Source organism: Lissotriton helveticus, chromosome 3_2, assembly GCF_964261635.1.
Source record: "Lissotriton helveticus chromosome 3_2, aLisHel1.1, whole genome shotgun sequence".
NCBI lineage: Eukaryota > Metazoa > Chordata > Amphibia > Caudata > Salamandridae > Lissotriton > Lissotriton helveticus.
The window spans coordinates 223,782,888-223,927,066 of record NC_136062.1 but is presented as its reverse complement, the minus strand read 5'-3'; positions in this window follow the sequence as shown (position 1 = coordinate 223,927,066).

Below are 144,179 nucleotides of genomic sequence, written 5' to 3'. Positions count from 1 at the left end.
TCTTTCCTTTCTGAGTGACGTTTCAGACTCTTTCTGCAGCTGTTTATTACTCACATTGTTCTGGTAATTAACATGCCTGTTTGTTTTTCCTAATAGTGCCATTAGCAACCAGAGGCTTGCGTTTGAAAAGATATCTCTGCCCTCCCACTGAATGAGCTGTTAAAGCCTTGGCTGTCTACTGAGAAATTCAGAGAGACAGGAAGTGCTTTAAATGGGAAAAATAACGGCAGGTACTCATTAAAATGAGCTAGAGGTGTAGTGAGGAGGCGGGGCTAAAGGCAACACATGATGATACTTAACGACTTCTATATTAGTTGCAGCCCATACCAAAACAAATGAGAAATATGTTTATATAAACAAAGCAAGTTAACTCATTACACAAAATGAAAGAGAAATGCTATAATATGTTAACATTTACTTTTTTTTTGCAATAGTTGCACCTTCTTAATGCCATACGTTGTTTGGCACAATACTACATATTTTTTAGCATGTGAGTAGGAAGAAACGACATAATACCCTCACTTCGAACCAAAGCTCTTATGGCACAAAGCAAATAAAGCAAATCATCATGACTCTCCCCAGAAGAAATCTCTTGTCTCTTCCGTAGATCTATCCATTCATCCATTCAACCTACCATTTCTGCTGATTTCCACCATTTAGGCTTTACATTCTGTCGTTTCTTCAGTCTTTCATTAATCATTCAGTTTTTCACCATTCTGTCTGTCCAAACCTATCCATCCATCTCCAAACCTATCCATTCATCCGTTCACTCATCCATGTCTTTACCAACCCTTTCGCTCATTCATCAATCCTTTTGCTTATCTATCCATCAACCTTTTCACTCCTTTATTCCATCCACCCTTTTATTCCATCCACCCTTTCACTCCATCCACCCTTTTTACTCAATCCCTCCTTTCACTCATCTATCATCCACCCTTTTACCCATCCTCCCTCCCTTCCATTCATCCATCCAATCTTTAACTTATCCACCCATCAACAGCCCTTTTATCTAATCACCCACCCTTTTTCACCCATTCATCCATGCTTTCACTCATCCACCCTTGCTCACTCATCCATCTACTCACTCACCTACCCACCAACCCTCCTGTTAGAAATGGGATTTCTGGTTGGCTAGGGCAAGGGCCTCAGCCGGGCAGAAACAACCACTCTAGTCAGGATAAGGGAGTTACACACCAAAGATAACCCCTGCTCACCCCCTTGGTAGCTTGGCACGAGCAGTCAGGCTTATCCCAGAGGCAATGTGTAAAGCGTTTGCGCAACACACACACACACAGCAGCGACACACTAGGCACACCACAAAAGAAACTCCACTCAAGGTTATATAAGCAAATAGCCTTTGTATTATCATAAACACATTAGATCATAACCACACATATTCACTTTGCCAACTGGCACCAGGTAATAATTTACAGGGGATTATATACATGGCCAGGCCAATCGGGCCAAGGTCAGAACCATGTGAAAGCACAAGTAATAATACAACCAGTAACTACTGGTAAAATAATGAACTCAGCATTATAATATTAGGCATAAACACATTATGGAATCTCATTAGACATAAACATCATAGCATGACATTTGCATTAGGCATCACATCAGGAATACATCCCAATAACCAGTAGTGCACCCCAGTAACACTAGGGAGGTGCACACATCTCCTGGGGGCCTTTCGCCACACCAAAGGACCCCAGGCCAACTGGCCTCCTCTGGGGCCCAAATTCTCCCTATCCCACAAGTCAGGGCTCTCAATTATAGGGCCTCCTATAAGTAGCCATTTGGAAGCTAAAGCAGCAGAAAAGACGTGCATCATGCACTGGGGGCTAGGAGGGGTTCATCTCATCCTCCCTTATCGTAAAAAGAACCGGCCCCCACGTTGTAGCTGCCCGCGCTCTCGCGGTGCAGTTGGGAAGACCGGCACCAAAAGTGCCTTGGGTGCCCCTCCTTCCCGGGGCTCCTTTCTTAGAAGGCTCCCTTAGCAAATGAGGCCTCCCAACTGGCCCAAAAAGGAACCACCCAGCCGTTCTTGCAGTGCAGCTGTGAAGCACAAAGAAGCCCTGGCACTAACAGTGCCTTAGGGAGCCCCGTTCACAGGGCTCTTCCCGATACCAGTCACTTGGCACCAACTGTGCTTTGTGCACATCAACACTTCTCCACACTCAGCTCCCACTCACCGGGGCTGGTCGGGGACTCCTCCGGTCTCCTTGCACTAGGCCGCTTCACAGCACAGTTTTTTCTCGACCTGCCGAAAGGGGAGGTTCTGGTCGAGCCACTCATATCACCACCACTCTTCCTGGATCCTCCGGACTCCGGCCGGGAGCCCGTGAGGCTCCTGTTCTTCAGATACCGGCCTCTCGCTCCCTGGGCAGCACACAGGGCTTCTCCGGGCCCTGCCTACAACCAGGCAACTTGCCTGCCTTCCAGGTCGCCGCTCGTGGTGCGGTGGCCTCCCAGCTCCTTAATGCGGGGTGGGCTCCCGTCCAAAGGAGCACAGAATGCAGGGTAGGCTCGCACTCAGAAGTGGCAAAACGTGGGGCTCTCTCTGGCATACGGGGGGCCCGCTCGAAATATCACTCACCGCAAAGCGATGACTCCACTTGAAGATGCCCAAAAATGCGGGGTAGGCTCCCGCCTTACTCTTATGCCATGCAGGGGAATCCCCATGCCAGAATTCCATCAGGACACTCTGGCAGCCCAGCGCTGCAGAGCACACATGCTCCTCTCATCCTGGAGCAGCAGGGACATGGCAGTCCAGCGCTGTGAGGCACCAATGCTCCTCTCGTCCTGGACTCTCTAGATGGGCAAAGCTGGGCAAAGAAAACAGCAGGCAGGCCAGCATGCTGGGGCTCCAAGGCCATCAGACCCTTCAGCTGCCTAGCAGAGCAGCAAGTCCATCCCCAGCTGCGGTTCCTCCTGGCAGGCTGGCAGCCTGCCGGCCACAAGTAAGCACCAGAGAAGCACATCTTAAATGGGGTTACAGCCCCACTATTTGTATTGCATTTCTCTTTGTTCTTCTCTGGCACAGGGCTTGGGGAAATAACCTCAACTAGTTCGGGGGGCTGTTGAAGCACTCTGTTTACCAGGCTTCCACCTTTCGTTGTCAGATGGGGTGCGGTCCTCAGACACACCGCAGGGGGGCGGAGCCAGTATTCACCTAGGCAGGCACAGACCTATTCAGGGTCAGAGGTCTACTCTTCCCGCTACTCCAAATGCAGACCTCCTATTAAGCTGACTCGCCGTGCCCACCCTGGAGCCACGCACCTCACCAGCCCCTGTCACTCCAGAGCCAGACATGCAATACACATCAGGCAGGCAGACACATAGCAGACAGAAATGCCCACTTCTAATAGTGGCATTTCAAAAATAGTGATAATAAATATGCACACACCATTGCGCAGCATTTTTTATTACTATTCCAGACATACCAAACTTGACCACGCTGGTCCTCTCATATCAGGAATTACCACTGAAACACTTATCAGGGAATCCTATGGGAGGCCCGCCTCACAGCAGTGAGAAACCAAAATGACTGTTTGTCTCTACCAGGACATGTCACACAATTAAGGTACATGTCCTACCTTTCACCTACAATGCACCCTGCCCATAGGGCTAGCTAGGGCCTACTTTAGGGGTGACCAACATGCAGTAAAAGGGGGGTCACAGACGTGGCACACACTTTAAGTGCCACGTCACTGCAGCAGTACCACTGCGCGTACATGCCCTGCAATGGCAGAGGCCTGAGACGGTTTGAAAGGCTACTTTGGTGGGTGGCGCAATCAGCGCTGCAAGTCCACCTGTAGCATTTAATTTACTGGCCCTGGGTATCTGAGATACCACTTTACAAGGGACTGACAGGTAAATTAAATTAGCCAAACAGGTGTTAACCAATCTTACCACGTTTTACCATAGAGAGCACATGCACTTTACACTGGACAGCAGTGATAAAGTGCCCAGAAAAAATACTAGGAGGGAGGCAAAAAGTTCAGGGATGACCCTGCAAAAAGGGCCAATTCCAACACCTCCCTACTACATTATTTATGAATCTTTGTCGCCGAGCAGACATGTACACACAAGTGCGACCCATTTTTTTTTAAATACCTCCTGAAATTGTTTTGATTCTCTATCTCTTTCTCTCTCTTTTTTCTTACCAAAAACAGGCATACGAATGCAGGCAAACGTACAAGCAAGACTCGGGTATGATAAAAGCCATGTTATACTCTTCACCTAACATGGCTTTTTTAATTGCCACCAGGGCCGGACTGGTCGAAGCCTGATTGCCACTGCCAGCGCACTGCCATGATTCCTGTGTTTGCACAAATGCACCGGATAGTGTGACTATGATTGACAGCACAGGGCCTGAATTGACCCTGCTCTGTCAAACACAGCGTGATGGTGAGCACCCCGACATTTGAGCCCTGCTGAATAGTTCAGCTGGTGCTCAGAGCGGAGCTACAGAAGCGGCACCTTGGCTGCTAGAGACACGTTACACTCCTGCTCACCAGCACTCCCAGCCAATAAGCCTAGCGTTTCATGAGTACCGGTACTCTCCTCGGCAGAAGAGAAGTGCTGGTAATCAGAGTGATAAATCTAAGAAGTACAGGTACTCAGTACCGGTGAGTGCCGGCCCATTTAAAGCACTGGAGATAGGGACTACATTTAATTTTGCATTTTACGAGTCTGCTAACTGGCACTGTGATTTTCATCCAACACCATGTTGGATTGTGGGGCTTGTAGTTTTGCTTTTATCACCGCCGTGAATGATTGAAAACCTCAGCATACAAAGTGCTGTTTGCCAAAATGCCAGAATTGGCCAAATGTGTAAGACGTGGCATGAAGTCATGTCAGCTATATTTTAAAATTTGATAGTGCTCTAGTCCTTTTTTTAAAGTTTCTTGTTTCGCATGGGAAACCAAAAGTTAACCTCTGAGAGTTCACTGTTTCAATTAGAGCTCCTACCATGAAGAACAAGTAAACAGCTGATAGCAGCAGCAGAAGGAACAGCACACAAAAGTTCATTTCTGTAGGGGCCGCAATGCCACATGTTCAACCATGACTCCTTTCGGAAATAGAAGATCTCAAGTTTAGTTATGACCTTATGTTGTTTCATGATAATGTACATAATACCTTTGCAGCCCCAGACCTCCACTCCTTACTGCAATGACTTCCCTAATACACTAGTCCACTTTGCCCGACTGATTTTTCCAGATAAGTCCTCGCAGGCACAGAGAGATACACGGATTTTACCCAGATCACAATTTTTGGTCTGGGGAAAGCAGGGGTCACTATTCATGTCTGTTCCACAGCCTCGAATTTTGCCTTTAGACCGCACATACCCACTAATTCTGAAAAAAGCTTCAGGTGGGTCATGACAGTGATATAATAGTAGTAAACTTCTGAAGAAAAAGAGAGTGTCAGATAGGGAGAGTGGAGCTGAAGGCAGACCCATGGTGACCATTGGCCACTGATAGAGAAAGGAGGTGAGGCACAGTGGCGGATCCTCCATGGGGGCGTTTGGGCACCGCCCCACTGCTTTCTCGCCGTGCGAGAAGGCAGAAACAAATAGTAGAGAACTACCATTTGTTTCTGCCTTCTCACACGGCGAGAAAGCAGAAGTTCCTGCTTGAGAGAGTGGGAGGGGTTACTCGAGGGCAGGGGGGAGTGGCTTTCCCCACTGTTGTTAATACTGTCTGTTTGGGCAGCCTGAGAGGCTGTCCAAACAGACAGTATTAACTGTATTAATAACAGCGGGCAAGCCGCTCCCCCCTGCCCTCGAGTAACCCCTCCCACTCTCCCTGTTCTCTGTATGCTGCAGCATACAGAGAAATGACGTGGTGTTTGGGCAGCCGGCCGAACCAATCACAGCGCTGTGCTGTGGTGGAGGGGAGGGAGGCTGCCTGGCTTCCTGCGTGACGACGATTTCAAGAACAGGACGGCGGGATTCGGAACAGACTTGAAGGTATCAGCGGGAAGGTAAGGTAAGTTACGTTTATTGACTTAAAGGATTGCTCGCAGGTGCGTATCTTAAAAAAGAAAAGGTCACCGTGTGTCTGTTAGCCAGAGATTACTGTTCGTGGGTTGCTGATAGCTGAAAATGTGCAACATGCTCGCCCCAAAAAACACAATCCATGTATTCCTTTAGCGTAAAAACATAAACGTTTCCCCAAAAGTAACTTTTGTGTCCAGAAGAGGTCACTCAGTCACTTTCCACTCTCGCCTAGAAAGTACCAGCCGAGGACGTTTCCGGTTCATCGGGTCAAATCACTCATTCTGTCAAGCATACATTAAAATGCCCAAGACTTATTTTCCACAATAATAACGCATAGGTATCTCCTGTACCTTAAAAAAAACAACCTACATGCTTGCACTTCGCTTCCCTGCAGGAAAAAAACCATGCCTCGTGTGAGACGTTTGTCATCCGAGTTTACTGCTCACAATAATGGAGTGATCACAATCACTGAAAAGTTTCCTCCAAAAGCTTTTGCACTGTCCCGCTCCAGCCTACCAAGTGACTGCGGTACCGTTTCAGGCTTTTAAACCATGATTGTTAGCTCAAAAACTGTCTCTAGAGTGCCGGACAGTCTGGACCCAGTCCAGCTACCCCGAGGTGGAGTAGAGGAGGAGGTGAGCACTCCGGCAAAGCACTAGGAAGAACTTTCACTGGGCTCAGTGAAACCGGTATAGGAATGGCCGGCGCTTTGATTGTGCACTTTAGAGAGCGCCGAGCAACGTTAACAAAATGCTCATGTTAACGTTGCTCGGCGCCCTCTAAAGTGCACAATCACAGCGCCGGCCACTCTTTTCAACGAGCCTTGTTGTTGGCATAACGTTGCTCGGCTCTCTAATGTGCATAAACATAGATACATCTAAAGTCATGATAATGAGAAGAATGCTTTTTTTTAAAAACAGGAGCTTGGAGTATAAATTGCAGAGTACTTTAAAGAGTAACTCAAAAAACAAGTATCTGGGCGTTGTCATTGAAAGTCGTGAAACATTTTTCCCACACAAACTGCTGATAAAAGCATTTCACACTAAAATCGGGAATACAACATTAGACTCAATGATATAAGTTATATGTGCCAAATTATTGCCAACCATTACATAAGGGTCTGAAGCAATGCTCGCTCTATGAAATTCATTTTCCGCCTCACCACTTACAAATGTCACCAGCCGCCACTGGTCAGAGGGAGAAAGGGGGCAGAGCAGACACAAATGCAAAGAGAGGATACATAGAAAGACTGCTAGGCAGATGGAGTGAGCTAGTGCGAGCAAGTGCTAGATGAGGAACAAAAGGAGAGACAACAATGATTGTACATGGAGATGAAGGACCTGCTGACCTTGTGGCTCACATCTATAGCACCTAGGATCGCAGAAAAGGTCTTCAACACGCCGCATAGCAGGCATCGGGTGCCACATCAGTGCTTTCAATGTGGTACACAGCGTAGAATGCTGGAGTTATTTTGGGTCAGCTGAGCGCTTCTGAATAATTTCTTATGTGGATTTCACCAAATCTGCAAATGAAGTAAGAACATTGCAGACAATACTACACCATGGTTTTACTTCCATTGTATCATTATACAGAGAGTGGTGTGCGGTAAAGCAAGAATCACTTGTTAGCATTTTTCTCTCTGAAATGGGCTAGAGTAAATGGGAAAATAGGGGAATATTGGCATTGCACTATTGGCACAAATAAAGAGCAAGCATTGGCAAAGCAAATACTTCTGCTCAGTATTGAGATTTACAAGCAGTAACAATTGGTTCTGCAAATGTTTGTTTGCAGCGCGAGGGAGTCACAAGCATGCTGAATAGCAGAAGTGGCCCAACAACAGGACTAGAGCAGAGGCACTGAGGGTGCTGAAAGGATGTAGCGTTCCAATGGCAGAGGAGAGAACAAGACACAGGGCAGGCTCGTTGGGTAAGCAGCCTCCCAGCGTCAGGGCCGAGGAGCCGCCAGCGCCATCTTAGTCCCAGGCTCACATGCCAGGGCTAACAGGACAAAAACTCTGAAGCAGTTCCCGGGAAAAAATCAATACTTAGTTTTGCTTTAACGATGTACACAAAACAATCATTGCATTTTGCTTCAGGATCAGGGTTATTGTTTAATCTTTTTGTCAACACTTATGTACTCACCAGGCACTTAGATGAGCACCAAAGATCAGAGTAGTGTCTGGATCAATCTACAAATTCTGACAAGATGAAATAAAAAAAAAAACCAATGCATAAGAAAAAATAATTATTTGTATCATGAAAGTTATGTTATGTTATCAAACTTATACCGCGCTCAGCTGCCCCAGCAAAGGGGCGTCCAGGCGCTTTGCAAGGCACCCGAAACACAACACTGTTAAAAGGCCAGAGAAATGGAGCAACAAAGAACAGATTAAAATAAACTACACAAATAAAATAGTCTTGATAGCCCGTCTAAACAGCAAGAGATCTTCAAGGGCCCAGATGTGAGGGGGGAGAGAGTTCCAGAACTTTGCCGCTAACACCCGAAAAGAGCGACCGCCGACTCTGCTCAGCCTGAAGCGCGGAACCGCTGCCAGGTTTTGGCCCAGGGATCTAAGGGTTCGTGAGGGTACATATGGCTTCAACAAAGTAAGACATAAATCACTGATTGTGTTTTTCAGGCATAAAGTAACCCCTCTTGCATTCGAATTGAGGCAATAGAATACATCCAAACAACCTATAGGAAAATACTGAGACTAAAATTCTGCAGTGGGCTGATCCAAAATGAGATTGACCATGTTTCAAGACAATGGGTGGAGGGGAGCTGAACCAAGCAAGCCAATGGCTTGAATGGAGGCTTACCCAATGCCCAGCTGTAGTCACTGAAAACAAGCGAACAGGTGATGGTTTTGTCGAACCTAAACATGACATGACAATAATGGGAAATGGAACATGAACGGTGATTCACCAAATTGCCAGGGTAGTGGTCGTGACTTCACATACCCTTTGACCTTAGGAAGTAACATCCTATCACCCTTAATACAGATTTTTTTCTCCAGTAAATCATGTCACATGACTGTAACCTTGACATCAGAAAAATGGATACTGCTGAATTTTTATAATAATTTTATTATTAATGTAACAGCACAGACAAATGTCTATTTAAGATAACCGCTATATTATGGTGCAGGTTTGATGTGTAACTGATAACTTCTAGTTCTGGGTTATCACTACAGGAATGTCTATGGTGGGTAACATGAGAATAGAGTCAGCGCCGTCCATTCTAGAGTTTCGCGAGAAGCTGAAGATGAAGATTAAGCTTTTGCCTTTTGAATGGGCTTCCACTAGCCTAGCGGTAGGGCAGGTCAGGCTGTGGCGGCTCCTCCGCTAATGCGGAGGATCTTCGCCCCACTGCTCATAACGAAAAATAAAATGATAACCTATCATTATTATTTTATTTTTCCTATTGCAGTCAGTGGTGGGCGGGCTGGCCAGAGCAGAGGACCTGAGCATGGCCAGAGCACTCCCTAAGTTTGCATGAACAGTTTAGCCGGCCCCGTTGTCACGGCCAAACAGTTCATGCACACATTGCATTTTCCTCACCAGGCTTCACTACACAGCCTGGTGAGGAACATGCACAGGCTCCTTGTCCCTGTCTGAGTGCCCAACTACTGCTAGAGCAAAAGGAGTTAGGTCCTGGGTCGTGTAGGGGGCTGGACCATCTATTACAATATAAACATACAATTTGACCCCCACACCTGTAATTTATGCTTTTTATTTAGAAAAACAATAATCAGGACTATTTCTGATTACGTAGGCTTATTTATTTTGGCCCTTGCTTTTTTATTTTTGTTTTTTCAAATCGAGAAATTAGATATGTACGAGAAAGACACTAAACAGATGATCATTAATCAAAGTATAACAATTCATGAATGACAATACATTATTTACAAATACGTTAAGTCATACAGTACAAAAAGAACATTCAGATGAAAAAAATATTTTGCACATTATTTACAGTGATGATATATATCGAAATAGTGAAAAACAGAAGGAATTATTTATAGTGATAATACGTATCGAATAGTGAAACAAGATGATGATTCTTTTGAAAGAATCTACATGAAGGCTGGTCAATATAAGTAAATTAATATTATATCACAATCATTGCTTTGTGTTTTTTTGGGGGGCCTTCTTACTGCCGACGCGTTTCGACCCGTTAAATAAATCAGCGTGGTCTCATCAGGGCATTTTCACTTTGTTCCTTTCCCTAAAAGAATTTTTGTGCAAAAAAAGGAAAGAGAAAAAACGTCTTATTTCTGTTCCATTCTTTCAAACCCATTTGCCCATCACTAACGGGTGTCTAAGACACTGATATACCTTAAGCACGAGTGTAGCTGGATCCAGGAGGTTCAACAGCTCCCTTTTCTTAATTTATGTTGATGAGAACTCTGTGAAAAGAGTAATATTCTAATCAAGAGGCTGGCTTAGAGAAGGTGCCTGCACTGGTTTTTAGTGCATATCTTTCCTACCTGTGGGCAGCGCCTTGTGTCTTGGCGTCAATTTCTTATTGCTCTTTTTTGTCTTTGGGTCTGTGGCTTGCGTGATTGGCAATTTGCGTGCCTGGGCGCCCCTGCATAGAAGGAGAACGTTGTTTGTACTTCTGATCGGATTACTGTAATGTCATGCTTTTTCAATGATTGCAATCAGAATACCTTGTGGGGGGAGCGGCCCTCGCTCAGCGGATGTTTCTATTTCTTCAGGCACCCGCACCGTTCAGCTTCAATCTGCTGTGTGACAACGGTGTGCGTTACTGAATGTTTTACACTCGCATTGCTTTTTTTGATAAATAGACGGTTTGCAGCAACTAATTCTTACCTTTGGGAAAAGCGGGGAGTGAATCAAATTCAGGAGTTCTCACTGCGCTGTATCCTGCTCAGTGCATCTGGCGTTTTGCAACAACCACCATGTTGCTGTGGGCATGAGTTATAGTTTTGGTCACATGACCTAGGAATTCTGGGATACGTAGTTCCGTCATGTCAGAGTTTTTGTTTGTTATTCTATTTGTGAAGGCCCATTTAAAAGGGAACATCCATCAACCCCTTGATACTCGCGCAGAGCACTATGCCATCGTTAGTCTGTGCATGTTGCAGGCCAGGTTGACCAAGGACATTAATTATTAATTTTTATGTAATTAAAGTCTTGAGACCTCAGACAATGTATTTAACCCACTTTGTTTGCTATTGAATTTTAGTATCAGATACGCTTCTTTTGTAAGGAGCACTTTCTCAGTATCAGGCGGGCACCTGCTTTGGTTAATGCTATATAGCACTGTCCATTTGAACTCTGTTTCGCGGTGGTTAGTCTCTATAAAATGCTGCACCATGGGCGCATTCGCCACCTTATTTTTCAGTCTTGATCTGTGTTGTGTAATGCGAGTGTTGACTTGTTGGCTAGTCTTGCCTATATAGATTTTGTTGCAAGGACATACAATCGCATACACCACATTACGAGACCGACAATTGGAAAATCCAACATTTTTCCACTTGATGTTGTTGTGGGTGAAATCACTTCCTTCTATCGTTGTGTCACATGAAACACAGTTACCGCATCTGTGATGGCCAACGATCGGTTTAAGGCCCCATTTGGCCAGTAGATCACTCTTTGGTTTTTGTATTCGCACATCTGCACGAACCAATTGTTGGCCTATACTCTGGTTCTTTTTGTAGGCGAATATGGGCTTCGGAAAAGGGCATTCCAATTCCTCCAACAAATGCCAATTTTTGAGGATCATTTGTCTCACTTTGTGAGTGTCTGGACCAAAGGTCGTGACGCAAACCATCTTGTCTAATTCAGGTTTTTGCTTATCTTGTATTAGCAGACACTCCCTCGGTGTGTATCTAGCTCTCTTGTAGGAGTGTTTAAGTAGCTTTTTAGGATAGCCTCTGTTGGTCATTTCCCCACAAAATGTTTGGGCATGTCGGTCATAATCAATTACTTCAGAGCAGTTCCTCCTGATTCTAAGGAGCTGTCCATAAGGGAGGTTAGCCCGGAGGTTTCTGGGATGTGCACTCCCGTGGTGGAGGATCGTATTTTTATCCGTCTTTTTTTTAAATAGAGACGCTTTCAAGTGGCCACCTTCGTTGGAGATTTCAACATCAAGGAAAGTCATCCTGTTGTTGTTTGATTCAATAGAGAATTTGATGTCGTGATGTTTATTATTCAACCAATGGTGGAATTCCATTAGTTCAGTGTGGCTCCCCTGCCACAGGAGCCACACGTCATCAATGTATCGCAACCATTGTTTGATGTGTTTCTTGAAAGGATTGTTATTTTCAACAAATTTGTGTTCGTATTCTGCCATATACATATATATCATCACTGTAAATAATGTGCAAAATATTTTTTTCATCTGAATGTTCTTTTTGTACTGTATGACTTAACGTATTTGTAAATAATGTATTGTCATTCATGAATTGTTATACTTTGATTAATGATCATCTGTTTAGTGTCTTTCTCGTACATATCTAATTTCTCGATTTGAAAAAACAAAAATAAAAAAGCAAGGGCCAAAATAAATAAGCCTACGTAATCAGAAATAGTCCCGATTATTGTTTTTCTAAATAAAAAGCATAAATTACAGGTGTGGGGGTCAAATTGTATGTTTATATTGAGCGCCCAACTACGGCACTCAGACCAATGACAACGCTGCATTGCAGTGTTGTGATTGGCTATGGGGTGCCTGTGATCCTGGTTGCTTCCTGCTGCCGGCCGGGACTGCAGAAAGATGAGGACGGAGGAGAGCCACCTCACCACCCCCATCCAGTAGCACCCGCTACTGAAGTCCGGATTGGTCCTGCTTCAGAGCCAGGATAACCTCCAGGTTTTAGAGAGTTCTACAAATATACACAACATAGCATCTCTGGAAAGACATAGAAAAAATAATTTTCCAGCCTAAAATGGGAGGACGCGGATAGTTTTCAGTGCCGATACCAGCTACCGCATGTAGTAAACACAATGTTGGCAATCGATAAAGTCGCAGATAAAGAGGTATCAAAAAGCATATGAAAAATTAAGTTTGCAGCATCTGTGATCTCTTGAGTAGAAGTAGTTATTAGCGTAAAAAATCTTTATCATTTTATAGAAAAATAAGATTATGCTGCAATAAAGTAGAAAGTATATTGAGAAATCTTTTGGCATAAAAACTTGACATTTATAATAGTTCTGGGGTTTACAGCTTCACACAGTTTTCTCCTGAGACACAGGGCTGAATTGGATCTAGCTATATTAGAAAACACCTGCCTCATTTTTGTGCAGAGCAGAAAGGATGGGTCAGCATGTTCCAGGGCAGAAACCATTAAATCTTCAAAAACATAAATATGTTTAACTGAAAAACACGCATGAGGAGGAGCAAATATTTATGATGTGTGTGAAGGCACAAAGCGAGCAGCGATTGTTACATGCGGAATGTGTTCGTAATGCGCGTTGTGAGAAGACTACGTCAATACCTGATCGAAGAAAGCCCTTGCATCTATAACTGAACTTGTTAGGTGATACAGCGGTCTGGTCCCAGGTGGTGCCACGCACCATCATTGTGACAATTTAAGAAATAGTGGACAAACGGTGAATTAGAAATCATGATGTAATGGCTAAGTGACATTGAGTTATAAATATTGTGCTAAACAAATATAGTAAGAACATACTCAACAAAAATATTTTGAAGTAAAGTTTAGGTGAGTATAGATTTCCTATACTTATCCCCACATACATGAATTTTAAATATATGTATATCTTGAAAGCACATAGATGTGAGGTTAAGAAATGTAAATCTATTTTGCCAACTGTACTTGCCTTCACAATATTTCTATTGTTGTTATTCTTACTTTTACAGTTTGGTATCAAAATATGTTAGTGTTGCTTCCTGGGATCATTTCATCATGCTCCCAAAATAGACAAGAGAAATAAGCCTTTGTTTTTAGTAAAAATTTATACGGAATCTTTTTGCAGAGAAGATGGTGAGCTCTTGAGAATGTAAAGTGAGAAAATGCATAGAAAGAAGAATTGATGGGACAGTTACTGAGGGGAGACAAAGTAAGAATGAATATTGATGTCGCAAAAGAAATAAGTAGGCATGTTGGAGGCAGACCAAAAGAATGAAGGAAGAAAGGAGGCGATAGAGCGGAACAAGACTAGAATGTAATATCAGGAATATCAAATCATTCATTCGCTCAGATAAAAGCAGAGGAGAAGTACGGGTGTGCAACATTCACACATTTCATGTTGCATTACACAGTTTCACAAATTGTCGTACAGTGGGCAAAATATATTTTTCTGTTCGGACAAGTCACATGCCAATACCTTATGTGACTTTTCAGATAAGGATGTCCTTGCATGAAAAATAACACAACCACCACCACCAAACTGCATTTCAGGCATTCATGAAATTTCACAATAGACCAAGGGCCAAATGTAAGTAGCCGTTTGCGATTCGCAAACGCCGGAATTCGCAAAATAAGGAATCGTAAAAATTGCGATTCCTTATTTTGCTCAAGCATTTAAGGAATCGCAAATTTGCGATTCCTTAAATGCTATGCATCAAGCATTTTATTTTTGCGAATCCTCATTAGGAAATCGCAAATTACCACCAACTTGAAGGTGGTGGTAATTTGCTAATTCTTTCACAAATGCACTTTTTTGCATTTGTGAAGGTGGCATGTGGCGCACATACATGCCGTTAGGGCATGTATGTGCGCCATAGGCACACACATGTAAATTTCAGGGGTGCATCTGGGTGTCTTTATGACACCCTTGCAACCTTGAAATTATTCTCAATTGAGAATAACTTCACATTCATTCCTATGGGCCTCCTGGCCCATAGAAATGAATGGGAAATTATTCCTTAATTGCGAATTCGCAATTTGCTATTCGCAAATAAAGAATAATAAGAAATCGCTAAATAATTGCGATTTTTTTAAGATACATACCATTTTGCAATCATCAAATAGCGATTCTCAAAAAAAATCGCTATTTGAGAATCGCAAATAGGTATTTTGATACATCTGCCCCCAAGAAACGTAATTGCGCAGTTTTGCCAGCTCCTGTTTAGAACTGCAAGGGAAGTCTCACGCAGCTTGATTATTGGCTATGCCACAGTTCATGGAATTGTTGCTTTCCCCCCATTTACAGTCACTCTGGCGCTCTTTTCCTTACAGTCTCATGCAGTGATGAAGGGGGACCTGGGCCTGGCTGCCGCACTAATGGTGATGCCAGGTCCACAACACTGTCAGAGGGAGTGGGGACAGAGGGACTGTGAAAACTTCCACTTTTCAGCCAGACCTGATTTTCAGCCCAAAGGTTTGCCGTGGGCAAAAAAAAAAGGTTAAAATCACAGCCAGAAGGGGAACGGAGCACTCCGTCATTGGCACACGTGACAAGAGCAGCTTTTCTTTAACAAACAGCTACAGGCTACAGACGTTCTCCACCTGTTGAGGCCAGCTTTCCAGGGCATAAATTAACTGCTAGACTCCTCTCCAACACAATCCCCTCAGCACCACCCACAGTGACACCATAAGCCTGCCGCGCCACAACCATTTACATCTATGGATGTTTCTGAGTCCGCCCTGGGCCACAGCACAAGTGGCCCAGGGCAGACGTATGCAGCGCTGCTAAAACAGGCATGTGGGCTTAGCGAGGGTTTGCTCGCTCCCGCAGCCCAAGCTAGCGCAGTGATGTCACACTGCGCTAGCTTGGGCTGCGGGAGCGAGCAAACCCTCGCTAAGCCCACATGCACGAGTACTCACTCCATCCCCCTCCCCCCTCAAAAAAGACACATATTCAGCTAGTTCGTTGCACGCAAACTGCAACCCTTAGCATTGAGCTGCTCAGTGTCACCCTTCTACTCCCTCCTCCTCCATGAATGGTAGGGCAACGCCGCCACGCTCCTTTACAACTTGCTTCTCTGCACTTAAATGTCTGCCCCATAAATACACTAATGTTGCTGTCTTTCTACTAGTTCACACTCTGACATTCAAAGGGGGGAAGGGGACCGGTTCTATGGAAACACCAGACACCCCCTAACAGGCGAGTGTAGTCGCTCACTGCGCCTGCCTGCTTGGAGATCTCTGTCCTTCTTTGAAAGGCAGGCTTGTTTCCACCTGCAAAGGGAATGGTGAATTGGCTGCTTCAAACATGTTTTCAACCTTTCGTGATGCTCTTCAACCAGGGCAAGAGTCAATTCGCACTGCTCTGGTGGCAGCACATTATTAGTATTGGGGGTCACTGACTAGGTCTACGTCTGGAACACTCGTTAAAGGTGCTTCAAAATACAGATCAGGATAATGAATCTTTACATAATATGGTTCCAAGTTACAGGGTTCACAATTTCCACTATCTTTTGACCAACAAGTTCACCCTTTCTAGGTCTGGCGTCTTCTTCAGGTTTCATTCCTGGTATTAAACCCCACTCATGTCAAACTAGAAATAGAAATAAAGGGCCAAATTAATGAGTTGCCTTGGAACCCGGATAGCTACTACAAAATGTAAAAGAACCCTCTATTTCCATTTTAATAATGATTAAATCTTGCTTTGAAATAAGGACAGTTCAGGGGGCTAATCCCAGTGCGCTGATGTTGATTGGGTATTCCTGAAACCTTATAGACCACCACTGGACTGAACCTTTCTTAAAGTCTCGATAGTGAAAAGAAATGGGTCTCTTTAATTTACTGATTTATAACTAGGGCAACTATGCAAGGAGCTGTCCATAATATGAGACCAGCGTGTATAAATTCACCCTACTCAGTCCTTTGGAGGGTTACTTACTTGAATGTGTTGATGTTACGTTTGGGAGGACATGTCTAGTCCCGCTTTAAAATTCCTCTTCATACCTTTCAGTGATATAGTTAGTGAGAAGCAACAGGTGAGTGTTTGACAGAATAAGCAAAGTTGAAGGGAGACCATAAGGGAAAACTAGAGACAGTCTGGGTATGGGCTGCTAAAGAGGACCATGGCTCAAGTAGAGGCAAAGAGGTGTAATAGAGGAGATGTATGAGGGAATGTAGAGATGAAGTAGCAGAGCCTATGAGGTAAATAGTGGCAAACGTGCCTATGTCTTCATGACTAGCACCCCTGCTTATCTTGTGGAGAAGGCCATGATCTCGGTTGGTTCTTGGCACACCCATATCCAGGCATCTAAGTGTAAAAAGGAATTGAAAACAGGGCAACAGGCCCCTTCCATTCATGCACACAGAATTTAGAACAACATTCCTGTATCCATCAGTACAGCACAAACGCTGCTCCAATTTAGGTAAGAGACATCACTTTGAAGAATAGTACAGTGCAGTAACAGCCCCATAACCAGCTATCTCTCCTGCTACTCTTTGGATGTATGCTGCCTTTGACCCTGTAAAGCACTACACTGCCTCTTCCGCTAGGGTGACACTATGTTAAAGCACATATATGTAGAGGAGGTCGTAATGTGCACTCGGGGTGAAGCTGGCACACACTTGCCCACTCTCTTCCACAAAAGCACACACATGTGCTCCTCCACATGCACACTCACACATATATATCTACAAGCACTCCCACATACACCCACAATTTACAAGCACATACACACGCACACCCACATTTACAGCATGAACTTGCACATAAACATAAATTCATACATAAACCCATGCACCCACATTTTTTATTTCAAGTACTTACTGGGGTGGTGAGGGCAGGTCCAGTGGGTAGCGGGAGGGTAAGCAGGAGGCATTGCAAAAGCTGAATGCTTCATCAATCAATCAATCAGGACATTTATAGAGCGCACTACTCACCCGTAGGGTCTCAAGGCGCTAGGAGGGGGGGTGCCGTTACTGCTCGAACAGCCAGGTCTTGAGCTTCTTCCTGAAGGAGAGGTGGTCTTGGGTCAGGCGCAGGTCGGTCGGGAGGGAGTTCCAGGTCTTGGCGGCCAGGTAGGAGAAGGACCTTCCTCCTGTTGTCGCTCTTCGGATGCGGGGGACGGCGGCGAGGGCGTGGCTGGTTGATCTGAGGTGGCGCTTGGGAGCGTAGAAGTTGATCCGGTTGTTGAGGTAGCTCGGGCCTTGGTCATGTAGGGCTTTGTGTGCGTGGGTGAGGAGGCGGAAGGTGATTCTTTTGTTGACGGGGAGCCAGTGCAGGTCTCTCAGGTGTCCGGAGATGTGGCTGTTACGTGGGATGTCGAGGATGAGTCTGGCTGAGGCGTTCTGGATCCGCTGGAGTCTCTTCTGGAGCTTGGCGGTGGTTCCGGCGTAGAGGGCGTTGCCGTAGTCCAGTCGGCTGGTGACGAGGGCCTGGGTGATAGTCTTCCTGGTCTCGGTGGGGATCCACCAGAAGATCTTCCGTAGCAAGCGCAGGATGTTGAAGCATGATGAGGAGACGGCGTTGACTTGTCTGGTCATGGAGAGGGAGGAGTCCAGGATGAAGCCCAGGTTGCGTGCGTGGTCCGTCGGTTTGGGTGCGGTGCCCAGGGCGGGCGGCCACCAGGAGTCGTCCCAGGCGGCGGGTGAGGAGCCCAGGATGAGGACCTCCGTCTTGTCTGAGTTCAGTTTCAGGCGGCTGGTCGTCATCCACTCGGCTACATCTCTCATCCCTTCGTGCAGGTTGGCTCTGGCGGCGGCGGGGTCGTTGGTCAGGGAGAGGATCAGTTGGGTGTCGTCGGCGTAGGAGATTATGTTGAGGTTGTGTTGGCGTGCGATGGCCGCGAGGGGGCTCATGTAGACGTTGAAGAGGGTGGGACTCAACGAGGATCCTTGAGGGACGCCGCAGATGACTTCGGTGGCCTCTGACTTGTACGGTGGTAGGCGGACTCTCTGTGTTCTTCCGTCGAGGAAGGAGGTGATCCAATCCAGTGCCTTCTCCTGGATTCCGACATTGCCAAGGCGCTGCACTAGGGTGCGGTGGCAGACAGTGTCGAATGCCGCGGAGAGGTCCAGGAGGATGAGGGCCGCTGTTTCTCCGTTGTCCATCAGGGTTCGGATGTCATCGGTGGCAGCGATGAGGGCGGTGTCGGTGCTGTGGTTGGCTCGGAAGCCAGACTGTGAGGGGTCGAGGGATCCATTCGTCTCGAGGAAGGCGGCCAGCTGTTTGTTGACGGTCTTTTCGATGACTTTGGCCGGGAACGGGAGGAGCGAGATGGGACGGTAATTCTTGAGTTCGGTGGGGTCCGCTGTAGGTTTCTTGAGAAGAGCGCTGAGTTCGGCGTGCTTCCAGCTCTCAGGGAAGGTGGCGGTGTCGAAGGAGGTGTTGATAATGTCCCGCAGGTGGGGTGCGATGACAACGTCGGCCTTGTTGAAGACGTGGTGAGGGCAGGGGTCGGTCGGAGATCCGGAGTGGACGGAGTTCATTGTGCGGACGGTGTCTTCGGTGCTGATCGGAGTCCAGGCGCGGAGGGTGGTGGTGGGAGGCGTTACTGCGGTTGTGGCGTGCTTCGGTTGGATGCTGAAGCTGTTGTGTATGTCCGCGATCTTGTTGTGGAAGTAGGAGGCGAGGGAGTTGCAGAGGTCTTGCGATGGGGTGATGTCGTTTTTTCCGGCGTTGGGGTTGGAGAGCTTTTTCACGATGTTGAAGAGTTCTTTGCAGTTGTGTGCGTTGTTGTCCAGTCGGTCCTTGAAGGCAGTTTTCTTGGTGGCGCGGATCAGTTGGTGGTGTTTCCGGGTGGCGAGCTTGAGGGTGGTCATGTTGTCCATTGTTGGTTCCCTTCTCCAGGCTTTCTCGAGGGCTCGGCAGTTCTTCTTGGAGCTCTTGAGTTCGTCGGTGAACCATGGGGTTTTTCTGCTGCCGGGTCTGCTGGGCGGGGTTCTCAGCGGGGCGAGTTCGTCCGCGCAGTTGCTGATCCACTTCGTGAAGTTGTCGGCGGCCTGGCTGGGGTTCGCTGAGCCGGCAGGAGGGTGCTGGCTCAGGGAGGCGGTGAGCTGGTCGGCTGTGATCTTGTTCCAGCTTCTTCGGGCAACCTGTTGCTGGTGGTGGTGGATCGTCGTTCTTTTGAAGGTGAAGTGGACACAGCTGTGGTCCGTCCAGTGGAGTCCTGTTGCGTGGCTGAAGGCGATGTCTTTGCTGGATGAGAAGACGGCGTCGAGTGTGTGTCCGGCGAGGTGGGTGGGGGTGGACACCAGCTGTTTGAGTCCGAGGTTGGCGAGGATGTCGAGCAGGGTGCTGGTGTTACGGTCGCTGTTGTTCTCCAGGTGGAAGTTGAGGTCCCCCAGGAGGATGTAGTCGGCGGAGGGGAGGGCATGCGGGCTGATGAAGTCGGCGATGTCCTCGCTGAATCGTGTGCGTGGTCCCGGGGGTCGGTAGATCAGGGTGCCTCTGAGGGTGGTCTTCGGGTCGGTGTGGACCTGGAAGTGCAGGTGTTCGGCGGTGGTTAGGGTGTCGTCGGTGTTGGTCGTGATGCGGATGGTGTCCCTGTGGATGATGGCGATGCCTCCTCCCATCTGGTTGGCGGTGCGGTCCCTCCGGATGATCTTGTAGCCCTCTGGGACGGCGATGGCGATGTCAGGCGCTGAGGAGGCGTTCATCCAGGTCTCCGTGAGGAAGGCGACGTCGGGGTTGTGGTGTCGAGGAGGTTCCAGAGTTCGATGGCGTGTCTGTGGACGGAGCGGGTGTTGAGCAGGATGCACTTGAGGTGGTTGCTGCTGGTGCTCGGCTTGGCGGGTGCAGGGTAGGTCCGGATGCAGGTGAACTTGCAGGCGTGGCAGCTGAAGGGGCCATGGGTGTGCTTCGGGGTGGCTTGATGGCATCCCGGGATGCCGCCGGTGTTGAGTGCGATGAGTTCGGCGGCGTTGTAGGTTCGTCGGGTCGGCTTCCGTCGGTGGGGGCCAGGGGTCCTGGCACTGGGCGCGGTCCAGGTGCGGACGGGCGCAGACGGGCTTACCTTTGGCGCGCCTTTGGCGCACAATCGGCGCGCCCGCTGCGCATCAACGCTGCGCGTTCGCACGGTCGCCATATATGGCGACGTGCGCGGGGGGCGGAGCAGCTGGGAGGCGGGAGCGGGAAGGGTACAGAAGGCAAAAGGGGCGTGGTTAGCGGCGGTGGCGGGAAGCGGGGAGGGAGGACGAAGGGCGGCTAAACCCCAGGCAATGCAAGAAGGAAAATACAAAAACTGGAAACAAAACAGGCACAATAGAAAGACAAAACTATTCAAAAGACACCAGAGACAACAGGGGCCGGTCAGGAGAGCACGGACCACGCCGCTCGGAGGAAGGGGGCGTGGTCACGCGGCGGTAGCGAGGCAGTCAGGCAGGGTAGGCACACGCAGCAGCTGGTGGCCGTGCGGCGCGGGGGTGTCCTAGAACTAGGTCACACTCACCTGCGTCGCACGGTCGCCATATATGGCCAAGTGCGCGGGGGGGCGGAGCAGCTGGGAGGCGGGAGCGGGGAGGGTACAGAAGGCAAAAGGGGCGTGGTTAGCGGCGGTGGCGGGAAGCGGGGAGGGAGGACGAAGGGCGGCTAAACCCCAGGCAATGCAAGAAGGAAAATACAAAAACTGGAAACAAAACAGGCACAATAGAAAGACAAAACTATTCAAAAGACACCAGAGACAACAGGGGCCGGTCAGGAGAGCACGGACCACGCCGCTCGGAGGAATGGAGGGAAGGAACAACTAAAAGATCCAGCCGCCTCCTGTCATACCTGGCCTGGTCATGGGTCAGTCAATGAGGGCAGGCCCTTCCTTACCTTCACACAGAGAGGAATGGGATCAGTGAGACTTGCTGACCCCTCCACTCTGTGGCAAAGCTTACTCTAGATAGTCAGCCCTGGGCACTTCAGGGCTTAAACTTGAAGCGATCAGGTTTCGGTCTATCAGTAATGCTACCCCTAGCCATGAGCGGGAGACTTTCAAAAGAGATTGCTGAGCCGATACGGCCATGACCCCAGGGCTGTGAAATCTTCATCCCGGCAAAGTTTAGCTATGGAAGCCAGGCACCTGTGCATTTTGCGCATCTAAAGCGCCTGGCTGCCTGACCCTGACATGGTGAGTGTCTGTCAGCCTGACAGACTCTCATCATACTTTGCACAGGTAAGGGGTGTGGGACCCCTCTACCATTATGACGGGCTGCTGCTGTATGACTATAGAACAGCTGGGAGGGAAAGATGGAGGGGAAGGGGGCAAGGGGCACTGGCTGTAGAAGCCAGTATGTGTGAATGAGACTAAGCGGATGAGAGAAACTGAAGGGATAAAGCTGAGGGAGAAAGAATGAACAGAAGAGCCTGAACGACGTAGAGTGAGGGAAGGGGGGCGGGAGACCGGCGGGCGTCCTCCATTCAGCACCGTCAGCGCTCCTAATGCACCGCTCAGAATTGATCTGGGACGACCTCGGCGGCCATTAGCGCGTCCTGCGGCCTATGAAAGCGCGCCTAATCACAGGCAGGCGCCTTAATACGCGCCCCTGTCTATTATGACATCTGTATTCATTCTTTCGGCTGCGGATTTCCTGTGGAAAACAATCAGACAAAGAGAGAAAGGGGAGGAGCGCTCGAGAGAGAAGAAGCCTTCACTTGATTTAATTATGAGGGATTGCGACAGCTCGTGCTCGGTTTGAGGAGGCTACGCGACGTGAGCCGCGCGCTCTCTCTCTCCCTTTCAATCGCCGTAATTATGCTAATTGAAATAGTTCTTTTATGTTATCTTCTGCTAATATAAACAGTTCCCTGCTCACTCCAAAGCCCCTCGCCTTCTGCTGTGCTCTGCCGAGGATTTACGGCGCCTAAAATAATCTCACAACCGGTTGTTGCCACGTGCAGCTAGTGCGCGCGCATGAGTGCGGGCCAGCCCCTTCCCTTGTGTCCAGGGCACTGCGTGCGTGACCCCTTCAACTCAGGCAGTGTGGCGAGTATGCCAGCGTCGGGGTATGTGATGGAAGCAAGTATAGCACGTGCAGCTGTGAAAGTATGACATCGTGTTACTGTGAATGTGTGTCACGGTATAGGACTTTGAGTGTGTGTGTAGGTGTGTGAAACGCTGTGAAATTATGTATGTAGTTGTCAACGTGTGAGTGTTACTTTATATCAATATGAATTTACGTGAGCATCGTGTGTGGCATGTACATGTGTATGTATAGCTCTGAATATCCATATATACCACTATGCGTCACAGTGAACGTGTATGTGTGTGTTTAACTCTGGGTGCCATTGTCAATTTGAATGTTTGCTTTTTGTGTCATTTTCAAAGTGTCACTTTACTTCAGTGCGCGAGCGGCACTGTGGATATGTATTACTGACAAGTTCGATGTTTGCATCACATCATTGTCGTGTGTCACTTTTTCCTGTGCTTTTCTATCAAACCTCTTCCCAGATGCGGTTAACTAGGAGTGATCAGATAGGCATCTCAAAAGTGCGAGGTATGTGCTCACTACCAGCCTGCGGGCTATGAACAAGGACTTCATACCTTCTGTGGCACAGCTATAGTAGCAGGGGCGAGAAAACAAAAACACTTGATCTGACAGCCTTGCTAGCCGCTGGACCACTGTATCACAATGGTGGAAGCCTGACCCTGTTAGTGGTGGGGCCACTTCTATCGATTTCCCCAGATGGTAAATCAAACAATGGTCCCGAAGTGCATGGAGAAATTATCTTTTTGGGGGATTTGTTAATGAAAAGCTGGACAAAAAATGGTGGGCCACTTTTGATTAAACTGTTATGGGAGTGATATGCCTAAAATACATCAACTGCAACGTACCGTTAAACAGAGTAGCTGTCTTGTTGCTTCTGGATTTATCAGCTGCTTTTGATACTGTCCACCATTACACACTACTGCAAAGACTCCATGACCTCTGAATCAGGCTCTCCTAGAGATCCTGCCTCAGCCAAATTGCTGGGGGAAAACGCTCTAACTCTTGAGCCATATATTAGGCACCTCATAAATGTCTCATTCAACACGCACATGGTGCCGGCTAGCTGGAAAAAGGCGGTGGTTCTGCCACTCCGGAAGAAGCCCAACATCAGCTCTGAGAAATTGGACAATCTCCGGCCTATTTCATTGCTACCCTACATGGCAAAGGTGGCAGAAAAGGTTGCCAATTCCCAGCTTATGGCCTTTATGGAAGAAGCCAACCTCCTGCACCACACTCAATTCGGCTTTTGGTCATTACATTCTACAGAGTCAGCCTTGCTTATGGCCATGGAGACTATTAGGCAGGGAGCAGATGAGGGTCAGACTATAGCGCTCATTCTTTTAGATCTGAGCGCCACCTTTGACACTGTGGCACATTTCACCTTGCTACAGTGTCTGAACAGAGTCGGTGTCTCAGGATCTGCTCTTAAGTGGATACAATGATTTCTGATGGGACATAGTTTCCAGGTTAGGCAAGGTTCATATTACTCTGATTCTGTTAATTTGGACCAGGGCATGCCACAAGGATCTGCCCTTAGCCCTACCCTTTTTAATTTAAATGTATCCCCGATGGCTGGGTTAGTGGAGGGCTTTGGAGTCAGAATTGTGTCATATGCAGATGACACACAGCTGGTCATCTCGCTATCACGGGCGCCAGGTGTTGATGCATCCAACTTCAGAGCATGTATGCAGGAGCTTGCCACTTGGATGGCGGACAACTGTCTGAAGTTGAATGATAGCAAGACGGAGGTGATTGTGGTGGGCGGGGGTCCCTCTGTGTGGTCATCGGTATAGTGGCCATTAAGTCTGGGTCCTGCTCCAACACCAAGCCCCTTGGCTAAGAACTTGGGTGTGTGGGTAGACTCCAACCTAACTTTTGAATCCCAGATCAGACGCGTGGTGGGGAAGTGTTTTGGTGTTTTGAAAAGCATGCAAAAAACCTTGGATCTCCTCCGATTGGGGCCAGGAAGGCGCTAGTACATGCACTTGTTACGACACGCCTGGACTATGGCAACATTTTATATCTGGGTGCTACGGTTAAAAGTTTGAATCGGCTCCTGGTGATGCAAAATGCTGCTGCACGGTTTGTGCTAAGACGGCAGAGGCGGACTGACTCTGAAAGAGCATTGGACACTCTTCACTGGCTTCCTGTCAGGAAGAGAATCATGTTCAAAGCGCTCTGTTTGTGCCACCGTATTGTCCAAGGAAAGGGCCCCAGAGATCTTCGAAGTCTCATTACTCTATACAAGCCCACACGGCCCCTTAGATATAGTGGAGCGGGTCAGGTACTCGTTCCAAGAGCGAAGAGGGATCGGATGGGTGGAAGGTCTTTTAGGCTTCTGGCGGCTAGGAGGTGGAATGAACTTCCCGTTGAGCTCCGGCTGGAGCCATCGGAGGGCAGTTTTAGATCAGGGCTTAAAAACGTACCTGTTTCGAAAATAGGGGACCACGCTGACATTGCAGGTAGGGGGGTTTACTCGGCTACTCACTATAGTGCGGGGACACGCCATCTGGCTTAACCAGGCGCTTTATAAGCTCCCTTATTATTATTATTATTATTAATCTCTGGAAATCCTCCAAAATGAATTGCTTTTAATCTCACTGACAGACAAAATGTATGTTAGACTTGGCATCTTTGGTGTGGTTTCCCCTGACTTTTTGCCTCTACCTCCTTTATTTCTGATGCTTTGCTAGACTTCGTTTTTGCTGGCTTAGATGCTTAAGGCACTTTGCCACTGCTGATCAGTGTCAAAGTGCAAGTGCTCTCTGTGTAAATTGTGATTTCAATTGGTTCTCCCTGATTGGCATATTTGATTTACTTGTAAGCCCCTAATAAAGTGCACTGAGTATGTCAGGACCTGTAAATCAAATTTTACTAGTGAGCCTGCAGCACTGATTGTGCCACCCACTCGGGTAGCTTTGAAAAGGTATCTCAGACCTGCCACTGCAGTGTCTTTGCACAGTTTTTAAACTGCCATGTCGACCTGGCAAGAGTGCCCACTTAGGCAGAGTGCAGTGCAGGGTTTGAGTCGGGGTACCACGCGGGAGGCTGGCGTTCCCCCCACTTATTTTACCGGGTGGAAGCCGTCTCCCCTGCCAAACAGCTGGACTTAACTCTTTAGCCTCTCTAAGACAAGATCGAAGCTCACAGCACGCTGCTCACGCACAAGACGATATCGGAGCTCACGGCACGCTGCTCACGCGCTCACTTCTCAGATGCAATCGCATCTAAGGGGTGAGTGAGGGGAGGCAATGAGCCCAATGGTGCAAGCCACCTTTTATGACGTCACTTCCTGTCGTGACATCACTTCAGGTGACAGCATCCCCCCACTTCTTTTTTAGGATTTGTGCCCTGGTGCAGTGTATGTGAAAGGTAGGACATGTACTGATGTGTGTGACATGTCCCGATAGTGAAATACTGCCAATTTCGTTTTTCGCTATTGAAAGGCTTTCTGGCCCTTTGGATAGAATGGGAGGTACTTTGTAACATCTTATAAATATAACTTCCCATTGGGACAAGAAAGAGAAATAAAGTTTAGTCTCTCTGAACTCAGAATTTAATAACACACCTTTTAGTAAATATGGTTCTTAAATTATGTGATTGAAATTGCCACTTTTATAAAGTAGGCATTTTCTTATTTAACCATTCTATGTGCCTCTGCCTGTTTGTGGATTGACTGTCTGGTTTTGAAGTGACAGGGACTGGGAATGTGCAGTCACTGTAGACAGCCACTGGGAGGGGGTTAGGTGTGCCTGGCCCTTCCTTCATGACTTAGAGCTGAGCTGAAGGGGGATTGGCTGCATTTGAAGTAGTAGGAAGATATACCTTTGCAGCTGAATAGGGCATGTCTCCCTTGCACAATGCTGTTTCCACCCCTGTGGTCATACTGCACCAGTGAGGACAGAACTGATTTGGATTGGGCTCAGAGACCCTTGCACAAAGAGAACAAACACAAAACGGGGTAAAAGTAGTAGACCTTAAACCCCAGAACTTTAGATCACTTCCCTAGACTCAAGAGAAATCTTTGCCAATGATAACAGCAGAAGAGCTGTGAGGAGGAGAATTGCCCCATTGCTGTGTGCTGTGTGGGGTTGGCCTACAGTTCTTGTTCCTCCCAAGGAGAGGACAAAAACTGGAACTTTGCTGTGAACCTGCTTGAAGAAGAATCTCCAAGGGCCTGAGTGTGCTGGCCTCGTGTTCTGAAGTCTCAGGGACACAAAGACTTCACCCCCAACTCTCCTGAACTCTAGTGCTGAGAGTTCTGACCTGCCAGGAGGTGCCTTTTCCAGTTTTTGGCTTATGGAGGTTGTAACTGCTGTTGGGAGCTAGAAGAAACCAAACATAAGTGAGAAAACCTGTGTCCAATGCCGCTGTGACACTGCGACCTGCACCGAGGTCCAGGGCACCGCTCATGAAGTGAATAACGCATCGCCTGGCCTGCACTGCAACTTCAACGCCTGCGGTTTTTGGCATTTCCCAATGCCAGAACTCGCACCGACTCCGTCATCGCCATCACCTGCATCCTGTTATTGCGGCGCTGATAACCACAGAGGGTGACTCCACAAACTTGTCGACTTTGCTTTGTCACCGGAACTGCCGCCTCACCACAGACGCAACTGTCTTCCCCTGTCTTGGACCCGACACAATGCTGCGCCTCCCCTGTGGCAGCCAGGGAGTTGGCCTTGACCTCGGCCCCGACGCCGCACCCCCATGACTCCGTGCATTGTCATAGACTTTGTTTCAAAGGTACTATTTGTTTGGGGGTCCTTGTGACACTGTGTCCGACACCGTGGTCCTCACGGTCCGGGCCATACTTTGTATTTATTGCTGTCAATTTGTTTTCTAAAAGCTTCATTTTTGCAATAACTGCTCTAAAGTCATATCTTATTACGATTATGTATATTGGATTTTTATCATTTTGTTGTTGAGTTTAGATAAAGAGACTTTATTTTTCTAAACTGGTGTGGTGTTCATTTGTGGTGTCATCACTGTATTACTGTGTGTTTTGAGTACAAATACTTTACACATTGCCTTTGCTCGTGCCCAGGTACCAAGGGGGTGAGCAGGAGTTATCTAAAGTGTGTATCCCCCTTACCCTGAATAGAAGCAAGGGTCCCTACTTGGACAAAGGTACTTACCTCTGCCAACTAGAGACCTCCATTTCTAACAGTGTAGTCTACCTATTCCTTTTCACATCACCTCCTCACACACAACTCTGTGGCATTCCTCAAGAGTTTATCATAATCTCTCTGTTGTTCAACATCTACCAAACCCACTTACCAAATCTGATTGAATCATACAACGTCACCAGTTACAAATATGCAGATCAATCAATCAATCATTTGATTTGTTGAGTGCTACTTCACTGGTACATCAAAGAAGCCAAGGAAGCAACCATCACCATCTGTATCAACTCTGCAGCCAACCACTCAAAGGAACTCTTCAAAATAGTCAACAAATTCTCCAACTAGACAGCCATAGAGAACACCATCCACCCCTCTTAAGAACTCTGCAACACCCTCTCAAACTATTTCCACCACCAGATTAGCAAAATCTACAACAATTTCAACCTCCAGCCCTTCACCTTCAACCCCAATGACCTCAATCAACCAGAAAACATCAGCCAAATCATTACCACCTGGTCTCTGCTCACTGCTCTGACCACCTAAGCCATCATGTCTTCCATCCACTCTAAAGTGCCTACTAACCCCACCACATGTATAACCTCGCAAAAACCTAAACAACACTCAACTCACCAGTATCCTTAACACCTCCATCTCCACAGCAACCTTCCTGGACAGTTGGAAACATCCAAACGTCAGACGCTTCCTAACGAAAGCCTCTGATTACCCCAACAATCTAAAAAATTATCCAATCTCTCTGCTTCCCTTCCTAGCCAAAGTACTTGAGAAAGCCAACAACCAGCAGCTCACAGAATTCTTGGAACAAAACTACCTACTGGGTGCCTCACAATCAAGATTCCGTGCCAACCACAGCACTAAAACCACACTGATCATCGCCACAGACAACATCAGAACACTCTACTATGGAGAAACTGTGGCCCTGATCCTCCTCTACCTCTCCTCTGCATTCAACACGGTCTCCCACAACACCCTCATCAACACACTAGAACATAGGCATACAGCAAGAAGCCCTCAAGTGGATCGCCTCCTTTCTTACAGGACATTCACAGAGCATCCGACTGCCTCCCTTAACCTCTGTACCCAAAGACACCATATGCGGCTTACTACAATGATCATCCCCTAGACCCATCCTTTTCACCATCAACGTGACCACCCTTGCAGACATCATCAGATCAAACATCCTCAACATAATCTCCTACGCAGATGACTTTCAACCGATCCTCTCGCTCTCCAAGGACCTCTCCAACGCCAAAACCAATTTCTGCGATGTCATGACCAACATACATCTGGACGAATGTCGCACGAAAGACAACCAGCTGCAGTTCGCTTTCAAAATCTTAAAAAACAAGCTCAAAGGCTGCTCCACCGGACATTTGCTAAAAGTTATTGCAGCAAAATTCGTTCCCTCCATCTCATATGGCGCAGAAATCTTGAACATCAAAGATGCTACAATTCTAAATCTAGCACAATCAATTCTCTTCAAGAACCTGTTTGCAATCCCCCGCTATATTCAAGAAGGCCAAATTCAACTAGAATACAGTCTAAGAAATCAGATCCCCAATAGACAAGGTGCACTAGTCAAATACTATTGGAGGATGAGGGACGCAGAGGACAACACCCTGGCACATTACTGCTGGGTAGAGATCGAAAAACAAACCAGGCTAAACAATTCAATCTTCAAAGTTTTGAAGGCCTCCCTCTCGGCACTGCAGCTAAAGGAAGCCTGGCTCACTGTCTCTACCTGCTCTGCTTTTAAATATGTGGTTAACAGAGCTATTAAACGGACTTCCTTATCAATGAGCAAAAATGCCCGTGCAAACAAATCGCACGCCTGGGCAGTGATACAGGCATACTAGAGGCTACAACCTCAGCCATATTTGTTAGACCACTTTCCTCACCAGAAAAAATTACTTCTTCACGCTACTGAGGCTTAGGTCATTTCCATCAAAGGACCTGACCCCGCAATGGAAATACCCCTGGCAAACAAAGGAATGCCGCCAATGCGGAGCAGGGGATGAGTCTTTACTGCATTTCATATATATCTGCCCCTTCTTAGCAGTAACTCAGAAAACGGTCCTTCGGGAAGCCCTTAGGAAGGAACAACTATGACTATGCACGCAACCTCCGCATCATCCTTGACAGTCAATTGACCATGAAAGAACAAGTCAATGCAGTCACCTTCTCCTGCTTCCCCACACTCCACATGCTCCACAGAATCTTTAGATGGATCCCATCCAACACCAGAAAGACCATCACTCAGGCCCTCATCACCAGCTGCCTCTACTATGACAAAGCCCTGTATGCTGGCATCTCCACCCAGCACCTCACAAGACTCCAGGCCATGCAGAATGCTGCCGCCATACTCATCATGGAACTCCCCAAACATACCCACATCGCCCCTCACCTGAGAAACCTCCACTGGCTCCCCAGCTAGAAGAGATTTCAGGTCCAGATCTTCATGCCCACCTACAAAGCTCTCCATGACATAGGTCCTGCACTTATTAACCATAGACTAAACTTCCACCAACCATCTAGACACCTGTGCTCCTCTTTACTCGCCCTCGCACACCCCGCAGCATCTGTAACAGTGGTGGCCACTCCTTCTCTTACATCACTGCCAGCCCAAGACTTGGAACAAACGTTACAAAATGTCACAAAAAAAAATTGGTTTTATGATGTCACTAAAATTAAATTTCATCAGAAGTGTCATATTCATCTGCTCATAAATATCACCAAAACAGACAAAAGACATATAATGTGCCCATTAGATCATCAATGGGGGGACACTTCAGCTTTGGGGAGAAACTGACCTGGGAGCTCTCTCCCGAGTCCTGGTCCGCCGCAGCACCAGCGCTGCCTTACCGCCGCCCATACCGGGCTTCCTTGCAGCAGGAGTCCAGGGACTACATCCCCCAGCACCACTAGCGTAGAGGAAGGCGCGCACATCCTGTCCCGCCCCCGGAGGTGCTGAGAAAAACAGCGCGAGCCCCGGGGGAGCGGGGGACACTTCAGCTTTGGGGAGAAACTGACCTGGGAGCTCTCTCCCGAGTCCTGGTCCGCCGCAGCACCAGCGCTGCCTTACCGCCGCCCATACCGGGCTTCCTTGCAGCAGGAGTCCAGGGACTACATCCCCCAGCACCACTAGCGCAGAGGAAGGCGCGCACATCCTGTCCCGCCCCCGGAGGTGCTGAGAAAAACAGCGCGAGCCCCGGGGGAGCGGGGGACACTTCAGCTTTGGGGAGAAACTGACCTGGGAGCTCTCTCCCGAGTCCTGGTCCGCCGCAGCACCAGCGCTGCCTTACCGCCGCCCATACCGGGCTTCCTTGCAGCAGGAGTCCAGGGACTACATCCCCCAGCACCACTAGCGCAGAGGAAGGCGCGCACATCCTGTCCCGCCCCCGGAGGTGCTGAGAAAAACAGCGCGAGCCCCGGGGGTGCGGGGGACACTTCAGCTTTGGGGAGAAACTGACCTGGGAGCTCTCTCCCGAGTCCTGGTCCGCCGCAGCACCAGCGCTGCCTTACCGCCGCCCATACCGGGCTTCCTTGCAGCAGGATTCCAGGGACTACATCCCCCAGCACCACTAGCGCAGAGGAAGGCGCGCACATCCTGTCCCGCCCCCGGAGGTGCTGAGAAAAACAGCGCGAGCCCCCGCGTCGCGGGTACGCGCGCGGGTTGGCGCCCGGGGCTAAGCCCGGGCAAAGGGCGGGCCCTCTGTGGCCCTCCGAGGCCTAAGGAGGACGGGACGGGCCACCCCACTTGGCTCCACTGGAGAGGAGGTACCTATATTTTTAACCTTCCTATAATTCCGTCATTTCATTTGTCCATTGTCTCCTATGTAGCAGTGTTTCCCACTAGTCATGTCCATTTGGGAGGAGCTGAATGCCCTGTGTGGCACAAAGTATGTTCCGGAAGCCTTGACTCCTCCTAAATTGGGTAGAGACGCTGACCAACTTAATTGCACTCTATTGGATGTACCTTTATCGCCCAATAAAACTCATGCTCAAACCAACACTCTGTCCCGGGGATCAACCAGCAAAAGGGAGCATGCTGAGGACAAAAATAATGCCAACGATGATAATCTACCTAATGTTGACGTTGAGGTGGACAAAATGTGCATCAGCCCCCCATTATGCCCCTCCAACTCAACTATACTAACACCGGCTAAGAACTTACTGGCTCAGATTGAGCAACTGTTAATCTCGGCTTTATCACCTTTGATCACAAAAATCAACGATCTAGGGGACAGGTTGACCCTTATTGAAAAAACAATAAAAAAGAACTATTCATCAACCGATAAAATTGATACACCTATTTGCCCTACTCCCTCTATCAACTACGAAAAGTCCAAACCCACTGCATGCAGAAAAAATCAAACTCTTGAACCCCCCTTCACTACACTCATTCCAAGAGGCCGGAATGTTACTCTTAACCCCGTACTCGTACCTCATAGAGCACCTAGGACCACACCTGATAGAAGGCATTGCATCAATCTACCTCCCGAAGCCGCCCCATTCGTGACTGTTCTCTCTGGGGTCCCTGCATTGAGTCACGGCAAACTTGAAACACACCAGGATTTGCTTAACAAAGCGATTTTTTGGCTAAAACACAACAGACCGTTGCCACCTGCACTAGATGGCGGAATTCTGAGTGTTAGGAGGGTGGGGTGGCTAGGTACGCTGCCCAAAGACATTTCGGGGGACTTGATTTTAATAAAATTTAAGGATAGGAACATTGTCCCCTACCTCCGTTCCTCCCAGCATAAAGAAGGAGATGGCCCCATTTGCATTTGGGATTTGCATGATTTTTATCCTAGCCCCCGGTACAATTCATTACCAAGACTAATGTCATTGAACCATAATTCTTGGTGAAAGGGAATTCTGGGTACCTTGTGCTATTAATTCTGTACTTTTTGTTTTTGTCTTTGACTATTCACGTATTTTGATTACCTGAGTAGTTAAACTGTTTCTTGTTCATTTTAATAGTTGATTTTCTTTAATCCTGTAAATGATTTGATGAGTTATCTTTGTATATATGTATTTTTCTTTCTTGTTGCTTTTATGGTTTTAAACTAAAAACCGAATAAAGCTTATTTGATTTGATTTGAGATCATCAATGCGTGAGTAGCTGGCCTGGTATATGATGTCCACTTATGTAAGTGGGCACCCTGCACCAGTCCAGACAACACTTATGGTGATCTAAGAGGTCTTAGACAACCTTAGAAACTCTCTAAGTGGTAGGTGTGGAGAGCAGCTGTCAGGCTTTGTCCAGAAGGAGTGTAAAGCAGCTTGTTTTTACTAGAATGCAATCTTATAGTATAGATTAAGTGAAAAAGAACCACACAAAGTATTTATAAAAATATGTATTTATTATATAATTCTCTCTAACACGTACATATATCTCCTACCCAGAGATAGGCACAATGGACACAATATTTTGCAAAGAAACAACGTAAGTAGTACGTAATACACAGTGGACCACGGGGGAACCAAACCATATACTAAGAAAGTGGTATAAGAACCCTGACTCGGGTAAAGACAATGTCGGGAGGACGTAGAAGTGCTGGAGACCCAAGAAACCACCCCAGGTGAGTGACTAGGAACCCCAGAGAGAGAGAGTGTGCAGTGTGGAAACACAACAATGTGCTCCATGCAAGTTTACGTGTAAGTCACGGTTGGATTTTTAAAGATTAAGGACCTTTCCCCAGTGGAGCCCTGAAGAAACCCCATTGAAGACAGAAGGTTGAAAAGCCGTCCCACCTGCGGAAACCCTAGTACCCACATTACCTACACCAGGGAAGCCGGGTGCATACGTGTGATGTGGTGTTGGAAACCGCATTTGAACCCAATGGAAGACTTCATGAAAGTGCTGTTACTGAAGGAGGAGAAAGCGTCTAGTGGAATCCAAAGATGGATTCTAGATGAAAGGTACCTGCAAGCAGAGGGGACAGAGTCTATTTCACTCAGGAGTGACCAGGAGACTTGGAAGATGAATGCCCTCCAATGTCAGGTGTTGCAGGAGAGTTGATGATGACCTTGACTCTGCAGCTGTGAGGACCAGGCGATGCTGATGAAGACCAGGAGCTGTGCACGAGCTGTCCCATGACGGATGTCAAGTATTTAAAGGGTCAGTGTCCGGCGGGAGCGCCAGCAAGCCTTGGCAGATGCAACCAATGCAGGAGCTAAAGAAGGAGCAATGTCTGGACCAGCAAGGTCCAGGGGACTCAGCACAAGCAGGAGAGTCAGGGCAAGAGAAGCAAAGGTGACCTTCAAATGGACACCCAGACCAGAGGCACTGGAGTCACAAGAGGACCTCAAGCAGCTCACCAAAAGATGCAGGCCATGGTGTACACAATGCGGTGTGGCCCAAGATTCTGGTCACTGGAGGTGCTTGAGATTGGGGCTACTTGGAGCCAGAAGATCTTCTTGGAAAGAAGCCAACAAGCCTTTGCAACTACAAGTTGATACTGTGCACAGGGGTTCGGTTTTTGCAACACCCACGAGGGGTACTGGCCTAACTTAGTGATAGGGTAGGGCAGGCCTCAGGAGCTGTGGTGAACCACCACCTGTGTTGGTGAGCCTTCGGAGTCTGGAGGAACTCAGGATCAGCAGACTGGTCAACTTAGTTGTGGTGCCTGCGAATGCAGGGGAGTGACTCCTTCACTCCAAGCAAGATTCCTTCAGGTGTCGTTGATGCCCTCAGGCCTTGAAAGGTTCCTGTATGGTGCACAGGTACAGACAATGCAGCAGACTGGAAGGGAGACAAAGTGGCGCCCAAACGTAATCCAGCAAAGTCCAGAGTGCCCAGACGGTAGAAGAAGAAGTGGTGTCGGATTTAAATCTTATCCCACGACGAATCTAGGGATGTACACCCAGGGAAGCCCTTTAGTAGTACCCCATGGAAAGGGTTGCCCTCCCAGGGGAGGGTCTGGACATGGGGAGGTTACTCACATGTCCTTTGTCCAGTTTTGTGCCAGAGCGGGAACAGGACTGGTTTGAACTGGACAATGCACGGGGACACCAAATGTGCCCCTCATGCAGACTTAGTGATGCTGGCAAGCGCTCCCACCCGGTCCCAATTACCTAAATCCTGTCTGGGAGGTGGTCACACCTCCCCGTGGCACGATGCCTATTGTTCTGCCTTCCCCTGCTTGAGCTTGGCCCAGCAGCAGGAGGGCAGAAATGTGTCTCTGGTCGGCAGCAACCATTTTGTACTATCCGGGTCTAGAAGGTTGGCACTGGGAACACTGAGAGCCTAAAGGAGGGCTTTTCCAGTGCTTGGAATCGTACCTCCCACACAGTTTACTGTGTGGGTGGTATGATTCCAACATGTTTGATACCAAACATGATAGGATTAGTTGCAGTAAGTTTCCCGATGGTAATCGCGTAATTGTGCGCTGCTCCTCTATATCTTATATGGCTGCTTCACTGACAACCCGGAAGAATGTACTCCGTAGGCTGTAGGGGGGTTCCTGCTCATGCAAGGGCACCCTCTCGCTAAGACCCAAGCACCCTGTCTTCAGGATTGCAAAGACCTGCTGTAGGGGTGACTTAAAGGTTTCAAGTGTAGTAACCCTAGATATAAGAAACCTATATCTTTAGTAAGTGGTACTTGCACCATTTACACAGGCTGCAATGGCAGGTCTGTAGTTCCATTTTGAATGGTCTCCCATGGGTGGCATAATACATGCCTCAGCTCATGGGGGACCTCTGGGGTATATATGCCCTGGGTACCTTACTTTGATATACTAGGTACTTATAAGGGTACCCCAGTACCCAATGTGGGATTTACCTAAGTACTGAACATAAAAATGTAAGGGAGAACGCAGAGAGACTGGGGTCCTGATTAGCAGGATCCCAGTCAGGCTAGTCAAAAACAGCTTAGCACCAGGCAAGAAGTGGGTGCAACCATGGAGAAGAATCCTACCTTACTACACTATGCAAAACAAAATACATGTAAAACACTGAATAAAAGGGCATTGAATGAAAAGTAACAATGTCTACCTGAGATAAATTATCACTGAGTCACTGATTTATCTGAAGACAAATATATATCCTGTACAGTGCTGGCCGGGTTGGACATGGCACAACTGGACATACTTTGTTCAGCCCTTTGCATCGGACTCACTCAGGTAAGGGAGGCGAAAGTTAGATTGAGAAATTGCATAAAATGCTCATCACAAATGCCCATTGCTTAAAAATGGAGGAGGTAGGAACTACTGCCACCCTTGCCTAATGCCACAGACCTTAGTCCCCCGTATTCACACTCACATTTACAGAACAACCTTCATGACAAATTCTACTTTAAGCTTTCAAGTGAAAACCCCTTCCCACGTAGAAGTCTAATGGTGACTGAAAGATGTCAACAGTCTCAGGTCAGAATATCACCTTGTCAACAGCATCCCACACCAGTTGCCTGCGTTCAGAGAATTCAACTGTCAAAAAAATAATAGTGGCTATCAACAATGAAACAAGGGGCGACCGCTGCGTCCAGCTCATTTTAGCTACTCTACAGTGGCCCACGCACCATCTCAGTCCACCCAGAGGATTTTTATTCTGTCTCTTGAAACGATTGACTGCCTTCACGTCTGTTGTCTATGTCCTCTTTGGAATTTCCGAACACCGCCAGAAATATTTCCACTGACAGGAATTAGATTGAGCCCCCATTTGATCCAGAATTGCAGCGAGGTGCAGATTAACAGGAACACATTTTCGAGAAAATGCCTACCATTTTTAGAGTCAGATTAGGATTCAATGATTTTAATTGTAAAGTAAATACATTATTAGGTTAAGAGATTTGCCTTCTGTGGTGTTGCTCCAAGTAGCCATAATTATCATTTATTAAAAGCTGTCCTATGGGTGAGTGAAAATGTGTTTTTTTCGAAAATTTCACATAATTCCATATGATTTATTTTGTTTTTTTCATGATCATACACTATGCGTAGATACGTCGTGTGAAAGGTTGAAACAGGACTGGGTGAGTAGAAAATGTCTCTTGGCAAGCCATTTTCTGTAGAAAGTTAAAGTTTGTAGATTTAAATAGCTCTGCTTATCACCTGTGAGAGTATTCAGGCACTGCCCATGCGCATGGGGTGATTAAGCGATTTGCCCAGAATCACAGGATGTTGTGCCAACACCGAGGCTCGAACCCGGATCCGCAGTTCTGGCCGCTGCGCCACATCTCTCCAAATACATCTCACTATGAAAAAAATCCCACAAAAGTGCCCAATGTGTAAATGTTGAGAAAGTTTGTGAATTTCATTTAATGCAAAATGCAGCAACTACCCAGATTTAGATGACATAATTACAATGTCACCTAGGCTTACAGATTACATGAGGTGAGGTTGTCAGAGGTGCATGAAGTATGGTTGGGTGGAGAGGTGGAGAAGGGGGTGCTTCAGCACCACTAAGATAATAATGCTGGAGTTCAGAAAGTGAATTGAGCAATAAACAGGTCATTACATTTTGGTTTTATCCTGTCAGGTTATTGTTCAAAGACAGCAGTCAAATGTTAACCTATGTCTACTGACAAATTGCTGCTTATGTTTTTTTTTATAGGGAGAACAGTGTTGACTTTTCTCTCTCTAACTCCAAAGTTAGAGGATTTTGTAAAGTAAATTGTGTGACAATCTTACTGGGGCATAGGAAGTTTGAAAGGAAGGGCTGTAAGATGTAAAATATTTCTAACACACATTTACATTTAAATACCTGTAAAGAAACTGTACAAATATTTTAAAATATATCACACATTCGAAAAGCACAAGAGGCACATTTTTTTGTAATTCTGAAACCGGATGGAAACAAAGGTTTTAATAGGGTTAAAATAAATCAAGATACGTTTTTGGTGATGTGAGTGAAACTGCACGTCTGTGAAAATGTTGAGGCCAAATCAATAGAAAATAGGCTGTCTGTAAATGACAGTGCACTACCACACCATGCTTTAGTGACCACGAATATTACTTTGCTGCCCCTTGATAGGTTCACACTATAAAAATGTCATATATACATTATTAGATTGCCGGAGATGGTTGGAAAGATAGAGGTTTTTTGGTTTTTGAGATGAGTTATTTCCAGCAGCAGAAATACAGCAGAGAGTAAGGCAGACAGGCATGCCTCAGAGTAGGCTATACTCTTCAGAGGATAAGGCATTTAGTGGATGGAGGGTAAAGAGAGGCTCAGTAGCTTATCCAACTGGAACACAGTTATTTTCCAGGCATATTTCTACTAAAGATACCTTAGTGTTTGTCTAAAGTAAAACTTTATTATAATATTTGAACATTTATTTCAATAAACGCATCTGATGCTGTGATCCTGCTTAGAATAACTTTAAATGTGTTATGGAGTATTGAACACTCACTATTAGTATTACAGCCCTTCTCTGCACAGTCCCATATGTATTTCCTAAATGTACATTTGCACTGTGTTGTACTGTTCCCCTCGTCCTCCTGTTTTCTCCCTGCTCCAGTATTTGTATCTCTTTATTAAGGGGTAGGTATCCTTTAAACTTGGGACTAGTACCCTGTCTTTATAATCCCTTGCCCATATCTGTCTGCCCCATGGTTCATTTTTTCCTAACCCACTCTGTGTCTCCTTGGGCGAATGTCCGTATTTGCTTGTCGCTGTTTGTTCACTGAACGTTTCCTTGTCTCTCTGTCAGTGATCATGTACGTCTCCCAATATCATTGTGGTTGTGTTTCACTATATTTGTGTCTATTTCCCACCTTGCTTGTAGTGCCTGTTTTCTTTGATGTACTGCATCCATGCTCCAATGTGTTTCCAGTATCCTTGTCCCGCTGTCCTTGTGTCCCATCCCGAGTATCCCTGTCACAGCGTCCTTGTCTCATCCCTAGCCCAGCGCCCTTGTCTCTCCCTCCAGTATCCCTCTCTCAGTGCCCTTGTCTCTCATCCCCAGTGTCCCTGCTCCAGTGTCCTTGTATCGAATGCACAGTATCCCTGTCCCAGTGCCAATGGCTCTCATGCCCAAGATCCCTACGCCACTGTTCTGCTCTCTCATCCCCTGCAGTATACCTGTCCATGTGCCTTGATCATGCCCTGCTGTGCTTGTTTGCCTCCCAGCATCTAAACAGGTCTCAAGAGACCATGGGATCATGACCCATTGCCTGTGTCACCCTGCCACAGTTAGCATCTCGGTTTTCACCTCACCAGTCACTGTAGCTCAGTCTTTTCCACTGTCCATTAGGAAAGTGTAATTATAAATATAATTTTCTCATATGGCGCAATTGTCATTGCTGTCGAACAGGAGGGTGCAGTGTTTAGACATATCTCTGTTTTGTTCCTTTTTCACCTCATCAGCTAGTACTATGCAGTTTCCACCCCTTAGTACCGGGCAGTTTTCACTCACGGACAGTATTTTTGGGTATCCTTCCATCGGCTAATTTTGAGATGCAGAAGCCGCCCATCTTCTTATCCTACACCAGGTTCACCACCTACCTCCATCCTAACGAATGCTGTTTCTACCCTGAAGTGGCATTCTCAGAAGGACAGAACCACCAACTTAGCAGCACGTGAGCCATGGATGCAAGAAGTTCAATGACCACCAATAACATTTCCTGCGTAGTAAAAGTAATCCATAAATGGTAAGCTGTGAATCCATTCCAATATTGCTTCCTATGCCATTCCTCCTGCTGCAGCTGCACCAATGGTTGTTATTTTCCTGAGAACGGCCAAGCTCTCTTTTTGTCTAGGCCTGGTGTGAAATTCCGAGCGCTGGAGGAGCTTGCAGAGTTTTTTCCATTCTGTGCTCCGTGTAGCATGCAGAGTTCTGAAAAACTAGTTTTCCCTTGCTCGCGTTTGCCAATGTTAAGTTGGTGAGTGCAAGCAAGGAAAATCTTCCTCCAGACCCCCTCTCAGTGAGATTTCTAAACGCGAGTGGTCGCTACCGCTCACTCTGAGCAACCTTCTGTTCACATTGAGGAAGCTGCAGCTCAAGTGGAGCATCTACTTGAGTGGCAGAAAGAAGTAGCACCCTCTTGCACTGTGCATGGTTCCGTTCACGTTGATTTTACAGCACAGAACAAACACACAGGCCTAAAAATCAGCATTTACAATGTGACGTAATGCACTCTGCCACTTGTGGAACTCCGCAGAGCGCAGCGGAGTACGTGGAACTCAGTGAACTCTGCCCGGGTCTACTTTTGGCACCATCATCATCAGCATGTGGAGGAATGACCATGCCTTCCACCAGGCCTTTGCCACGGCACCGCCATGATGGGTAGATGAGAGCAACAGGTAATTTGCCGTCTTCTTCTTACATTGATCCAGTCTGCGTGGATTCTAGAAGAGGAAATGTTTTTGAATCTTTGTATTTATGCTCATGCAGGATTTTCAGTTGATCTGAATTTTTAGTGGCATTCCAGTGACAGAAAATGGCAAATCCACCTACAATACAAATAAGGGTGGGATAGCATAATTTGCTGTAGCATAATTCTGCAAAATTACAGCACAATTATGCAAGATTATGCGGAAATCTGCAAGGAGCATAACCATGTATTTAGCACTATTTTCTTAGCGCAAAATGCAAACTTGCATCCAAAATCGACCATAAGATGGATTTTGCGCTAAGAAAAGAATGCTAAATGCAACAGAACACGAATAGCAGCAGCCAGTAGCCGCTTGGGCGTGCTAAATTTGTTGTTCATGTGCTCTTACAGACAGGTTTTTTACTCATAAATATACCAATGAGAATATTTGTGTAATTTTCGGTAATTTTGCAAAAGAGTAAAACAGAATTACCAAAATTACTCCGATTCTGTTACGGGCGAATGGAACAAACTTGGTGTCCACGCCTGTCGACAAGCCATTCTTACATCCATGAAACCAGACAATCCAATGCTCAATATCCGGCTGACTACGAATGTTATAAGAGCAGCAAAAAGGTTTACGAACTGTGAGAGCCAGTGAGTCAACAACTGTCACTCTGCACTGGGCTGCTCTAATCCTGCCGTGACTCTAATTTGCTTATTTTATTGCACCCCACGTTAGCGGACGAACCGGGCATTTTGTACATCACTCCCTTTTTTACGGCTCTGTGTCCTGTACGATTTTAAAAGTTTTCTACCACCCTTTGCAGGATTTTACTTATTTACAAATAGAATTGCACCATCAGTAGAGCTGTTACCAGGCTTTTAGTAATGACTAGTACCCTTCTCTTTAGCATGATGGTAAAATTAAATGAATTATTACTGTTTTAACTGTGAATTAACTAAAAGGACCCTTCTTCTAAATGCAGTCCAAACTTAAGCAGTATGAACCTAGAGATTATTAATTTTTTACTGGGTGCTGAGTAGGTTTTAAACAATTATTTATCGTTGAATATCATAATCCCCTATTATTCGCTATTTATATGTTATGTCAATAATGGATTATGGGCTGTATTTAGGTTTGTTTTTTAACAGAACGTGAGGAAATGCAAGCAAAGATACAGAAACTCCGTTAATATTTTCCCCTTCTCCCCCACAGCATGTAAATATTTTAATATCGATTGATATATGTTTATATGGTTGTATGTCCATTATTGTAATGATTTTTATTAATCAAACAGTAAAGCAATTCATTAATTCATTCATTACTCCCGCCGAAATGTTTTTTTTTGCCCAAACCTAATTACAAACAGTGAGGTATTATGATATGGCTACATTACAAACGGTGTGATAGTGACAGACTTTATGACAGTAGGCTTTTGCTATGTTACAAGTCAAGGGATACTATGATTCCACCCACATTACAAATGGTGGACTATATTTAGATTCTGACTTCTTAAAACAGTGGGATATTTTGGTTCCGCCTACATTAAAAATAGTGGGATATTCCCTTACAGAAGTATCAGTGATGAATAATTTGTGGCAGGTTCATGTTCTGCAGTGCTGATCTGTTGTTGTGACTTTGACTATCTGGTTGCGATGTACAATGGCCATTGACAAGCTTGTTTTCCTGGGTGTTCAATACGTACATATAACTACATATAGGCAGGAACCCATATGGATTACCAGGGATCCTCACTATAAAGCTGTATCATTACTTTGTTTGTTCAATAAAGATGCTAAGTGGTGTTAACATGCCAGCTGCTGAGAACTCTGATAATGCAGCAACTCATAAAAATAAAGTGATTTGTGATGCAAAAATTGGAACATGAAATACTTTATGAATCCCTGGATGGGGTTTGTAATCCGTTTTTCTAACTATTACTATTTAATTTGCATGTTCCAAAAAAAAAGTAATTTTTGTCCGGCTGAAGAGGCGAGGGCATTCACCCAATTTCAGATGAGGTGAAGCAGGAGTTATGTGAAGCTATGAGTTTTAAGCTCTTATCTGAATTATTTACGCTTCAGGGTCAATGTGTGAGTTAGTACCTGCTTGTCTGTTGGTGATTTTACTTAATCTGAGTAAACATTCCTCCCGTTTAACAAGCCCAGATTCCCAATCTAAAGATATTTTAAAGTCACAGCTGTTTTATTTCTGGTGTTTATATTTTGTTTACTCTAGTTTATTGCCAGTAGAAAATTATAATCCTGCTCAAGGATCAAATTGAACTATCCTAAATTAAATTGTTCGAAAGCCTGATCTCAGGAGCTCACCACTTTTAGCATCCCTGGTTCTGAAGCTGCTCAAGTTACACCCCTGTCTACATCACCAAACTAATTCTTGATCAATGTCACAAGATTCACACACAGGCCAATTTATACTTATGTAATTGTTAAATAGTCATGTGAAACATAATGTACCCTCCTGAATCCCTTTGGTCTAGAAAATGTGTAACTAGCTCAAAGCGGGAAATCAGATTAGTTGGACATGGTTTATTTTTCACAACCCAGTTTATTAAGACTGCCTTTTTCCAGTTGTTCTCATTATAAATCCGTGGATTATGTGTGCTTGCATTTTACCTGATATTCCATTCTCTGCATTTTACCTGCAAACAAGACTTGTCCCCACCTCCCCTTCCCTTTGGCTATGGTTACAGTAGAACACGTCTACCTCTCCTGTTCACTCATCAGACATCTCCAGCGAACAAAAAACAGAAGGGCAACATCTCTTCTTATGTAGTTAGTGTCAAATTGAATTAAATGTAATACAATGTTATTGCAATTTCTGTGAAGGAAAATTATAAAGAAAAGAAAAGTGCCTTCTGGATGTTTTTGTGACTCACAATAATGCCCTCAACTGTAGGGTGAGGGTGTTCTTCCCAGTATATTTATTCTATTCCACCTTTTCCACAAATCCCACAACTTTTGTTGGCATTCTCATTCATGTTCCGTGACTAGAGTTTTGGTATTCGTGTGCAGAGTTCAACTTTGAAGTAAAACCATCATTGTGTGTATGAAACTCTGAGGTTTCCTTTTTTATCATCAATAGATTGCTCGTGTTTAATTTCCTTCTTTTCAATTTGTCTACCTGTGGTTGCTTTTCTTTCTCTACTTAATCCAATTCAGAAAAGAAACCGTTCTGATTTTTTCAGCACAATCTTTTAGCCATGCAGCATCCTACTTTTCCTTAAATCTTTCCCCACTTTCACTGTTCCCATTTTCATTTGGAGTATTGTTCCTTCTTTTAGTTAACATTGTCCTTTTACTCTGAATGTTACCATGTTAAATATTTATTGTTTTTTTCTACTGAAATATACTTTACCTTGTGCTTTGATTGACTCTTGTAAAATACTGCAGCTCTTCCTTCACGAACGTTATCCCAAGGGATCTTTTTCACGGAGGTTCTTAGATTGTCAAAATCAGAATTTATATTAAATGTCTGATTTGTACTCGGCCAGGCTTTCCGTCTCCTATGACAATAAATTTAATTATCTCAGGAAGTTAAACATATTTATTGCATGGTCATTAGATCGTGGAATTTGTATGCAAGATATAGAATAATATGAAGCCTTTAGTCTGTTTTTTTCTCATTCTTTTGAGCATCCTCATAATAAAGGTGCACTGTGGATGTGTGCAGGATTCTTTTTATGGCGATTGGATAATAATCGCGAGCTCAGGAGTTTGCATATCCGATAGCGGTGGATATGTTGGAATGAGCTTGTGTACTTTTGTTTGCAGATGCATTTATTTTGATATGTTTATGTATGATAATGTACATCTACTTGAGCAGCAGGAAGAAGCAACTCCCTCTTGTGCAGTGTGTGGTGCCTTGTGTGCTGATATTACAGCGTGGGACAAACACCCAGCACTAAAAAAAATCAGCACGAATGACGTAACACACACTGCTGCCTGCTTTTGGTCACTGCGCTGACTTATTGAACTCTGTCCAGGGCTAATATTGTGATGATTTTGTATGACTATGCTTTTGTGCTTTTGAGGAAGCACTGCTTGATGAAGAACATGATGGCCCCATTCACAAAGATTTTAAAATTGAGTCTGTGGCGTAGCTAGACCTAGTCCTTGTGTTTGCCGCCTGCAATTAAGAGCATTTAAGAGCATTTAAGAGTGGGGTAAGGGGTGCTAGCGATTGTTGCGGCTACTGCAGCTGACAGCGCGGTTGGGGGTGCGATTAGGTTGCTGCCCCAAAAACATGTGCCGCCCGGTGTGGACCATCACCTCCTTGCTACGCCACTGATTTGAGAGCTGTGACTTGCTGTTGAAACACTCCTTGATTTCTACTGAGGGAGTAACATTGAGTAATCCTGGAGTACATAAACCAAAAGAGGAGGGTGTCTCCTAAAACAAGCAGTCACTATGCCCTACTCCCTAGTGCTCCCCAAGCACAGTACATTTGTTCTTACAGAACCCTCACCAACACGCTAATCATGAGGCATGCTTCATCATCGGGTCCTTCTCTGGTGAGGTGCCCACAACCAGGAGGGTTCAACCTCGCTCGCAGCGGGAGTGAGCACTGAGATATTCTCTTTGTTCTCTATGGGACCCTAGGACAGAAACCGTTAAAAATATCTCCAGGGGACCCTAACCTAATTCTTTAATTAGAGCGGCCTTGTGATATTGTTAAAAAATAATATGACTAGAAGGGTAGGAACTCATTCTGTGTTGAAAAATTAGCGTGTACAACACCACGCAGTGCATGAGAGGGCACTGCATTTTTCTGCTGCTCAAGTAAACTTTCTACTCGAACAGCAGTTTTTTTAACACAAACGGTCACGACCTACTGCGGCCGCCTGCATTCAGAAATCTTGCAGAGAGGCGATCTATCATCTGAAAATCTCGCTCGAGCATGCAAATGATCGCTTGTGTGAGCTAACTTAACGTGGCTATTGGCGGAGTTTTGCCCGCTGGTGGAGTGGAATTATTCACTGACCTCTAAACATGACACAAAGAAGCATTTACTGAGCCAGTATGTCGGTTGTAGGTCAACGTGTTTCATCTGCTTCGCAAGATGTGCAGATTTCATCAGGACCTTTAAGACCCATATATTCCTAGCCTATAGTGTGCAGGAGCTATGAAGCCACAATAATTCCATGCAAGATCAAGAGTTAGTTATCCAACCTTTCTATATAGGATGGGTTGACTGAAAATAGATTATCCTCTTCTAGAATCCTACTAAATGAGAAGGAACACAGAAACAAAAATATGTCTGTATTAGAATATGGGTAGTTCAAACAATGAAACCTGTGCACTGCACCATACACTCTAAAATGGTGTGGATACTAATCTTAGAAATGCCATCAACTATAAGCCAGCGTAAGTGACCTGGTGTGACTTAAAGTACCTGTAAAAGCTAGTGTTTAAAATATCATGCAGTCATCTCATTATCCAAGTGTATTCACCCAGTTTATCACATAGCCACACACAAACAGGAGAATAAATATATGAATGTAGCCGTCAGGGTCCTAGTATTTAAGCCGGGGGACATACATATTCCTACATCCAGACAGAATATTAAATGCTACTGATAGATACAATTCACTGCCTGATCCTTCCAAACTTGAGCAATAGATAGAATTACTAATATAGACTCATAAAATGCCACATGGTAGCACGTAAATAAGAAGGTACATCGATGCTACACTGCTGTGTTTGCTGGACCACCCTAATGAGCACCATCTTGAAATTCTCAGTGGGCTTGCATAGGTGCATGTCAGACTGAACTGCTGTTGTAACTAATGTGCCATGAAATGAGGGAACATGTCGGCCAGCTTGAAATTCTCAGAGGGGCATTCAATACTTTACTGTTTGGAAGCAGCACAGTAGTAATTTAGAAGATTGTCAATACATTCCTGTCTTCTAAAATAGATGATGGCCCTCATCGTTAGGCATCTGCCCCACACCCACCGAATCTGCTAGGAACCTAGGCGTCATTTTTGACACTCGGCTCTCCATGGAGCTTCAGGTCAATAGGACAGTGGCCACCTGTTGGGGGGTCATTGGAATTCTGAAAAGAATTGCTCACTATCTGTCCCCACAGGCACGCAAACAGGTTGTGGTTGCCCTTGTTGGCTCAAGGCTTGATTATTGCAACTCTCTCTATGCCGGGGCCAACAAGGGTATTCTACAACGCCTGCAGGTGATTCAAAACGCCGCGGCACGTTTTGTTTTGGCCCTCCCATGGCGGACCTCTGCAACCTTGGCAAGGAAGAGTCTCCACTGGTTGCCCATCCCTTCCAGAGTGTCGTTTAAGCTTCTTTGCCTTACCTACAGCGCCCTGAGGGCAGGCCCGAATGATGCTTTGGGGTCTTTGTTAACTAGGTATGTCCCAAATAGATGCCTCCGCTCTCTCGAGCTTAACCAACTGGTAGTCCCGCGCGCCAGGATGGCGAGATGGGGGAGCAAAGCCTTCTCCATTCTTGCACCACAACTGTGGAATGCTCTCCCCTTAGAGATAAAATCACAGCCTTCACTGGATCTCTTCAGGAAGGCATTGAAAACTTGGTGCTTCATTAAAGCCTACCAGTGAGCTCCTGGTTTCTGTTTGCCGTCAGCTAGTTTTGGAGTTAGGCGCCTTGACGCCCATTGGGCATAGTTGCGCGGAGATAAATAACATTTCATTCATTCATTCATGAAAATAGGCTAATGTGGGGGGATGCTAACTCGATAATTCCCCTGAAAAACGTAAAAAATAGAATTGAGAATGTGAGTCTATGTGGCAATGGATTGTCCATGTGTCTCCGATATGTCCCCTCTAACAATCTGTGTGTACACTGTGAATCAGTATGCCATAATGTTAGCCTAATGTTAGCCTTAGGTAGATCATATAGTGACGCCTTACATAGAAACCCATACGTATTACTTCAACTAGGTCCACAGAATGTCATCATACAAACCGAGGATATATGTGCCTGACCAGTATATCCACCTTTGTTCTTTTTCTAGAAGTATTTTGTTCAAATCAATATTGCTTTGGTGAGGCTGCATGTTTTTTATAACAGTCTAAGGAAGGAAAATCATTGACAGTGTGTTTTTTATAAATGACCGAATGAAATGTTGTGGCCATCCTGGTGTTTGCTCTTCACATTGGAGGTTAGTCCTATTCTCACAATCCTCAACTTTTCTTTCGGTCATTCCCACATATTTCTTATTACAAGGCCATGTGATCAGATTACATTCTACTACATTCGTAGTGTTGCAATTTGTGTGTATCCTCTGTAGTCCCTTGCGTGTTAATCCCAATTCCAATTCTATGCTTTTCTTTGTCAAATGGCTGGCACTACAACCACCACATGGGTGTTTTCCCTTGACGGGTGGGAGGTGCCACAATGTTGTATTTGTGTTCCTTTCAGTGACTGGAATTTGTTTGTGTGTGTGTACTATGGCATTACGTCAATTTCTGTTGCATTTGTTCGCATGCAGCCGTTTAGCCAATTGTAGTGCCCCAGCGTTGAGGATAGACCAGTTCCTGTTAATAATCTTTTTGACCTTTTGGATCTACAGTAAGACGTCCTTTGTATCGCTGATGTAAGTGGTAGTGTCTTCTACCATAGGTCTCAGAAATAGAGTGATTCCTGAACTGAATTAATACCAGACACTATGGGGTGGCCCGGAACAGGAACAGTCCCTTTTTGTATTGTAGGTAGAGTGCAAAATGCTGGTGTTCTAGGATTATCTGCTACCAAAAAAATCAGCCTCTTTTTTTCTATGCAGCCATTTGTCTCTCCATCTTCTGTGAGTGTGCAAATCTCAGTTCAGAGACCCGGGGTTGAATCTTCTTCCAAAATCTGGATATGGGTGAATGAAAACTAATATTTTCTCACCCCTGGCCTCACAGTGCTCCTAGACATTTTGTTTCAGAATGCACTTCTTGCCCTCACTAGGAATTGATTTGAATATGATGGGGCATTATACCTACAGTCACACTGGATATCTATGGACAGTACATTTGCCCCTAGTATAGCTTACCTCTATGTACACCATGTAGAGGAAAATAGAATCCTGTGTGACCAAAACCCATTGTGTAAGAGGTACATTGATCACAGGCTGCTGATCTGGGAAGGGGGAATGAGTCAACCGGGTCTATCATGACCTGGATAAACAATCAGCCTATTTGAAATTCACAAAAGGTGTTAAGTGAGAAGCTCTCCCATTTCTAGATGTCATCATCATCCATGACAATGTGCACCCTATAACTGACACCTGCTACAAACCACAGGAATAGCCTCCTGAAACTCAAGAGATTTCACCTCTGCCTATTAGGGGAAACCATGCCATATGGGCAATTTTTAAGACTTTAAAGGAACTGTACTAAGACAAGAGAAAATGACAAGCCCCTACACTACCACCACCAAGGACGGTGCATATCAGCAACAAATAGAGCTTCCTCTAACCTTGTTCTTTAATACCATAAACCACACCCCACCATGCTATCCATTCACACACACAACTTGTTATGCCCCAACTCATCGCTTATGCTCAACTAATCATAACCTTCTTATTACACTAAATACTCCATGTGCAACATCCAAGTTCGTTAGGCTACAGTGGCCCTCTCTTCCAAATTACCTGCATTTGGTATCATTGCTGAAGTTATGAAATATAGCAGTAAAGGAATCTCATCACACAAGGAATCTCTCATCACACAAGAACAAACATAACTATCCACACTCCACTGTTTTCCAGATAGTGTAATGTCCATATGGTACAATGTTATAGCCTGGCATCTTTTGGTGTGGTTTCCCCTGTCATTTTGCTTCTGACCTCCTATTTGTGACTGTGTGCTGAACTTCTTTTTTGCTGGTTTTCTGACGCTGGGCACTTTACTACTACTGACCAGTGCTCAACTGCATGTGTTCTGTGCTCTGTGTCTGAAATGTAATGGTATTTGGCTTTTCCACAATTGCCATATTTGATTCTCTAATAAGCCCCTAGTACAATCCATTACATGTGTCCAGGGTCTGTACATTAAATGCTTCTGGTAGGCCTGCATCACTGATAATGCCACCCCTATGAGTAGCCTTCAAGCCTGTCTCAGGCCTGCAACTGCAGAGCCTGTGTTTGCAGTTTTAGAATGCCATGTTGACCTGGCAAGTTCACATACGTGCCGGGGCCAAACCTTGCCTTTTACTACAGGGCCGGGTGCTGTGTATTTAAAAAGTGGGAAATGTACTTTAAAATTTTACATGGCAGTGAAAAGCCGCTAAATTATCTTTTCTCTAAAGCTAGACCTGTCTCTCCGAAAGGTTAGCATTGGAGCTGGCCTGTAGCATTTTACTTGGGTATCTCCCAATTGGGAGCTGATAGAAAACTGGAGTTGGTATCTCTAAGCTCGCAATTTAAAAACCCATCTTTTAGTAAGGTTGTTTTTTTAAACTGCTGGTCTGAAAGTGGCACTTTTAGAAAGTTTCAATTGTCTTACTTTAACCATTCGTTGCATCTCTGTGTCACTGGAATACATGTCTGGGTTGGTGGGTTGGATGACCGTTGGGCTCTGTGATTTAACTCTAGACAGTCACACACAAAGGGAGCTGAGGTGTGCCCTGCATTTCCTGATTGCCCATCTCCAGGCTGATGAGTCATCCTGCATTAGAGTGGTGGAAGGAGTTGACATTTTCACCTGAATAGGGCTGTGCTTGTCCCCACACAAATAACTGCATACCCCCCGTGGTGTGTCTGGAGCCAGGGCCAGGAAGGGCAGGGTATTGTGCAGTGCAAATAACTTTCTTTGAAGTATTCCTACTTCAAAGGCCAAAATGGGTATAAGAACTGGACCTCTGACACCATTACAGCAGAAACAATTCTGGGCTGAGGACATTCTGCCAGGAAGAAGAGCTGTTGGACTGACAGGAGTGCCCGCCTCTTTGCTGTGTTGGCCTGCTGTGTGCTGCTTCTTGCCTGGGAGTGGGAGGACTGGACTTTGCTCTCTGCATCCTGCTCTTTAAAGTTTCTCTAAGGGCTTGAGTTGAGCTTGCCTCCTGTTGGAAGTCTCAGTGCCATCAAAGACTTCACCTGCATCTTGCTATCGGTACCTGGGCTCCTCTGCTGTGAGTCCTGACCTGCCAAGTGGTGCCAAACCCAGCACTTGGAGGTGAATTTGGTGCTGCAAACAAGAAATCAATGCATCAACTCCAAAGTGTCAGTTAGGATCCAGCGCATCCCTGTGAAATGGATGCATCAGAATTGCATGCACCAAAGCCATGATCACCGCTCACGGAGTGCGTGACACATCAACCATGACTTACAATGCAGCCACAACTTTACTGCAGCGCCTTGGAAGAGCTGCCACTGCGTGGGTCTCAAACGCTGCCTCACCGATGTCATTGACACACTGGTACAACCCTGATTCAGCCCTGGCCCTGCTTGTTTTTAGTCCGATGCATCACCTTAAGTCCAGCGGTTCGAGTTTGACACCATAGAATTGACACATCACGCTGTTAACATCAACATTTCCTTGGTGCCGTGTCACCTTCAAGAACCAAGATGTAGCACCAGCAACCAACGCATCACCTACTTTGTACAATGCATCATTACTGGGCGTTAAAGTGGAACCGATGCATTACCTGATTCGGTAATGCCTTGGTCCCTCTGCACCATGCGTCATCTTTGATTTCCAAAGCATCCAAGGTACTGGGTAGGGGTCTGTGTGAATCCTGTATCTGGCCCATACTCTATCGTGGTCAGATTGAACTTTTAGATTTATCCCAGTCCAGCGTGACCAGATAGCCCCTGTTTGAGCTATTGATTTCTATGCATTGCATTTTGATTTCATCTTTAAAAATGTATATCTTGACTTGTGCATTTAGGATTTTTGTCGTTTTGGTCTTGTTTTACTTACATTAATATTGGCTATTTTTCTAAACTGGTTTGTAGAACTATTCTGGTGTTTTCACTGTATTACTGTGTGTGTGTGTGTATGCACAAATACTTTACACATTGCCTCTTTAGTTTAGCGTGACTGCTGTGTGCCAAGCTACCAGAGGGTGGGCACAGGTACACTTTTAGTGTGTGCTACACTTGCCCTGACTAGAATGTGGGTACCTACTTGGACAGGTTGCATAACTCTGCTAACTAGTGTTCCCATTTCTATGTATATTTTAAAAATATTTATAATGTTTCATACTGTTTTATCATCAGTTACCATCCATTCATTCTTTAGACACTTTAGTAACTTACCACCAAAACTTCTATTGACCTGTGAACGATTTGGTACAGTTCTCTTGTACAGCATTTGTTGCAGAAATTTTCATGTTGCTTTTGGTGACAAATATCCTCTGGAAAAGCGAATTTACCTCAGCTCCAGTTCACCAGCATTGGCCTCTGTCCTTAAGTTTCTGAAATAACATTATGGAATGAAGGTGTCCCTTATTCAATTCCATATGCTTTCATTTGTTTTTTAGAGGTTTTCGGGATATGTAAATCAAAATAGTTAAAAAAAAAAAGGTTTGAGGATGCTTGATTACATCTCACCCACTGATAATGTTTTGGTCGCATTCCAGTCCATTGTTTATTGCATACTATGCTAATACTGGTGGGCCATGGACCACCGTTAACAAATAACCCTTGGTCCTGCACAAATTGGTAGAATACAGCTTGAAATGACAGGCCTTAGTCCCTCTAAATAGAATCAAAAGTATCTACAGATTGATGCATGCTTTGTTGTTCCTCGTCAGCAAGGTGCAGTTAGAGTCCAAAGATACAGTGAGAGTGGGAACCATGTTTGGGAATACCCACCACACTTTCATTCTGACTGCAAATATTTCACACGTTCCACCCATTACATTTTATGCTATCTAACTTAGCCTCCATAAGGAAGATTGCTATGACAAAGAGGTGGTCATTGGCCTGCTGGAATGTACTTCATTTACGTGGTTCCCTAACAGTGAAACCGGTCTGTTGTTGCTTCCAGTGCTGGCTTTAGGGCTGTGTGACTTGTGCCACTTCTGCAGGTGCCAGTCTCAGGGAGGCACTCTTTGCATGACAGGCAGAGGCGAGACAAGAGCTGCCTGCAGAAATCTTTGTGCCCCCAGCACGTTTCAGTGGATGATAATAACAGCAAGATATTTATTGTGGTTATTGCTTTTGATGAATGAAACCATGTATGATTTATCTAGTATCTACTCACGGTTTTGACTCATCACAAAGTAGCATGGAGAGTTAATATTATTGCTGCAAATCACAATGTATAACATTTAGATTACAGATTTTCATTTTATGTTGAAATCTGCTGGGGTTACTGCTTTTGTCACAGAAAAGGATGCGTTACTTCCAGTTCATACTTTACAAATATTCTACTATATCAAAGCCAGCTATGAACTGGCAACAAAGCGCTACATGCAAACTGCAAGTTATTGGTTTAGAACCTTACTATTTTTTCTCAAACTTTTGTAATTCTCAGGTTGCTGAAAAGGGTGCCTAGGGTTAGTGATACATTCTTATTAGTATAGACAACTACACCCACTACGTTACCCTTTAAATCATGAGTTTGTTTGGCAGATTTACCAACACTATGCACCATGTTTGCGTCCCAAATTTGATGCAAACTTGGAGCAAAGTATTTTTTTGGGATTTACTTTCCAGTACAAACCCTCATTTGTGTTAGAAAGTAGCTCAAACGTAATGGGAAGTAGGCTACTATGTATGCTACACGTGTGTTGCCATGCACCTACCTGTTATGAATGACATTTATATGATTAATACATCCACTGTATTTTCATTAATAGGAATATTATTGTGCTCAGTAATGTGTGACCTTCTGTCACTTGTTTGACTGGCGCTCATATCACTGTGACATGTCATTGTCTTTCCCTGCCACCCAGGTTGGGGCCATCTCTTGCTCAATGTATTCAGGCCTCTCTGCACTACAGATTACTGGATTGAAAAAACAAAGGACAGTTCCTATACAAGGATCAACATCATTCCTGGGAGGAGATTGTATGTGACAATGTGAACAACAACTCCAGAGCCCCTACCTTGGGTGGATGAGTTGCCTTCAAGCACACTCAGAAGGTTGGACTTTATATATCATGTGACCTTCTGGACTCGCAGAGCCATCCTGAACTGACCCATGATACCACTCCCCTTTGTCAAACTTTAAAGGACGATCTGTCCGTGATTCAGAGAACATTGGCAGATCTCAGGGTGTTGTACTGATTAGTTCCTAGACTGATTGTGTGCTTCCGTATGTGATTGCTTACCTATAATGTATGCTCTTTTTGGTAACCTAGCTAAAGTGTTCTTTCTTTTTCCACCAGTGGAGTGAATAACAGCATTACACTGTCAGCAGTCTCGACCCCTTGTGGGTTGCCCTGTTCCCTTTCCCCTGCTGTGGAAGTAGTTACACAATACCATAAATGGATTTTGACTCTAATCGCTATTCAGTAATAATAGTACAACGAGATTTGTGTAAAAAAAATGAAGCTTCTTCAAGGAAGGCATAGTGTTGGAGATAATATTTCAATTTGTTCAAACTTTGATATGTGTTTTTCACTGTGCAGCACATGTGTAAGAAGTTAAACTTTGTCAAATCATAGTATTTTGTACTAGGAGGGTACTCTTTCATTACAAAACCTTTGGTTGGCATCATGCATATCTCACTACACTATTGTGCAAGGTTGTGCGTTGGCACAAGGCAGCTTAAAATGCACAAGCACTAGGTACGAGAGCAACTGCATCATATCTTAGTGCATATACTTGATAAAATGGTCCTTTTGTGTATTCACCCCCATGTTTTGCTAATTGTATTGCTTGTTTTTAGACTCTGCACACTGGGACACTGCTGTTTAGTGCTCAGTGTATGTGCTCTGACTCTTAAAACTTGTACAAATTGGCTAATCCTTGTATGGCATATTTAACTCTCCTGTATGGCCTTAGTATATGGTGTAGAAACTATACCCAAGGAATGGAAAGTTAAATGCCATAGGTGGACTGCACAACTTATTGTGCTATCCACTAGTGTGACAAAGGAAAACATAGCTGCAGACCTATCATTGTAGCCTGACTGCTGTCCTGTAAAATCTGCAGTGCACCCTAGTAAAATGAGAACAGGTAAAACTAAGGATGTGAGAAATTCCCATAAATTACTTTCGCATAATGACACGAAATTTCAGCAAATTTACGTGCAATTTTGTGAAATGCAAATCTATCTTCCACACTATGTTTTAACCTGAAATTCATTGTCATGTCAATTTTGGTGCATGGAAGCAATTAGACAGAGCACTGCAAATAGCAGCGATTCGTGTGCGCATGTGTTTTTAGGTCTCACCTTTACCATTCCGCAGGAATGGGAAATGGGGAGAATTCAAGTGCTCAAAATACTCGTCAAACTACCGCTTTTCCCGTGGTGTTTTCTTCGAGTTCACGTGGGCACAGGCACGCGCTTTTGTGCCATAAACTTTTTTTCCCCGTGCCTTTCCTTTTTTTCCTTGGCTCTTCACTTTGTCCACGCCTCATTGAAGCTGCTTCCTCCGCCCACCATCTCTCTGCCCTGCGCGTGCCTCTTGCTTATTTCATCGTAGCTTCACAACATTGAGTCGTGCACTTTTTTTAAACCGTAACACCCTGTCTTTCACTTGCTGAAACACGTACACCAAAACATCTCTCTGTTCTATTCACGCATCGCAACACGCACACGAATACGCACAAACAGCCCAGTAGCTTCACAACATTGAGGCGTGCATTTTTTTTTAAACTCTAACACCCTGTCTTTCACTTGCTGAAACACGTACACCAAAACATCTCTCTGTTCCATTCACGCATCGCAACACGCACCGAATACGCACAAACAGCCCAGTAGCTTCACAACATTGAGGCGTGCACTTTTTTTTACGCACACGAATACCACAAACAGCCCAGTAGCTTCACAACTTTGAGGCGTGCATTTTTTTTAAACCCTAACACCCTGTCTTTCACTTGCTGAAACACGTACACCAAAACATCTCTCTGTTCCATTCACGCATCGCAACACGCACCCGAATACGCACAAACAGCCCACAGACTCTCTCTCTTTTCATTCACGCACGGAAACACGCATACGTTGACATACGTGCATCTTGCAAGCATACCCCCCGGCCTTACCTTCTGTCTAATTCATTCATTTATACGTGCATTTTGCAAGCATACCCCCCCTGCCTTTCCTTCTGTCTCATTCATTCATCTGCACGTTTCTGCCTTTCACTCGCGGAAATACGCACACACACAAGCAGCCCACAGACTCTCTCTTCCCCCCCGCCCCCCCACACTCCCAGTATCTCCCACGGAAACATGGTGTATAGCTTGTCTCTCATTCATCGGCACGTTCTCCCACCCCACCTTCGACTTTTATTTACGCACTGCATACACGCACAAAAACATGCCAGAGACTCTCTGTTCCATTCACGCACGGCAACACGCACACGTTGAAAACATTTAGACGTGCATCTTGCAAGCATCCCCCCCCGCCTTAGCTTCTCTATTATTCATTCATCTGGACCTTTCTGCCTTTCACTCGCGGAAATACGCACAAAAACACAACGAACATTTTCTAGACTCTTTCCCATTCATGCACGACATGGCGGTCTTCTTTTTCCCCTCTGTAAGGTGGGGAGGGGGCGAGAGCAAAACGTCTGGGGCCTAACTACCCCAGGAGACTGAATTGCTTTCATCACAGTCGTAAAGATTCTAATCTGTTGTCGACCATCCGCGGGGAAATGCAAATGTAAACTAAAGAGACCGAATGTCGCATTCTCCCTGAAAACCATAAAACAAGGGAAGCAACTTTAGAAACAATGTGTCAAGCACCACGTTCTTTTACACATTAGATTACATGCACGTAAAATTGTATTTTTTATTATTTTTTGGAGGTTTGCTAGTGCAAACTTACACACCAAACACGCATAGCAACATCCGTAACTGGCTGCTTAAGCCATTCACACACTACACAAATTAGATAATGCATAGACATTTTACGTTACAAGATTACAATACCACATTCAGTATGACCCTACAAAAATTTTCTAGGATTACGCGATTCACTTTTGAATTTGGATAATAGTGTTGTGAATGGTGCTTAAACACGAATGCACACTTTTGGGCAACTATAATCGTGCAAATATTGTGCCACCACGGAACTCATTGCCGAACAGAGCCTAAATGAATGAGTCATGAACTTTCGGATCTGCAATTAACTAATATTCATACTGTACACACACAGTGCACTCCCGGTAACAAGCACAACACGCACAAAAAACCAGAGACTATCTCTTTTACATTCACGCACGGAAAAACGCACATGTACACAACATTTATACGTGCATCTTGCAAGCATACCCCCCTGCCTTACCTTCTGTCTCATTCATTCATCTGCACGTTTCGGCCTTTCACTCGCGGAAATACGCACACACACAAGCAGCCCACAGACTCTCTCTCCATACCCCCCCCACACTCACAGTATCTTGCACGGGAACACGCACACCATAGCTTGGCTCTCATTCATCGGCACGTTCTCCCACCCCACCTTCGACTTTTATTTACGCACTGCATACACGCACAAAAAAAACAGGCCAGAGACTCTCTGTTCCATTGACGCACGGCAACACGCACACATTGAAAACATTTAGACGTGCATCTTGCAAGCATCCCCCCCCTGCCTTAGCTGTGGTGGTAATCAGTGAACACCAACACAGCACCACTCATCACCACAACAGCATTACTCAGCACCACACGAACATCACTCGGCAACACAACAGCATCACTCCACGCCACCACAACAGCATCATTCAGCAACAACACAATATCACTCTACAACGACACAGCAGCACTATCACCACCCCAGCACCACTCATCACCACAACAGCATTACTCAGCAGACAAACGTCACACAAACAGAACATGTACGCTTTCACCAGGCACACACACCAACAGCCATCATTGCACGCTTTCACCAGGCATACACACACACCAACAGCCATTAGTGCACGCTTTCAACAGGCATACACACCACCGGCCGTAAGTGCACGCTTTCACCACATATTTTAACATAACACACACACAATTACAGGTATAAAAGCATGCTTTTTTGCTGGTGAGTACTGCAGTAGTGTGCATAAATGAGACTGTTGTTGTGCTAAATACGGCTGTGGTGGTGCAGAGTGATGCTGTGTTGTTGCTCAATGGTACTGTGGGGGTGCTGAGTGATAATGTTGTGTCGCTGCGTGTTGCATTGGTGGGGCTCAGTGATGCAGTTGTTGTGAGAAGTGCTACTGTTGTGGTGCTGAGTTATGCTGTGGTGGTAATCAGTGAACACCAACACAGCACCACTCATCACCAGCACAGCACCACTCATCACCACAACAGCATTACTCAGCACCACACGAACATCACTCGGCAACACAACAGCATCACTCCACACCACCACAACAGCATCATTCATCAACAACACAATATCACTCTACAACGACACAGCAACACTCATCACCACCACAGCACCAGTCATCACCACAACAGCATTACTCAGCAGACAAACGTCACACAAACAGAACATGTACGCTTTCACCAGGCACACACAACAACAGCTATCAATGCACGCTTTCACAAGGCATACTCCCACACCAACAGCCATCAGTGAACGCTTTCACCAGGCATACACAACACCGGCCATAAGTGCACACTTTCAAGTGCATACATACTACGTTTAAAAAATAGTAAAAAATAAAAACAAAGGCCAATGCAAAGCGACGATACAAGACACATACGGCCCAAAACAAGACCAAAAAGAGCCAGCTGCGAGATAAAAAAAAAGAGAGATCAGCCGAAACTACACTACAGGACCCGCATACCAGGACGACACAAGCAAACATGACTCAATGCATGGCGAAGAGAGAAGCTAAAGACGAGCCACTGATAGCATGAAAAAAAGGACAAAAAACAGAGACGACACGGACACAAGCAAAGTGTGAGCCAAGTCCATAATTACATTAACATCACACAAAGGAACTGTATACAATTTACAGTAAAAAATCACAAAAGCACTCTTTCATTATATTTCAACAATTTGCATTTACAGGTCCATCGTAGCAGCTGAGTCAGTAAAGTCTACTAATCAGACAAACGTCACACAAAAAGAACAGAGACAGTGCATACATAATAAGTTTTAAAAAAAATAAAAAAAATCGGTAAAAAAATAGGCCAATGCATAGCCACGATACGAGCCAGATACGGGCCAGACACGAGCCAAACACAAGCCAGGTGCCAGATAAATACAAACAGGGTGCGAGCTCAGGCGAAACAACACTACAGGACCCGCATACCAGAACGACACGCGCAAACATGAGTCAATGCATGGCGAAGAGACTACCTAAATACGAGCCAGTGATCGCATGAAAAAGGGCACTAAGAAGAAACGAGCCGGACACAAGCCAAGTGCGAAAGAAATAATTGCAAAGTTCATAATTACATTCAATTCACACAAAAGGAAATGTATAGAATTTTAAGTGAAAATTCACAAAGGCACTCTTTAAATAAAATTTCAAAAATGGCAATTACCTGTCGATCGGAGCAGCTCAGTCAGTGAAGTGTAGAGATCAGAGAAACAACACACAAAGAGAACATAGACAGTGCATACATAATAAGGTTAACAATAAAAATAAAACATCACAACAAACACGGCAATGCATAGCGGCGACACAAGCCAGATACGGGCCAACAACGAGCCAAAGAAGAGCCAGGTGCGAAATAAACAATTTTCTGGGTGCGAGCTCAGGCAAAACTCGACTACAGGACTTGCATACCAGGACGACACAAGCAAACATGAGTCAATGCATGGCGAAGAGACGACCTAAATACAAGCCAGTAATCGCATGAAAAAGGGCACTAAGAAGAAACGAGCCGGACACAAGCCAAGTGCGAAAGAAATATTTGCAAAGTTCATAATTACATTCAATTCACACAAAAGGAAATGTATAGAATTTTACGTGAAAATTCACAAAGGCACTCTTTAAATCAATTTTCAAAAATGGCAATTACCTGTCGATCGGAGCAGCTCAGTCAGTGAAGGGTAGAGATCAGACAAACAACACACAAAGAGAACATAGACACTGCATACATAATAAGGTTAACAATAAAATAAAACATCACAACAAACACGGCAATGCATAGCGGCGACACAAGCCAGATACGGGCCAACAACGAGCCAAAGAAGAGCAAGGTGCGAAATAAACAATTTACTGGGTGCGAGCTCAGGCAAAACTCGACTACAGGACTTGCATACCAGGACGACACAAGCAAACATGAGTCAATGCATGGCGAAGAGACGACCTAAATACGAGCCAGTGATCGCATGAAAAAGGGCACTAAGAAGAAACGAGCCGGACACAAGCCAAGTGCGAACGAAATAATTGCAAAGTTCATAATTACATTCAATTCACACAAAAGGAAATGTATAGAATTTTAAGTCAAAATTCACAGGCACTCTTTAAATAAAATTTCAAAAATGGCAATTACCTGTCGATCGGAGCAGCTCAGTCAGTGAAGTGTAGAGATCAGACAAACAACACACAAAGAGAACAGACACAGTGCATGCATAATACGTTTAAAAAAAAATAAACTGGCACTACAAAGACCACAATGCATAGCGGCGAAACGAGCCAGATACGGGCCAGACACGAGCCAAACACAAGGCAGGTTCGAAATTATACAAAAACAGGGTGCAAGCTCAGCCGAAACTAGACTACAGGACCCGCATACCAAAACGACACGCCAAAACATAAATCAATGCATGGCGAAGAGACGAGCTAAATACCAGCCAGTGATAGCATGAAAAAACACACTAAAAACAAATGAGCCGGACACAAAACAAGTGCCAGCAAAGAAAGAGCCAAAACAATCATTACATTAACATCACACAAAGGAAATGTATACAAACAAGTGTACAAATTCACAAAGGCACTCTTTTATTATATTTAAAAATATAGCAATTACCTGTCGATCGGAGCAGCTCAGTCACTGAAATGTAGAGATCTGAAAAAAACACACAAAGAGAACATAGACAGTGCATACATAATACGTTTAACTAAAACAAGAAAACATCACCAAAAAAAGGCCAATGCATAGCGCCGAGACATGCCAGATCCGTTGCAAAGACGAGGCAAAGACGAGCCAGGTGCGAGATAAAAAAAAAGGGTGCGATCTCAGGCGAAACTAGACTACAGGACCCGCATAACAGGACGACACAAGCAAACATGAGTCAATGCATGGCGAAGAGACGAGCGAAAATTAAACACGAGCCAGTGCTACAATGAAAAACACTAAGGAGAGACGAGCCGGACACAAGCCAAGTGCGAACACAAAAAGAGCCAAGTACATTTACGTTACATTCACACAAAGGAAATGTATACAATTTATTGTAAAACATCACAAAGTCACTCTTTAAATATATTAACAAAAACAGCAATTACCTGTCGAGCGTAGCAGCTAGGTCATTGAAGTGTAGCGACCAGACCAAAAAAGACAAGATAACATTTATAAACCAAAAAATAGGAAAACATACACAATAAATAAAGATCTCAACAAATTGGACACAATGCTGAAAAGGGTAATAGTAGCCATGTACATTATTCAATCCACATTCCACAAAAAAATTAAATACAATAAAGTCGAACAAAACAAAATACACAAATAGAAAATATTAAAAAAAATACGGAGACTTACCTGTATGTCGCTTCAAAAAAGGCCGTGAAGTATACAAATGTCACAAGCGGTAGACGAAGAGGACCCAGAGAGTCAATAGCTGTCAATACAAAAAGAAATTCACAAAACATCAAAAATAAGAAATTTAAATACATTATATCGACAGACAAAAGTGGTTATTACATGCAGAACTTCACAAAAGATATACGTAACTGACATTTACGTCAAAAACGTCACCCGACCGTTACGTATTACTTTTAATTATTCCCAAAAATAAATTTAGAATAGCAGTTTCGTCAAATAAATAAAAATATAAATTTTGACATTTGTTATAAAAACATATACAGGTAAACAGGGAACAACAAATTAATACACAATACTTATATAAAAAAGTATTTAAGCAAAAAAATAGCGGTATGTTGCAGAAAGTCGCACATTGAAGTGGAGAAAGATCACAATCAGTACCCAAACATAAAAAAACAGACACATAAGTACTTCGGAAACACAAACATTATTGACTTAATTACAACAAACATATTTTTAGCTTACCGTTCACATTTCACCGAAAACATCGGTAAGTGACTTTGACGGAGTCAAACAGGAACGGTACAGTCAAAAGCTGTAAATAAAAAAAAATTATATAAAATTAACGTATTCAAAATAAAGCCAAAAACATTCTATCAACAGCCATCATTTGGTCTTACCTCCAGAATTACACAAAACATATCGATAGCTGACATTTACCCGAAACACGTGCCCCACCCGTGACGTATTAAAATAAAGTACTCCCCGTATTCAATTAAAAATCGCACTTTCGTCAAATAAATAAAGATGAAAGATCACGCTAATATTATATCACTTGCAATTACTGCTATAAGGCAACACTAAGTATACAAATGTCACAAAACATTTCAAAACATCTACAATAAATCATTAAATACATTACATCAACAGACAAAAGTTGTTCTTACCTGCAGAAGTTCGCAAAAGATATACGTCACTGACGTTTACGTAAAAAACGTCACCCGACCGTTACGTATTACATTCAAATATTACCCCAAAACAATTAAGATTAGCACTTTCGTCAAATAAAAAAAAAAACATGTGACATCATTTGTTATAAAACAATATACTGGTATTTAATACACAATACTTTCAAAGTCAATATTAAAAGGTATTTAAACAAAAAATTACCGGTATGTTGCAGAAAGTCGCCCATTAAAGTGGAGAAAGATCACAATCAGTACCCAAACATAAAAAACAGACACATAAGTACTTCGGAAACACAAACATTATTGCCTTAATTACAACAAACATCTTTTTAGCTTACCGGTCGCATTTCACCGAAAACATCGGTAAGTGACTTTGACGGAGTCAAACAGGAACGGTACAGTCAAAAGCTGTAAATAAATAAAAAATATATAAAATTAACATATACAAAAGAAAGGAAAAAAAATTATATCAACAGCCATCATTTGGTCTTACCTCCAGAACTACACAAAACATATCGATAGCTGACATTTACACGAAAGACGTGCCCCACCCGTGACGTATTAAAATCAAGTACTCACCCTTTTCAATTAAAAAACGCACTTTCGTAAAATAAATAAATAAGAAAGATCACGCAAATATTATATCAAATGCAATTACAGCTATAAGGCAACACTAAGTATATAAATGTCACAAGCGGGAGCCGAAGAGGACACAGAAAGTCAAGAGCTGTCAATACAAAAAATTTAATTACAAAACATCTACAATAAATCATTAAAATCAGTACAACAACAGACAGAAATTGTTCTTACCTGCAGAAATTCACAAAAGATATACGTAACTAACTTTTACGTCAAAAACGTGCCACAACGGTCACGTATTACATTTAAATAATCACCGATAAAAAATAGGATTTGCACTTTCGTCAAATAAAACAATTAATAAATGCATAAATCATTATAATTATTTAAACGTACAGATAAAAAGGAAAACACAAAGTAATACACAATACATTCAACATCAATATAAAAATGCATTTAACCAAATATTTAAAGGTATGTTGCAGGAACACGCACATACGATAAGGAAAATAATCCCCATACATATGAACATTACATAATAAACGAAATAAACATAACGATATACTGCATAAGTAAATAAGAAAAACATAGCAATTCAAGAAATTATGGTATTTCGAGAGATATTCTGAAAGTACATACAACAAATATAACAACGGTCGAAAATTTTGGATACACAACACAGACTAAAAAATACAATGCTATATATTACAATTAAAAACATTACAATTAATAGCACATCTATAGTTTATAACTGTAAAAAAATATATACTAAGTAGATAGGGTAACCAATAAACAAGGCACAATAGCAAAAAGTCAATAATACATCCAAAAAATTAATACATTTAATAACAATAGAAACACAATCAATAATACATTCAGATTCATGTAGTGACTAAATATTTTTCATCTTACCGGTCAAACGACGCAGGAACAAGAACGGAAGAAGAACACGCCTTTCCCGCACTAACATTCACACCAATCTGGAAAGTTCCCCGTTGACGCACGTCAAACGCAACGCTACGTCACCAAAAGTAGCGCTGCGATTGGCTAGAAATTACGTCACACTAAACATTACATAAAAACAAATAAAAGACTAGAACGCTAAATTCAATTACGTAACGGACGTAAAGGGAACACATAGCGTCCGCCATTTTTAATTACGAAATAAAAAAATAAAAAAACAGTTTAAAAACATTAACAACACACATATAATAAAAACAAATAATTAACACAGGATAAACACTCACACTCACACAACATCAAATATGCTACATCACCAAATAATCTTTTACTCACAAAGTACATGAAAACTACACTAGCAAAAAAACACCAAAAAATAGATTAATACGTTCATTAATATCAGCTTTAAGTAACACTCGCCAAAATGTTAAATCTTAGCTAAACAAACAACACAAGAACATAGCAGGATAAATGGGAATAAAGTAAACATACAACTAAAACAGAACTGCAAACTCAAAGGAACATCCACATGTGCACTTTCAAAATATGTTGCCTAACAGGATTCGCATATTTCATTTCACACGAAAATAAGAATAAAAAACATTCAATAAACATTTCGACATCTTCATATAAACACTGTGCATCCAATAAAATATTTACATTTTCTGATTATACCATCACCATAATACAATATTTACATACGCGCAATAAATACATGTCACAATATGTATTACATACAATGCAAGAACATAAATTTGTTATACACAAAAAAAAAATAATTACAACATTTCACATCCTAAAAATACATAAATAGACTCAAAGTACATACCCATTCGACGGGAAAATAAAAATTATGTACGTAATACTTCGAATACAAACAATATATTAATAAAATATCAGTTGTCAGAAACATATACATAATATATCAACTTTAAAAACATTTCATTTCGTTTAAATTAAGTAAATACGCTATTACAAATAGAGTCGCGAACAAAAAAGTAAAGAAATTATCGAAAAACAGTAATATACATTACTTAATTTATACACACTATCAATAGTACATTCAATAAACTTTTAAAATAAACATTCAAATAAACTCTTACCTGTCAAACAACGCAGAAACAACACAGGAACAAGAACACGCCTTCCACACACCACGATTCTCGATCTTCTGGAAAATTCCCCGGTGACGCACGCCAATCGCAACACTACGTCAAAAACGTAGCACTAAGATTGGCTGAAAAAAATGTCAATCAAAAATAGAACACGGAAGTAGCAAGACAAAAAAAAACTAGACTGCTGACCTACTAAACGTAAGTAGCGTCAAGGGGACGCATTGCGTCCGCCATTAAAAAAAAATAATAATTAACCAATCTATTACGGAACACAACACAACACTAACACACACACCACACACAAAATAAGAGAACAAAAACACAAAAAAAAACATATAAACATAAACATTACATTTATTGCATACTATCAAAAAACACTTACACACCATCAATTCTAATACAAATACACATCACACACTACAAATAGCAACACTACTATACACTTATACGGCACCACAAAAGCATCAATGACAAACACCACAACACAACTCAACACCACCACAATACCACTCAACAACCCTGCAGCATCACTATACATCAGAAACGCTCCACCACAACAAAACTCTACAACACCACAGCATCAAACAGCACAACACATGCTGCACTAAGCGGAAAGACAACATCATTCATCACAACACCTGCAACACTCATCGCAACACCTAAAACACTCACCGCAACGCAGCAAAACTACGCACAACACTTGCATCGCTACACGCAACACTTGCAACACTCTACCAAAATAATGCATAAGTCAGCAAACATAAGTACATCACTGAGCTCAACTCACAGCATCACTCAGCACTACTCTGCACCACTCTGCGCATCACTAACACAACTCAGCAAAAACAATGCATCACTGAACACTAATGCAACTACTACATAACTCTGAAGAACAACTGCATCACTATCTACAATACCTGCATCACTCAGCGCAGCCACTGCATCACTCACACCATACTCTGCATCAGTCAACACATCTCCAAGATTCAGTCACACAACGCCTGCATTAGTCAGCGCAACACATGCATCACTCTGCCCAACAACAGCATCACTCTGCACCACCACAACACCACTCAGCGCAACACCAATATCAATATGCATCACAACAGCACCACTCAGCATCAACACATCATCACACAACACCACCACAGCACAACTCACCACCACTACATCAACAACAAAAGCAAGGCCAGCATCACTTAGCACCACAAAAACAACACTCACCACAACACCAACAAAACAATAATAATTATCACATGCACCACGCAACATCAACACATCATCAATGTGCACTACCCCAGCATCACTCAACAACACCAAACTTTTACTTAGCAGCAACACATATACACTCATCACCACCACAACACCACTCAGCACCACCACAACTTCAAACACCAAAAACACAACTCAGCACCAACACAACAACACTCAGCACAACCACATTATGCCATCCTATTTGTATTTTGCAGTTTCCATCATTGCATCCCAATATGTGATACACATCATAAATAAAAATTGTGTGGTGCACAACTTGTACTTTGATGTTTCCAACAGTGCATAAAAATCATGTTCAGATTTTGAACACAGCCCATGTAAGTATGCCATTCAAGTATGAACAAGCCCTACTCTACCTCTATTTAGCCCCCTGCTTCACAATTTTCACACATGCCAGCACATGTCTCACATTTCTAATACCACCCTCACAACAACATACCAACAAATTCTTTTAATTCTAACATCCCTGTCTGGTTTACATCACAAGGATTACGGATTTTGTTGACTATGGAAATAACTTATTTTAAATGTAATTAGCTATTACAAAAAAAAAATATTGTTAGTTTGTCCCCAACACATACATTTACAACACCAGCATTTTTACCTTTTTTTTTAATATTCTGTCCTCTGGTACACTCTTTATTTACAAAACTTTCTACCCTCTGCATCACCACATCATCACTAATGCAGCATCACTCAGCAACACCACATTATCACTCGACACCACCACAGAACAACTCAGCACCACCACAGCACCACTCATCAACACAACAGAGCACCAATAAACACCCACACACCACCACTCTGCACCACTCTGCACCACCACAGAAGCACTCGGCATACTCCACAGCAACACTCAGCAACACCTCTGCATCACTCTACACCACCACAGAAACACTCACCACCACCACAATATCAATCAGCGGAACACAGGTTATAGGAGTCACACTTTAAATTGGTAAAACTGTTAACATTGTAAATGGCAACATTATTACTTTTACTACTTTCAAAATAACCACATAAAAAAACAAATTTCTTTTACAAGACCAATAACTCAAACTTACCTATTGCATTGCAAATGCTTGTTATTGCATGTGGCGTATTCCGCCACAGTGCCGGTCGGACGAAAGTCCATCCGGCATCGTAATCAAGCCCTTAGTGTGGAAACAAATTCAATTCAAAGCTGAACGTATCATGTTTAAAATCTTGCAGAGCACTACCTATCATTCATTTTTAACCATGAATTTAAAAGAATATACCCCCAAAGAAGGCTGCGTTCTTCTTCTAAAAGCACATCCAATTTTAAACGTCTGAAATGGGGCTGCAGATCATTTGGTCACCTGAGAACTAAACCCTGGGACCAAATCCCACCGAAGTTCAGAGTCCAGTCTTACCTTTGATCTTTTGGGAATGCATTACATACGTGGCCTTTTGGTTTTACAGCTCATGTGTTGCATTGTTTGTTATGGATCTGGTTGCTGCCAAGGTACGCCTCAGAGTGTACGTGAGCATTATAAAAGCCCCGTAAATAAATAAACACGTCCCCTTCCCTGGCATAATCACTGCGGGTATGTCCTCTGCGCTTTCCATGGTCCCACCACTGCTTTTACACCCCTTCTTACTGCATAACTCTGACGCCGGACCTGCACATAAGTGCCTGTTTGTATGTTTGTAACTCTGTGCACGTTGACACAAGGCTGGTGTGTATGTCCTTGTCTGTTTGTTCATGATCGTGTGCATCGTGTGTATCTGTGTTATCTGCCTGTGTGTCTTTTGGTGTGTTGATCTGAGTTTGTGTATGAATATTTTTATGATCATGTGTTTGTACCAAGCGTACCTATTTATGTGAGGAATGTTCTTGTGTGTGTTTGCCAAATGTCTTTATGTGTAATGTGCTTTTGTATGTGGGTGTTATCTAAGTCCATAATTGTTTCTATTTTGTGTATGATGTATGTGTATTCATGCATTTGGCAGTGTGTTTATACTGATTGTTTATTTATGCCTTTGTATGTTGAATCATCTTGTCTATGTTTGTTTGCAAACGTATTGATGTGAACGTGATGTGTGTTGGTATGCATCATTTGTATGACCATGTATGTGTTCATGTTCTGTGTATCCCTGTCTGTTGTGCATGTCCGTGCTTGTTGTTTCCATGGTTCCATTTTGTGTATGCCTGTGTGTGTGTGCTCATATGTTGTGTTTCTAAACTTCTTGTATATGTTGTTGAAAAATGTATTCATACTAAAAAAACAGCTTCTGTCTTAAGGTGATCTTCACCAGAACCGAATCACTGACTTCTCCTTTAAAATATCCAAATGCAGTGCCTTATCCTTAATGGATTTGATTTGGTCTTTTGACAGCACCTTGAGAAGTTTAGTTTCCCAGATCTTAACCTTTTTGCTGTCATGATGTATACTAGCAGATATAAAATATATGTAGGAAAAAGGTAAGCAAACTAAACAGTTGAATGAGCTATCCCCAGGCTTCTCCACGCCGTAGATCACAGCACAAGTCATTCAAGAGTGTTGAAACAATACTACTCAAACTCACTCCACTCAGACTCCTTCCCACTGGCCACGTATTAGCAATCCTCCACTGTGGCTACTGGCAGTAGAAAATTAATTAGGTTCCAACTCACTATCCACAGAAGTAACAGGATCTTTGGAAGGGAAGGGCAGGCAACCTGCAAGCCGCACAGGCACGTAGGCCAACCACTTTTGTAGGAGAATCCTTCCTTTCCTGTGCCTAATGCAGTGCTGTGTAGCTCTCCGAAACCAATCAGGCAATGGTGACGGCAATGGTTATAACAGTGATAACCCCCAGTCATCGGATGTCCAGTCAGGAAGCCAGTGAAATACAGAATTTTAGGTGATGTTGCAGAAGCCAGGACCCCTCCACCCAATGGCTGCAGGGCACACCTGAACTGAGCTGGGCCACTTTGCAAGGGGGTATTGCCTAAACTGTGGTTTAAGGTCTGGCTCAGAGTCCCAGCCGATTGCTAATTGCACAAGCCTGGCCCCATATTCTAGTGGAAAGGCGAGGGGGAACCTTAGACAACTGAAAGCAGCACTAGATTTTGAAGCAGAGGGCGAAGCTATGCCTATAGTCGCGGGCTATGGCTCGAGGGTTTGGCAAGAGGTCCCAAATGCTTTCATTAGCATGAAAGTAACTGCTTTTGATGCAGGTGTGCACTTTCTGCCAGGGCTTTAAGTGGGCCAGGTTTCACCGGTTCTGAGCCCCAGCAGTTTTTTGAAGGGGGCCTTGAAACGGGTCTCTATCAGGCACTGTTTTGTGCCCTGGCACAGGCAGCCCGTTTTTTTCCAGGCTGCAGTGACAGCAGGCACATCATGTGCACGTGCTCACACTGCTCACTTCTCACTTGTGGAGAAGTTACGGCATGACATCATGCCAGGTGAGCGTTCTAGGGGAAGGGAAATTCCCTTAAAAAGTCATTTTCTCTCTGGATTTCCCTTCTCCTTTTGAAACTCAGGAGCAGCAACATTGTCGTGGGTGTCACTAGGGCTTTAGGTGGAAGCTTTTTCAATATAATATACATGCCATAGTTGCTGCTTATTTATCTTATGCAACTAACTACCATTGACAAAGCCAATAGTCCTGACTTGTTGTAGGTATGATGTTACTTGTTGTATCATATCTGGATGCAGTGACAGAAACAGCAAAATACAAGTCGTGCAGCACACTGTACTAAACACAGGTTTTTAGCTTATGTGTTTCAAGCCACGGCCTTAATTACATTGGCCACGCCCCTTTATGAGCCCCCCCCAGTTTTTTCATCGCACTTAAAGCCTTGCTTGCTGCAAACCTGCTCACTTGCTGCTCACCCACCCTTGTCGCGGTAGCAGCCCGCCTTCAATGGTGAAGGGTGCCTAACACAAGGAGCTTGATTACCAGACCCCGCTGTGAGCACTGATACCCGCGCGCCGTGTCCTTCTCGTTGGTATGTTGGGGTGCAAGCAGGGCACAAGTCCTAAAAAAAGCAGTGGGGGGGACGCTGACGTCACGACAGGAAGTGACGTCACGAAAGGTGGCTTGCACCATCAGACTCATTGCCTCCCCTCGTTCACCCCTTAGATACCATTGCATCAGAGAAGCCAGCGCGTGAGCAGCATTCTGAATGAGCTCCGATATCCCCCCAGAGAGGCCAAAGAGAGAATGTGTGGCTCCATTTGCTTCAGGCATCGAGCTCTAAGTAAAATAAGTGGGGGACGCCGTCCACCCGCGTGGTACCCCGACTCGAGCCCTGGGTGCAAGATAACCAGTTGTGCGGATTTTTCATGCCCGGGCGGGTACGCTTTGGACCACGGGCGCACTGCACACGCAGCTGTCCATGTCTCGCCGTTGCCTCCTTCCTTCTCTGCTAACGCACTGAACGTGCGACGTAATGGCTCGGCGCGACCTGCAACTAGCACTCACAGTGCACTGAATAAGTGAGTACTTAATACGATGGAACCGTAGTTATAACAAATAGAGCCAAATATGTATGCGTGTCTGTAGAAGGAGATGCAGTCGTTGTGACGACATATTTTCTATAGAAATTATTATAACGTTTAAGAGGCGGCAATGAGGCATAAGAGGGGTGCAAAATGCGACATGCGCAAGCTAACTCCGTGCCATACCTACTCCATTGCATACCTGATTTTAAGTAGAGTGTCAAGAATAAGACTTTTAAAAACACACCAAGTATGGGTGACAGCCGCCTCTGTCCTTTGCACACAGCCGGGCGCGAAGCCCAAGACGTGCCGCATACTCCCTTCCACTGACACAGCGCACTGCCTGCTCAGGCGAGGTTCGGGGGAGGCTTGGCTCTGGAATCTATTTTTCTCCACATGTAATTTCTCATAATTGGGCTCTCGTTAATTATCAACGCTCATTGCAGGAAATAAACAGCAATTAGTGAAATAAGGGAGAGCGCGCGCCTCTGTTTTCCCTCTCTCTGGCAACAAGGCGGCAGAAGTCAGAACATTTATTCCAAGCGCCGCTCTCGAAATGGAAGCAGGAGCGTCGGGAAACAGAGGCGCGCGAGGATGCACGCTCGGCACGCACACGACGCACGTGGATGCATATAGGCATAACCTGTCGACATGCAAGATGTGGGAAGAATACTCAACACAGAAATATGTATTAGACAAACACGGGAGTATGAACACGGCCATGGATACATGATGCATACCAACACACATCCACACACACAAATACTTTCACTGCAATATGTATAAGAAGATGAAACACACAACATAGGAGAACACAAAAAAATGGACGTGGGCAGAACAAACACATGGACATAACAAGAACAGACGTACACAACACACAGAAGAAATACGCACACAACACAGCAATACATGCATAATAAATGGCATACTCACAAACACCCATGTGAATGATGCATACCAACACACATCACACACACATGAATACTTTTACCAGCAACATATACAGGAAGACTCAACACACAACATATAAAAACACACAAAAGGACCAACACGAAACAAAAACATGCACACAACATGAACAGACACATACAACACCCAAGGATACGCTTATAACACAAGGGTATGAATGTACAATACATGGTATGTACAAACAACATGAACACATACATTGTCAAAGACAAATGATGCATAACACACAACACGCACACAAGAATACTTTCATCAACAATACAAAAGATTCTAAACATAACATATGGGAACACATGCAAGAGCATACACAGCAGAAATATGATGTCAAAAACAGGCAAAAAACACAACATAAGTGGATACATACACAACGCATGACATACACAACCAACGAGCTCCTACATGTCATAGATAAATAATGCATACCAGCACACTTCACATACACCTGAAAATAAAATCGCAATTGGATGGCCCTTTATGACCCTGAAAATAATTTTCATGATTCCTTTTGTCGCAAGAACTCTTCTGATACCCCCTTAATGTTTCTCAATAACAATCCAAGCCCAAATGTTAACACCTTCAGCGCGGCGCGAATTCTCACGCTGTGCTGAAGGTTCTAATGAGCCAACCGGCTCATGACGGAACGATTCCGTCATGACCACAGGCCAACCGACGCTCATGACAGAACCGTTCCGTCATGAGCATCGAAGGGGTTAAAGAACATTCAATCCAAGGCTCTCTGGGTTTAGATCTTCCATGAATGTCTGCATAAGAAAGGCCAGAAAGTTCACCAGGGTGATTACCCCAGAGATGCCTTCTTAATGGTAGAGATATCGTCATTTAAGGCTGCCTCTTCTACATCAAGTAAAAGTATTCCAGCATTATTATTTCGTCAGGGCTAGATCTATCAGCGGCATCAGAATTATATAATTCATCAGCGAATACCCCGATGACTATGTTTGCTTCTCTAGAGTTCTTCAATGCCTTGAGATAATTCTGTCCTTCATTATGAAATTGTTGGAGAAAATTACTGACAGCTCAGATCATATTCCGGACATTCCATTACTAATTCTAAAAGAGCTCCTAATGAATGCAGAGGGGGTCAACATATCAGCTGGTACGCAGACTGTTCAAGTTAATTTAATTTGAAAGAACAATATTAGAATTCAAGTGATATCGAAATTGCAAACAATTATGCATATATCAATGCTGAAGGTAGATCTTTCTTCATTGGAGCTTATCTTTACGGAGAAGGACTCTTCTCTCCAAGCTTCATCAAAGGTAGCTTGGGGCAAATATAGCCCTTTTTCTATACAATCCATGGGCTCTGAAATTTTGCCCAATTTTTAAAATGAGAAAGGAAAAGGGAAGTGGCATTTGAAACCACTGACTACGGTCAGAACGCCTCAAAAAACAGAAAGATCAGATAAAAAGTTAAAAGAAGGCTGAGAAGATTAAACAAAAGAGGGACTAGAAAAAAAAATTCTCTGAGACACCTTCTCATATGTCCTCACTAGACCCTGGGGAAAGGGTGCTGTCTACTGTGAGGATTGGGAATTCACAGACAACTATTGCTTTTGAGAACCTTTGTGGTTTAAGCAGTCTAAATAGGGTTCTCCCTTCAAAGGAGCCTGTGTCAGTGACTACAAATGACACTATATTAGATAAGGAGGCCGAAAAGATGTCCCTTGATTTGAAGAACTGTGTACCATCTGCTTATTGACAGTGGGACTCCAAAGACTTAAAAAAGGAAATAGTAGCCTTCTTTGTTGTTCTGGACTCGATTTCAACAGCCTTTGTACCTCGTAGATTGTTTGACGATGTGGAAAATGGCACTCAATATATCAAACGTACCGGACTAAACGTAAATGAGAATAGAGGAAATTATAACTTCATTGTCTTATGTGAGGACCATTCTATTTTTTGATGTTATCTCTATTGTTGCATCTCTTTGCCCCATTAGAACAACTTACATTGGCTAACAGTTTATCTGCACTTCAGCACTTTTTTTTACTAGAGTAGATATTCAGAATATGAGCTATGTTCATCCTAAAAATTATTTAAAGCAAACAATGAAAAATTGCCCCATGGAGAATGATATGGATATACGTAGAGCGAAATCCCATTTCCATTGTGTTATTCAATCATGTTAGGCAGCAGTTCCCCAAGTGAACCTGGAACACAAGGTGCGAAGGTGTATAATGCTATGTTGGTTGAAATATTTACTGCTAAAATCTGTGACAGATGCATGGCAGAATGTAGTTTTGGTGAAAAGAATATGCATTTTTTTAATAATGATATACTGCCTTTTGAACATGTCATATTTGTCTGTTCCATTTTAAAAGTCTACCAACAGAGATTTTTAAAGACACTTAAAAAAATATGGTATTACAATAGCTAAAGCTGCTATGGGGATGAAAATTTGGCCAGTTGAGGAATGAATGTGTTGTGAAGTTTGTACATTTTTTTGCTAATTTTTATAGTTGTATTCATTGATGTATTTTTAGATATTTTACATCTCATTGTAAGATCTAAAACTCTAATAAAAAACCCGAAAGCTAGTGCACTGCTCTCATCAACCTGCCCTCTGTGAACAAATTGTAGTGCACCTTTTCTGGGTTACCCTAGGGAACTAGCAACATTTAAGGGGCTCGAATTCTAATGAACCTAAAAGAACATGCACAATGTCACCACTGTCACTGTTAGGGATATAGATCACAATTAGGGTGTGAAAAATGTGCGTACATTTCTTTTGCCTAATTATTAGGTGAAATTTCATGTAAACTACACAAAATTACGTGGAATTACAGGAAACACAAAACTATCATTTAGTGCTACATCATAGCGTGAAATGGATCCCCAATTTATGATGTGAAGACGCATTTCTGCTGTATGGTTGTTTGCGTTGTTACCGTTCTTGCATGCCACAATTTAGTCATAAATGGTGTCATAATTGAATATGTGATGTAATAACGCATTCATAATGTTCGCGGTATGTAACATCGCAGGTTTTACAAGGCAAGTCGTTACAACGACTTGCGCTGGAGGGCGCTGGACTTTGGAGTAGTAAGATTTACTATTCCAACACCAGTCTACGTACAGTAGGGAATGTGTTGGAATAGTAAATCTTACTATTCCTTACGTTATAGCGCCATCCAGCGCAAGTCGATGTAACAACTTGCGTTGTAACGGCTGCATTGTAACTTCATCGCAGTGTACTCACCGCAATGCAAAGAATGTTTCCCGTCATAATTATGCATTCAGGTGAAATCGAGTAATTTGGGGCATTTTGTATAACAAGGTTAACACGAAATCACGCAAAGTATGTCGATACAAATTAGTCAAATATGGTGGCATAATTATGCATTTGTGTGAAATTTTATCTAACAAGCTTAACACGAAATCATGCGAAGTATGTCGGCGCATTTAAATTGCCTTCAGGCCTAATCACAATGCACAGATCATTGTGCTCTAATGAAACCTGGTCTTATTTAAGGTATGCAGTTTCATGAAGGCCTACATATGTATCATTTCATCTCCTGCACTAAATACTGCAATTTATCACAGTGTTGGTTCCTAGCTTACTGATACCTAAATGCTGGGAATTATTGAATTACCTTGGTTTTCATGGTGTGGTAGTCATGTGGTGAGTAGCCTGTATGTTCAGTAAGTGCTGGAAATTACAGTACAGTGACGTGAAGTGCTAGAATGCACTATGCTGCCAATTACTAGATATGCAATACTAGCCCCCATGCGACGATGTTCTGGCTCAGTGTGGCCCCCTGGATTCACTTGGGGGCCTAGCCCTGATCAGCCTTTAAAAATAGATATCAAATGACTTACTCTGTTGTTGGCCAGAAACTATTACTTTGTTACTTATGTATCTCACAGATTGCACACAAAACGGAATAAATATCGCTGTTGCTGGCAATGAGGGATTTCAAGTCCCAGGTTACCAAGAACCAAGAGGTGCCATCAGTCACTCTTGGGTGCAGGATATTATATTCATGCTATAAAGCATTTTCCGGAACATCGCTGCTGCTGGCAAAGGACTTCAGGTCCCAGGTTACCATGCGCCAAGAGGCACTGTCAGTCACTCTTGGGGACAGGACGTTACATTTGCGCTATAAAGGGCTGTCTGGACTTCTGCTGCTCAGGACATCCCCGTTGCTGGCAAAGGGGGACTCCAAATCCCAGGTTACCAAGCGCCAGAACGCGCCGTCAGTCACCCTTGGGGCAGGACGTTACAATCGCGCTATAAAGTGCTGCCAAGACTCCTGCTGCACGAGATGCATGCGGGCCACACCCTGGCGAAGCCTGGGCTAAGGGCGGGCCCGTTCTGTGACCGTCAGCGCCAGGAAGAGGCAGGGTAGGGTCACCTCCCATAGCCTCTTCACAAGAACTATTTATCTGCTTGGGGTAGGCTAAATTGCTTCTTTTTTATGTCCTACATGTTATGGCTTAACATGTGCAGTATTCTAGGCCTATAATCCCTTGCCTCCTTCAGCTACTCACCTGGCCTTGAATCACCGGTGGGATATTCTATTAGTTGACCTTCTTGGCTGGTCCCTCCTTTCCTAGAAGCCTGAACTTAACTTGTTACATCCTACTATACCCTGCATAATACTAATTGTGTCAGCTCCCCAAGTGTGGTTGCGTATGGGGAAGCAAAAAACATCAGAGACCCTTCAGAGAAAAAGGACAAAAAATCGTAAACCACCTATGAGCACGCACCCTAAAAACTCTACGGACCGTTTAACTCTTTAGGACATTAACAATTTGATAGAAAAAGTTGAAAATCTCCTGGGATGCGCTAATGGTAGCAATGCTCAACCACATAAACTGAGCCAATTGTTGAGGAATGTGCCATGTATTTTTCTAACAAAAACAGAAACCAAATGTAGCACAGACATCAGAGGCTCCTCCCAGTACAAACTTCGCTCTGGATAAGGGAACATCAGAAGCTGATAGAGACATATGGTGATCTAATATCCACCTTATACCAGTACTTTAAATGGAAAAAAATAAGTTACCCTGCGACATATGGGGTCACCTATAGTGTTGTTTCCCCAGGTCATACCGGTACAAAAGGGGGTGGTGATGGACGGAGCATCTGAACCAATCAAACACTCACACCCAGTCAAAAGATCTGGGTTTAATCCATCATCGTTCTATAGTCCACTCTGCCACCCCAGTTCAGACATGGCCATATGCAAATCAGTCTGACCCTGTGCCTCATGGGAACAGTCCAGCCCGAACTGCCAAGCCATGCCTTCCCTGGATCGGAAACAAGCTTCCTAGGACCGGTTTCTGGCATTTCAGCCGTCTTCAGCCAGGCTTGCTTGAATCCAGTGGCAAAGTGAGCAAGGGACTCACGTCTGCGCATACCCTGCCACACTTATGGCTAACAAAGCTGTACAAAAGGGGGTGGTGGTGGACGGAGCATCTGAACCAATCAAACACTCACACCCAGTCAACAGATCTGGGTTTAATCCATCACCGTTCAGGTACTCATTAAAATGAGCTAGAGGTGTAATGAGGGGGCGGGCTAGGGGCGGGGCTAAGGGCAAGACATGATGAAACTTAACAACTGCTATATTAGTTGCAGCACACGTGAGTAAAAGAAACTGAAAATACTACCATGTTGCACCAAACCTCTTATGACACCAATCAAATGAAGCAACTCATCATGACCCTCCCCAGAAGATATGTCTTGTCCCTTCCATCAATCTATCCATTCATCCTTTCACCCTCCCCTTCACACCTCTCTCGCTCGCATGCCCCTCTCTCTATCTCACACCAAAATGTGCTATCTCTTCAATCCTCTCTTTCTCATGTTCACTCTGTATCTCTCGGTAGCCTCTGTAGCTGACGTTGTCACCTTTGCATCCCTCCCAGCTGCTTCTCTTTCTGTCTTTCACTGGCACCCCTCCCCTCCTGTTTTACGCACGCCAGGAGCCCTTCTCTGTTTATTCCACATCTCTTTCGTTTTCATTTACATATCGGATTCTTTACCTGCTTTGCGCGCTTTCGCTGTCCACCCTCACTCACCTCTCTGCTCGCCTGAACGGACCCTGCTCCATCAAGCACATTATAGTGTGATGGCAAGCACCCGGACAATATTCAAAGGAAGCCCTGCTGAATAGCTCAGCTGGGGCTCAGATCAGCAAGACAGAAGCAGCGCCTTGGCTGCCAGAGGCACATTCCACTCCTGCTCCCCAGCACAGCCAGTGAGCCTACCTTTTTCATGAGTACCGGTACTCTTAAGGGCTGTAGAGAAGTGCCGGTACTCGGAGCGATAATTCTAAGAAGTGCCGGTACTCAGTACCGGTGAGTACCGGCCCATTTAAAGCACTGCTTTATACCAATCTGAATCTGGTGTAACTGCTCCTGTGCCTGCCCTCCTTTCGCCCACGATAATCTGTAAAACAATAGATATGTGCCCTTAGTGCAGGGTATCCAGGCCCTGGATTCATCAGAAGGTCCCCGAAAGGGAACCGAGGGCCCAAGACTCGAATCGGGGTACCACGCAGGTGGATGGCGTCCCCCCACTTATTTTACCAGGAGCTAGGTAACTATAAACTGCAATTGAGTGCAAGCCACCTTTCGTGATGTCACTTCCTGTTGTGACGTCAGCGTCGCCCCACTTCTTTTTTTAGGACTTGTGCCTAACGGACTCTGCAAAGGAGGTGGTAACTGATTTACACAGAGAGAGCCTCCCCTTTAGGATTCCATGTTTGTTATCCAATGGAGCGCATACATTGATCTACGGGGCCACGGTCAGCTCCCAGCGACGTCTTTCAAACATGACATTCTTCTTGTTAAATCAGCACCTATTACTTCAAGTTCCAACAAGCCATCATTCTTGCATTTGTATTCAATTTCAGGGATCACATTTAGTGACATGTCTATCTAATATTCATTCGGTAGCTCCTTTTGCAACTCTCTGCAAAAGGGAAATATGCGATGTGACCTTTTTGTACATAGATCTCATCCCAAATTGTATCCCCTTTTGCAAACCAGTCAGTGTGCATTTTTCACATCCCTAGTTTGCGAAAGACCATAGTTCATCAGATTGTATGTTCTTTAACGTAGAGGCCCTTAACTTGACCTAATATTGTTTTTTATACACACCTTCCCAATCATAGCCCTCTTGTTGGTGATAGCTCCATTCCTTTTAGCTCTTCCATTCTCCTTATCCCAAAAGCTGAACTTTTTATTATTTTTGTCAAATAATTAAATCTGGAACGAGATCATCTTTAACTTTTGACAACTTGTGATACGAAAAACGTGCCCCTCAAAGGGGGCACCAGTATTCTTCGAAAGGCAAAAACAATATCAGTAGTACACATGGAGTCGGAGGTGTGGGGGGGGGGGTGAGGGGGAGGTGAAGAGGGGGGCATCCCACAAGAAACGAGAATTTTGAGATTCTAAGTGCATGTGGGATTAAATGAGGGGATTTCAACTCCCCATAGGGCTGTGCTCGAGACGACCGGCTGGTGTAGAGTCAGCTGTTATACTGCCAGTCTGGGAACTAAGGCACCCTCTGGGCATCTAAACCTACAGATGTCGGACCTCTGGCACATCAAATACCAAGCTTTTCAAGTCAGTAACTTTCAACTGCTGAAAGCAAGATACGCTCTTTCATCCCTACAGGTGATGCTGCCTCCAATGAATAGATAATTAGTATTTTATGATTCCCTGTGTCAAGAACCTGCTTGTTTAGCGACTGTGCAAGAATGAATTTCTATATTATCCAGTTTCTAATTTAATGGCCAACTAAAAATGCAGGAATTAATTTTACGAGGCTTACAGGTTCCTACTTAGTCTGAACATAACATGTTCAGACTAAGTAGTCAAGTGTACAAGAATGAGGAGCTGCGACATCTGGGGGTCACCTATAGTGTAGTTTCCCTAGGTCATTCAGCAGAGTCTTCCTGACACACCGAATCTAGGTGCCTTCCACTCACGGGGACATGTTCCACATCGGAGACTTGAAATTGACTCCCTGAAGCTCAGGCGGCCTCTGAAACCTGTCCACTTCACCCAACCTATAGTGAACCCCCATCTGCTGCTTCTGGAGTTTTTTTGTGGATGACACATGGACTGACCTTGTGTAGCCCTGAGAGGGTAGTACAGCCATATTCCAGTCTACAAATGACTAGTGCCTACTTGGGGATGACTAGTGCCTGGAATGCCATTTTTAGGTCGGGAGCATCAAGGAAGGGTTTCAGTTTCCAGAGGTAGCTCAGGTGGAATCTGGCTGCTTTAGCCATTGAGTTGATGTGGTCTCTCATGTTCAATTTGCAGTCAAGGGTTATGCCCAAAGATTTGGCTGAGTCCACAATGGTTGGTGGGCAGTTTAGGGCTGTGATAGCCTTAATCCATGTCTGAATCTCAGGGTTAGATTTTGGTGGGGAAATTAGGAGAAATTCTGTTTTCTTTGCGTTGAGTTTGAGTTGATTGGAGGTGAGCCATTGGACAGTCATTTTCAAGGCCTTATTCAGGGATAGAATATCCTTGAGGGATGAGGTTTTGATGTAGATCTGGGTGTCATCAGCATACATGTGGTAAGAGATGTTCACGGAGCGTAGTACTTCGGCAAGCGGTTCTAGGTAAAGTTTGAAGAGGGTGGGGGACAGGGTTGAACCTTGAGGGACTCCAACTGTGAGCGGGAAGGGGGCAGACAGGTTACCGTTAATTAGGAATCTTTGTGATCGATTTTGGAGGAAGGACCTAAACCGGTCTAGAACATCCTAAATATGAGGCTTTCGAGTAATTTTCCATGGTTGACTGTGTCGAAGGCCGAGGATAGATCCAGGAGTATTAGGAGACAAGTATTGCCTTGGTCGAGGGCTTGGAGGGCATCATCTACGATGTGGAGCATGGTGGTTTCAGTACTGTGCCCGGGTCTGAATCCTGATTGGAAGTCGTCAAGTAGATGAAAGTTGTTGATGTGGTGGCTTAGCTGCTGTTGCAAACACTTCTCCAACACTTTGGCTAAGAGAGGGATATTGGAGATAGGACCGAAGTTGTCAGGGGAAGCTGAATCCAGAGACAGCTTTCTCAAGATGGGGAGAACTTGGCCGGCTTTCAGAGAGTCGGGTATCGATCCCTGCCTGAGAGAGGTGTTGATTATTGCAGTCCAGCTAGGAATGATGAAGAATTTTTTTTTGCATTGAGAATGCGCCTGTTGTAGGCATTTCTGGGCTGGTTGAGAAGTTGTAAATATACTGCTGAGGAGTGCTGTCTCCACGTTCTTTCGGATTGTTGGAGGGATCTCCTCTCGTTACCGAGGGAGCCAGAGAACCAGGAATTCCGGTCTTTGATTTGGGTTCTTATTAGTTTTAGCGGGGCTAGGTCATCTAGAATGTTAGTTATAGTTGCGGAGTAGTGGTCATTGAAGTCACTGGCCGTTGTGATATGCGAGGGAGGGGTCAGAATTGCAGCGAGCCTTCTGTTCTCTGAGGTCCAGGTTTTTAGTGTCTCTGACCCAGCGTTTTGGAATCACCCGTTGCAGTGCCCTTGTTTTGTGGGTGCCAAGTACTTGGAAGGAGATAGTATGGTGGTCCGACCAGTCGCATTGGTCTATAGAGATAAGTTTAACTGCTGACTTCTTGGAGATGATCCAGTCAAGGGTGGCCCCTTTGAAGTGTGCAGGCTTGGGTCAGGAGGTCCTTGATGACATTGACATGAGGATCCTTAGGATCGTTCCAGTGCAGGTTGAACTCACCAAGGAAAATGTAATAAGCTTTGGAGGAAACCTTGGCTGTGATGATTTCCATGAAGTGGTCAGTGAAGGTATTGTTAGTTCCTGGGGGGTGGTAAAAGATGTGTAAATTGTACAGTTGGGTGGAGTTGCTGCATATGGAAAGGGCAAGATATTCGCAGGAGTCTGAGGTGTCCACTAGAACTTCCGTGATAATGAGGGTAGAGTGGTAGATGCAGGCGATGTCTCCTCCTATCTTGCTGGATTGCCTATCCAACCTAGCAGTGTTGTAGTTGGGAGGGACTAGGAGGTCCAGATGAGGATTCGTTGAGCCACGATTCAGTCAGGATCGCTAAGTCAAGGTTTCTGTTCAGGATGAGATCAGCGATATCAGCAGCATGCCTGACAGCTGAACTGCAGTTGATTAAAAGGCCAGACAGAGGGGGGTCGGTGGGAGAGATGGGAGTCGGGAGGACAGGGGTACAGGCGCTAGATTACTATTAACCACGCTTCTGTTACGGAGGTTAGCTGATCTGTTGAGGTTGATGGCGACCGTGCAGATGGCAAGGTCGGCCCTCAAGTCCGGTGTACAGGGGGAAACTGGGGCAGGGTTATAATCAAGGGGGATGGCTTGACTTTCCTCGTTAGTGAGGTCTGGTGGGCATGGGGTGGCCAGGGTAGTAGTGTTGTAGAAGAGGACGAGAGCTAGGATTTCCTCCTCTGAGAGGAGGCATGGTTGCTTGCGGGGGCGAAGGTGTCTCGGGGGTAGCAGTTGAGGGTGCTTGGTGGTATAGGTGGGGGAGGAGTCCTGCAGGGGCTTGAGCTTAGTGAAGGAGAGTGCAGCGAGGTAAAGGAGGTTCTTTAGGTCCAGAATGGAGTTATAGATTCTCTGCGTTAATTTGGTTGCTTAATTAATGAGTTTGCAAAGAGGCAGGCAGTTCCAAATTGTCTCTGCAGGTCAGTTAGCGCACTTGATCTCCTGTATCTCCTGTGGTGCAGTTTTGCCCCCCCCCTTCCTTTCTATCCACAGGGATTTTATTTTATTTCCCCATTATTTTGCATCTTCTGTTGTGTTCTTGTGTTCCCTATTCCTTTGCATCCCACGTAGTGTTGTTTTGCTCTCCCCCTTCTTTGTATCTCTTCTATTGTTGTTGTGTTCCCCTATCTTTGTGTCCCCTGTAGTGTTAGTTTGTCCCCCATTCCCTCCAGGTGGCCCAATTCTTCAAGGGGACCCCACTCAACCCAAGGTTAATGAATATTTGAGAGGTATGGGAGTCTCATGGGCCCCTCATCACATTATGTGGGGGGCCCCATCATTTTCTGTTACGTCTCCAGCTACATCACTAGACTGTAGGGTAGAGGACAGCATTAAGGTTTCCCCTGTGGAGTGCGGTTGCTGCACTACATGCTCATTACAAGCCACTAAACCTTAAAGGGTATGGTGCCTCACCAGCCCATTTAGGAATGGCACTTTCCGTTCACTGTTTGTCCATCGCTCGGATGATCCAATTCCAATAGAACTTCCAGGTGTACACATCGATTCTATCTCCAGCATCCGCAACTCTCTTTATGAGACTAGAGAGGTTGCTCTTTTCAGGTTGTTTTGATTTCTGTTCATCTCCAAACATGGCCACAATCCCCCATGAAGGTGCAGAACTCCATCAGAGTTTCAAACCTGTGTGGTATATGCGTACGCCTGTTTGTCCATGCAGTAAATGTTGCTAAGAGTTAACCAGTTCTCAGTGTGGTTAGAACCCTGAAACCTTTGAGATATTCAATTTTACAGGGTATGATTAAATATCCTTCTTTCTTGAAGCTATTATCAGTTATTTTTGTGGGAGTGGTGTGGCACGGCAGCAAGAGTGGCTGACTCCAGAGCGCAGGGCTTACAATTCGATCCCTTGTGCTAGTGCCAGCTCAGCTCAGCTCAGCATTATGTGATTCTGGGCAATAGCTCACTTAATCTCCCCGACGACTCCCAGTACCTGGATACCCTTAGGGGTGATAAGTCAAGCTTTACAAATCTGGAATTATCATTATTTCAAAGACACCTCCATTTATCTCCATGGATTTGTGGATATTTTAATAGAATTCTATTTTTAGATTTGGACATACTGGTGCTTTTGGCCTATTCAGTCCAAAGGTGCTGGGAAGGTGTATGTATGGAACAATGGAAACCCGAACAGTTGATAGCACCCTCGCCAAGGACATTGCAATACTGTTGCTGTGCGAGCATACTGTCTATGCCAAGATTGGGGCACATTGACTGTTCTTGTCTCTTGATAGGGTTGCCTCTCCGTTTCTTCTACTGCTATGGCAGGGAAAGCAGTACGACAGGAAGTCCTCATTGGGATTGCAGGCCTCCATGTGCTTGGTAACACCCTGGAATTTTGGGTTGCCCTTTAGCTGTGACTCACTCAAGTTCTACTGTTTTAGATGTTGCACTGCATGTGCGTGCTGCACACTTGCGGCGTTGAAAGATTATGCAGGTGTGCAGAAAAAGTGGCGATGCAGTTGCACTTCCAAGCAACATGGTGAGAGGAGATATTAAGAGAGTTCTTCCCCTGCCTAAAATAATTGTTACATGCAACCTGTGAGGCAGTAAATGGTGTTTTTTGTCATGCCGATTTTGCTGTATAGTGGTGATAAACTCGAATTTCACCTTTCATTTTACTAATACATGTGTTTCACTGCAATGACTATCTATCCATCTGTCTGTCTGTCTTTCTATGTATGTATCTATCTATCTATCTATCTATCTGCATAGACCTTGAAAAGTCTAAAGTAAAGCTGTGGTTACCTTTGGTTATAAGACTGTAATACTGTATGTTTAAAAAACCTCAGACATTCACTTAAAAAAATCTGTAAAATTACAGTTGTACTTTAAAACTGGAAAACCACTAACATTCACAAATTATGGCTAACTCTGTAATCCATAACTCACACAACAGTCACTGAACCCATACATCGCACAATGCATGCAATTCAAAACCATAACTGCATTTTAACTGTGCTTTTTAAGGTAAATTTGTAGGGCTTTTTTCAAAAACATATGTTAAGGTGTGCTAATCATAGCTTTAATCTTGAGTTTGTTTGGGTGTGAAAATCTTGGGTTTTGGGATTATACTCTACAACCTACAGCAGGGCACTGTTCAACATGGGTTTGTGTCAGACCTTGGCCTTTGGTCATGATCTACACTTAACCCACCGCAAAGCTTCCCCTGTGGCAAAGCCCTGCTGCCAAACCATTCAGATGTTTTTTGTGTAACGGAGATCAAAGATTCCTATGGGATAAAAAATGGGAACAGTTACTTTTTAACACACGCACTTTTGACCACCCCAACCCTTTCCCTGATGGATCTGCATGAAATTTGCCATTTGGAACCCAAAATGGAGGAATTTGTTTTGGAAATGTTCTTGCAGATTTATTAAAGCCTCTAGTTTGGGAAGCCAGTTGCAGCTTCCTTGAGTGACTTGGATCCTGCAGACAACTACACCTCAGAGTCACCAGCCTGAGATCTCTCAAGGGGACTAGTTGAGGCTATGCCCAATGAGCAATGAAGTCTCCCCTCTCATGCCTAACTCAGGTGCTGACCCTGTGGAACCTATCCAAAGTACAAAGATCATAGGGAAACTTAAAGGGACAAAGGAAACAATGTCACGGACATCTGTTGCACAGCTTGTTAGGGACTTGTGTCCTTGCAACTTCTTACATATCAGCATTCATCTTTTTGAAATTAGTATGGGATTATTACAAACAATGAACCATACATTTGAAATTCTTTTTTGACTGTTTTTGTAAGAGTTTTATGCACTTTGAAAAGAACTCCGAAATGTAATGCAAATATAGCCCATTTCTGTGCTCGTGTCCTGGTAAATCTTTGCTAATTTGAAATTATTCATACAATGACATTTTATTTTCTATTTAAAAAAACTAATGCTGTCCTTTGGACCACACTTTCAACTAAAAACTGTGCATCAAATTAGAAAAATGTCCTAAAAAGTTCAACATTTCTGCACACGACAGAATCCGTGCATATATGATCAGGTTAACGAGTACTTTTTGGTTAAGAATTACTTTATTTTCACATAGCACTTCATACTACTCTTATGCAGTTTATAAGTGCTGAAAATTAGAGGCGTTACTATTTCACAAGGGTACATCACTTACTAAACACCGAAGACAAGTTAGGATGGTTAGGATTCGGACTTGTGACATGAAAATAGCAGCAGATGTCAGTGTTTAGTGTTAATTTGCTGAACTATCTCTCTGGCTTTGAAATCTCAAACAATCCCTACATCGTTCACTGGCCTCTCTCATCTATTTATTTGAATTGTGTTAGACCTGTCAGCCTTAGGGTGGTCTCCCCTACATTTTTGCCCTTTTTGCCTCCCATTTTTCTCCTATATTTTGTTGGACTTAGGACTCTGGGCGCCTCACCACTGCTAAACAGTGCTGAGGTGCAGGTGCTCTTCCCTAAAACCTTGTGAGGCTGGCATATCTGCCACAAGCCACTGCTACCGCAGTAAGGTTTAATCCTCCATAGGCTAACATTGGGAACCTCCCCTTATGGAATAACTTCTGACAGGGACCTAATAAGTCTATCATGTTTGGTCTTGTTGGACTCGGGGCGGGGAACCCTTTCCAATGATATATAGGGTTTGGGCATTACTACGCTAGGGATCCCACTTTTATAAAGGGGACCTTTTCCTGCCTACACTTAGATTAGGCTGCAGACTCCCCCCTCCCCTCTGCATACTGATAGCCTGCCTGGGTTGGGAGGTGGGAGTGGTGATTCACACCTTCTTCCCTGGGATGAGCTGTGATGGGCGGCCCACTGTAGCCTTAACGGCCTGTCTCTCGTCACTGTGACAGCTAGGTCAGGGAAGGCAGGGAACATACCAGAACTCCCTGGACTCTTCCAGAAGCCCCTGCCCCCAGACCCTTCCAGAGACTTCCACCACTTTCTAGCCCCTGGACTGTAGAATATATAAGGGAGGGTCCTGGCCTCACTCTTTGTTACACTGCTGGACCTGGAAGAATCCCTGCTGGAGTGAGGACTGCTGCGTAGGAGGATTGCCACTGGGAAGGAGGCTGACTGCTCCAAGGAACTGCTGCCCCACAACATGCTGAGCTGCCCTACTGTCTGCTGATCCTGCCCTGCAAGAGGAGACTGAAGAAAACACCACCAGAGTGTCTCCACCATATTCACAAGAACTGCCTTTTTGGGACTGTACCCTTTTTAACTTAAAGAGAACTATCTTTCTTTGGACACATCGTTTTAAGGACTGCCTTTTGGGGAAAACGACTCATAAGGACTTGTCCCTGCATCTCTGTGCCTGCAGACCGTATCACTGGCCCTGGGACCTTTAGAAACTGCCTCTGGGGGGTCTGGCACCCCCAAAGTCACCGCCGCTGCTCGGGACCGAACTGTGCCACTTAGCGCTGTGAAGGGAATTGAAGCGCTGTTGTACTACAAATCGCTACCAGCTCCCGGGTTCCCTGGGGCACTGTGAAGCGCTGTGGAAGTGAAGCGCTGTGCCCCCCTGACATCATCGCCGCGGGCCAGAGACAAGACACTACTGAAACTACCCCCGAGGTCACTGCAATCACCCGGTACTTAGCTGGGCTGGAAAGTGCTGGGAGGAGAAAGCGCTACATGCCAGGATCACCGCCGCCGGCCCATACTGAGCGCAAGACCTGAATTTGCCCCCATGGTGCTGGGCGTGGTGGCTGCACTGGACAGGACCCCGATTTAGGGGTAGAGAAGCACTGGACCCGTAATCTTCGCTGCAGGCGCCAGATTCACCACACTGGGAACTTCCCCGTGATCACCCCCCCAGGCCCGGGGACTCTGTCCCTGCATCGCTGACGTCAGGGCCGGGAGCCGCGCTGGGATTGGCTCCAGGGCGGGAGTGTCGCCTAGCAACTGGGGACGCTCCTCTCAGGCCATGGTAGACGGGGCTGGGAACGAGAGGGGCTGTCTCGCTCCTCCCCGGTGCTGCGCTGGTGGAGACAGAGGACCGGGGTGCGACGAAGCCTCGTAGCGGACGGCGGAATCCACGAACAGGACGCTATCACCAGGTAACGGCCAGCGTTGCACAGTGAACTGCCGTGGGGGCATAGGGAGACCCTGGGGAGATGGTAGAGTGAAGATTGCCGCATTACAATCAGAGCCCTGTGAGTGGACAACGGGCCTAACGGGGACCTTGTCTTAGAAGTTGCGGGTTGGCCCATTTGAACTCGCTCTGCCCGGGACTGTGCTTGTCTGGCTGGGGGAGGCAGTCTCCCTTAACGGTGCGGGAATGCTGTAATTACCGGCAGCGCAGCATTAGCAGCAAGTGTTTATCTCACCTGAGGAACTGTTTTTCCCTTGGAGAACTGTGTGCCTGCGAGGACCAGAGTTTGGCTTATTTTTCTGTGTCGTGACTGGGAATCAGTACACCGTTTTTGCTCCATTACTACCCCCCACCAAAGGAACACTGTTTTACATCCCCAAAGACATTCCCAATTACCCCTTTTTGATCATAAATATACCTGTGGAGCCTTATTACTTCCTTGTTATCTTGCGCATTTCTAGATAGGGATAACGTTACCTCTCCTATATACAACTGGCTTCACCTTTATTATTGATCTTGCCTGCAACGGCATTTATTTGATGATTGCTCTTGCCTGATGCTTAGATACAGATATTTTATATTTTTATACACAACTGGTGTGGTGTCCTTTTGTGAGTGTTTTTACTGTGTCATCGCCGTTCTGTGTTGCACAAATACTTTACACATTACCTCTGAAGTTACGCCTTTGCTGTTCTGCGCCAAGCTACCAGGTCGGAAGCGTTGGTCCCCACTTGGACTCGGGTGCATACCCCTGCCAACTAGAGACCCCAGTTCTAACAAATTGGCATAGATTTAAGATTTGCAGAAAGTGTCATTACCCTTACTGAATGTGCACCAACCTTGCCTAGTTTTCAGAGGGAGTGATATGTCAAGAATACACCATTACTAACCTGGCAAGGCCCCTGAGCTTTATGCCTCCGACAGGCCTATCTTCCTCCTAAACGTGAAGATTAAAGGGCATATGTATGAAGCCTTTTTCCAGTTCCAAACGGCCCGATTCTCAGAATTGGCCCGTTTGCGAACGGGAAAAAGCCTTTTGGGATGTATCATCGCAAAAGGCCAACACAAAATAGGGAATAGCAAAATTTGTGATTACCTATTTTAAGAATGCATTTAAGAATTGTGAATTGCGATTCCCTAAATGCAATTGTGAAAGCACCCAAGTTGTGCAAATTTGCCTTTAGAAATCGCAAATTACCACCAACTTCAAGTTACTTCCCAACTATCGATAATGAAGATGATGGTCAAGAAAAAAGAAATGATTAATCCCCGGAAGAAGTACAAGGCACTATCTACACCGATTACAGATGGTACTCTCCAGCATCTATGACATTGTTGTTAAAGGATTATAAAATAGCTTATGATATAGTGCAGTGGTCCCTCCTCTTTCAAATACTATGTGGGATGAATTTTCGCCATCATTGTCTGGTCTTGGTTGAACCTTATACAATGTCCAAAGGGTGAGATTAAGATCTAACAGTGTCCTTTCTCGGCCTTTCCCTATTCAGCGCGTTATGTGCCAGGGTTGTCCTCTTTCTCCTCTCCTCTCCTCTCCTCTCTTTGCCGTACTGATGAAACCCTTGATTGAGTGGATCAGGAGAGACAGTCAGATATACAGCTTTAGATGGGCTGAGTGCTTGAAGGTCAGGGTAGTCTTATGCACCGATTATATGTACACCATATACATTCAGTGCTGCAAACCTCCCAGCATCATCTGATACAGATGTTGAAAACTTATATGAGGCATCCAGTTTGGCAGTTAACCGGGGAAAAACAAATGCGAATAACCCCCATCATGAGGAGCGCTCAGTTTTGAAAAGTTGGCAGTCCCTTTCCCTGAGCTCACATATCACCAAGCCCGCCAGGCTACTTGGCACACCAACATCGGCCCAATCCTAAGGCGTAACCGTTAAGACTTGGAGGTGTGGGCTTCCTTGCCACCCAATCTGATGGGGCAGGTATTGCTTTATAAAATGATGGTCCTTCCACGTTTCCTCTAAATATTACAGAACTACTCCTATATTTTGCCACAAACCTTTTTTTCAGGACCTCCAATCGTTACTCCATCAATTTCTTTGGAGATGTAAGCTACTGAGGGTATCATATGTCAAGTGCACTCTTCCGATTTTCAAGGGTGGGTTGGGGTCCCAGACCTCCAGCTGTCTTACTGGGTGTTGGAAGTGGAGGTCCCTGTTGCTCACCGCCGCTACCAAATGCTGGAGGCTTTAGTCCCCAACCCCTCACTTCAACGTAAGGCTAAGTAAGGACAGCGACTGAGATAGCCATGCTCACCCCCTAAGTAGCTTGACACGAGCAGCCTGGCTTATCTCCAAGGCACAAGTGTTCAGTATGTACGACCACGCTCATAGTAACCCCATGATGTCATCACAAATAGACTCCACACGAGTATTGATAAAATGAGTATAATCTTTACATAAGCAATTATACGATATAACCACACAATACAAAATCAACATATAAGAATGGGTAGTATTCTTTCCGGTGGGTTGTAGGTTCTAATCCCAACCACCGCTTCTAACCAACGGTTAAGCTCACTTCTAACCGTTTCACAAAAAGTTAGGCAAGTCGAATTGCAGGAATCACACACGTTGCAAAAGGAAACAATACTGCAATGCGTAACAATATTCTCTTATAATGTGCAACAGAGAAACATTGCCATACGTAGCTCCACAGTCATGTACTTGCAATTGAAGGAATAATGCAATGCTTATCACCACCAGCGTGCCCTGCACCAGGAAGAAACAAAGCCACGCGTCACGCTACAATCCTGTACGGTGCTATAAAGAAATAATACACTGTGCCACGTTATACTCAGATACTGTGCACTGAAGAAATAATGCACTGCGCCACGTAAAATCAGGTAATATGCAAGGGAGAAATAAAGTAGTGCGTAGCGCACCCAACATACAGTTCATCAGGCACAAATGAGGTCAGGCATCATGCGACAGTTCTATAGTTTGTTAGCAGCAATAATGCAAAGTGTAATACAATAGTTTTACGTGCTCCCTTAACAGTGCCCCTGTTATGGATCAAAGGATGACAGAAAAAGTACTGCTTCCCACTCCGACCCCAGTACTGCCCCGTCTTGGGTCAGCATAGGCCGGGATCCGAGCTGAAGCAACGGCTCGCGCAGCTGACTGAAGTGGGAAGCCGAGAGAGTGTCCCTCCGGGGCCACACCCCACCCCACCCCAGGTGTTGATCCATGTTACCTGGGGGAGCGCGATCCCACTCTCCTCCCCAACATCAGCGACTTGGGCCTTGATCCAGAACTCCGTCACGGATTGCGGCGGACTCGGGACGGCAGCTCAGCTCTTCCGTGGCTGCCAGTTCAGGCCGCTGTTGATCAACTCAGAGGGCCCCAATGACTTGGCCCTCACTCCGGCGGTCTCAGTCCACAACAAGACGCGCCCTCAGCACTGTGGAGACTTTACTTCAATTTGGTGCACACCCTAACCCGGCACTCCTCACCAGCACCTCAGGTTGCACTTCGACACGCACACCGCGCGTTGGAGACTCGATTCTTCTCTGGCACTCATGGCGATCCGGCGCTCTTCGCCAACACCTCAACATGCACCCTGTGCGTTCGAGCCTCTCCTCTTCTCCCAGTGCACACGATGTCCAGGCGCTCTTCACCAAAGCCCTGGCTGCACCAGGACACGCACTCTTGCAAGTAGGAGACTCACTTCTTCTTTTGGTGCCTACGAGGCCTCAGTGCTCTTTACCAACACTCGGGCTGCACCATGACACGCTCCCAGCACATCCGAGACTCACTACCTCATTAGTGCACACGATGTCCAGGGGCTCCTCACCAAAGCCCTGGCTGCACCACGACATGCACACTGTGCGTCTCAGTCTCGCTTCTTCCTTTGGTGCACACGAGGCCCAGGAGCTCTTCACCAACACCCGGGCTGCACCACGACACGCACCCAGCACGTCCGAGTTTCCCTTGAAACTCCAGGTGCCCAATATCACAGGGCACAACTTGCGAAGGTCTCAGGCTAGACAGAACAAACATACCACGGCATATCTGAGAGTCTTCTCCGGAAACTTTTTATATTCCTGTGTTTCCAAAACAGGGAGCCTGCTCACCTCAGGCCCTTGGGGTTTCAAGACACAGCTCAAAGCACAGTCTTCTTCAAGGAGGGGGAACCAGGTCCTCCAAGCACAGTCCCAACAGCCTCTTCCTTAGTTAGAACAGCAAACAGCAGACCGGCCCCAGATCACAAAGCAATGACTGGTCTATCCACAGCAGTCTCTTCAGTTGCTTCTTCTTTAGCAGAGGTTCCTCTTGAACATAGAATGGGTCCAAGCCTTTTCAGGCTCAATCCATATCTGTTTCACTCCAACGTTCGGGGCCTTCAGCTCTCATAGTTATACCCCTTAATGTCTTCGAAGTTTGTATGTGCTTGGGGGTCCCTGACCCCTCCCCAGATCAGTTCTGGGTGTCTCCCTCCCAATGTCACCTCTCTCCCTTTGATACTGGGGGTCTGGATGCTTAATCACTCAGCAGGAGATGGGTCAGTTGGTTTATAGCACCAGCCCAGGCCTTTTCACCTCCTGGGCTTCTACTCCCCCCTACTCTTCAGATGAAGGGAGGGCAGCCTGGTGCCATCTCGAACCCCTCCTTGGGTCAAGACCTCTCCCAACTCCTCTCACCTTTCAGTTCCAGAAAGACAATCTACATTTCAGAGACACACAGAAATGCTCAGAGCACAGAACTTAGCCACTTTCTAAAAGAGTGGTTTATAAACACACAGTGACAAAACCACCTTCACAGACAGATGCATTATGACACTGTGAGTCCATACATACCAAACTTCACCTCTCCATTATAAACTGACAAGAAACTAGGCTAACAAACACAACACCCAGCCTCACCCATTCTGTCCTATGGGCAGAATGACCTTTCAGCAGTGAAAAACGAAATGGAGAGTTTTTCACTGTCAGAACATAACACACACACAGTTTATGTTCTGCCTTTTACCTACACTGCACCCTGCCCAGGGGTTACCTGGTACCTACCACAGGGGTGCCCCATGTGTATGTAAAAGGGAAAGTCAGGCGTGACAAGTGGTTGCACTTGTCAGGACTACATGCTAACTTAGCATTCTGCGCGCAGTCCCTACACTGCAGGCCTGAGTTCCCTTCACTGCGCGTCCTTGCATTACTAGCCCTTGCACACACAGTGCACATCACTAGGGACTTTTACTAGTAAGGTAACATACCAATCATGGCCAACCAATGACCATTACAATTTTCATAAAGAACTCCAGTACTTTGACACTGATCAGCAGTGCCAAAGTACATAAAGCATCTAAAATGGTCTAGGGGGAAAGCAAAAAGTTTAGGTAACTTTAACCAAAAAGGCCAAGTCCTACACTGGGAAGCTCAGATGTTGCCAATTGACGGCTGTCACTGTGGGGACAGACATGATTCCTCCTGGAGGCTAGAGGTGGCTGCCCTTGAGAAACTAGAAAGCTTAAACCTTCTATATGGAAGACACCTTGCTTCCAGAGGTGATGAGGCTACTGCTCCTGTGTTTGTGGGGGACCCTGTCCCACATAAAATGGATTTACAAGCTCACTGTGAAAACTTTACTATGGGCTGTGACTAGGCAGCTGCAGGCAACACGACTGCCGGGATTTCAGCAGTGTGACCGGATTGATATCTCTTGCTTGGGGGATGTATGGGACCATGGGATATATCTGTGTCTTTTGAATGCCTATCTTAGGAGTTCAGCATACAAAATTTAAGAAAAGTGTATCGCTCCAGATCTGTGATGCATTCCGCACGTATAGGATAGACCTGGGAGTGGTGCCGGACTGTAACCTGCAGGAGACTAGACTGATGCTGAGCCCACTGGGCAATAAGGGAATCTCAAGGCTTTGCAGGTCTCTCCTGCCAACATACCAGCCCGCTCCAGATAAGCAGATGTGGGACAGTAATGTGAACGAGTTGGATGTAGGCGACAGGCGTCATGCCAAAATGGCAGCCCAGATGCTTGCCAGTCCTTCTAATTTATGGTTGATAACTTTTAATTATTTCCACTAGGACATACTACCATCCTTAAAGGCTGTGGAACATGGGGAGGCCCACAAAATAAAATTGTACATGTTGAGGGGATCATGAAGAGGCCTTTCATCATAGTCATGCCTGGTAAATGCTCAGTACTGGCAGTGCATATCATGACACCCTGGAACATATGCTACACACACACAATGAAATGAACCTCAAGGTGGCAGTATTGGGGGTGATGGCGGGTTGAGTGAACTCATGTAGTCAGAGGATATTGGCAAGCGAGATATCGCTAGTTACTGGCGGGCGTATGAGCCATCTCCCTTAGCAGTCTGGGCTTGTGGGATGGACCACTGTAGTAACACAGAGAAAGAGATTTAGATTTACAAATGGAGAGGGTATCCGAACAAACACCAGAGAGTATGGGGCCAATGGACTTCCAGAAACTTGGGCGCCTGATATTTTCAATGTAAAGTAATACACTGTGAGCCTTACTGTCAAAGTTATAATAGTAATGGGGACCTATACAAGCAGGGCTTCACTTTACTGCTGTAGTTGGTGCCAACGTTTTATGTTATTGACTGTTATGTTGACATCTAAAACAATAAACAGGTGTTAAAAAAACAACAACAATTAATTGTTTTTCCACTAACCCACTAACAGAGGGCAGAAGAAAAAGCATCACTAAGAAGCAAGAAATCTGCCATCCACCTTACTTAGGCTATAGACCAGGCTATACACTATACAGCGGCTACAGGTCAGCCTCAGTTTTTTGCAGATCTTTGCATGCGCTAAGCTCTAAAGAACCCCCTGTTTTGAACTTGGATCCACAAGCACCGTACACTGGGTGCATGCCAGATTTCAGGTAGTAAAGTGAAGCTGTTCCAGATCTTTTGGAACCACAATCAAAAGGAACTGATTCCGCAACTTCATGTGAGATCTTCAGACTATAAGCCGGGTCTGGTGGCTTAGTGGACTAATGCATCCACTGTAGGGGCCTGTGTTCGACCTCATGGTCACAGGTTCAAATCCCAGCGAGTCCACTCAAACGTTCATCCTTCTGAGGTTGATAAAAGGAGTACCATTGAGTTGGGTAACAATAAATTCAGGACCACAAAAGCCTTGGGTGAACGTGTGCTTTAAAAATACAAGTTATGTTATAAACGGAGTGATATTCGGTACCTCTTGGGGATACTTCAAAATGTCTAAGCAACAAATAGGTTTCTTAGACACCTGTGCTCCGCTCCATCGGCCCACAGGTGATACCAGGCTCTTGATAGTGCTTCATAGATCTCTGTCAGCCAAGCTGCCTTGCCTGCAAAAGCAAGTGATGAAGAAAGAGCCATTACACATAGAGCACCCTAGCAACAACACCTTCAATAGAGGACACCTGAGGAAGAGACGTACAAAGCAGGTGCTCCTCCTGGGAGACCACAAGGCATAATGTGACCTTCAAGTGGCAGCCATTCAGCGCTTTGTTACTAGGGTGCTTTTTCTGTAGACCCTTGTTACTAAGCTTCCAAAGCACCATGGCTCACTTGTTTCCTGGGCTGCGGTGGAGGGGAAGGGGGAAGGGGGAAGGGGGAAGGGGGGAGGGGCAGAAGTACCTATAGTAATATTAAAACAGTGGACTAGGTTTTGAAGTTACTTGTGTCTCTCTGAGCCAAGGCAGCACAGAGAGGGTTTGGCGATGCTTGGGTCCACAGGTTAAGATGCATCTGGAAGCATGCACAGTTGAGTAATAAAGCAAGCACTTACTTAGCCAACAGGTCTGACTTTTCTATATGCACAAATACATACCATGTCCACAAGTGGTCGCATTGAAACAGACAAACATGCATACAGTGCAGCATATCATTAGACATCCACTCTCACACAAATCATCACAAATACAGACACAAACAGCTATAATCAGGCATCCAGGTACAGAAAACGGCATTCATTCTCAGTCTGCAGGACAGATCCCTTTTTCACTATATATCAAGCACTTAAGTACCTGTATAATGCGACAAAGTCTGTTTTACTTCTTGACCTCTGTCTAGCATCAATGTTTAAAGTGATGGCCCTATTACCCTCGTTTAAATAAATAAAATAAAAAACCTACCATGCATTCACTGCAGACGTCAACAATACTACCATACCCTGCAAAGGCTGTTCAAGCTGCTTTTATTCCTACATGAAGCATAAAATTCAGCCACCATCTCTGTCTTGTGTGACCCATGTCCTGAAAAACATGTTGGAGTCAGAGTTCTGGGTTTGTTCACTTTTGTTGTGTCCTGCGAGACACGTTCTAGTGTCTCGACAGGCACTGGTTTAGTAGCCACTCCCCCTATGGGAGTGGGCACACTGCACCCCACACCCATCCATTACAGGCGTCACGAGTGACGTGAGCCTGCTAATAAAAGGGCCTGGGTGCACGTGCTTTAGGCCAGCGAATAACCATAAGCACCGTGTCTGTGTCAGTCATTCCCAGCATGTGGGCCTTGGGCCCACAACACAACAACTTTGTCAACAGCTTTCGATATCCCGTATCACCGTTGTAAGCCTGAGGGAGGTTGAAATCTGTGAAAATGCAAAGAACTGGACACAGTGTACCTCACTGACAGACAGCACGCAGGGCCGACCCCTCCTTTCCAATCCCAATTTGCCACAGATGCGTGCAGTGTGCCGAACGGTTCTACATACTCACCTCTGCTCTTAATGTGTGTGCGTGCGCCCTACTCTGGAGGCTTCTAAGGAAGGTGAGACAGGTTTCACTTGGAAGCAGTTGGATTTTGCAAATTGCCGATTGCTATGGACATCTGGATGGCTCAAATTAAATTAATAGATAGTGATCTAAGTAGTGGGAGACAATATTACATCGCTGCCGACTGAGATCTGACCAGACTGGGCTAAACAAGTAAAGGTTAACTCCATGTTAAGATCTTTGAAGGCTGGGGTATCAATCTGCAAGTATTAATGAAAGACTACCTATCGACTTTTTAAGTTCAAAGTCCCATTCACTTATATACACACATTGGAAAGGACCATGTCCACAACTCCCTACATTTGTTTTATTAGAAATTATCTAAACTACATATAAAAATATTTTATTACAAACATTAAGAAAATCTATTCACCTACAAAAGGTATATTAAAATATTATTCACATAAAACTATACAATAAAGGACAATGAGCTTAGGGGCGTGGCGAGCAGCCGATGATGGTGGCTGCCTGAACTTAGGGCTCCGTCTCCGAGCCAGAATCTATCCTGTCAATGAGGTGCCCGGAACTCCCCACTGACCCCCGAAGTGTGGGAAGGGGATACCCCCCTCTGTGCAACGAAAGTGAGAGCAGCGCTGACCAGGAGGACCCCCCTGCGTGACCCTCACTGATGTGCCGGGAGCTCCTAAGAGTCAGGACAGATGGCGGCCGCAATTTGAAGAAGGATCATCCCGATCCTAAATCGAAACTGGAGAGCGGGCGGAGACAAGGCAGACGGAGGACCTGCGGAGGGGGATCACGGGATCGTACGAGCCGGAGACCTGAGGCGCGGCGACACCATTAGAACAAAGTCGGGCGGCGGAGGCGAGATCAGCATGGCGGCCGCGATGACTCTCCGGGACCTGCCACCGTCGGAGCACTTATTATAACTGTGAGACGGCAGGAGGGCCTGACCGTACGGCGGAGGTCGGAACCGGCATAAGCTTTGGGGCGGACCCGACCAGATAGCAGTGGGGCACCCGGCCGGGCTGACTGCAGTGAGTGGTGCGACGAGGACCCGAGGCGCCTCCCTGAACACACATCTGGAGCGCCCCGGGACGTGCTCGGCAGAGAGCAGGAGTGCTGCCTGTGGTGGTCCCCGGGGACCCAGTCACACAGTACGGGCTGAGGGATAACAGCAGAACAAAGCAACGGCCACAGAGGCATAGATTGGTGGACGCTCCTAGGGCCCCCCCCTCATTTCCTCCCCCCATCAGCGGGAGTGCTCCGGGAGCACCTGGAAAAATTGTTCAACACCCCAGTAGCTCTTTGAGGGGTGAGAGACACGGAGCACCAAGAGCACTGCCGCGGTGGCTTAGAGAGCCGCGGGGAAAGCTACTTCCCACGGAATGCACACAGTGGGGCATCTGGATCGTACTTGCAGTGGAGGGGAACCACCTCATTGGAAATAGGCCACAGGTGGCCCTATGGAGCCTAGAGCCCTTGTTGAGGCCTGGTCAGACTGAGAGGTCCCACAGAGTAGGCGCCTGCCGCATAAGAGAAAGGACAGTGGAATGCCCGTTATCTGAATACACCTGGAGTCACTGCTGTGTGCTGGATCTGCAGGGAAAGCTGGTGGAGGGTGGGGCGTGAGGGCACTTCCTAAAAGACAGTCGGGGACAGCCCCTGGTGTGCTGTGGACCCTGTAGACAACAGAGGTAAAGCTCACTCGGAGGACGGGAGCAGCCCGCTGGTGGCGTTGACATAGACGTCTTCCCTAACCCGGGATCAGAAGAGGCCACACTGCCCTGCAATTGAAGCGATCTGAGACTCTCTGGGGACAATGCGCAAAGAAGGGGAGCCCGATTCTAGCGGGGGCAGTAAACCTAGAGCCCTGACACCGACGATCTGCGTAACGGCCGCAAGGGGTGCCGGCTTACACCCGAACCAACCCGAAAAGCCGAGGCCGATCGCTCAAGACTGGCGGGGAACGCGCGCAGGTAGCAAGTGATAAGAGAGGACAACCCCAGGGAGGACAAGTGCCTGCCCCAGTGGCGTTCATCCAGCTGAGCGGAGCGACCTGGGTCACCGCACGACCGCCCAGAGATGGGGAAACCAAAAGGGCTGAAGAGCGGGTCCCAGCAACCCAGGGACGACGTGCCACCTGAACGAGAAGCCCAGGGTGAGGGCGAGCCGGTGAGAGATCCCCAATTGCAGCAACAATTGGACAAAATCCTACTAGCGATATCAGACTCTCGCACAGCGCTCCAGCAGGACATTGCGCAAGTGGCCACGGGGTTGGGCTTGCTCCGAGCCGACCATAGAAAACTGAACGACAGAGTCACGGAGGTAGAGAGCACGCTCCAAACCATAGAGCCGGCACAGCAGAACTTCATGGCTGCCCTAGACACTGTACTGGAACGATTAGGGGCTCTGGAAAAAAGAGCTGAAGATGCCGAAGGCCACAATAGACGGAACAACATACGGGTGGTAGGCCTACCGGAGAAAATTGAAGGATCAGATATGGTACATTACCTAGAATCCTGGCTCCAAACCGTGGTAGCACCGGAGGGTTTGTCTACGTTCTACACATTGGAGCGAGCACACAGACTGCCGGCTCGCCCAACTCAGCAGGGCCGACCCCCGAGGCCAGTGGTGGCCCGGCTGCTACATTTCAGAGACCGGGACTTGCTCCTCCAGAAGGCGAGAGAAAACGGTCCCTTTCAGGTGGAAAATAGTAAGGTCAACATTTTCCCTGATTACACGTACGAAACCCAGCGCTGCCGGACTTCCTTTTTAGTGGTCAAAAGAGAGCTGCGCACTGAGGGACTACAGTACTCACTCCTATTCCCGGCCAAGTTGAGAGTAATCGTTGATGGTAAGACTTGGTTCTTTGATGCCCCGGATGATGCCTGCGCCTGGCTGGAGACCTTTAGGGCAGGCAAAGTCGTCGATTCACAGGAACTAGAAACTGTCACAGGAGGCTTGCCACAACGAAAATCAAGACGACTTCAAAACAGGCAACGGGGACTAAGGAGACCGTCCCCATTTCAGGCAGCGGCAGGACGGCTGGGGGCATTGGCAGCGGTGTCCACACTATCGGCTACATTGGAGAACCCATCCATAGACGGAACGGGATCAGAGAGAGAGAACGCTAGATCAGACTCAGAACATTCGGAACACTCTGAAACAGATAGTGTACAACTACCGAAGGTTACTCCAAAGACGGCAGAAGGTATGCTAGATGAAGGATAGGCAGAGGAGAGAAACGCCACCGCTGTGAACTCGGAACTGAGAAGGCTCCTGTTGTTGGCTTAACGTGGGGGGATTGACTGTTAACTGTACATGGGGGGGGAGAGCGAACACGGGGGAGTGCTTTCCGTTAGGGCTCAGGAGTCGGAGAGATTTTTCAGAGCGCGCGACCACCGAGCGGCTGCCGGCCCCCCCTTTCTTGGTCCTTAAGGCATGCCTGTAGTTACCTCTGTCGGGCTTAGAGTTATGTTGAATGTTATGATAGTTTGGATGGGAACTAGATGTTTGTCGCTAGGTCCTGTTCTGGGGGGGGGCACTAGGGGATGTTCGAAGGATGGGGCGGGAGGGAATGTCACTGACGCTGATGCACAGCAGAGATGTAGAAAGAAACTAGGAGAGCTCTACGGGACTCTGAGTAGATATGGGTGATTATGCCAACTTAAGATGCATATTCTGGAATGTGCGGGGTCTCCACACCATGGTAAGAAGACATAAAGTCCATGCCTATCTGGTTAGGAGGGGAGTGCATATCGCAATGCTTCAGGAAACACACTTAACGAAGGCCGAAGGGACGGCACTGCAGCGCAGGTGGAGAGGCCAAATTTATAATACCACATATTCGGCGTACGCTAGGGGCGCGCTAATATGGATTAGAGCAGGGGTCCCTTTCCAATTACTTAAGCAGACGATAGACCCAGATGGCAGGTTTGTGGCCATCGAGGGAAGGTTGAGGGGTAGGGAGGTTGGCTTTTGTAGTGTATATGCACCTAACACTGATCAACTGAGTTTTTTGTCAAGGATGTCGGGAACACTAGCGCACTATCTTGCAGGTCCATTGATGATGGCAGGCGACTTTAACTCCATAACGGACATCTCCTTAGATAGATCACACCCACCCCTGGCTGATTCCCCGATACACCGATTAACGAAAGGGAGACTAGACTGGCAGACACGATGGGGACTGATTGATGCCTGGCGTGCACATCACCCACAGGGCCGAGATTACTCCTACTTCTCAGGCATGCATGAACTCCACGTGCGCCTGGATGCGATTTTATGCTCCCCAGGAGTGATGTCCACTGTAGCCCACTCTGAATATCTCACCAGAACGTTATCAGATCATAACCCTTTACTGATCACGCTGCAATGGATGCCCGGCGTCTCATGCGTCCCTACCTGGAAGCTACACCCCGAGACACTGGAAGACCCAATCTTTCAGGCCGCGTTAGACGAAGGGATTACTCATTATTTTGCAGAGAACACAGGGACGACCGAGACAAGAGCGTTAGAATGGGATGCCTTCAAGGTGGTTATCAGGGGGCTTTGTATTGGGAAGTATGCGGGAATGCGGAAAACATTATTAAAAGATTTGGACAAAGCTGATAGTGCACTTCGAGAGGTAGAGCTCTTACGACCTGGTCGCCCAGAGCTTCAGGAACAAGTTAGCGCGGCAAGGGAAGCAGTAGCAGCAGAAGTAGAACGCTTGCGTTGCTTTGACCACAAAGCGTACACGGTGAGGGCCCATGCAGAGGGCGATAAAGCAGGAACTCTGCTGGCTTGGCTTACCAACCCGATGAAAAGAAGCTCCCCTATCGTAGCTCTAGACACGGCAGAAGGACAAGAAGTGCATACCCAAAACGACATACTGCAATGCTTCGAGAGCTATTATGGGGATCTTTATAAAAGTAGGTTAGAAACTGGAGACCCGACCATAGATATATTCCTCAGGGACCTACAACTACCAGCGCTAGAGCAGGAACAAGCAGAGGTGTTGGGGAAGGATATTGAAATATGGGAGATACGAAGCGCCATTAAAAGTATGGCCCGCAACAAAACCCCAGGATTAGACGGCTTACCCATAGAATTTTATGCCAAATACGTTGACTTACTCGCACCCAGACTCCATGCAGTCTACAAAGAGGTGAAGACATTAGGGTGGCTGCCGCAATCAATGCGAGAAGCGTCGGTAATACCGCTGCTGAAACCAGGGAGGGAAGGTAGGAACCGGCCGCGGCTTACAGACCGCTGTCGATGCTGACTACAGATTATAAAATTTTGAGCAGAATCTTAGCGACCCGCTTATTACAACACATGACCACACTAGTCCACGAAGACCAGGCGGGTTTTATACCATCACGGAATACGACTGCAAATGTTCGGCGACTGGTGCGCCTCCTGGGAGAAGATCACCCAGAGGCCGAATGACCGATGGTATTATCGGTAGACATCGAAAAAGCCTTTGACAGCCTCGAATGGGAATATCTATACAAAGTGCTGAGCCGCTTCGGCCTGGGTGACGGGTATTTGCAATGGACGAAAGTACTGTACACTTCTGCGATGGCCAGGGTAAAGGTAGGAACACTAGTATCCTCGCAATATCCTGTAGAGAGAGGGACGAGGCAGGGGTGCTCTTTATCCCCGCTGTTATTCGCTTTAGCAGTAGAACCGCTGGCGATCGCGATAGGGAAGGGGGACAACTACAAGGGATTGAGGGGTAAAAATGACCAGCAGTATATTTCTCTATACGCAGATGATCTGCTACTCTTGCTAGAAGATGCTGACAAAGCGATCTAGGGAGTTGAACGATTGCTCTCGAACTTTGGGGAACTATCGGGACTGAGAGTGAACTGGTCCAAAACATGTTTGTTCCCAGTACGACAGGGGGAGACACAGCCCAATACAACACGAACGGTACGATGGGAACCCACTTGCCTGAAATACTTGGGTGTACACATATACCACGAGACGGCAGACCTGCTAGACGGAAATATAGGACGGGGTGTATGGGCCCTGAAAAGCAATATGTCCTTTTGGTCCACTCTCCCATTATCAGTGACGGGTCGCGTAGCGCTGTTAAAAATGATAGCGCTTCCCAGGTTTCTGTATTATTTCAGAACATTACCAATGTGGATACATAACTCTATCTTTAGGCAGTTGAAGTCTATGATAGTATCTTTCCTATGGGGCTCGGGACGTCGCAGAGTAGCACAATCAACGCTCATGAGACCCAAAATCGAGGGAGTGCTGGCGGTACCTGATTTTGAAACATATTACTTAGCAGCCCAACTGCAGATTTTTAAACAAGAGATAGCGAGAGTGTTTAGGGGACCAGAACACAGGCAGATGGGGGAACCCCACGCCATGTTCTATCATTTATAGCTCTTCAGCAGAAACTGAATCTCAGAGACTTGACATTAGAAGAGAACACACTTAGACTGTGCTGGAACCGATCTCAACGCAAGGCGGGGGTACTACACCCATATGCGCCCCAGAAATCCCCCTGGGAATGGTGACGGCATTGCCACATGGAGGCGACTGGTCACACTTATAAGGCTGGGAGGAGGCGGGAGTCCATATGTTGGGAGACTTGTTCGAAGACGGAACAGTGTTGCCCTACCAGACACTCCGAGAAAGGTTTGACCTATCGAGAGGTGACTTCCTGCAGCACGCAGCAATTATAAGAGCGGTGCAGGCACATTGGCAAGAAGGATTAATGGAGCCAAAGACAAAGAGGGCCTGCCAATATGTCATGATGGCGGCAGGCACCTATAAAGCGGTTATGTGCTTGTACTCTAGAATGCTTAATGTACTGTTATTGACACTAGATACTTTGAAGGGTAAATGGGAGGATGATCTAGGGAAATCCACCCCTGAAATGGCATGGGCGCAAATAGTGCGTAGGGCCTGGAAGAGCACGAGGAACGCTAGGTTCCAACTAGTGCATTTCTATATTCTTCACCGAGCGTACTTGACACCAGGGAGGGTGAAGAAATTCTTCAAAGTGGAAGAGGCGGCATGCCCTAGATGCACGAATACAGGGGCAGAACTGGCACATATGCTATGGTCTTGCCCAGAGGTGAGACAATACTGGAAGGAGGTGGGGGACACACTAAACGCGATAACAGGAAGATGGCTCGATTTTGATATGGCCGTCAGTACTCTACACTGGTTCCCTCACACACCAAAGAATAAGAACACTAGCAAATTTGTGGACATGGGACTCATACTGGCAAAGAGGGAGATTACAAAGCATTGGAAAGCAGCAGCGATTCCCAGCGGACATAGATGGAAAAATAAATTGCTTAAATGGGCGGCAGCGAAAGCACATTAAGGTATCAACAGGCACGCAGGCACAAGAACGACAAGATGCTAGAAGCAGCGACAGCATGGGAAGCGCTAGTACAGGCTTTACGAGACCACGAGACGCAAGATAGCAATATGGAACAGCTCATTGTCTGAGGTAGGACCCTAGACCATGACAGGGCAACAGGAGCGAGAACTCACATATTTTCCTGTAAGCACCTATTCAAGAGACAGGACACATCTGCAGGCGTCGGTGACGGGTTTGGGGTGGAGGGGAGGAGGGGAAGATTTAGATAGAAACATGTTGATGGAAAAGTATTCGAAACTTTGTTTAAATGGGATACTGATTGTCAGGACTATTGTATTCAGCGATATGTCACCATGGGATGAGAGTAATGTGGGTTGTGTATCAATTTAGTATGTTTTGTGTACAAAAATTAATAAACTATGTTTTGAAAAAAAAAAATAAAGGACAATGAGCTTAAGTATGTCCGCTGTGATATATGGGAACCATCAATGACAAACCTCCAGTAAAATTGTCAACATATGCGTGGATCATGGTCTTACCCACTTTGTAAACACCGCACGTGAATCACAGGCAATGCTGGTTGGTTACGTATGCCAGATTGACTTTCCCAACAGTGTATACTGTGATCTGCCCGCCTGTTTGTTGGATCTTCGCAGCAATTGTAGAGTGCTGCCCCATGGCCCATCCTTAGCCTACTCACCGAGACCACGCTCCAATGCTCATTTTTTTAAAGACCATGAATGAGTGATGTCATAATACTTCTCGAAACCCAAGGTGATGTCATCAAGCAAGCCACATTCTAGAATGTCAATTCTTGTTAGTGATGCGAGGCTGATTGAAGGGAACAGCTCTTTTTCTCTACACTGGATGGCCCCTTTAAGACTGTCTGTATGGTTAACATACATGTGACTATCATGTATGGTCCACCAGGATTTTACTCCCACAAAACCTCTACATTATCAGTTAAGAAAAACGCTTGGATTATCTGAAACCCATAGCGCTCACCCTAAATTTATAAAGCAAAGCCTGGTGGCAGGTCATATGCAGTTCAGGAAATAAGACTGCGGCAACCTATCATGTGGACTCCATGCTATAACCCCTTCTCAGCTGGGCAAATTCCTCTGCTGTGCTGGGGGGCGGGGTGGGCGCGCACAGCGCCCCCGTGCTCATTACAAGCTCAGCTCGTCATGAGCCATAGTGGTCGTGTGCTCATGACGAGTTCAGCTTGTCATGACCACACCCGTTTCTTTAGAACGCTCGCACAGCAGGGGAATTTGCCCAGCATGCGAGCGTTCTAACGGTCATGAAGAGCTGAGCTCGTCATGAGCACACGAGCACCGTGGCTCAAGACGAGCTGAGCTCGTCATGAGACTCGAAGGTGATAATGGACCAGCGGACATCCAAGTAAATATAAAAAATTGACATTTCTAAAACGTTATCATTGGCAGCTGTATGTTAGGTGATGGTGGTGGTCAAATTTTCATAATGTAAACAACATAGCATACCATAACAACATGACTGCGCGCAATCAAAAATGTACTTGCAAGCTGCAAAGCAACCATGATGTATTCTTAGAACCACTTTTCTGTGCGAAGTAGAGGTCCAGTGTTGATAGTGCTATTTTATTTTACCTTCTCTATTTTCAAAGAAATCAAGGGCCAGATGTACGACCGTTTTTGCAAGCGCAAACAAGTTTATGAATCCATTTTCGCATGCAAAAACAGCATGGGCCATGTACAAAGCCTATTTAGCAAGTCGCAATTTATTTGCGACTCGCTAAATAGGTTTTGCGACTCGCTATTAGGAAGGGGCGTTCTATTCCTAATAGCGAACGCAAGCCCATGTATGAATGTTTTGCGTCCGCAATTGCGGGTGCGAAACACTCGCAAAGGGAAAACGGGGTGTAGTTAAAAAAACAGCTTTATTTATAAGCAGTCCCAGACATGGTGGTCTGCTGAGCCCAGCCGGCAACGATACCTCGAAGGGTCTGCCATTCCCAATGGGGTCTCAAATTGCGAGAGGCTCATTAATATTCATGAGCCTCTCAATTTGCGACCACATTGCGAATCACAGTCAGTGTGATACACACTGTTGTACATCCAAAATAGAGCCTCGCAAATTGCGAGTCGCAAGAAACTCTCAATTTGTGAGGGGTTATGGTGAGCGTCATACATCTGGCCCTAAATGCATAAAGGAAAAAATTTAAGTGCTACACATGTGTTATGTAATTTTTTTATTGTGCTAGGTTATCAGCATCTGCGTACATTTTCTTGCTTACCTTGGCAATATACCTTTGTAATGGGGAGAAAGAGGCAACATAAAGAACTTTGCATTGAAAGGCAGGTGCTGTACTCTGTGCCTGCCCGATAGCTGGGCCTGGCAGCTCAGTGGATGAATACATTCAATCCAAGATTATGAGTTTGACCTCATGATCATAGCTTTGAATCCCAGTGGGTCCACTCAGCCTTTACTCCTTCTGAAGTTGATACATTAGTGCCATTTAGTTAGGTAACAGTGAACATCTACTATTGCAGTGCCAGCAGACCCAAAGATGAAAGTGGGCTTTCTAAATAAACATATTATGCTGATTAAGACTCACAGTTTCCAATTTTAAAGATTTTTACAGATAAATACATTCTGTCTGTATTTTTTTGTTTTAGAGAGCAGTAAATTACAGGAAATTGGGCTGTATTTGAGTGATTCTAAGCTGTGATACTGAAGTTCAGGCATGTTAAAACAAATGGAATGAGATTTCTTTAAATAACTGCATATCTCAACATATGTTTGTGCTATTATGCTAATAATTACATGTGGGTGTATTGTTTTATTATATTTGGCGGTATAATGTACTAAAAGCTGGCAGGCAACAAAGTGGGAGTGCACATTCATTGGTTAAATAAATGTGGAAATATATGACTTACGCCTTATGGCCAAAAAATTATAGATAAATACAGATGGAAATGTTTTTTTAAAAATATGCCATCCTACCTGGAGCCCTAGTTATGATAGGGATTTACATTTCTAACACAAAACATGCTTCAAAGTACTCTTTGTACAGCATGAAATTTGTTTCTACAAGTGTGTCTGCAATTTTATGGCACGACACGGAGGCCAACATTATGCAATAAATCCTTTATTGCCACCACTCTGCAGCACAAGAAAAAAGGTTTTCAGAATACAGAACCTTTTACAACATTCCAAAAAACAATAAAACTCCTCTTAATCCTCTCTTCTAACTTCTTTTATTGCTGCTGCTCAAGGAGATAAGTATTACATGATTTTACTTTTAATTAAAAGGAAAGTTTAAATTTGGAGAATTTCAAGTGAAAAATATGATTAGCCATAGAATATTTAGAATAATTAATACAATTAATGTTTGAAAATTTTTATGCATATATCCATATAAATCGATTTTTAAATATTAGTGCTCTTTAAGGTAAAATATTTTTAAAAGGTTAAAGAATGGAAGGTTCTAAAGATGGGAAGCATTTATTGTTTTTGGTTTAACTTGGGGGTTAATATTTTGGTTGTTCTATGGAAAACGTAGAATGGTTTATTCGTTTGAAAATTATATTCACTGAAGGTTTTTAGTGTGAATGATTTTTTTCTGATAAATTTATCAGGCAGGGTAATTCATGGTTAATTGTAAAAGGTTGGAAATGATTGATTGATGAGGATTTACAAATGGTAAAGTTTAAATCTTACTGTTATGCGCACGCGAGCGCTGTGAGAGCGCGAGTCTTCTTTGCTCGAGCCTTTAGTGTGAGAGAGGGTGCTCACACGTACACACGTTTGAATTCACTACGCATTAGAGGGCTTTTGTCTTTCAGGTCTCGCCGTACCCGCTGGTTTCCTGGGTGACGGCGTATCCTAACAGAAGTTGTTTCTGTGAGGATCGGTTATTGGAGTTTGCGTGAGGAGAGTTTGGAAAGGTTAATTTTATTAGCGAAGGAGGATTTTGGTGAATTCTAATATTGGAGAAGGTCATAAAAATTTTGAAAGGTTTGAAAGCTGACATTTTTATGAACTGAGTAAAGGAATTAATAGGCAAGATTGATATTTAGATATCATTAGTTAATTTGGTAGCAAAGAGAAAATATTTATAAAATGGAGCAAGGTGAAGGATCTTTTGATGATGAAATTAATAAGGCTATTGAGAAAATAACCACAGATTTCTCTTTACGTATGGAAAAAAATTAGAACTTATGGCTGCCTCTAAGTCAGGAAGACAAGAGAAAGAAAGGTTTTGGTCGACAAATGAAAATGAAAATGCACATGGCATTTCTAAGAAGGCATCACGTAAAAGAAAACATATTTCTTCCAGTACGCTAATGGGAAATAAAATAAAATCTACTATGGTAGAGCATGTTTGCTGTTCAGACATGCAAGATGATGATGACACGGGCATGCAGGAGGGGCAAGAAAGAGACCCACATGATGATGCTTCAAAGAGGGGACACAAACATAGGTCAGTTTATTGTGCGGAATTAAGTTGTAGTACGATTTTGAATCGGATAATGATTTTGTGCAACTTAAAAAAGGATGATGGGGTATCATGCTTTAAAAGCAAAAAGATTTTAGATCCACTGGGTGGGAATATGTTTGATCCTTTGCTCAGTAAGCATCCCCTATCACCAGAATGGTCTCCTTCTGGTCATGTGGCTGAATATCTTCATTGATGGATCAGAAGATGCCAAAAGATGTGCGTGTTAGGCTTAGATCTGAGTGTCCATGACCTTCCTTTGAAGGCAAAATCTTGGTAACTCCGGAGTTAGACCCAAAGATGATCGCATTCATTGCAAAAGGGGGTTTGGACCCAAGAAAGGGTATTGACCGTGGATTAAGGCCCTGTCAGGACAGGTTATTGGACAATGCCGGGCCTTTGTCGAAGATTTTTGAGATGCCAGAGGAGGCTTATGTATGTAAGTCAAATATTGATGTGGAGGAGTTACGTGAATGGATACAACGTGTAGTTTGTTTACTTGGCAATGCTAATACGGCGATATCAATTGAGAGGAGGAAAAGTATTTTACATAAAGTAGATCCCAAATTGGTGAAATTAGCTACAAAGGAAGAAGGGCCTTCGGCGAGGGGTCTTCTCTTTGGTGAATAATTTGTTAGGGATCTATCTAGATATGTAGGAGCTTTCAGTTCCCTGCAAAAATCTCAGAGAGAGATTAAAAAGGTTTTCAGTGATCGTGTTTTTGGGTCGGCCGTGAGAACGAGGAGTCGGTTCCCCGGCCAAGGCCAGGGCATCACGAGAGGCTCCTTTTCCCGTGGCTACAGATTTAGAGGCTATCAAGGACAACAGTTTTACTGCTGAGGCGGATTTTATCCCCAGAGGCAACGTGGAAGGGGAAGATTGCACAGAGGTGAAAGATGAGGCAGAGGTTCGTCTGGTAAGTCAAGACCTTTCTGGTATCCATATAAAATTGGACGGCAGACTTGCCCAATTAATTCAAGTATAGAGGTCAGTAACAAGGGACCCTTGGGTTTTAGAAACCGTACAGGGTTTTCGGAAAGAGTTTGTCGCAGATCCAGTTCAGAGTTTTATTCCAAGAAAAATTCCATTTCAGGAAAGTCAAATGAAATGAATAGATTTAGAAGTAGACGATTTACAGAAGAAAGGAGCAATAGAAGGCAAGAAAGATCTTGTGGAAGGTTTTATCAGCATCATTTTTTTGTAGAAAAAAAGGACAAAAGTGGTATGCATCCTGTGATAAATTTGCGAGAGTTGAATGATTGGGTAGTTTTCACCACTTCAAAATGGAGGGGGATTCATTTTCTAAAGGATGTGTTGCTGAAAGGAGACTGGATGACTGGGTTGGATTTGAAGGATGCGTACCTTACAATTCCTATATGCAAGTAATATCAGAGATTTCTGAAGTTTGTTTAAGGAGGCAAGATGTGGAAGTTTGTATGTTTACCTTTGGGCCTGTCGTCAGCTCCATAGTGCTTCACGAAGGTGTTACGGCCAGTGGCGTCATTTCTGAGACAGAGGGGTGTTAATCAGATTATTTATTTGGATGACATTTTGATTATGGATCAAGACAAAAAGACTCTTTTAACTCACACAAGGTTAGCTGTGGAATTACTAGAGTCGCTGGGTTTTGTGGTAAACAGAAAGAAATCACAATGTGTCCCGATTCAACAATCTCAGTTTTTGGGATTTGTTGTGGATACTGTGGAGCCAGTTTTGAAACTACCGAAAGAGAAATTAAAGAGGATACGGAAAGAATTAAAAAAAGTTTTAATGAAGGACTGTATTTCTTTAAGGATGTTAGCACGTATTGTTGGTCTTCTTTCTTCAACGATACAGGGTATTTTTCCACACCCTTTACAATACAGGGCCTTACAAAGATTAAAGGCTTTGCATTTGAGGAATGGTTTGAAATATTCAGAGAGTGTATGTCTTTCTCAGGAGGCAAGACAGGAATTGATTTGGTGGCTGAGAAATATGGAAGTATGAAATGGGCGTGCAATTTTTGGAGTAAATGCAGATCTGATTGTGGAATCAGATGCAAGTTTGGAAGGCTGGGGTGCAAGATGCGGGTCTCAAAGTACTGGCGGACGATGGACAGGGCAGGAAAAGAAGCTGCATATACATTGTTTGGAATTGTTAGCTGGTTCTTTTGCAGTAAAATGTTTTGGGGAACAAACTGCCAGATGTTGGGTGATATTAAGGATGGACAATATTTCTGCGGTAGGATATGTGAACAGGATGGGAGGACCATGATCGAAAGATTTTGCGGATCTAGCAAGGGTGTTTTGGGATTATTGTCTGGAAAGGAACATTTATGCTCCAGCAGATCACATCCCAGGGAATTCAAATTCAGTGACAGATTGGTACTTGAGGAATTTCTATGATTCCAGCGACTGGACCCTAGACAAGGTAATTTTTTCAAATTTAAACCGTCTTTGGGGTCTTTTCCAGGTAGACCTTTTTGCAAATAGAATAAACACCCAGCTAAAGCAGTTTTTCAGCTGGCATCCAGATCCAGAGGCATTGGGGATAGGTGCTTTCCTGCAATATTGGAGGGGTTGCCTACCATATGCTTTTCCTCCTTTTTCAATGATCAGCAGAGTAACAGGGATGATTCGGAAATGGAGGGAAACGGTGGTGGTGATCACACCGTTTTGGCGTTCTCAGGCATAGCACCCAATGTTGGGAATGAGTGTGTATTGCCCAGTTATTCTGCTGAACTTACAGGGAGTCTTAAGAGGGCCTATGGCAGAGAGTCACGGGTTGGTGGAATCGGGCCATCTTCAACTAATGGCTTGGAAACTTTTAGGAGTGTCTGGAGAAAGCCAGGACTTTCTTCTGAGGCTTTGAAACTCATTGAGGAATCCTGGGCATATGGGCTAGGAAGGCATATAAATCAGCCTGGAATAAGTGGAATGGTTGGTGTATGGAAAGGAACCTGCATCCCGTTTCAGCAGATGTAGTTCAGGTGTTGAATTATCTAACTGGTTTGTTTACAAAAAGGTTTGGCTTACAGGTCAGTGAACTTACATAGGTCTGCTATTTCAGCGGGACATGTTCTGGTGAATGGTATTACTGTTGGTCAGGATATTATGGTTAGGAGATTGTTAAGAAGCATCAGGTTAGCGAAACCACCAGGTCCAAAATATTCTTTCCTTGGGATGTATCTTGGAATGACAATATGGATTTAAATTTGAAAGATTTATCTTACAAACTTACGATGTTGTTGTGCCTTCTTTCATTCAGGAGAGTATCTGATGTCCATGCATTAGAGATCTCAAGTAGATGTTTTATTCCATCAACTATATTTTATCCATTCATGGTTGAAAAAGAGAAACTTTGTGGTGCGTTGTGTGAAAGAGTATGAATGTAGAACGAACCCTTTAAGACCTGTTGGGGTGAAGCAATTACTCTTTTCTTTCAGGTATCCTTATAAGGCTGTTTATTCGCCCACTTTGGCTAGATGGGTGACAGATTTGAGGAGGATGGCAGGTATTGATATAAGTATGTTTGTAGCACACTCTGTGAGGGGTGCGGCTTCCTCTAAAGCATGTGTCTTAGGTGGTAGCCTGCAAGATATTCTTAGATGTGCTGATTGGTCTACTGATTCAATTTTTAGAAGGTTTTATTTTAAACTGATTGAAAATGCAGCTAGTTGTCTGGTAAATATGCTTTGAACTTGCACAATGTTGGCCTCCGCGTCATGCCATAAAATGTAGATTTTCCACAGCCTCGGTGGGCTGAAATTCTGTATTTTATTAAAGACAAGGAGGCTAATATTATCCCTCCCATGTTTTTTCCCATCCCTGATGTTGTTTTCTGATTTTGTTATCAATGCAGGTCAAAACTAGGATTTGTTGGATTCGTTCCCATCTCATCATCTCTACGTTTAAGGAAGCAAGAAGATTTCTTTGATGTTTTTAATTGAAGTATAAAAAATGAAAAGGTTTTATTGTTAGATGTTTCTCCTTTTCGCAGGCAATGGAAAAAAGGTAGAAGAGAGGATGAAGAGGAGTTTTATTGTTTTTTGGAATGTTGTAAAAGGTTCTGCATTCTGAGAACCTTTTTTCTTGTGCTGCTGAGTGGTGGCAATGAAGGATTTATTGCATAATATTATCCTCCGTGTCCTTGATAAAATCCAGATTTCCAGATTTTCCGACCACCGAGGCTGTGGAAAATCTACTTTAACCCCTTCCACGCTGGTGACGGAACCGCTCTGTCACGCCCCTCGGGTGGGCTGTGCTGGTGACGGAGCGGTTCCGTCACGGCCCGCTCGCCGCGCCTGTGCGGCGCTGATTTCACGCCTGCGTGGCGCAGTTCTATTGAACGGGCGGGGCCGTGACGGAACCGCTACGTCACAAGCACAGCCCACCCGACGGGCGTGACGGAGCAGTTCCGTCACCAGCGTCGTAGCGCCGCACGGCCCCCCCGCCCCTTAACGCTGCGGCGGAATTGCCGCCGCAGAGAAAGGGTTAAACCAGCAGATATCCAATAGTAAGGTTAGATGTTATTAGTCAGGTGAGAAGTTAAACTCTATTCATGATTGATGTCCAGTACTTGATTTGAGTCAGTGGTTTCCGGTGCTCAGCACTGGCTCTTAATTCTCAGCACCGGTGATTGTGACAGCATGCCATAAGGTGGCGCTGTCAAGCTAATTTAGACATGACCACAACAACAGTTTATTATTAATACTATATTTATTAAAAAGGATTACTACCTGTCGCCTAAGCCAATCTTATAGCTTTGAGGGCCTGAAATAGTCCAAAATGTCACACTTGTAGGAATGTGATAGTTAGTGCTTGTGTTGTTACTATGATTGCCAGCATAGCAGGGCAATGCATAGTGGAAGCTGCAGTGGCCTCCTGACAAGAGCCCTGGCACTGATTGTTTTACAAATAAAGCACTGGATGTTCTTGTATTCCTCTCTCTTTCAAGCAATCTCAACGACAATAATTCTGCATCCAAAACAGCCAAGAAAGTATTGTATATGATATGCAGTAATGTATTCTGGGTGGCACAAATGTCACAAAGTCACACCTGAAAAGTATGACAAGGAAAGATACACTGCCCTAGCTACAACCTGCTGCTCCTGCAGGGTTGTGAAGTGTCGCTAAGCACACATATGCTATTTACTTTTTATGGGAGAAAGTGGTGTATATAGGAACGCTTAATTTTGAATCGCATATGAGAATCGTCACATCCTTCCGCAGACCCAATCGATGAAAAATGTTTATGCCCAGTAAATGGGGCTCATGAGCGCTCACAGCATTTTGGTGGACACGTGGAATGCAGTAAAGGAACAAATGCCCTCACAATATTGTCATTTTTCAAGTTGTGGGTGTAAGTGTAACAAAAATACAAGTCAGAGAATTTGCTGTTGTGTTACAGATTGGTTGGTGTCATCAGTCTGACACATGACTTTCAAAACTGGATCTTTTCGTAGAAGAAGACACAATAATAGACGACCTAAGAAGTGACAGTAAGGTGTGCAGTTGAACTTTTCTTCCTGGGCATTGCATATAAAATCTAAACTGGATTTTTTAGTGTAAATAGCTTATCAAAGCACATGTAATTTCTATTTTCACCCTTAATTCACATGGCATTTATCCCAGAATTCAAAGTATTTGTTGGTGAATGGAGAAGGTTACTGGTCCCCTGTAGTGTTTGCCAAACTCTATGTAATGAGTGCTGGTCTGGATCAGAGCATCAGTCCACTAAGCAGTGCTTAATTTGAGATGGCGGTTTCTGGTGCCTGGCACCGGCACTTAATAGTCAACACTGACACTTATGAAAGCTGCCACATGGTGGCGCTGTTTGTGTAATTTAAAGATGAGCAGAACATCAGTTGATTATTATTTCAATATGCATTTAAAACAACTAATACTTCCTACCAAGTCATTCCTATTGCTTTGAGGGCCTTGAACAGTCTGAATTGTCATACTTGTAGCAGAGTGGTGGTTAGTAGTTGTTTAGGTACTGTCATTGTCAGTTCTGTGATTGGGTGGGTGCAAGCTGCTATGCCTCCCGAGGAAGGTCCTGACACTTATTATATATATTTTTTTTTACAAATTAAGCACTGCCACGAATGGCTTCATTCCCAGTGGCTTGTTGATTGGGAACTTAATACAAGAACAGTAAATATATATACTGCATGGTGCAGTTTTTAGGTTTCACCTACAGGCAACATTTAGCTGCCTGTTGTTGAAAGAGTTTTGATATCCGTACCTAAAACTTACAGTGGGCTGTGTGCCAGCCCATTGCTTACCATTAGATTGGTTTTCTTGTCACTTTCATTGGTTTGTTTCTTATTCAAATACTTTCTTTACTCTTCTTGTTTTTGTTCCTCCCATGGATCATAGCTGTTTTATCATCCTTTTGATTGGGTGATTTGTATCCTGCCACTGCTCACTACTTCCACGCTCCGAGTGCTACACCTCTGAATAGTGGATAACATGGAAATCCTGCACGTTTCCCGTTATTCAGAGATGCAAAATCACAATGGTTCGGTATTGCATCTCACATATTTAGCCAGGTTTTACCAGGCGACGTATTTGAGACTAAAGTGCAGCATTTTCCAGAATTGGCTTCAAACACATTATTGGAATGAGACTCTAGGTGGGCAGCAGTTTAGCTTACACATGTATAGCTCTGTCTCTCTGTGCATTATTTTCCCAATTACACCTCAGATTACTAGGCGCTTGCCTACACTCTTCTCTCTTCATCCTTATAAATGTACAAGATATGTGTCCCCTGTATCTTCATATCGTTTTTTTGTGTGCAACGTTTGTGACCGTCACAAACTTTATGAAGTTTAAAAACACAAACCGCGGGAGAAAACTTCCACTAATAGTTGGTTTTATGGACAAAATCTCTGCAAGAAAACTCACTTTCAGTTTCAGGATTCTGCTACTGGATAGATCTCTTACAAGAACTTATTTTGAGGAAACGTTATCATTCTAGGGAAGTTGGTGAACTTTGCTAACTCTACAAACTACTGAAAGCAGCAGAATTTGACAGATTTGCCCAAGATTGAAGGGGATGTGTGAAGTTTGTATTAGTCTGAGGACAACAGAACCTCAAGCCTCTTCGATGTTCAGGGTGTGGGTGAAACTGTGTGCATCCTGCACTAGAATCTTGTGATTGGTCAATGAAATCCCTCATGCAATTGCACAAGACTTGAGGCTTTTTTAGGTCTCGCCTACACAACCTGTCCACACCATTCCATTAGTTGTTTTTGTTGTCACTCTGATTGCTTAGATCCTATAGGCTTCCCTTCCGTTCTTGTTCTAGCTCCTCCCTGGAGCATGGACCAAGTACATGTATTCCTTTTCATCTCTGTTTCCCCTTGTGTTTTTACAATGCCTTATAATTTTTATTTTTTAAGTGTTTTTGTATTATTCCTGGACCTGCAATGTTCTTTCCCTCTTTTAACAGAGGCATTGAGCTACTCATTTATGTTGCTGTCTGCCAAATCTTTCGACACTTTAGTTGCTCACACCCACAACTGTACATTCTGCCACTATGCTCTACATTACTACAATCTATGCCACTCCACTCTATGCCACTCCACTCTATGCCACTCCACTCTATGCCTCTCCACTCTACACCACTCTACTCTACTCTACTCCACACCACACCTTTCTACTCTACACCACTCTAATATACTCTACATGATTCCATTCTTCTCATTTCCAATCTATGCCACTCCACTCTACACCACCCCGCTCTATGGTACTCCGTCCTACTCTACGCCACTCATCTCTGTTCTACTCCACTCTTCTCTATTCCACTTCACTCTAAGCCACTATTCTCTATGCCATTCTACTCTACACCACTCTACGCCGCTCTCCTCTACGCCACCCAACTCTATACCACTTTACTCAACTCGACTCCACTGTACTGTCACTCGACCCCATACAACTACACTATACTCCACCCCACCCTATTTTATTCTACTCTGTCATTCTACCTCACTACATTCCAATCTACGCCACTGCACTCCAGTCCACCGCACTCTACGCCACTCCATTGTACTCTAAGCAGAGTGACTGTGGGCCACTATAGTCTACATCACTCCATGCCACTCCACACAATGCCATTCTATGACATTCTACGCCACTCCTCTCTTCGCCACTCTACTTTACACCACTCTACTCCACTCTATGGAAAGCTACTCTATGCCACTCTACTCTGTGTCACTCTACTCTGTGCCACTCCACCCTACACCACACCATTCTCTGCCACTACACTCTACTCTACTCTCCTCTAACTACTTCACTCTACATCACGCCCCTCCACTCTACTCCACTCCACCCCACTCTATGCTTCTCTACTCTATGCCACTCTACTCCATTCCACTCTTTTCTACACCATTCTATACCACTCCACTCCACGCCAGTTTATTCCACTTGATGCCGCTCTGCTCTTTGACACTTCACTGTACTCTATGCAACTCTAACCTTTGCCACCCTACTCCATGGCACTCTATGCTACCCCACACAGTGCCACTCTATAGCACTCTGTGCCACTCCTCTCTATGCCACTCTACAGTATGCCACTGTACTGTACGCTACTCTATGCTATTCCACTCTATGCCATGCCACTCTACTATATGCCACTCTACTCAGTGACTGTCCACTCTACTCTGTGCCACGTTTCTGTACTCTACACCCCACTCCACTCTATGCCACTCCACTCTTCTCCATGCCATTCCACACTATGCCACTGCACTCTACTCAATGCCACTCTACTACTCACAATGCCACTCTATAGCACTCCGTGCCACTCCACTCTGGGCCACTCTATACCACTCCACTCTATACCACTCTTCTCTACACCTCTCCATGCCACTCTATGCCTCTCCACTCAACTCCACTCTATACCACCCCATTCTCCTTTAAGGCACCTATTCTACGCCAGGCCATACCACTCTACTCTACACCACTCTAGTCCACTCCACTCTAAACAATGCCACTTTACGGCACTGCAATCTTCACCACTCTACCCTATGCCACTCCACTTTCCACCTCTCTTCACCACTCCACTCTATGACACTCCAGTCTCCTTTGCGCCACTCCACACTATGCCACTCTACTCTATTCCACTTCACTCTAAGCCACTCTACTCTATGCCATTCTACTCTATGCCACTCAACTCCACCAAACTCCAATCTATGCCACTCTAGTCCACACAATGCTAATCCATGCAACTCCACACCACTCTATTCCACTCTACACCACTCCACTCTACATCACTAGTCTATGCCACTCCACGCCACTCTACTCTATGCCACTCCATGCCACTCTACTCCACACCACTATCCCACGCCAACACACACAGTGCTACATTTCGCCACTCCAATTGATACCACTCTCTGCTACTCCTCGCCACTCTACTCTACTCCTCTATAAACCATACTATGCCTCTCCACTCTTGTTAGACCTGGGGTCGCTAGTTGGCTGAGGTAGGTAACTTAGGCCAAATAGAGACCTTTGCTTCCACGTCAGGGAAAGGAAGGACATCTTCTTAGATAGCCCCTGCTCACCCCTCGGTAGCTTGGCACAAGGAGCCAAGCTTACCTTCAAGGCAAGTTTGTAAAGTATTTGCAACCATGCTCTCAGTAACCCATTGATGACACACCACAAATGGACTGGAGCTGTGGAGTGAGAAAAGCAGTTTCTCACAAGGATGTGCGCTCTAAATAAACGTGAAACTATGAAGTTTCTGAACAGTTCAAAATGCGGATTAATCCAAAATAAATGTTTCTCAATCAAAGCAGTTGATTGCTTTCAAAGTTTATTTCAAAGGTTTTCATTTCCAATGTTTTCATTCACATTTGGTTGGGGTACATTCCCAAATTATTGAAAACGTCTTCAATTTCAAATACCCAATGCATTTCGGGTCATAGAGCGGGGACCCTTCATCAGGGGTCTATGGAAAGAGGAAATACAGGACCAGGGTAAGTATATGAAGTCACTAGCTTACAGCGCGTGTTGCATGCTTGGAACGAAGGTGAAAAGACGAGAGGAGAGACTCGATACCCGTGCGTTAAGCAACAAAAAGGGCGGTGGAATATTGTGTGACTGTAGTTTAAAAACGTAGTGAAAAATGTGAAATACGGTGAAAAGTCCAACACCAGGCGGACTTGAGCAAAAAGTGAGAGAGATACATAACTGAATAAATGAATAAATCGAACCACCACCAACATGTAACCATTAAACCAGATGCAACAGGAATAGAAACTTACATTAAGGTCGGACGACAAACGTCTCAAACGTGTGCTCGGCTCAGCAAAAGTCAAAGACACCCGGAGTTGTGCAAAGTCAAGAGAGTTTGGCGTGTGACGTAGGGTCACGTGATCGGGAGTAGCGAAAACACAAACACAAAAGGAGGACTAAGCATAACAAGTGCATCACAGCAAAGGGACTAGAACGCGTCAAATACCGACGTGGCTTGCAACATGAACTCGTAATACATAAAGTACTGCAATATACAAAAAACAATATACAAAAAACAATGCAAATATAAATGAATCCGAATATGATGGTGAAGATAAAGGTCAGCAAACATGTAAGACTGGCAATAACATTCGCATGCAAAATGAACATACTACCAAGGGGGGTAAACAGATTAGACCGAAAAAGACAAGGCTGCATATTATAAAAAACAAGAATATTCCACCCTGTCATTAATTCCGAAAGGTTGTAAAGCATTCAATTTTTTGATCCAAAAATATTAGGCCTGTAGTCTTTGTTTAACCGGATCAATGTCTCTGCGTAATGGTTACATGTTGGTGGTGGTTCGATTTATTCATTTATTCAGTTATGTATCTCTCTCACTTTTTGCTCAAGTCCGCCTGGTGTTGGACTTTTCACCGTATTTCACATTTTTCACTACGTTTTTTAACTACAGTCACACAATATTCCACCGCCCTTTTTGTTGCTTAACGCACGGGTATCGAGTCTCTCCTCTCGTCTTTTCACCTTCGTTCCAAGCATGCAACACGCGCTGTAAGCTAGTGACTTCATATAATTACCCTGGTCCTGTATTTCCTCTTTCCATAGACCCCTGATGAAGGGTCCCCGCTCTATGACCCGAAATGCATTGGGTATTTGAAATTGAAGACGTTTTCAATAATTTGGGAATGTACCCCAACCAAATGTGAATGAAAACATTGGAAATGAAAACCTTTGAAATAAACTTTGAAAGCAATCAACTGCTTTGATTGAGAAACATTTATTTTGGATTAATCCGCATTTTGAACTGTTCAGAAACTTCATAGTTTCACGTTTATTTAGAGCGCACATCCTTGTGAGAAACTGCTTTTCTCACTCCACAGCTCCAGTATTTCCAAGGCACGTTTGGACGACGTGCGTCGGATGTGGCGCCTACTTTAAGACTGATTTAAATATTCAGGAACTAATAATTCGATTTTGTGTGCACCGGGATACCACAATTTTGCAGCGCAACACCACAAATGGACGCCACATAAGTTTCATAAAAACAAGTATAACTTTATATAAAAAAAATATGTTGAGACCACACAATATAAATCCAACATATGCATATTGGTAAAATTCCTCCTGGACGGTTATTAGGCTCGCCGCCCTTGTAGGTATTAATGAGCAATTCTAGGCGATCCACTACAGTCCTAATGTAATGCTAAGCAATTCATAATGCAAGAATCAGGCACTTCGCAATGTAAAAATAATGCAGTTTGTTATGCAACATTCAAGCAGTTCGTAATGACCAAAATAATGCAATGCGTAACGCAACAATCAGGCAGTTGGTTATGCAAACTAACGCAATGCATAATGCAACCATCAGGTAGTTTGTTATGCAAAAATAGTGCAATGCGTAATGCAACAATCAGGCTGTTCGTAATGCAGAAATAATATAATGCGGAATATGACAATCAGGTAGTTCGTAATGCAGAAATAATGCAATGCGTAATACACTAATCAGGTAGTTCGTAATGTAGAAATAATGCAATGCGTAATACGACAATCAGGTAGTTCGTAATGCAGAAATAATGCAATGCGTAATACACTAATCAGGTAGTTCGCAATGCAGAAATAATGCAATGCATAATACACTCCATCACCGATCATGGTTCTTTAGACCGTCTCTCCGCCACTCGTACTGACTCGCAGTCAGCTTCTGTCAAGAGATGCCCCCAACACGAGCATGGTGAAAACCAAAGTGAAGCTCTGTGCTCCGGCCCCGGTATTGCCGCTCCTCTGCAAGTACGGGACGCGATACGAGCTGCAGCAGAGGCTCACGCCGCAAGAATGGGAGAGGCCGAGAGCATCCCTCGCCGAGCCCGCACCCCACCCCAGGTGGCGACACATGTTACCTGGGGGTTAGACCTCGCTCTCCTCTCCCCCTCCTTCGACCTGGGCCTCCAATGCGACTTTGTGGATTTCGGGCTGTTGGCGATAACGAGGATCCCAGGCTGCAACAGGGCACACGCACACAGCGTCGCTGAGACTTTACTTGAGCTTCGGAAGTGCACGATCACAGGGCAATCCTCACAAAGGTCTCAGGCTGCAAGAAGCACACACAGCGTCACTGAGACTCACTTGAGTTCCGGGTGCACACGATCACAGGGCAATCCTCACAAAGATCTCAGGCTACAAGAAGCACGCGCACACAGTGTCGCTGAGACTCACTTGGACTCCGGGTGCACGATAACAGTGCAATCCTGACGAAGGTCCCAGGCTGCAAGAAGCACACAGCGTTGCTGAGACTCACTTGGACTCTGGGTGCACAATAACAGGGCAATCCTCACAAAGGTCTCAGGCTGCACAAAGCACACGCGCACAGCGTCCCTGAGACTCACTTGGACTAGAGGTGCACGATAACGGGGCAATCCTCACAAAGGGCTCAGGCTGCAAAGAGCACACACACACGGTGTCGCTGAGACTCGCTTGGACTCCGGGTACACACGATCACAGGACAATCCTCACGAAGGGCTATGGCTGCAAAAAGCACACGCACACAGTGGCACTGAGACTTGCTTGGATTCCGGGTGTAAACGATCACAGGACAATCCTCACACAGGGTTCAGGCTGCATAAAGCACACGCACACAGTGTCGCTGAGACTCGCTTGAACTCCGGGTGCACACAGTCACAGGACAATCCTCACAAAGGGCTGAGGCTGAAAAAAGCACAGGCACACAGCATCACTGAGGCTCGCTTGGACTTCAGGTGCCCACGATCACAGGAAATTCTTACAAGGGTTTCAGGCTGCAAAAAGCACACTCACACAGCATCGCTGAGACTCTCCTGGAAACTTTTGTGTTCCTGAGTTTTCACAACAAGGACCCAGCTTTCCTCTGGCCCTTGGGTTTCGGTTACTTCAGGACACAGCACACCGCAAAGTCCTTTCAAGCATGGGGAAACCACCTTCACAAAAATATGTGTTATTGAATTGTGAGTTCAGGCACACTAAACTTCACCTCTCCATCTTATGCCTTTGGGGAGATAGGCTGGAAACATATTACACAACCTCCCCATTCTATCCCATGTGCAAGATAGCCTTTCAACAGTAAAAAACGAAATGGAGATTATTTCAATGTCAGGACATGGTACACACCTCAGTACAGGTCCTACCTTTCACATGCACTGCACCCTGCCTAGGGGGTACCTTGGACCTACCATTGGGGTGTCTGATGTGCATAGAAATGGAAGGGTAAGGCTTGGCATGTGGGTGCACTTGTCAGGACACAAGGCAGTTTAACAAACTGCGCGCAGGCACTGCAGTGGCAGGCCTGAGTACTGTCTTTAGGGCTACTTGTGTGGGTGGCGCAATTAGCGCTGCAGGCCCACTAGTTGCTTTTGCATTACCAGCACTGGCACACATAGTGCACTTTGCTAGGGACTTTACTATTAAGGCAAACATACCAATTATGTACAACCAATTACCATTGCACTTTACACAGGGAGCACTTGCACTGTGACACTGATCAGCAGTGGCAAAGTGCCCAAAGCATCTAAGTTAGCAATACCATGTCCGAAAAAAGGTCTAGTGGTAAAGCAAAATGTTTAGGGAACTTTAGCCAAAAAGGGCCAAGTCCAACAACTCTACTCCATGATACTCCACTCTACTCTATGCCAATCCACTTTATACCAAACTAATCTATGCCACTCTAAATCTGTGTCAGTCTACTCCTCTCTACTCCACTCTACACCACTCTATGCAACTATAAAGCACTCTACCCTATGCCACTTCACACCACTCTACTCTATGCCTTTCCCCTCCCCTCTTTGCTACTCCACTTTACGCCACTCCACTCTACTTCATTCTATCAAACTCTGCCACTCTATCCCACTCTATTCTATGCTACTCCACTGAATGCCCCTCCACTCATCACAATGCCACTCTATGCCACTCAACTCTTCACTACTCTACACTACTCCATTCTATGCCACTCTACTGTATGCCCTTCTCTGCTACTCTACACCACCACTCTCCATGCCAACCCATTATGTCACTCTATTCTATGTCACTCTACTCTATGCCACTCTACTCTACACCACTCTATGCTTTTCCACTCCACACAATGCCAATATATGCCACTTCTGTCTATTCCTCTCTATATCACTCTATGCCACTCCATTCTATGCCATTCCTCTGTATACCAATATCATCTATGCCACTCTATCCCTATCTATCCCATTCTGTGCCACTCCACTTTATGCCACTTCAAAAATGCCATTCTACACCACTCTATTCTTTGCCACTCCATTCTACGCCACTCCACTCTACTCCATGCCTCTATACTCTGCCATGCCACTTCGTGCCACTCCACTGTACACCAATCCACTGTATGCCACTCCACTCTATACCACCCTACCCTACGCCACTCCGCTGTACACTACTCCATCCCACTTTACACCACTCCACTCTACAGTACTCTACGCCACTCCACTCTACTTTTAGCCATGTTGAGCAGGAGCCACACTACTGTTCAACATGGCTAGAATTCACTGGCACTGGCTATAGCTCTCAGAGAGACGAGACCTATTGACTTCTCGCTCCTTGTTGTTGTCTCTGTGGCAACGCACTTCCTGTTTGAGCATAAGCCATCAGACTGGATTGAACAGTGTGGGTTGGGCCTCTTAATTGGTGGGTAGCCCTATCCATGTACTCACTACGAGCTCCACTCTCGGAAGGCGCATCATGCCAGACGCCTCTCAGCAGGCCCGGTTCTAGCGGGTGGGCCGGGTGGGCTCGGCCCACCCAAAGATGAGCCTGGCCCACCCAAACAGGAGCCTTGGCCCTCGCAGTGAGGGCTTGAAGGCAGGCGCAACGCGCAGGTCGTGTGTGTCAGCCCGGGGAGACAGCTTCCCGGGCGCACACACACACTGACAGTTTAAGATTATCGCAGCCGCACCAAAGTACTTAACAGGTCTTTAAAAGACCATTAACATGTTAATTAGGCTTTGTTTACTTTTTTCACCCCTTCATCTCTGCATGGTGAAAGGGGACAAATTCTTTCTTTGACAACGGTAACCTTTGGTAACCTTTGCCTACTGTCCTGCTGCGTTGATATTTCTTTTTCTATGCAGCGCAGCGGAAAGTGGTCTGTTTATTCCTAGTCACCCCTGCAGCTGCTTATCACATAAGGCTGTGACACAAAATATGACTAATGGAGTAGGTAAGAGAATGTGTTACAAAAAAAAATTCTTTTTAAAATCTGCACAGGCCCAGCAGGACGCATACTTCGTATGTGCTTCATTTAAACAGCTTTTATCATTTCATCATAGCCATGCTGGTCAACAGTAAAACAATACAAAATGGCAATATCCAGATACAGTTGGTGATTAATGATCCTGCTTTAAAGCAATCGTTTGTCTGTTAGTATTTTTTAGTATTTTATTTTATGTGGATAGCTCAGTGGGTTACTGCCTTTGTCACAGAGATCCTTGTGTTACTTCAGAAGTTACAATCCTAACAAAAGGCAGTGAACAACGAACTGCCACCAAAGAGCTGCAAAGAAACATGAATGGTATAATTAGAACTTCGCTTTTTTTGTTTTGTGATATAGTTAGAACTTCCCTAGTCTTTTCATTATTCTAATGTTGCTAAAATGAGTATGTTTGGGCAGATATACATTTTTATCAGTAAAGCTGACCCCCATGGAATACTCTTTAAATCCTAAGGTTGTGTTTCCCCAGACCAAACCCTCTTAAAATATACTACACCAGAATGGATGACCTATGATTCCTACACCTTGTAATCCTCATTGGCTTATGTGACATTCCCTGTAGATTGATTTACATACTTGCATGATTCATTGTCTCTGTAAGTGTGTGCGTGGTGTAAAGTACTGACAACACTATATTGATATGAGCAGCATTATACAACAAATTAAATGCATATGAGAGAGGGGATACGTAAACATGAGGGGCGCTCGTGGAGGGTGTCAGTGAGGGAATCCGAGGAGGAGGTAGTGGGAGGGGCTATGGAGCGATGAGGGGCACTGTTGGAGGATGACAGTGAGGGAATCCGAGGAAGAGGTCATGGGGTGGAGGGGGAAGCTAGGGAGAGATGAGGGGCACTGGTGGAGGGTGGCAGTGAGGGAATCCGAAGAGGAGGTCATGGGGTGGAGGAAACTAGGGAGAGATGAGCGGCACCGGTGGATGGTGGTATTGAGGGAGTCTGATGAGGAGGTCATGAGGGGGAGGGGCTACAGAGAGACGAGGGGCACTGGGGGAGGGTGGCAGTGAGGGAATCCGAGGAGGAGGTCATAAAGGGGAGGGGCTATGGGGAGATGAGAGGCACTTGTGGCGTGTGGCAGTGAGGGAATCTGAGGAAGAGGTCAATAGGGGGGCATGGACGGATGAGGTACACTGTTGGAAGGTGGTAGTAAAGGTATTTATGGAGAAAGAGGTTTTTGGTGCAGCGCCAAAAAAGACTTTTGCATCAGCGCTGAAGCCGGCCCTGTCATCAGGCCCGGACTGACTGTTGCGGGCACCGGGCAATCCCCCGGTCGGCCGCATGGGTGGGGGCCGGTTTTGGGCCCCAGGGGGCCGGTTTTGTTAGAGGGCTATTTTTGCAGCATAGCTGCAAAAACGGCCCTGTAACAAAATCGGACGAAAACCGGCCCTAGCAAAGAGCGCAGTCGCACCCCCAACCCCCCGGGGAAGGGGGGGGGGGGGGCTGGCCGAGCACTGTGCAAGGGCCGGTATCGGTTCCCAGTCCGGCCCTGCCTGTCATGGCCTTTCTGTTTTTGTTTATTTAATTAGCAGTCGGGCCATAAGGGCCACTGTGGAACATACTTTAAAGTGCGTGTTAATTATATTTATTGCTCTTTTCAATGTTTTAAGTATGAAGGTGATTTTACTAATGTTTTTACCGGGAGTTGGTGCCTGACATGGGGCGGGGCCCAAGGTCATCTTTGAGATAAGGTGCACTGGAGAGGAATAGTGGCTAATCAAGCTTGTAAGGGAGTGCGTTGAAGAGTCCGTGGTCAGGTGGAGGTAGTAATGAAGAGGGATTCTCCCTGAAGGCTCACACAGAGGGAGCCAGAGAAGTGTCACTTGCCTGATACTCCCACCTCAGAAACCTCCTCTTCCCATCAAAGGAACATTACATAGAAAAAGCACTTTTTGTGAGTGATAACATTAAAAAGAGATTTGGAAAAGAGTGAGTTTTACTGGGCCTTGTAAGACTAAGAAGAGGTAAAGGAGGGCCCTGAAGCAGGCCTGCCTAGACATATATGCGACAAATCGAGCCCGCAGTGGCCCACCCAAATGCGTCCTTGGCCCACCCAATTAAAAATTCCTGGAGCCGGGCCTGCCTCTCAGGCACGGCCCTGACCGCGCTCTGCCTTCTGTGTATTATTTTTTCTGGATCGGCCTTTTCGCCACGTACAATTAGCTTCCTCGTCAGACCGGGCTCCGAGACATGTAGGGGTTCTCGCTCCCTCTCTAAATAGAGCATCACTAACCTTCGATTTGATTACATGCGAGGGGAGCCACGCACGGCCTTCCTCGGAGCTCAGCTCACCCGGCTCGCCGCCCGCGCAGCCGCGCTCCAGTTCACCTCGTGTGCTTCTACCTAATTATAATCTGAGAAGTTGGTTCCACTCCCTGGATGTCTCCGCAGACGCGTAATGGCCCTCCGGTAATGCTCCAGTCTTCATTAGGAGCATGTGCGGGCTATGGGCGCGCGTCCCTGCCACGGCACGCGCACAGTAAACACACTCAGAAGCTTGCCTGTGAAAGGGACCAGGGGGCGGTATAGGGTTGGCTGTGCTTTACAGTGACACTACTGCAGTGGAGTAAAAAGGTTCAGAGAAGTTGTTACAAAACGATGACGATGGACATCACGAAAACAAACACGTTATGAATATCAAGTAAATACCATAGTGGAAAGAGGTTCATATACCAAAGGAGGTCCATTCTCAAGAGTAGAATGTACAACACTAATATTCTTCCCCAGCAAGGGCTGGAGTTTCCACGGGTGCAGCAGGTCCAGTGGCACCAGGGCCCCCAGGGGACCACTGAACCTGATTATTGTTTTTATTTCACTGTTCAAACTGCGGCCAAGGCGTCCATTTTCTTCCTTGCTCTAGGGCGACCAGATTAAGAAAAACAAAAACCGGGGCATTTCTCAAAAATATAAGAAGGAATACAATTTTACATCATCCGAGCTCCACAGAATGCCAGTGCTTATCAACATATAAATGCAGCACAGGTACTAATAGAATACATCAAATGCAGTTTTTATACCCAGTAAGATACATGTTAATTAAATTGCTTTGGTATTAACATTTGGCAACTAGCCCTGCTTTGGAGCACGTACAAATCTGCCTTCCACTGTTTTCAGTGACCCTCACTAAAAACCGGGACACAAGCCAAATTTACTGAAATCTGCCGGGACAGCTGGTGGAAAACTGGGACTGTCCTGGCAAATCCGGGACACCTGGTCACCCTAGCAAGGGCCATTGACACACTGGCTAAGCCACTGTTCCCAGGTGTGAAAGGTAGGGAACAGCAGTGGTCAGTGGGCCAGGAGCTGTTGAAACACCCCAAACAGTGAAGTGCATCGAGATCTTTGGATGCTGGAGAACCAAAAGGCTTTCTCTGGGTGATTAGAATGGACGTTTATTGGAAAATGATTGGGAAGCAGGCCCCTCTAACAGCGGGGCAAAGGGAGGTGTAAGGTGCTCACTTATGGCCCCCTCCCTAGGTGGGAGCATACCAGACTTGATTTAGGCTGAATGCCCTGCCCCTCCCAGTGTGGCAGTTAGGAGGCTCTGAGGTAGGCAGGATGCCCCGCCCCTCCCAGTACGGCAGCCAGGAGACTGAGATATGGAGAATCCTACGTCCCTCCCAGTAAGGCAGCCAGGAGATTCTGCGGTAGGCAGAATCCTGTGCTCCTCCCTGCGCCGGCCAGCACAGTTAAACGCGGTGAGCCGGGGTGGGGCAGGGCGGGGTGGGAGGAGTGGGTGTCGACATACGACAGAATAGGTATAATTAAATTTAAAAAAACTCCTATTCTGTCTGTCGGCTTCCCATTTGCCGTGCCCTGCCCCGCCCACCGGGCTTACCTGTGCTGGCCGCCGCTGGCTCCTTCCATTGTGGCAGGCAGGAGACTAAAGTAGGTAGAATGCCCCATTTCTGCCAGTGTGGCAGCTAGGAGACTCTGAGGTAGCAGAATGCCCCGCAGCTCCCAGTGTGGATGCCACGTGACTCTAAGGTAAGCAGAATGCCCCGCCCCTTCCAGTGTAGAAGCCAGGAAACTCTGAGGTAAGCAGAATGCTCCTCCCATCCAAGTGGTGCAGCCAGGAGAATCTGAGGTAAGCAGAATGCCCGCCCCTCCCGGTGTGGCAGCCAGGAGACTCTGAGGTAGGCAGAATGCCCCGCCCATCCAAGTTTTGCAGCCAGGAGACTGAGGTAGGGAGAATCCTGCACCCCTCTCAGTGTGGCAGCCAGGAACTCTGCGGTAGGCAGAATGCCCCACCCCTCCTGGTGTGGAAGCGGGGCAAAGGGAGGTGTAAGGTGCTCACTTATGGCCCCCTCCCTAGGTGGGAGCATACCAGACTTGATTTAGGCTGAATGCCCTGCCCCTCCCAGTTTGGCAGTTAGGAGGCTCTGAGGTAGGCAGGATGCCCCGCCCCTCCCAGTACGGCAGCCAGGAGACTGAGATATGGAGAATCCTACGTCCCTCCCAGTAAGGCAGCCAGGAGATTCTGCGGTAGGCAGAATCCTGTGCTCCTCCCTGCGCCGGCCAGCACAGTTAAACGCGGTGAGCCGGGGTGGGGCAGGGCGGGGTGGGAGGAGCGGGTGTCGACATACGACAGAATAGGTATAATTAAATTTAAAAAAAATCCTATTCTGTCTGTCGGCTTCCCCTCTGCCGTGCCCTGCCCCGCCCACCGGGCTTACCTGTGCTGGCCGCCGCTGGCTCCTTCCATTGTGGCAGGCAGGAGACTAAAGTAGGTAGAATGCCCCATTTCTGCCAGTGTGGCAGCCAGGAGACTCTGAGGTAGCAGAATGCCCCGCAGCTCCCAGTGTGGAAGCCACGTGACTCTAAGGTAAGCAGAATGCCCCGCCCCTTCCAGTGTAGAAGCCAGGAAACTCTGAGGTAAGCAGAATGCTCCTCCCATCCAAGTGTTGCAGCCAGAAGAATCTGAGGTAAGCAGAACTCCCGCCCCTCCCGGTGTGGCAGCCAGGAGACTCTGAGGTAGGCAGAATGCCCCGCCCATCCAAGTTTTGCAGCCAGGAGACTGAGGTAGGGAGAATCCTGCGCCCCTCCCAGTGAGGCAGCCAAGAGACTCTGAGGTAGGCAGAATGCCCGCCCCTCCCGGTGTGGAAGCCAGGAGACTCTGAGGTAGGCAGAATGCCCCTCCCCTCCCAGTGTGGAACTCAGAAGACTCTGAGGTAGGCAGAATGTCCCGCCCCGCCTTGTGTGGAAGCCAGGAGACTCTGAGGTAATCAGAATGCCCCGCCCCTCCCAGTGTGGAAGCCAGGAGAATCTGAAGTAAGCAGAATGCTCCGCCCCTCCCGGTGTGGCAACCAGGAGACTCTGAGGTAGGCAGAATGCCCCGCCCATCCAAGTTTTGCAGCCAGGAGACTGAGGTAGGGAGAATCCTGCGCCCCTCCCAGTGAGGCAGCCAGGAGACTCTGAGGTAGGCAGAATGCCCGCCCCTCCCGGTATGGAAGCCAGGAGACTCTGAGGTAGGCAGAATGCCCCTCCCCTCCCTGTGTGGAACTCAGGAGACTCTGAGGTAGGCAGAATGTCCCGCCCCTCCCAATGTGGCAGCCAGGAGACTCTGAGGTAGGCAGAATGCCCCACCCATCCAAGTTTTGCAGCCAGGAGACTGAGGTAGGGAGAATCCTGCACCCCTCTCAGTGTGGCAGCCAGGAACTCTGCGGTAGGCAGAATGCCCCACCCCTCCTGGTGTGGAAGCCAGGAGACTCTGAGGAAGGGAGAATCCTGTGCCCCTCCTGGTGTGGAAGGCAGGAGACTCTGAGGTCAGCAGAATGCCCCACCCCTCCCAGTGTGGCAGCCAGGAACTCTGAGGTAGGCAGAATGCCCCACCCCTCCTGGTGTGGAAGCCAGGAGACTCTGAGGTAGGGAGAATGCCCCGCCCCTCCTGGTGTGGAAGCAGGGCCGGACTGGGAACCAAAACTGGCCCAGGCAAAGAGCTCGGCTGACCCCCCTGGGAGGTGCCGAGCTGTTTGCCAGGGCCGGATTCGGCCGATTTTATTACAGGGACCGATTTTGCAGCTATACTGCAAAAACGGCCCTGTAACAAAAACGGCCCCCAGAGGCCCAAAATCGGCTCCCACCCTAGCGGCCCCCTGGGGAAATGCCTGGTGCCTGCTACGGCCAGTCCGGCCCTGTGTGGAATCCAGGAGACTCTGAGATAGGCAAAATGCCCCGCCCCTCCCAGTGTGTAACCCAGGAGACTCTGAGGTAAGCAGAATGCTCCATCCCTCCCAGTGTGTACACCAGGAGACTCTGAGGTAAGCAGAATGCTCCATCCCTCCCAGTGTGGAAGCCAGGAGAATCTGAGGTAAGCAGAATGCCCCGCCCCTCCCAGTGTAGCAGCCAGGAGACTGATGTAGGCAGAATGCTCCGCCCCTCCCAGTGTGGAAGCTGATCCAGCGCTCTCACCAAAATATTGCACAAATGACACTATCTACTACCACAAAACTTTCACTACAACACTAGGCCCATAACAACATTAGAGCGCTTGAATCATGAGGCGATAAGATCTAAATATAGTTGTTTAAACTAACTACAATAATCAAGACCAGCTTGTCATTTTAGAAAGTTTATTTTAACACATCTATAAAAACTTAGGTTTTGGTATTTTATTAAACAAGCATTAGAAAAAGTCATAAAGAAAGATTTATTCAGTATTAATAAAAAGAGCATAAATCAAGAATTATTATTCATTAGCAGGAATAAGTAAAATTAAGCATTTCCAAAATCCTAACTATATCTCTGTCTCTACCCTCATCACCTAGTAATAAAGTAATTAATAAAAACTCCTGTCCTCACGTGTAAAGTCCATCAGCATAACATCGTCCTCCAGATTTCTCGAGCGTAAGCCAACTATGTGTTCTCTGAACCTATTCTTATACCCTAATTTTAGCTGAGCTAACTATTTTTCACATTTCAGCAGACGAATTCTAGTTCTCCATTGGCTGAGCCACCTCGTACCACAGTAAACTGTGACACCTCCTTCTTACATGCCCGGGCAAATTCACTAGTCCATTGTTCATTTAGAAGTCTTGGCAGCTTCTCTTTAGGCTGCTACTTTTTGTAGCAACAGTTTCCTTTTAACCTTGAGCTAGTCAGCTCTGAACTCCCATGGCACGTTAGCAAACGTTAGCAAATTTCTCCAAAAAGTCATCTTTTTAGCTGTTCAATCCAAAACCTTTCAAAATAAAAGCTCAGAGGCCTTTTCCATCCTTCTTGGAATTATTTTCACTTGAGCCATTTTCATCATTAGGCCTCTTTCAGAAAGCGTCAATTTTCTGCGCCACTGTCCCTGCGTCACTTTTAAAAGGGTACTAATTTTCCTGCAGCCATCTCTAAGCTTCACTTGTAAAACTATTATATAAACAAACACAAAGAATAATTAATGAAAGAAATACAGTTTGTTCTGTTGCCTCCCATCATTGCTAATTATTAACCCATTAGTCTAAATTACCTAGCAGTAAAGCACAAATAAAGCAGCATTTTATATCTACCTGTCTTCATAATCCATAAAGCCTTATGTGCACCTAGAATAGTAGAAATGACATCACATAGACAAGGGAAGCAATAAGCACATGCCATTATTTTAAAAACAGCTGCTATTAGTTATGACATGACAATAGACAAGATTAATTTATTATTTTCCACATACATAAGAATGCAACATAATGCACATTTATGAGCACACATATTAGTTTCCCACGTGTTCTGTAATGTAATGTAACTTTAAACTAGGTTGAATTATTATACACATAACACAAATTGTTAGCATTATTAATTTATTTATGGAAGTGTGACTTCACGGGTTTAAACAGATTTCTGTTTTCTATCCCGCTCCATCAACTCCCTCATCTGGTGATTAACAAATCACCACACCACCACCCAATATTTTAGCAAAGATTTTATCTAAGATGAACATGATTCAATTTCACCTGTGTTAGTATTTCTAAAGACTTATCTCATTAGTTTATCTACAATTCTCATATTGAGTTTAAAGAAACCCTTCTAGTTCTATTTCTTTCTCTTGTGTAACATACAACTAAGCTTCAATAAATGTGTTGTAAAAACTATAACTAATAAAATGTCAGTATCTTGCTTGTCATATTAACCTAAAACTTCTCCTTGTAAATTTCAAAAAGAACAATAACCTAAATTAACCAAAGCAGAATTATTAGGAGCATATATATCAGAGACATCTTACAATATCTCTTTAAAATTAGGTATCTTGAATTGTTTTTTACAAAAACATGAAAGTAATTTCATTAAGCTTGCGAGAAAAAATAAAACAAAAATGTTAAAAATGTTACCAAAATGTTCTAAAAATTTCTAACACCCCCCTTTTTCAAATTTTTTTTTTTTTTTTTTATACTTTTTTAAACCTTCTAACAGTTTTTCTTCGACCTAATGTCACAATTTAATTTTTCAGCTAACAGTATTTCTTCGACCTTGTGTCATCTAACAAGATTTCTTCAGCCTTATGCCAAAAACAAAAACCTAAAATTTAACAGGTATGTACTTCAATCATTGTCACTTTTGTTTTCAATCTTTTCCTGACTGCAATCCATTACAGGTATCACTTCCATTCTCTTTCCTGTCTCACTTTTCTTTACAGAATCTCTTTGACTTGATTTTTCATCAATCTGTTCCTTTGATCTGTATCTCAATTTGAATTTTAGGCCTTCAATTTCATCTGGCCAGTTATCACTTTTTCTTAGTAATTTCTTCTTTTGCTTGGTCACATTACATTCTGTTCTCCAAGCTCCTTTTCTGAATTTTCTTATCTGAGAATCTTCATCATTCTCATCAGTTTGAGTGTCAGAAATTTCAACTTCAGACTCAGGTACTTCTTTACTCTGCAGCTTCACTCCGTTAGGAACATCATCTTTGTAGCTGGTACTTGGCAATTCATTTTCTTCTTCAATTACCTTCAACTTCCCAGTTTCAGAATTCTTGTTCCTGCTTTCAGAGCTACTTTTCTGCTTTTCAATACTCTCCTGGTCTTGAATCACAATCTGATCATATCCTTCTTCTGCTTCTTTTTCTGGCAGATTTCCATCATTTTCTGAGTCTTCAGTCACAATTTTCAAGTCTTCTTCAATCAAGGCTTGTTTTCTATTTATGTTCTCCAGATGTCGACCAACTTGTCGATCTTCAAGATCTGGATTCTCTTCAGGCTCTTCTTCAGAATCTGAATCAACAATTGTGACACTATCCTCATCAGGATTTTCAGGTGTAGATACACGAAAAGTATGGCCAGTGTCAATCCACCTCTTCAGTCTTTTGCACTTCTCTGCATTTGTTGTGACAAGACTGACTAGCCTCCTTTTCTGCCACCTTGGCACTAGAGAATTTCTTTTTAGACGAACCTTTTTCCTTATTCTTTTTCCTGGTAACAGATCAAATACTTGCTCTTTTTCTCTTGTTTGCACTTCAGTTTCATCTTTATCAAACACAGAAATCATTTCATCTGATAAATTCCTGCAGTTCTCCAAATTGATGCTATCATTGATAGGCATCATTCTCTTCTCTGGTATAAATGACTGTCTCATGACCTTGTCCATCATAATATCACGTGGACTTAAATCTGTCTTTTTATCAGTAGTATTTCTCAGAAACATCAAAACAAGTGGAAGAACATCTGTCCACTTTGTACCTGCAGCTAGGCACATTTTTGCATCTCTGACTTTTATAGTACCGTTCTCTTGCTCCTCAACATCTGAAATTTCTGTTCTATCTGTACAATGGAGCAGTCTGTTTTCAATATGTCTTTTGCCATCTAGTAAATTTGCAACAGTAATTTCATCATTACGTCGCGTCTGAAATGTTTCAATCCATTTTGTAATCAAACAGAAAATCACAAATATGTAGCACAGTTTATCATGTAGTGACATTTCACAGTAATCTATTTGTAATCTGGTCAATGAATCACTCTCCTGTAATTCTGTTCCCAATCTCACAACTATTCTCTTAATTGTGTTCACTTGTTGATAAGTCAGACACCTCTGGTAAAGAAATTCTACAAATCTATGGTACATTCTGTTCATGTCAGTAATCATGCTATTTGATAAAACTACTCTGTCATCTTTGTGTGACAAAATCTCATCCTCATCTCGCTGTCTAAAATCTGTACTCAACCATGTGTTTCTCAACCATGTGTTTTTCTCCTCATGAGTTGCATCATCTCGTAAGTCTTTGACTACCTGCCATGTTTCAACTGTAGCTGTTAGTATTTGTGAACTCAAAGCATGTTCATCATTCATTTTGTATGCTGCACATATCACGACAGCAAACCTTTCTGCCAATTGTATATCATCAATCAACCTTTTAATTAAATTTGCATTTCTGAAAAGTGAACCTACAGAAGTTAATGTTTCAATCTGTTGATCAATTGCATCCTTTACTTTGATGTCTTCACTCAAAAGAACATCATTTTTATTCCAACATTTTGGAAGTGTATTTAATCTTTTTGGACTGTTTTCCTGTTCTTTATTTAATCTTGTATCTGTTTTGTCCGACTGTTCATTAATAAAAATTTGTAATGGCAGTGAAGCCATGTCAATCTGTTGAACCATTACCTGTCGCTGTATTTGTAGCTGTTCATTCAGCTCATTTATCTCAATCTCCTTTTTCTTTGAGCATAATTCTGACTCGTCTGACTGTGTCAATTTCATTAGGTCAATGTCAGACTTCTCACTTACCAGAACTGAAGTCATCTCTGTTCCTTGCTCGGTTTTAATCCCTACTAGTTCAATCTCAAGTACAATGGAATAAACCTTTTCAGTTAATGGAACCTTTAAAATTACGGAACTAATTTCCTCTTTTTCCAGTGTAGGCACTATCTCTATTTCCATAATTTTCATAGACTCCTTTAAATCATTTGATGAATTTACATGATCAGGAATATTAATTCCAGATGTACCAAGCATTTCATCATGTTTTTCTGTCGCATCAATTTTAGTAGAAGTCTGAGCTGGCACTTTATCAATCTGATCTGACACTTTTGGCGTTGCATCAATCTGCTCTGGGGGTCTTCTTGAATTTCTGTTCTGATCCATATTTACAACATCAATTTTACACTGATCTATATTTTCTACTCTGACACTTTTATTATTTATTTTCGCTAATTTGGGAATCTTTAATTTACTCTCGCATTTGGCAACAACCTTTTTCATTTTCTTGTATAAGGAAGACATTTTCTTTAATTAATTTGGTAAATGTACTCTTTAAATTTGCCTTGCAGCGCTTGCTGATCAATTTATTAATTAATTTAACACTATCAGGTATAGAAAACCCTATAATTTGGTCAATCTAATATATCTCCTAATTTACCTGTATCACTAATTATATTTAACCTGTAAAGAAAAATATCAATTTGCAAAAACAATAGCAACGCAAAATTTTTATTTATAATAATACCAACATATAATCACATGTGTTTTAAATGTACTTATTTTTCACTTACACACCTTCTGCAACATATACCTGCAAAAAGAAAACCTGACTTGTTTTGCCTTAATTTACATATAATGTCTTGCTTGTAAATAACCTTTACCCCTTCTTATTAATTTATTTAAACTAATAATTAAATTTTTTTTTACTTGGAAATTTACATATCATCAAATTGTGACACAATGCTATTAATGTTTACACCCTTGTTCCTTCCCAGGTGTGTTCTATAATCAGTGTTGGGCACTCATCTCATATAAACAATAAAACTAAAAACACATTAAATCTTAGCTTAATTATAGCACCTGACATTAGCCAGTTGTTTCAAACCCAAATTACACATCAGTTGCCAAAAACTCTTCAGCCAATCACAATCTTTCATAAAGCTTAGTTAGTCACAGAGCAGCCTTTACTTTGACACGTATTTTACTGTTGTTGCAGACTTTCTCCTTTTGTCTTTAGCTATTTCCCTTATTAAAATGCACACAATGTGTGCCTCACTTTCCTTTTTCTGTCCTCGCGCTCCGAGCAGGCAGTTATTATAAAGCCCACACTCGAGCCTCTAACTACACGGAGCTATGACCAATCCGGTCGTGGCTCCTCTTTCGTGACAGTAGACGTCACGATCAACCAATGCGCGGCTCCTCCCTGACATCTAGATTCAATGGGAGAGCTTCGCCTAATCCCAGTGCAGCTCACGGAGCCTCAACCAATAAGGTCGCGGCCCTTGTATGACGCTGCGCGTCAATAGCCAATGGGTGCGCGACCTGGCAAGGCCTCAACCAATTATAGCTCAGCCCCCTCGCTAATGTTCCAACATCGAGAGAGGCGAACAGGCTAAAGAAATACAGCGCGTAATGATTTTTATATTCATTAGTCTGCAACACGCTTCGTTTTAAATTAATAGCGCAATTTTAAAAGAAAACCTAAACGGGGACATTTGTAATTGAAAATAACCTGGCAGTTCCCGCCAATCACAGTATAACTTTTCTGTGACTCTGATACTTTAACCAATTAGAGCACCGCCTTGTTCTGACACTGCGGACGCCTTAACAAATCAGGGTGCACCTTCCCTCGCGTTCCAGTCTCAATTTTTACAATACAGCGCACAAAGCTCCGTTTTCACTTTAGCTGCAATACACCTTGTCTTAACAATAGCGGACCTTAAAGGAAACCAAAGCGGAGACATTTAATTCTATAAACTCGGTAAGCGAGCCACAACTAATCACAGCACAGCTCAGCTGTGACGCTACGGCCCTTCAACTAATCAGGATGGGTCCCTGCTATGACGCTGCGGGCACCCTGACCAATGGGAGCGCGGCGGCTGACGTAGGGAGCCGCTGCAGCCGGCAGCTCTCCCTCTCGCTCCTCACGCGGCGAACCGCCCCTCCCTCACAAAATTTTATGAAATTATAATGGCACTATTTTAGTAAAGGGAAACTATATCGGGGACACTTTCAAAATTAATTCTAAACCTCGCCCAACACACGGAGCTTCGCCCAATCAGAGCGCGGCTCCGTGTATGACACGTCGAATTTTCGCCCAATCACAGCACGGCACTCTCTCGCTCGCTCCAGCCCCCCTCCTTCACAAAATGCTCGCGCGACACACTTCTCCTTTCTACAACAGCGCATTCAACAACGAAATTAAAACGGGGACTTATTTCTACATTTAAGTGTGTACTATAAACTTGGGGACACTTGTAAAGTATTTATGTTATGGGCAACCACCTTCAAACAATAAAAACACTGTCAGCGAATCACAGCGCAGTTCTGCTATGACGCGCCGGCATTTCAACGAATCAGGGCACAGTTTTGCCGAGACGCTTTAACCAATCAGATCGCGGCGGCTTTTACACACACGGCCGCTGCTTCTACAGCTCTCTCCTTTCGCGCTCTCACTAGCAAACAGCCCCTCCCTTACGAAATGCTTTATAAACAATATTCACCAGTCGTTCTCACACTTCTGTTGATACGCAATGCTAAAACGAAGTAAAGAATCAAATTGGGCATACTTATAATTTAGAGAGAATTCATTTAGCAGTGACACACGCATTATTTATTTGCATCATTGCTTGCAAAAGAAATTTTAAAACGGGGACACTTGAATTTATAAGCAACTTGGATAATTGTGGTGATACACATCAACTAAATACCCGACCACCTAAATTAATATAATACTCTCACTGCTTTGTTGTGAGGCTTTTGGCTTTTAACCAATCAGAGCCTAGCGGCCACTCTGACGTAGGGAGCTGCTGCAGCTTCAGTCTCTCCCCACACGGTTTCACTCGCAAAACCAGCCCCTCCCTTACAATTTTCGATCGGGGCACTTTTCAATGGTTTAAAATAGCGCGCAGTGCTTTTAAGTTTATTTAAACAACGCGCAACACTTTTATAAAGTCTTAGAATGGTACAGACTTTACCTAGAACATTCCTAAGTACCTAAGAATTACTTTTGGTACTATTTAGTAAATACATAAAACGAAACTCATCTGTCTGCTTCTCTAATTAGGATAGTTTACATACATTCAAGTATCCACACTTCGGAATAGTCGGCGCTATTCACACTAAGGATAATTTCCATTTGCCAGTAGAGCAACTCTTACCCTACCCTTCTAACACGTAAGAATATGAACTCATTTTCCTCTGAACGCACCGCGAAGTGACAGTATCTAAGAGTTCCACTTGAACATACCTTACAAAACAATCACGCACTTTCACACTGAAAATTCCCTAACTTCAGACACACATGAAATCCGTACAGGACTCTCACCTGTTTATAGAAATCATGCACCGTTAGCAAAATAACACCGTTATCCGTACAGGGCTCTCACCTGTTTATAGATATAAAACATGTACCCGTACAGGACTCTCACCTGTTTATAGATAATCATGCACCGACATTACCCTGCCCTTCACTCAAGCTCGAATATAACTAATACTCTTATCACAGTGAGTTTTATGGAAGGCGCTTTGTCCCTATTCTCATGCTGCTCTAATTTCTTAGAAAACCCTCACTATACAAGATTCACACCTAGCCCTAAAACTGTGTTGCACGGCGACAACACTGTATTGCACGGCGACAATACTTCTGGTACACGGCGATACCAACAGTGATACTCGGCGATATCACAGAAACAGATCAGATATTCTGTATGACTACCTTCTCATCACACAGTTTTTGTACCGGTACAGACATAGCACAAAATAAACAAACTCAACATGTGTTAAAACTTAATCCTATGAATTTACCTACATATATGTATCATGCATGTAACATGTATGTCAAAAACAACATATATAAACCGTCCGATGGCTACCAGAAATTGATCCAGCGCTCTCACCAAAATATTGCACAAATGACACTATCTACTACCACAAAACTTTCACTACAACACTAGGCCCATAACAACATTAGAGCGCTTGAATCATGAGGCGATAAGATCTAAATATAGTTGTTTAAACTAACTACAATAATCAAGACCAGCTTGTCATTTTAGAAAGTTTATTTTAACACATCTATAAAAACTTAGGTTTTGGTATTTTATTAAACAAGCATTAGAAAAAGTCATAAAGAAAGATTTATTCAGTATTAATAAAAAGAGCATAAATCAAGAATTATTATTCATTAGCAGGAATAAGTAAAATTAAGCATTTCCAAAATCCTAACTATATCTCTGTCTCTACCCTCATCACCTAGTAATAAAGTAATTAATAAAAACTCCTGTCCTCACGTGTAAAGTCCATCAGCATAACATCGTCCTCCAGATTTCTCGAGCGTAAGCCAACTATGTGTTCTCTGAACCTATTCTTATACCCTAATTTTAGCTGAGCTAACTATTTTTCACATTTCAGCAGACGAATTCTAGTTCTCCATTGGCTGAGCCACCTCGTACCACAGTAAACTGTGACACCTCCTTCTTACATGCCCGGGCAAATTCACTAGTCCATTGTTCATTTAGAAGTCTTGGCAGCTTCTCTTTAGGCTGCTACTTTTTGTAGCAACAGTTTCCTTTTAACCTTGAGCTAGTCAGCTCTGAACTCCCATGGCACGTTAGCAAACGTTAGCAAATTTCTCCAAAAAGTCATCTTTTTAGCTGTTCAATCCAAAACCTTTCAAAATAAAAGCTCAGAGGCCTTTTCCATCCTTCTTGGAATTATTTTCACTTGAGCCATTTTCATCATTAGGCCTCTTTCAGAAAGCGTCAATTTTCTGCGCCACTGTCCCTGCGTCACTTTTAAAAGGGTACTAATTTTCCTGCAGCCATCTCTAAGCTTCACTTGTAAAACTATTATATAAACAAACACAAAGAATAATTAATGAAAGAAATACAGTTTGTTCTGTTGCCTCCCATCATTGCTAATTATTAACCCATTAGTCTAAATTACCTAGCAGTAAAGCACAAATAAAGCAGCATTTTATATCTACCTGTCTTCATAATCCATAAAGCCTTATGTGCACCTAGAATAGTAGAAATGACATCACATAGACAAGGGAAGCAATAAGCACATGCCATTATTTTAAAAACAGCTGCTATTAGTTATGACATGACAATAGACAAGATTAATTTATTATTTCCCACATACATAAGAATGCAACATAATGCACATTTATGAGCACACATATTAGTTTCCCACGTGTTCTGTAATGTAATGTAACTTTAAACTAGGTTGAATTATTATACACATAACACAAATTGTTAGCATTATTAATTTATTTATGGAAGTGTGACTTCACGGGTTTAAACAGATTTCTGTTTTCTATCCCGCTCCATCAAAGCCAGGAGAATCTGAGGTAAGCAGAATGCCCAGCCCCTCCCGGTGTAGCGGCCAGGAGACTGATGTAGGCAGAATGCTCTGCCCCTCCCAGTGTGGAAGCCAGGAGAATCTGAGGTAAGCAGAATGCCCAGCCCCTCCCAGTGTGGAAGCCAGGAGACTGATGTAGGCAGAATGCTACGCCCCTCCTGGTGTAGCAGCCACGAGACTGATGGAGGCAGAATGCTCCGCCCCTTCTGGTGTAGCAGCCAGGAGACTCTGAGATAGGCAGAATGCTCCGCCCCTCCCAGAGTGGAAGCCAGGAGACTCTGAGGTAAGCAAGCACGAAGGGAGATGCATTTTTCAGCCCTAGCGATGCTTCACTCAGGGCCTCACAGAAACAGCAGTGGAACATAAATTGATCTGCCCTTAACACAAGCCTAAGCAATTTACCAGCAGCAATGCCCAATTTATCTCCATCTCTGTCTTGTAAACAATGACTCCATAATCCTTACATGCTGATAGGAATGGCGGGAATAACACTTTTCTTGTCAGACGACTGAAAACAGATACTTCCTCGAGTACATTCTGAAATCTTACAGTGATAAGTCTATGATGAGCTCCTCCGATGGGTGGGCCAGACACATCTGTACTCCTCCCTGAACATGAAACAAGACCATGTGTGCCTCATACCACCGCACCTCATTTTAACAAGATGCACAGTCTAGGCTAACAAAACAAACACTCATGTAGCATTGGGCACCTCCGCTCACAGATCTACTAAACATCGTCAAGCCTGTAGTAGCAGATACACCGCAGTCACCAATGGCACCACACCACTGCTGATCGTCACCGCCCCTTTAGGGAGTTCTCCACAACTTTATAGTCCACATTCTGAGGAAAGCATCACCATGTGGTACCTGCTCTCAGCCCAGATCCTCTCTTGTTTAATGACCTCATAAAACCTGAACCTTTTAACCTCTTCCATTCTCATGACGCTCCCGGCTGTCATGAGTCACGGTGGGCGTGTGCTGATGACGGCCGGGAGCCGTCATGACCACGCCCGCGATCAGAATGCTCAGCACTGCGGTGGAATTCGCGCCGCAGTGATGAGGTTAAATACAAGGTGAAAGGAGGAGAATGGGAGATCTTGGAAGATAATCCAATAAGTGGAGTCTTTCAGCTTCTAAAACTATTTGTGAGTCATTGTGCCTATTGAGCTGCTACAAGGTGCACCACAAGATGGTTCTATCCTAAGGTGGTATAGATCCTCTGGTATTGTGGCAGTCCCCGGACCAGAATTGTGGATATTAAAGTCCACAAAAGTAACTTCTGTGGTGTGGTGTCTCTACAAAAACCTTGACCTCCCTCAAAGTTAGTGGGGTGAACTTTTCCAACTCGTTCAGCCTCCTGCTTAAAAACATCAAGGTTCACTCCCAAATACCTTTGTATCATGACCTCTATAAACAAATCTGTAAACGAATTTTGTCAATTTAGACTATTTCTTGAGACTTCAATGGGACGACTTGAGCCTTATTGTCAAATAAGGCTCAAGAGTGATCCCGAGCGATTTTAAGGAGGCGCTCGTGATCCCCCTCTTGAAAAAACCAGGGGCCGACACTAAAAACGTGAACATTTTTTTACCCATATCCCAGCTCCCGTTCCTCGCCAAAGTCCTGGAACAACACGTGCTTGCCTCCCGTGCACACCACCTAGAGGCCAACGACCTCCTGCAATTTAACCAGGCGGGCTTCCGACCTCATCACAGTACCGAATTAGTGATGTTGGCAGTCCTAGACGACCTGAGACTGAGAGCCGATTCGAAGGACCCCTGCGCCCTGATTTTGTTAGACCTATCCGCGGCCTTTGATACCGTGAACCACCAGCTACTTCTGCCGCGGATGTCCTATTTCGGGGTGCAGGGCATTGCAATGACATGGCTCACATCCTTCCTAAAAGATCGCTCGCAGAGAGTGCAGTTGGGGGAAGCAGTATCCAGGTCAGGTACTCTCCCTTGCGGAGTCCCCCAGGGATCCGCACTGTCCCCCCTTTTATTCAATGCTTACCTTCAGCCATTGATAGCTGCGCTCAATCAGTTGGAGTGCCAAATATACAACTACGCAGATGACACCCAAATTATTATCCGGATAGACAACTCCTCACCAGCGCACCAGAAAGTACAGAACATCCTAAAATTCACAATAAACTGGATGTCAGCCATTTATCTGAAAATCAATCCGGATAAGACGGAGGTGCTGGCAGTCACTAATGACGCCAACCCTTGGAACTGCCTCTTTTGGCCACCCGAGCTAGGCAAATACCCTGAGCCAGCTACAGCAGTCAAAAGCCTGGGAATAAAAGTTGACAACAAACTAACCCTGGCTCCCCAGGTATCCACCACTGTCGGGGTTTGTTCCAACATAATCAGGCAGCTGCGAAAACTGGCCCAGCTACTCACCTTCGAGACCCTCAAACGAGTAGTAGTAGCACTTATCCTATCCCGCCTGAACTAGGCAACTCACTTTACCTAGGACTCCCAGATTACCAACTGACTAGACTTCAGACCACCATGAACGATGCGGCTCGGCTTGTGTTCAAAGTCCCACGCCGCACTCATGCCTCCCCCCTTCTACGCCAGCTACACTGGCTCCCTATCAGACAGAGGATCAAGTTCAAGGGTTTGTGCATTGCACACAAGGCCATTTATGGCAATGCACCTACCTACATAAAGAACAGTCTTGCGAACTACGCCCCTACCAGAGCACTTCGATCCTTGGAAGCCAGGTTGCTAGTCTGTCCCCGCACCCGCCTGTCCTCCATGGGAGGCAGAGCTTTCTCGCCTATCATTCCACAGATCTGGAACAGACTGCCCGACAACCTCCGTAAGGAACACCTACTGTTTCCTTTTACAAAACATCTAAAAACCCTCCTGTTTAAAGAAGCCTGGGGCGCACAGTAAAGTACCTGCCTTCCCACCCTCAACACTAGCAGGCCCCTCTATCAAAGCGCTTAGAGACCGTTGGTGATAACGCGCGATACAAATATAAATAAATAACAAATTACAAATGGTCACCCCACTGACTGTTCATTAATGGTTGCACTTACCTTTATCTATGTTCTACTTTTACTACTGTGTATATTTTTAATTAATATTTTATAAATATTTTTACAACGCTTTTCTTTAATTTGTCCTTAAACTTTCTAGCGAGTGTGCTTCCTTCTCCACGCCTCCAGCGTTTTTGGTCTGCACTACCATTGGTCAGCCAAAGAGGCCTTTTACCTCACTCCTACCTGTAAATTAGATATTTCGCATTATTTTTTATTATACAGGCTTAGTCCCACAGAAATAATGACTATTTCTCTACAAATAGCTCATGTAATTTCCAGTACACTTGCATTTATGCCTACTATGTTGGTTTCCGTCACAGCATAGTTGGTTTGAGTAGAAATTACTCTTGAGAATGGACGGCCATGAAGCAAGGGTACCCAAAATAATTCATTCTTCCAAACAGATCGTGAAAGTGGGCCTACCACTATGAAAACAGAGCTAAAGTCCTCATTTTAGCACAGTAAGCCTTTCAGTGCAACATTTCATAACATATAGATTTTGTGAGAATTTTGCATGCTGTTTAAAAAAACAAAACGTTGCCCATCCCTACTATACACCTTTGGATGTTGGCACTGCTAGGACTAGTACATGGTGTGTTTAACCTCTTTCTTCCCTGCCTTCTATGAGGTTTCTTACAAGCATTCCCTGCCAATATTTTAGTGTGACCACACACAAGAACATCTTGAAAATGCACAATAATCCTATCTTGCTATAGCAACTTTACATACATCTTTTTTCAAATATCGCCAGCTTAGGAAAGTTTGACTAAATTTCCTCTGTCCTCCTGCACCTGGAACTGTTGTTTCACCTGCCAGAGGCAAATAGCAATACCAACGCTGGAGAGTGACGCTGTGACCTGCAACAAAGCTAAAGACACACAGATGATGGACGGAATGCAAACATTCACCCCAGTCAAGAGATCTGGGTGAAATCCATGGTTCTTTTGCTTACCATGCCACCCCAGTTTGGAACCAGCCATATGCAAATCAGTCTTGACCCTGTGCCTCATGGGAAAAGTCCAAACCGAACTGCCAAGCCAGGTCCTACCTGGACCAGAAACAAGCATCCTGGTATCGGTTTTAGGGCATCACCCCCTATCAGCCAGGCTAGCTTAAATCCAGTGGCACAGTGAGCCCGAGACCCAAGTCTGTGCAAATCTGATGCACTTAGAGTGCGAAAGCAAAAGACACAGTGAGCCGGGGACCCACCTCTGGGCATACCTGGCGTACTTTGTGCGAGTAAGGAAAAATACTCAGATGTTGAATTGAATGCAGAGCAAATCAAACATTAACCCCCAGTCAACATATATGGGTTAAATCGATCGCCATGTCTACTGCTTGTGAAGCGCACAGCGCACCACTCCCAACATGAACCACAACCCTGACGCATGCCGCCGCCGCACCATACCGTCTCTGACGTCTTCACCGAGGCCACTGCCTGGACCGGAGCGAGGGAAACACTC